At 44.9% G+C, this 144,179-nt stretch overlaps 2 protein-coding genes across 2 annotated transcripts; both read right to left on the reverse strand.

Annotated features, from left to right (window-relative positions):
* Nucleotides 1-6,842: 6,842 nt before the first annotated feature.
* On the reverse strand, nt 6,843-99,570 carry LOC140198344 (uncharacterized). Its single transcript, XM_072259444.1, is given in 4 exon segments — nt 6,843-15,538; nt 86,103-88,871; nt 95,484-95,543; nt 99,541-99,570. Coding segments are annotated over 2 exon segments (4,452 nt in total). The 5' UTR covers nt 88,205-88,871; nt 95,484-95,543; nt 99,541-99,570; the 3' UTR covers nt 6,843-13,188.
* Nucleotides 60,525-61,205, reverse strand: LOC140197468 (uncharacterized). The gene has a single exon (XM_072257428.1). It carries the CDS (start codon nt 61,203-61,205, stop codon nt 60,525-60,527), a length of 681 nt encoding a protein of 226 aa, XP_072113529.1.
* Nucleotides 99,571-144,179: the final 44,609 nt, after the last annotated feature.

Below are 144,179 nucleotides of genomic sequence, written 5' to 3' on the forward strand. Positions count from 1 at the left end.
ACCACGACCTTCCCTGTTCACCCTCCTGAGGAATGCTGAGCACTCACCCTGAGCACACAGGAGACAACATACTGTCCTGGGATCTCATTCTCGCACACAGAACATCCAGTCAGTTCCCTTAACTAACGAGTCACCTATGACCACAGCTCGCCTCTTTTCCACCCTTCCCTTCTCAGTCTCAGAGCCAGACTAAGCGCCAGAGACCCCCCCCCCCCTGCTGTGACCTTCCTTTGCCAGGTCATCCCACCGTCTATAAGTGCATCTAAAGTGATATATGTGTTGTCCATGGGGATGGACACAGGGGTACACTGCACTCACTGTTTCCCCCTTTCCCCTTCCTGTCACCTAGTTTACTGTGCTGTGCACCTTGGTTGCAACTACCTCTCTATAATTCCTACCTATCACCCCTCCAGCCTTCCGAATGATCTGGAGTTCATCCAGTTCCAGCTCCCACTCCTTAATGCGGATCGTTCAGAACTGAAGCTGCAGTTCTCGCAGCTGCAGTTATTAGGGACATAGAAGGGTTCCCTGCCTTCCCAAGTCCCGCAAGAGGAGCTTTCCACTACCCTGCCTGACATCTTAACTGTTGTAACTGAGTAACTTTAAAGAAGGTGACAAATAATATTCTACCTCCGGCATAATTTTGCCTTCTCTGACTGAATGCTCTCCGCATTGAAACCTCAAAGAAGTAAGGTCTCAATGTCTCCGCTCCAACCGTCCACTCCAACAACGACCGCTGCACCTACTCCGGCCTAACATTAATATCTTCTTAATAATCCATCCTGAATGCTGACTGGCCACTGCTGAACCACCGCCGTTAATACTCGATTAGCGAACCTGAGTAAATTGTGTTCTCTCAAACTTCTGGTCTCTCCGATTAGTGATGGGTCAAAGCTCGGTAGGGTGACACAAGGATGAATGACTGATTGAAACCCATCCCACATTCAGAGCACATCACCTCCCTCACCACAGTGTGAACCCACCACTGTCTCTGCAGCGTGGATAAGTGTGTGAATGCCTTCCCACAGTCTGAGCAGATCAACGTCCTCTCACTGCTGAAAACAGTCTGGTGTGTCGGCAGGTGAGATGAAAGAGTGAATTCATTCCCAGTCGGAACAGATGAACGGTTTCTACTCAGTGCGAACTCGGTGATGCTTATTCAGTTGAGATGACTGAGTGAATTCCTTCCCGCAGTCTGAGCACTTGTACAGTTTGTCCCCAGTGTTTACACGCTGAAGTTCGTTCAATACAGGACTGAAAGTGTTATATTTGAATGCTTGCAGCATAAGAAATAAAACAGATGACCTTGAAATTCAGCTACAGATTGGCAAGTATGACTTTGTGGATATTTCTGAAACTTGGCTAAAGGATGGCTGCCATTGGGAGCTGAATGTCCAAGGATATACGGTGTATCAGAAAGATAGGTTAGTAGCCAGAGGGGGTGGTGTGACCCTGTGTATAAGAAATAATATTACATCATTAGAAAGCAATGACATAGGATCAGAAGGTGTAGTCTCTATGATTGGTGGTAAGAAATGGCAAGGGTAAAAGGACCCTAATGGCAGTTGTAAACAGGTCTCCAAACAGCAGTCGGGATGTGGATTGCAAATTACAGTAGCAGATAGAAAAGGCATGTCGGAAGGGCAAAGTCATGATAATCGTTGGGGATTTTAACATGGAAGTGGATTGGGAAAACCAGGTCAGTACTGAACGTCAAGAGAGTGTGTTTGTAAAATGTCTAAGGGATGGCTTTTTAGAATAGCTAGTTGTTGAGCCCACTAGCGGATCGGTTGTACTGGATTGGGTGTTGTGCAATGATCCGGAGGTGATAAGAGAGCTTAAGGTTGAGGAACCCTTGAGGAACAGTGATCACAATATGATTGAGTTTGAAATTCCTGAAGGAGAAACTAAATTCCAGTGTTTGGTATTTCAGTGGAATAAAGGAAATTACAATGGCATGAGAAGGGAACTGGCCAAAGTTGACCGGAAAGGGACACTTGCAGGAAAGACAACAGAGCAGCAATGGCTGGAGTTTCTGCGAAAAACGTGGTAAGTGCAAGACAGATATGTATATTCTAAATTATAGAAACCATAGAAAAACTACAGCACAGAAAAAGGCCTTTTGGCCCTCCTTGGCTGTGCCGAACCATTTTCTGCCTAATCCCACTGACCTGTACATGGACCATATCCCTCCATACACCTCCCATCCATGTATCTGTCCAATTTATTCTTAAATGTTAAAAAAGAACCCGCATTTACCACCTCGTCTGGCAGCTCATTCCATTCTTCCACCACTCTCTGTGTGAAGAAGCCCCCCCCCATGTTCCCTTTAAACATTTCCCCCCTCACTCTTAACCGATGTCCTCTGATTTTTTTCTCCCCTTACCTCAGTGGAAAAAGCCTGCTTGCATTCATTCTATCAATACCCACGATAATTTTATTTACCTCTATCAAATCTCCCCTCATTCTTCTACGCTCCAGGGGATAAAGTCCTAACCTACTCAACCTTTCTCTGTAACTGAGTTTCTCACATCCCGGCAACATCCTTGTAAACCTACTTTGCACTCTTTCAACCTGATTTATATCCTTCCTGTAATTTGGTGACCAAAACTGAACACAATACTCCAGATTCGGCCTCACCAATACCTTATGCGACCTCATCATAACACTCCAGCTCTTATACGCAATACTTTGATTAATAAAGGCCAATGTACCAAAAGCTCTCTTTACGATCCTATCTACCTATGATGCCACTTTTAGGGAATTTTGTATCTGTATTCCCAGATCCCTCTGTTCCACTGCACTCCTCAGTGCCTTACCATTAACCCTGTATGTTCTACCTTGGTTTGTCCTTCCAACATGCAATACCTCACACTTGTCAGTATTGAACTCCATCTGCTATGTTTCACCCCATTTTTCCAGCTGGTCCAAGTCCCTCTGCAGGTTCTGAAAACCTTCCTCACTGTCTATTACACCTCCAATCTTTGTATCATCAGCAAATTTGCTGATCCAATTTACCACATTACCATCCAGATCATTGATATAGATGACAAATAACAATGGACCCAGCACTGATCCCTGTGGCACACCACTAGTCACAGGCCTCCTCTCGGAGAAGCAATTCTCCACTACCACTCTTTGGCTTCTTCCATTCAGCCAATGTCTGATCCAATTTACCACTTCTCCATGTATACCTAGCGACTGAATTTTCCTAACTAACCTCCCATGCGGGGCCTTGTCAATGGCCTTCCTCAAGTCCATGTAGACAATATCCACTGCCTTCCCTTCATCCACTTTCCTGGTAACCTCCTCGAAAAATTACAATAGATTGGTCAAACATGACTTACCACGTACAAAGCCATGTTGACTCTCACTAGTAAGTCCCTGTCTATCCAAATCCTTGTAGATTCTGTCTCTTAGTACTCCCTCCAATAATTTACCTACTACCGACGTTAAATTTACTGGCCTATAATTTTCCGGATTACTTTTCTATCCTTTTTTAAACAACGGAACAACATGAGCCACTCTCCAATCCTCTGGCACCTCACCTGTAGACAGCGACATTTTAAATATTTCTGCCAGGGCCCCGGCAATTTCAACACTAGTCTCCTTCAAGGTCCAAGGGAACACCCTGTCAGGTCCCGGGGATTTATCCACTTTAATTTTCCTCAAGACAGTAAGCACCTCCTCCTTTTCAATCTGTACAGTTTCCATGATCTCACTACTTGTTTCCTTTAATTCCATAGACTTCATGCCAGTTTCCTTAGTAAATACAGACCCAAAAAACCTATTTAGGATCTCCCTCATTTCCTTTGGTTCTGCACATACCCGACCACTCTAATCTTCAAGAGGACCAATTTTATCCCTTACAATCCTTTTGCTCTTAATATACCTGTAAAAGCTCTTTGGATTATCCTTCACTTTGACTGCCAAGGCAACCTCATGTCTTCTTTTAGCCCTCCTGATTTCTTTCTTAAGTATTTTCTTGCACTTCTTATACTCAAGCACCTTATTTACTCCCTGTTTCCTATACATGTCATACAACTCCCTCTCCTTCTTTATCAGAGTTGCAATATCCCTTGAGAACCAAGGTTCCTTATTCCTATTCACTTTGCCTTTAATCCTGACAGGAACAGACAAACTCTGCACTCTCAAAATTTCTCCTTTTAAGGCTTCCCACCTACCAATCACATCTTTGCCAGAGAACAACCTGTCCCAATCCACGCTTTTTAGATCCTTCCTCATTTCTTCAAATTTGGCCTTCTTCCAGTTCAGAACCTCAACCCTAGGACCAGATCTATCCTTGTCCATGATCAAGTTGAAACTAATGGTGTTATGATCACTGGAACCGAAGTCCTCCCCTACACAGACTTCCATCACTTGTCCTAACTCGTTTCCTAACAGGAGATCCAATATTGCATCCCCTCTAGTTGGTCCCTCTATATATTGATTTAGAAAACAAGAAGGATTTTTTGAATGAAAGACGGACCCTACAGTGGCTGACAAGTGAAGTCATAGCCAAATTAAAAGTAAAGGAGAGGGAATATTAATGATCTGGATGATGGAGTGGTAAATTGGATTAGTAAGTATGCAGATGAGACTAAGATAGGCGGCGCTGTGGACAGTGAAGTAGAGTTTTAAAGCTTGCAGAGAGATTTAGGCCAGTTAGAAGAGTGGGCTGAAAGATGGCAGATGGAGTTTAATGCTGAAAAATGTGAGGTGCTGCATTTTGGTCGGACTAATCAAAATAGGACATACGTGGTAAATGGTAGGGCATTGAAGAATGCTGTAGAACAGAGGGATCTAGGAATAATGGTTCATAGTTCCCTGAAGGTGGAATCTCATGTGGATAGGGTGGTGAAGAAAGCTTTTGGTATGCTGGCCTTTATTAATCAGAGCATTGAGTATAGGAGTTGGGATGTCATGTTGAAATTGTATAAGGCATTGGTGAGGCCAAATTTCAAGTATTGTGTACAGTTCTGGTCACCGAATTATAGGAAAGATGTCAATAAAATTGAGAGAGTACAGAGGAGGCTTACTAAAACGTTGCCTGGGTTTCATCTCCTAAGTTACAGAGAAAGGTTGAACAAGTTAGGTCTCGATTCTTTAGAGCGTAGAAGGTTGAGAGCGGACTTGATAGAGGTGTTTAAAATTATGAGGGGGATTGATAGAGTTGACGTGGATAGGCGTTTTCCATTGAGCGTGGAGGAGATTCAAACAGGAGGACATGAGTTACGAGTTAAAGGGCAAAAGTTTAGGGGAAACATGAGGGGGAACTTCTTTACTCAGAGAGTGGTGGCTGTGTGGAACGAGCTTCCAGCATAAGTGGTTGAGGCAGGTTCGATGTTGTCATTTAAAGTTAAATTCGATAGATATATGGACAGGAAAGGAATGGAGGGTTAAGGATCAAGTGCAGGTCGGTGAGAGTAGGAGTTCGGCACGGACTAGAAGAGCCGAGATGGCTTGTTAATTGTTATATTTGTTTATGGTTTTATTGTTATATGGCATACAAGGAAGCCAAACCTAGTAGGAAGATAGAGAATTGAGAAGCTTTTAAAAACTTGCAGAAGGAAACTAAGAACGTTGTTGGGAAGGTATTATGAAAGGAAGCTAGTGACTAATGTCAAAGAAGGTACTATAAGTATTTTTAAGTAAAAGAGAGTTGAGGGTAGATATAGGACCAATAGAAAATGATGCTGGAGATATTGTGATGAGAGAGACAGAGATGGTAGAGGAAGAGAATACGTATTTTGCATCAGTCTTCACAGTGGAAGACATTTACAGTATACCGGACATTCAAGAGTATTAGGGAAGTGAAGTATGAAGCAATGACTTAGATGTGGGAATTAAATGCAGCATCTCCAAGTTTGTGGATGACACGAAGCTGGGTGGCAGTGTTAGCTGTGAGGAGGATGCTAAGAAGATGCAGGGTGACTTGGATAGGTTAGGTGAGTGGGCAAATTCATGGCAGATGCAATTTAATATGGATAAATGTGAGGTTATCCATTTTGGTGGCAAAAACAGGAAAACAGATTATTATTTGAATGGTGGCCGATTAGGAAAAGGGGAGGTGCAACGAGACCTGGGTGTCATTATACACCAGTCATTGAAAGTGGGCATGCAGATAGAGCAGGCGGTGAAAAAGGCGAATGGTATGCTGGCATTCATAGCAAGAGGATTCGAGTACAGAAGCAGGGAGGTACTACTGCAGTTGTACAAGGCCTTGGTGAGACCACGTCTGGAGTATTGTGTGCAGTTTTGGTCCCCTAATCTGGGGAAAGACATCCTTGCCATAGAGGAAGTACAAAGAAGGTTCACCAGATTGATTCCTGGGATGTCAGGACTTTCATATGATGAAAGACTGGATCGACTAGGCTTATATTCGTTGGAATTTAGAAGATTGAGGGGGGATTTTATTGAAGTGTATAAAATCCTAAAGGGATTGGACAGGCTAGATGCAGGAAGATTGTTCCCGATGTTGGGGAAGTCCAGAACGAGGGGTCACAGTTTGAGGATAAAGCAGAAGCCTTTTAGGACCGAGATTAGGAAAAACTTCTTCACACAGAGAGTGGTGAATCTGTGGAATTCTCTGCCACAGGAAACAGTTGAGGCCAGTCCAGTGGCTATATTTAAGAGGGAGTTAGATATGGCCCTTGTGGCTAAAGGGATCAGGGGGGTATGGAGGGAAGGCTGGTACAGGGTTCTGAGTTGGATGATCAGCCATGATCATAATGAACGGCGGTGCAGGCTCGAAAGGCCAAATGACACACTCCTACACCCAGTTTCTACATTCTATGTTTCTATGTTAGATTAGATTAGATTATGAGGACATGCAGTCCTCTTTTATTGTCATTTAGTAATGCATGCATTAAGAAATGATACGATGTTTTTCCAGAATGATATCACGGAAACACATGACAAACCGACTTAAAAACTAACAAAAACCACATGATTATAAAATATCGTTACAACAGTGCAAAACAATACCGTAATTTGATAAAGAACAGACCATAGCACGGTAAAAATCTCAAAGTCTCTCGAAAGTCCCATCATCTCACTCAGGCGGTAAACCTCCAGCGCTGCCAACTTGCCAATGCAGCATCCCGGAAGCATCCAACCACAGCCTGACTCCGAGTCCATCCGAAGACTCCGAGTCCATCCGTAAACTCCGAGCCTCCGACCAGCTCTTCGACACTGAGCACCGAGCACTATCTCTGCCGAGCGCTTCCACCTTGGCCCCAGCAACAAGCAATAGGCAAAGCCGAGGATTTGGGGCCTTCGTCTCCGGAGATTCTCAATCGCACAGTAGCAGTGGCAGTGAAGCAGGCATTTGAGAAGTTACTTCAGGTGTTCCTCCGTGCCTGTCACAGCTGTCTCCATCAAATCCGGATTGTGCACGGCCCCCTAGTTACACATAATCGATATCATTGGGAACGGCCGCACACGCTGCATCGTGCCGCCATCTTCTCCTCCCCACCATTAAGGTGGCAATATTAATGTGCAGAGAAAATTACGACTGAGAAGGTGCTCAAGAAGCTTAATAGTCTGAAGGTGGATAAATCTCCCGGGCCTGATGGAATGCACCCTCGAGTTCTGAAGGAAATAGCTGGAGAGATTGCGGAGGCTTTAACAACAATCTTTCAAGAATCGACAGATTCTCGTATTATATTGGATGACTGGAAAATTGCAAATGTTACTCCGCTAGTAAGAAGGGTGGGAGGAGCAGAAAGGAAACGATAGACCTGTTAGCCTGACATCAGTGGTTGGGAAGTTTTTGGGTTCGATTGTTCGGGACGAGTTTACGGAGTACTGGGAGGCACATGAGAATGTAGACCAAAGCCAACATGGTTTCCTAAAAGAAAAATGCTGCCTGACTAACCTACTGCAATTCTTTGAGGAAATTACAAGCAGGATAGACAAAGGAGATGCTGTAGATATGGTGTACTTGGAATTTCAGTGGGCCTTTGACAACGTACTGTACAGCATGATAAGAGCCCGTGGAATTACCGATTCCATGATGCTGGAGAAATTGTAATGGGAGATAAGGAGATGGCAGAAGAACTGAACGAGTATTTTGCATTATTCTTCACTGAGGAAGACATCAGCAGAATACCAGACACTCAAGGGTGGCAGGGAAGAGAAGTGTGCGCAGTCATAATTACGACAGAGAAAGTACTCAGGAAGCTGAATAGTCTAAAGGTAGATAAATCTCCTGTACCAGATGGAATTCGCCCTCGTGTTCTGAAGGAAGTTGCTGCGGAGATTGCGGAGGCATTAGCGATGATCTTTCAAAAGTCGATGGATTCTGGCATGGTTCCGGAGGACTGGAAGATTGCAAATGTCACTCTGCTATTTTAGAAGGGGGCAAGGAAGCAAAAAGGAAATTATAGACCTGTTAGCCTGACATCGGTGATTGGGAAGTTGTTGGAGTCGATTGTCAAGGATGAGGTTACAGAGTACCTGGAGGCATATAACAAGATAGGCAGAACTCAGCATGGTTTCTTTAAAGGAAAGTCCTGCCTGCCAAACCTATTCCAATTTTTTTGAGAAAATTACAAGTAGGCTAGACTAGTGAGACGCAGTGGATGTTGTATATTTGGGTTTTCAGAAAGCCTTTGACAAGGTGCCACAGATAAGGCTGCTTAACAAGATAAGACCCCATGGAATTACGGGAAAGTTACATACGTGGATAGGGCATTGGGTGATAGGCAGGAAGCAGAGAGTGGGAATAAAGGGATCCTATTCTGGTTGGCTGCTGGTTACCAGTGGTGTTCCACAGGGATCAGTGTTGGGGCCGCTTCTTTTTAAGTTATACATCAACGATTTAGATTATGGAATAGATGGCTTTGTTTGCTGATGATTCGAAGATAGGTGGAAGGGCCAGTAGTGCTGAGGAATCAGAGAGTCTGCAGAGAGACTTGGACAGATTGGAAGAATGGGCAAAGAAGTGGCAAATGAAATACAATGTTGGAAAGTATATGGTTCTGCACTTTGGCAGAAGAAATAAACAGGCAGACTACTATTTAAATGGGAGAGAATTCAAAGTTCTGAGATGCAACGGGACTTGGGAGTCCTCGTGCAGGATACCCTTAAGGTTAACCTCCAGGTTGAGTCGGTGGTGAGGAAGGCGAATGCAATGTTGGCATTCAGTTCTAGGGGAATAGAGTATAGGAGCAGGGATGTGATGTTGGGGCTCGAAAAGGCGTTGGTAAGACCTCACTTGGAGTACTGTGGGCAGTTTTGGTCTCCTTATTTAAGAAAGGATGTGCTGACGTTGGAGAGGATACAGAGAAGATTAACTAGAATGATTCCGAGAATGAGTTTAACATATGAGGAACGTTTGTCCACTCTTAGACTGTATTCCCTGGAGTTTAGAAGAATGAGGTGGGACGTCATAGAAACATTTCGAATGTTGAAAGGCATGGTCAGAGTGGATGTGGCAAAGTTGTTTCCCATGATGGGGCAGTCTAGTACGAGAGGGCATGACTTAAGGATTGAAGGGCACCCATTCAGAACAGAGATGTGAAGAAATTTTTTTTAGCCACAGGGTGGTGAATCTATGGAATTTGTTGCCACAGGCGGCAGTGGAGGCCAAGTCATTGGGTGTATTTGAGGCAGAGATTGATAGGTATCTGAGTAGCCAGGGCATCAAAGGTTATGGTGAGAAGGTGGGGAAGATGGACTAAATGGGAGAATGGATCAGCTCATGCTAAAATGGCAGCGCAGACTTAATGGGCCGAATGGCCAACTTCTGCTCCTTTGTCTTATGGAATTAAAGGAAACTAGAGGGCTTGTCTACTGAGTCCTTATGGGTGGAGCTGAGAAACAGGAAAGGTATGGCCACATTAGTGGGATTGTATTACAGACCACCCAATAGTCAACGAGACTTGGAAGAGCAAATCTGCAGAGAGATAGCAGGCAACTGCAGGAAACATAAAGTTGTGGTGGTAGGGGATTTTAATTTTCCATACATTGATTGGGACTCCCATACTGTTAGGGGTCTTGATGGTTTAGAGTTTGTAAAATGTGTTCAGGAAAGTTTTCTAAATCAATATATAGAGGGACCAACTAGAGGGGATGCAATATTGCATCTCCTGTTAGGAAACGAATTAGGGCAAATGACAGAAGTCTGTGTAGGGAGCACTTTGGTTACAGTGATCATAACACCATTAGTTTCAATTTGATCATGGACAAGGATAGATCTGGTCCTAGGGTTGAGGTTCTGAACTGGAAGAAGGCTAAATTTGAAGAAATGAGAAAGGATCTAATAACCGTGGATTGGGACAGGTTGTTCTCTGGCAAAGACGAGATTGGTAGGTGGGAAGCCTTCAAAGGGGAAATTTTGAGAGTGCAGAGTTTGTATGTTCCTGTCAGGATTAAAGGCAAATTGAATAGGAATAAGGAACCTTGGTTCTCAAGGGATATTGCAACTCTGATAAAGAAGAAGAGGGAGTTGTATGAAATGTATAAAAAAACAGGGGGTAAATCAGGTGCTAAGAAAGAAATCAGGAGGGCTAAAAGAAGACATGAGGTTGCCTTGGCAGTCAAAGTGAAGGATAATCCAAAGAGCTTTTACAAGTATATTAAGAGCAAAAGGATTGTAAGGGATAAAGTTGGTCCTCTTGAAGATCAGAGTGGTCGGCTTTGTGCGGAACCAAAGGAAATGGGAGAGATCGTAAATAGGTTTTTTGCGTCTGTATTTACTAAGGAAGCTGGCATGAAATCTATGGAATTGATTAGTTATTTGTCATCTATATCAATGATCTGGATGATAATGTGGTAAATTGGATCAGCAAGTTTGCTGATGATACAAAGATTGGAGGTGTAGTAGACAGTGAGGAAGGCTTTCAGAGCCTGCAGAGAGACTTGGGCCAGCTGGAAAAATGGGCTGAAAATTGGCAGATGGAGTTTAATACTGACAAGTGTGAGGTATTGCACGTTGGAAGGACAAACCAACGTAGAACATACAGGGTTAATGGTAAGGCACTGAGGAGTGCAGTGGAACAGAGGGATCTGGGAATATAGATACAAAATTCCCTGAAAGTGTCGTCACAGGTAGATAGGGTCGTAAAGAGAGCTTTTGGTACATTGGCCTTTATTAATCGAAGTATTGAGTATAAGAGCTGGAATGTTATGATGAGGTTGTATAAGGCATTAGTGAGGCCCAATCTGGAGTATTGTGTTCAGTTTTGGTCACCAAATTACAGGAAGGATATAAATAAGGTTGAAAGAGTGCAGAGAAGGTTTACAAGGATGTTGCCGGGACTTGAGAAACTCAGTTACAGAGTAAGGTTGAATAGGTTAGGACTTTATTCCCTGGAGCATAGAAGAATGAGGGGAGATTTGATAGGGGTATATAAAATTATGATGGGTATAGATAGAGTGAATGCAAGCAGGCTTTTTCCACTGAGGCAAGGGGAGAAAAAAACCAGAGGACATGGGTTAAGGGTGAGGGGGGAAACGTTTAAAGGGAACATTAGGAAGGGCTTCTTCACACAGAGAGTGGTGGGAGTATGGAATGAGCTGCCAGACGAGGTGGTAAATGCGGGTTCTTTTTTAACATTTAAGAATAAATTGGACAGATACATGGATGGGAGGTGTATGGAGGGATATGGTCCATGTGCAGGTCAGTGGGACTAGGCAGAAAATGGTTCGGTACAGCCAAGAAGGGCCAAAAGGCCTGTTTCTGTGCTATAGTTTCTATGGTTCTATGGGACATTCTTGATGGAAGGTGAAGTGGGCAGACATCTCTCTCTCTCTCACACACACACACAAACACATGCAGAGGAATGTGTGGGCGGGGGAGTGAGAAGGGAAAAGAGGAATGAGATGGGGCTCCTTCATAAAGTCGCAGAGTCAGCCTACCCTCCCCCTCTGGAATTCGTTCCATTCCCGACCCCAGGCTGGGGGTGAGCATTGAGTTGCCTTGCCAACAAGGAAATGAATTGTTCAATAGCACCTGGTTAACACACTTTGATGATAAACTTACGTTGAACTTGTACATTGAAATGTATTGTTTGTGAAACATGTACTGATGCAAAATGGACAGATACATGGATGGGAGGTGTATGGAGGGATATGGTCCATGTGCAGGTCAGTGGGACTAGGCAGAAAATGGTTCGGTACAGCCAAGAAGGGCCAAAGGGCCTGTTTCTGTGCTGTAGTTTCTATGGTTTCTATGGAAAGTTACTAGCATGGGTGGAGCATTGGCTGATCAACAGAAAACAGAGTGGGAATAATGGGATCCTATTCTGGCTAGCTGCCAGAGTTCCACAGTGGTCGGTGTTTGGACCACTGCTTTTTCTGCTGTCTGTCAATGATTTCAACTATGGGATTAATAGATTTGTAGCTAAATTTGTCGATGATACAAAATCTGTGGAGGAGCGGGTAGTGCTGAGGAAACAGAGAGCTTGCAGAGAAATTTAGATAGTTTAGGGGAATGGACAAAGAACTAAACAATGAAATACAATGTTGGAAAGTGTATGGTCCTGCACTTTGGTGGAAGAAATAAACAGACAGACGATTATTTATATTGGGAGAGAATTCAAAATGCGGAGGTGCAAAGGAACTTGGGAGACCTTGTGCAGGATACCTTAAAGGTTAACCTCCAGGTTGAGTCGGTCGGTGGTGAAGAAGGTGAATGTAATGGTGGCATTCATTTCTAGAGGTATAGAATATAAGAGCAGGGATGTGATGTTGAGGCTCTATACGGCACTCATGAGACCACACTTGGAATATTGTGTGCAGTTCTGGGCTCCTTATTCTAGAAAGGATCTACTGACATTGGAGAAGGTTCAGAGAAGATTCACAAAAATGATTCCAGGAAAGGGTTACTGTATGAGAAGCGTAAGACCATAAGACAAAGAAGCAGAAGTAGACCATTCGGCCCATCAAGTCTGCTCCGCCATTTTATCATGAGCTGATCCATTTTCCTATTTAGTCCCACTCCCCTGCCTTCTCACCATAACCTTTGATGCCCTGGCTTGCCTGCAGAAGGCAGAGGGTGGTGGTGGAGGGAGTACATTCAGATTGGAGGATTGTGACTACTGGTGTCCCACAAGGATCTGTTCTGGGACCTGTACTTTTCGTGATTTTTATTAACGACCTGGATGTGGGGGTAGAAGGGTGGGTTGGCAAGTTTGCAGACGACACAAATGTTGGTGGTGTTGTAGATAGTGTAGAGAATTGTCAAAGATTACAGAGAGACATTGATAGAATGCAGAAGTGGGCTGAGAAGTGGTAGATGGAGTTCAACCCTGAGAAGTGTGAGGTGGTACACTTTGGAAGGACAAACTCCAAGGCAGAGTACAAAATAAATGGCAGGATACTTGGTAGTGTGGAGAAGCAGAGGGATCTCGGGGTACATGCCCACAGATCCCTGAAAGTTGCCTCACAGGTGGATAGGGCCCCCTTCCCACATTCTAAGCAGCTGAATGATTTCACCCCAGTGTGAATTTGCTGGTGTCTCAAAAGCTGAGATAAACTCATGAATCATTTCCCACATTCAGAGCAAGTGAACGGCTTCTCCCCAGTGTGAACCAACTGGTGTGTCAGTAGTGCAAAACGCCGAATGAATCCTTTTGCACAGTCTGAGCAGTTGAATGTCCTCTCCGCAGTGTGCACAAACTAATGTTCTTTCAGATGAACTGAATAGCTGAACCCCTTTCCACATTCTGAACAGCTGAATGGTTTCTACCCAGTGTGAATTTGCTGGTGTCTCAAGAGCTGAGATGAACGAATGAATCCTTTCCCACATTCAGAGCAGCTGAACGGCCTCTCCCCAGTGTGGACTCGCTGATGTAACTTCAGTTCAGATGACCAAGCAAATACCTTCCCACATTTAGAGCAAGTGAACGGTTTCTCCCCAGTGTGGACTCGCTGATGTAGCTTCAGATGAGATGAATCAGTAAATCCCTTCCCACATTCAGAGCATGTGAATGGCTTCTCCCCAGTGTGAACTCGCTGGTGTCTCTGTAGGTTGGACGAGTGAGTAAATCTCTTTCCACAGTTTGAGCAAGTGAACGGCTTCTCCCCAGTGTGAACTCGCTGATGTGACTTCAGGTCAGATGTCCGAGCAAATACCTTCCCACATTCAGAGCAGGTGAACGGCTTCTCCCCAGTGTGAACTCGCTGATGCTCCTTCAGTTTAGCTGACTTGGTGAATCGCTTCCCACATTCAGAGCAGGTGAATGGCTTCTCCCCAGTGTGGACTCGCTGATGTAACATCAGTTCAGATGACTGGATGAATCCTTTCCCACATTCAGAGCATGTGAATGGCTTCTCCCCAGTGTGAACTCGCTGGTGTCTCTGTAGGTTGGATGATTGAGTGAATCCCTTCCCACATTCAGAGCAGGTGAATGGCCTCTCCCCAGTGTGAACTCGCTGATGTAACTTCAGGTCAGATGACCGAGCAAATAACTTCCCACATTCAGAGCAAGTGAATGGCTTCTCCCCAGTGTGGACTCGCTGATGTATCTTCAGTTCAGATGACCGAGAAAATACCTTCCCACATTCAGAGCAAGTGAACGGCTTCTCCCCAGTGTGAACTTGATGATGTAACTTCAGTTCAGATGACCGAGCAAATCCCTTCCCACATTCAGAGCAACTGAACGGCTTCTCCCCAGTGTGGACTCGCTGATGCTCCTTCAGTTTAGCTGACTGGGTGAATCCTTTCCCACATTCAGAGCAGGTGAACGGCTTCTCCCCAGTGTGAACTCGCTGGTGACTCTGTAGGTTGGACAACTGGGTGAAACCCTTCCCACATTCAGAGCATGTGAATGGCTTCTCCCCAGTGTGAACTCGCTGGTGACTCTGTAGGTTGGACAACTGAGTGAACCCCTTCCCACAGTGTGAGCAGGTGAACGGCTTCTTCCCAGTGTGAACTCGCTGATGCAACTTCAGTCGAGATGACACAGCGAATCCTTTCCCACATTCAGAGCAAGTGAACGGCATCTCCCCAGTATGAACTCGCTGATGTAACTTCAGTTCAGATGACTGGGCAAATCCCTTCCCACAGGCAGAGCAAGTGAACGGCTTCTCACCAGTGTGAACTCGCTGGTGTGTCAGTAGGTTGGACGATTGAGTGAATCCCTTCCCACATTCTGAGCAGATGAACGGCTTCTCTCCAGTGTGAATTTGCTGGTGTCTCAAGAGCAGAGATGAACGAATAAATCCTTTCCCACATTCAGAGCAGCTGAACGGCTTCTCCCCAGTGTGAACTCGCTGATGTAACTTCAGTTGAGATGACCGAGCAAATACCTTCCCACATTCAGAGCAAGTGAACGGCTTCTCCCCGGTGTGGACTCGCTGATGTAACTTCAGTTGAGATGACCGAGCAAATACCTTCCCACATTCAGAGCAAGTGATTGGCTTCTCCCTGGTGTGAACTCGCTGATGCTCCTTCAGTTGAGATGAATGGGTGAATCCCTTCCCACATTCAGAGCACGTGAATGGCTTCTCCCCGGTGTGAACTCGCTGGTGTCTCTGTAGGTTAGACGAGTGATTGAATCGCTTTCCACAGTCTGAGCAAGTGAACGGCCTCTCCCCAGTGTGAACTAACTGATGTTGTAGCAGGTGATTTGACTGAGTGAATCCCTTCCCACAGTCTGAGCAGGTGAACAGTATCTTTTCAGTGTGAGCTCGCTGGTGTTCATTCAGCTGAGATGATTGAGTGAACCCTTTCCCACATTCAGAGCAGGTGAATGGCATCTCCCCGGTGTGAACTCGCTGGTGTCACTGTGGTGTGGTTGAGTGTGTGAATGCCTTCCCACCGTCCGAGCAGGTCAATGTCCCCTCACTGGTGAATTTTCTGATATACCATTACCATCGATAACAGAATGGCTTCCCGCTTACAGAACAGGTGGAGCATCTCACTATGGTGTGAATTTGCTGATGTATCTTCAGATTGGATGACTGAGTGGTTCCCCTCCCTCACACAGAGTGGGTGAATGGCCTCTCCCCACTGTGAACTCACTGGTCTGTCTGCAGGTAGCCTGTGAGTGAATCTCTTCCCACACTGAGAGAAGGAGAATGATATCTCACTACGATCAATTCTCTGGCAATTCAGAAAGTCAGATGTTTGAATCCCTTGTACAATCAATGCAGTTGAAGAACTGATCTCCAGTAAACAAATGCTGGTGTGTTCTCAGCTTCCGGTTCCAGTGGATTTCACAGAGTTAAAACAGAAAACTTCATTTCAGAGACAGAACGCATCACCAGCTGGGATGTGATCTGGGATCATCTTCATCTCCAAGGATCGACAACAGATGTGTTGGTGTAGCATAAGAAAATCTTTGGTCACTCCTTAAATATCCAGAGTCAGCAAAACTGATGTGTTGTTGTGTCTGAGATTCCCATGCACAAGTGTTCAGCCATTTCAAACCTGTAAAAATATTTGCAAAAGACATCAATGGGTGAAGGACAATATTTCAGGAGAGATTTTAGTCTGTGGTGAGAACATAAGATCATAAGAAATAGGAGCAGGAGTCAGCCATCTGGCCCGTCGAGCCTGCTCCACCATTGAATAAGATCATGGCTGATCTGGCCATGGACTCATCGCCACCTACCTGCCTTTTCCCCATAACACTTAATTCCCCAACTATGCCAAAATCTATCCAATCTTTTCTCAAATTTATTTACTGACGTAGCCTCCACTCCTTCATTGGGCAGAGAAATCCACAGATTCACCACCCTCTGGGAAAGGCAGTTCCTCCTCATCTCCATCTCAATTTCCCCTGAATCTGTCCTTTGTTATTCAAATAACAAGCCATGGGTGACAAAGGACATTAAGGACATCCTGAACGCTAAAAAGAGGGCTTTTAGAGATGGAAATAGGGAGGAGCTGAGGGCAATACAGAGGGACCTGAAAGCCAAGATCAGGGAGGCTAAAGACAGGTACAGGAAGAAGCTTGAGTGGAAACTCCAGCAGAACAACATGAGAGAGGTCTGGAGGGGGATGAGGACCATCACTGGGTTCCGGCAAACTAGCAACAGAGGAGCTGAAGGCAGTGTGGACAGGGCCATTGAACTTAACCTGTTCTTTAACAGATTTGACATTGTGACCCCTGCCCATCCCCCACATGAGCCATCTGTTGTCGGCCCCCAACCAACACATATTCCACTCTCCCCTCCTACCCCTCCTCACACTCCCTCACCCTGCTCTCATGACTATACCTCTTCCCCACACAAAACCACCACGGTGGGCTTCACAGCTGAAGAGGTGAGAAGACAGCTGAAACGTCTCAACCCAAGCAAGGCTGCAGGACCGGATGGTGTCGGTACCAGGGTGCTCAAAGCCTGTGCCCCTCAGCTATGTGGAGTACTTCGCCATGTATTCAATCTCAGCCTGAGGCTCCGGAGGATTCCTGTACTGTGGAAGACGTCCTGCCTCGTCCCTGTACCGAAGACGCCGCACCCCAGCGACCTCAATAACTACAGACCGCTGGCATTGACCTCCCACATCATGAAGACCCTGGAGTGACATGTTCTGGAGCTGCTCCGGCCTACGGTCAGGCCACACTTAGATCCCCTCCAGTTCGCCTACCAGCCCCGACTAGGAGTTGAGGATGCCATCGTTTACCTGCTGAACCCTGTCTGGACAAGCCAGCGAGCACTGTGAGGGTCATGTTTTTTGACTTCTCCAGTGCGTTCAACACCATCTGCCCTGCTCTGCTGGGGGAGAAGCTGACAGCAAAGCAGGTGGATGCTTTCCTGGTGTCATGGATTCTTGATTACCTGTCTGGCAGACCACAGTACGTGTGCTTGCAACACTGTGTGTCCGACAGAGTGATCAGCAGCACTGGGGCTCCACAGGGGACTGTCTTGTCTCCCTTTCTCTTCACCATTTACACCTCGGACTTCAACTACTGCACAGAGTCTTGTCATCTTCAGAAGTTTTCAGATGACTCTGCCATAGTTGGATGCATCAGCAAGGGAGATGAGGGTGAGTACAGGGCTACAGTAGGAAACTTTGTAACATCGTGTGAGCAGAATTATCTGCAGCTTAATGTGAAAAAGACTAAGCAGCTGGTGGTAGACCTGAGGAGAGCTAAGGTACCGGTGACCCCTGTTTCCATCCAGGGGGTCAGTGTGGACATAGTGGAGGATTACAAGTACCTGGGGATACAAATTAACAATAAACTGGACTGGTCAAAGAACACGGAGGCTGACTACAAGAAGGGTCAGAGCCATCTCTATTTCTTAAGGAGACTGAGGTCCTTTAACATCTGCCGTACGATGCTGAGGATGTTCTACGAGTCTGTGGTGGCCAGTGCTATCATGTTTGCTGTTGTGTGCTGGGGCAGCAGGCTGAGGGTAGCAGGCACCAACAGAATCAACAAACTCATTCGTAAGGCCAATGATGTTGTGGGGATAGAACTGGACTCTCTCACCGTGTCTGAAAAGAGGATGCTGTCTAAGTTGCATGCCATCTTGGACAATGTCTCCCATCCACTACGTAATGGACTGGTTGGGCACAGGAGTACATTCAGCAGGAGACTCATTCCACCGAGATGCAACACAGAACGTCATAGGAAGTCATTCCTGCCTGTGGCCATCAAACTTTACAACTCCTCCCTTGGAGGGTCAGACACCCTGAGCCAATAGGCTGGTCCTGGACTTATTTCATAATTTACTGGCATAATTTACATATTATTATTTAACTATTTATGGTTTTATTACTATTTATTATTTATGGTGCAACTGTAACAAAAACCAATTTCCCCCGGGATCAATAAAGTATGACTATGACCACTATCTTGAGGCAATGTCCTCTACTTCTAGCAACACACATCAAAGTTGCTGGTGAACGCAGCAGGCCAGGCAGCATCTCTAAGAAGAGGTACAATCGACGTTTCAGGCCGAGACCCTTTGTCAGGACTAACTGAGGGAAGAGTTAGTAAGAGATTTGAAAGTGGGAGGGGGAGGGGGAGATCCAAAATGATAGGAGAAGACAGGAGGGGGAGGGATGGAGCCAGGAGCTGGACAGGTGATTGGCAAAAGGGATATGAGAGGATCATGGGACAGGAGGTCCGGGGAGAAAGACAAGGGGGGGGTGAACTAGAGGATCGGCAAGGGGTATAGTCAGTGGGACAGAGGGAGAAAAAGGAGAGTGAGAGAAAGAATGTGTGTTTAAAAATAAATAACAGATGAGGTACGAGGGGGAGGTGGGGCATTAGCGGAAGTTAGAGAAGTCAATGATCATGCCATCAGGTTGGAGGCTGCCCAGACGGAATATAAGGTGTGGTTCCTCCAACCTGAGTGTGGCTTCATCTTTACAGTAGAGGAGGCCGTGGATAGACATGTCAGAATGGGAATGGGATGTGGAATTAAAATGTGTGGTCACTGGGAGATCCTGCTTTCTCTGGCGGACAGAGCGTAGGTGTTCAGCAAAGCGATCTCCCAGTCTGCGTCGGGTCTCGCCAATATATAGAAGGCCACATCGGGAGCACCGGACGCAGTATATCACTCCAGCCGACTCACAGGTAAAGTGTCGCCTCACCTGGAAGGACTGTCTGGGGCCCTGAATGGTGGTAAGGGAGGAAGTGTAAGGGCATGTGTAGCACTTGTTCCGCTTACAAGGATAAGTGCCAGGAGGGAGATCAGTGGGGAGGGATGGGGGGGAACGAATGGACAAGGGAGTTGCCTAGGGAGCGATCCCTGCGGAAAGGAGGGGGGGGGGGGAGGGAAAGATGTGCTTAGTGATGGGATCCCATTGGAGGTGGCGGAAGTTACGGAGAATAATATGTTGGACCCAGGGGCTGGTGGGGTGGTAGGTGAGGACCAGGGGAACCCTATTCCTAGTGGGGTGGCGGGAGGATGGAGTGAGAGCAGATGTGCGTGAAATGGGGAAGATGCGTTTGAGAGCAGAGTTGATGGTGGAGGAAGGGAAGCCCTTTTCTTTAAAAAAGGAGGACATCTCCCTCATCCTGGAATGAAAAGCCTCATCCTGAGAGCAGATGCGGCGGAGGCGGAGGTCCTGAGAGCAGATGCGGTGGAGACGGAGGTCCTGAGAGCAGATGCGGCGGAGACGGAGGTTCTAGCCTCATCTACCAGTGGAAACAACTTTCCTGCCTCTATCTTATCTCTTCCTTTCATAATTTTACATGTTTCTAGATGATCTCCTCTGAATGTGAGCTCTGGCATCACAATTTTACCAATTTCAGCTCAAGGTGGGGGTACTCAACCTGAGGTATACCCCAGGCTACTGTGGGAAGTGAGGGAGGAAATTGCTGAGCCTCTGGCGATGATCTTTGCACATCAATAGGGAGAGGAAAAGTACCAGAGGATTAAAAGACATTGATGCCTTTTCAAGAAAGGGAGTAGAGATAAGACAGGAAATTACAGAGCAGTTGTTTTCACTTCAGCGGACGGCAAGTTGTTGGAGAAGCTCCTGAGAGGCAGGATTTATGAGCATTTGGAGAAGCATAACCAGATGTGGGATAGTCAGCAGATCATGCCTTACGAACCTGATTGAAATCTTTGAGGATGTAACCAAACACACTGATGAATGTAGAGTAGTGGTTGCCAACCTTTTTAAGCCCAAGATCCCCTACCTCGGCCTTAGTGAAAGGCAAGATCAACATACTAAATTGTTTAGAGAAAAAACAGCTCATATTGTACTTCCAACTTGAGGCCATTTATTTTGGCTAATGGTACTTGAATTACATAAACTGCTTTTGTCAAACTTTCAAATTAATTCAACTAAGAAAACACAAAAACTAGCATATCAAACAGGTGTCCTTAAGAATATTACAATACTTCATACCTTTAAATCTAAGTTTCATTATTTAATTTTATTTCAACACGAAAAATAAATGAATAGAAATTGGCTGTTCCCCTCAGTGTGATGACTGGGGCTGAATACTTTCTGCTAGTTCCCTGAAATTTGGGTCATAACTTCTGTGAGGGAACCCAGGAGTGCCCCTATTAACTGTTCGGAGAGAAACATTTATCATTGATGGCTTGTTTGGAAAGGAGAGAGAGACAGAGTTATTTATCACCGATGTGTTGCTTTTGAAAAGACAGAGAGAGAGAGAGAGAGACAAAGATCAACGGTTGGACTGTCACTTTAAGGCATTGGAAGTAACTTTGGATTTCTACTGAGTTGAGCTGGAGACAGCACCGAGCAGCTCATAAGTTACAATGGTAACCGAAGGCGGTATTATTTAATGGACACTCGATGTTATGATTTTCGGCAAGTTGTTGATATTACTTCCAAGGACAGGTTGTCTGCTTGTGCATTTCTTCACAGACAAAGGAAGGAGGGACTCTTTGAATGACAGGTGATGCTCAGCACAGAGAAATAAATGGGAGGTCAGATGATACAGACCTCAGACACATGATCTGGATACTGAATGAGCATTGTTGTGCCCACAGAGAAAGTGGGTTTTGGAGGATCGATCAGGTGGATCGATCCAAATTGCTATTCCAGCGTGAAGAAGGGGTTGACTGGTGGGGAGTTGTCTATGTGTCCACCCTTGCCGGGGTGATAGCTCCACCACAGAAGACCAGTCCCCCTAGTTAAAGTCACAGTTGGTGACGTGTAAAGGATTTCGGAGGACGAGGAGAAGATCGACGGCATCAAGTCACCTGAGGACTCAGTTCACTCTCTCTCTCTCCCCGTCATTACTCAACTAAATACCACGAATTGAACTGAAATGAACTTTATTCAACATCGTAAGACAGTATCTTTTTACCCCTAGACTTAAAGAAGCTTGGTTTTTCATACATATATATTCCACACTTACTTTTATATATAATCATTGCTAACTTGTGTGATTTATCTTCATTTATACTACTGTATTGCGTAGTTACTAATAAATATTATTAGTTTATAGCAATACTAGACTCCAAAGTGTTTTCCATCTCTGCTGGTTCTTTATTCCCATCACGGGGTACGTGACACTACAGACAGCCAGTCTGAAACAGTCTGTGAGGTGTCTAGTAAGACAGCTCCTGCACTTAGATTAAATAATTTTCATCTGTGAATATGCAATTTCACACAGATAAATTGACCCGAAGTAGGCACTGACTTTTAGTGCTCATTTGGTGAGATGAGGAAACTTCTCCCTGCTGACAAACCCCAAAGAGTCACCGTCCCTTCATCGATGTCATTTTGCAAATCAATTGTTTCAATTTCAATATCACTTGGCACACCAAATACTTGCTGGAATTTGGCTGCTATCTGTTCTATATTCAGTGCCAGTTCTTGTTTCAGTCGAAGCAAGCAGCTGAGAAGGAGTGAAGAAATCGGGTCGAAAAAGTCGTTTTTTTTTAAACACTGCTCGGGGAGAAGGGTCTGCACTGCGCAGGCGCGTGACGTAGCGCGCCAAGGTTTAAAAAGCAGACTACCATATACAGCGGCCATCATTGTAGCAGCCATCGTCGGAGTGGACTGAGTCAGAGTGGGACGGCTTTGGCTCAAACAGGCTTCAGCGAGAACAGGCAGAGGCCAGGGTAGGTTCCGGTAAGTTTTTTGTCCAGATTGTTTAGTGCAGTGAGAATGCCAGGCAGGATGTTGGAATGCTCCTCTTGCAGGATGTGGGAAGTCAGGGAGCCCTCCGGTGTCCCTGACAACGACACCTGCAAGAAGTGCATCCAGCTGCAGCTCCTGACAAACCACGTTAGGGAACTGGAGCAGGAGCTGGATGACCTGTGGATCATTCGGGAGAATGAGGAGATTATAGATCGTAGCTACATGGAGGTAGTTACACCAAAGGAGCAGAGGACAGGAAATTGGGTCACTGTCAGGCGAGGGAAGAGGAAAGGGCAGGCAGAGCAGGGTTCCCCTGTGGCCATTCCCCTCAACAACAAGTATACCGCATTGGATACTGTTGGGGGGGGATGACTTACCTGGGACTAGCTGCAGTAGCCGGATCTCTGGCACTGAGTCTGGCTCTGCAGTGCAGAAGGGAGGGGGGAAAAAGAGGAGAGCAGTAGTGATAGGGGACTCGATAGTTAGAGGCGCAGATAGAAGGTTCTGTGGTCGTGACAGAGAATCCAGGATGGTTTGTTGCCTCCCAGGTGCCAGGGTCAAGGATGTCTCTGATCGATTGCATGACACTCTGAAGTGGGAGGGTGACCAGCCAGATGTCGTGGTGCACATCGGTACCAATGACATAGCAAGGAAGAGTGAAGAGGTCCTGGACAGTGAGTATAGAGAGCTTGGTAGGAAGTTGAAAAGCAGGACCTCAAGGGTGGTAATCTCAGGATTGCTACCTGTGCTACGTGCCAGTGATTGTAGGAATAGGATGCTCTGCAGAAGGAACAAGTGGCTGAGGAACTGGTGTAGGGGGCAGGGTTTCAGATTTCAGGATCATTGGGACCTCTTCTGGGGCAGGTGGGACCTGTACAAGAGAGACGGGTTACACTTGAACCACAGGGGGACCAATATCCTTTCAGGGAGGTTTGTTAGTGCTATTGGGGAGGCTTTAAACTAGATTTGCAGGGGGATGGGAACCAGAGTGCCAGAGCTGACAGTGTGGCTGGGGTGAAAATAAATGATGTTGAAAGTTTAAGCAAATCCGCTGATAGAAAAGTTGTGAGTGGTGGTAAAAATCTTCTGAGGTGTCTATATTTCAATGCTAGGAGTATTGCGGGGAAGGCGATTGAGTTGAGGGTGTGGATTGACACGTGGAATTATGTCGTCGTAGCAGTTAGTGAAACTTGGCTACAGGAGGGGCAGGACTGACAGCTTAATATTCCAGGGTTCCGATGTTTCAGATGTGATCGAGGCAGAGGAATGAAAGGTGGGGGAGTAGCATTGCTTGTTAGGGAAAATATTACAGCAGTGCTCAGGCAGGATAGATTAGAGGGCTTGTCTACTGAGTCCTTATGGGTGGAGCTGAGAAACAGGAAAGGTATGGCCACATTAGTGGGATTGTATTACGGACCACCCAATAGTCAACGAGACTTGGAAGAGCAAATCTGCAGAGAGATAGCAGGCAACTGCAGGAAACATAAAGTTGTGGTGGTAGGGGATTTTAATTTTCCATACATTGATTGGGACTCCCATACTGTTAGGGGTCTAGATGGTTTAGAGTTTGTAAAATGTGTTCAGGAAAGTTTTCTAAATCAATATACAGAGGGACCAACTAGAGGGGATGCAATATTGGATCTCCTGTTAGGAAACGAATTAGGGCAAGTGACAGAAGTCTGTGTAGGGGAGCACTTTGGTTCCAGTGATCATAACACCATTAGTTTCAATTTGATCATGGACAAGGATAGATCTGGTCCTAGGGTTGAGGTTCTGAACTGGAAGAAGGCCAAATTTGAAGAAATGAGAAAGGATCTAAAAAGCGTGGATTGGGACAGGTTGTTCTCTGGCAAAGACGTGATTGGTAGGTGGGAAGCCTTCAAAGGGGAAATTTTGAGAGTGCAGAGTTTGTATGTTCCTGTCAGGATTAAAGGCAAATTGAATAGGAATAAGGAACCTTGGTTCTCAAGGGATATTGCAACTCTGATAAAGAAGAAGAGGGAGTTGTAGGAAATGTATAGGAAACAGGGGGTAAATCAGGTGCTTGAGGAGTATAAGAAGTGCATGAAAATACTTAAGAAAGAAATCAGGAGGGCTAAAAGAAGACATGAGGTTGCCTTGGCAGTCAAAGTGAAGGATAATCCAAAGAGTTTTTACAAGTATATTAAGAGCAAAAGGATTGTAAGGGATAAAATTGGTCCTCTTGAAGATCAGAGTGGTCGGCTTTGTGCGGAACCAAAGGAAATGGGGGAGATCTTAAATAGGTTTTTTGCGTCTGTATTTACTAAGGAAGCTGGCATGAAATCTATGGAATTGAGGGAATCAAGTAGTGAGACCATGGAAACTGTACAGATTGAAAAGGAGCAGGTGCTTGCTGTCTTGAGGAAAATTAAAGTGGATAAATCCCCAGGACTTGACAGGCGGTTCCCTCGGACCTTGAAGGAGACTAGTGTTGAAATTGCGGGGGCCCTGGCAGAAATATTTAAAATGTCGCTGTCTACGGGTGAAGTGCCAGAGGATTGGAGAGTGGCTCATGTTGTTCCGTTGTTTAAAAAAGGATCGAAAAGTAATCCGGGAAATTATAGGCCGGTGAGTTTAACGTCAGTAGTAGGTAAGTTATTGGAGGGAGTACTGAGGGACAGAATCTACAAGCATTTGGATAGACAGAGGCTTATTAGGGAGAGTCAACATGGCTTTGTGCTTGGTAGGTCATGTTTGACCAATCTGTTGGAGTTTTTCGAGGAGGTTACCAGGAAAGTGGATGAAGGGAAGGCAGTGGATATTGTCTACATGGACTTCAGTAAGGCCTTTGACAAGGTCCCGCATGGGAGGTTAGTTAGGAAAATTCAGTCGCTAGGTATACATGGAGAGGTGGTCAATTGGATTAGACATTGGCTCGATGGAAGAAGCCAGAGAGTGGTGGTAGAGAATTGCTTCTCTGAGTGGAGGCCTGTGACTAGTGGTGTGCCACAGGGATCAGTGCTGGGTCCATTGTTATTTGTCATCTATATCAATGATCTGATGATAATGTGGTAAATTGGATCAGCAAGTTTGCTGATGATACAAAGATTGGAGGTGTAGTAGACAGTGAGGAAGGTTTTCAGAGTTTGCAGAGGGACTTGGACCAGCTGGAAAAATGGGCTGAAAATTGGCAGATGGAGTTTAATACTGACAAGTGTGAGGTATTGCACGTTGGAAGGACAAACCAAGGTAGAACATACAGGGTTAATGGTAGGGCACTGAGGAGTGCAGTGGAACAGAGGGATCTGGGAATACAGATACAAAATTCCCTGAAAGTGTCGTCACAGGTAGATGGGGTCGTAAAGAGAGCTTTTGGTACATTGGCCTTTATTAATCGAAGTATTGAGTATAAGAGCTGGAATGTTATGATGAGGTTGTATAAGGCATTGGTGAGGCCCAATCTGGAGTATTGTGTTCAGTTTTGGTCACCAAATTACAGGAAGGATATAAATAAGGTTGAAAGAGTGCAGAGAAGGTTTACAAGGATGTTGCCGGGACTTGAGAAACTCAGTTACAGAGAAAGGTTGAATACGTTAGGACTTTATTCCCTGGAGCGTAGAAGAATGAGGGGAGATTTGATGAAGTATATAAAATTATGATGGGAATAGATAGAGTGAATGCAAGCAGGCTTTTTCCACTGAGGCAAGGGAAGAAAAAAACCAGAGGAGATGGGTTAAGGGTGAGGGGAGAAAAGTTTAAAGGGAACATTAGGGGGGGCTTCTTCACACAGAGAGTGGTGGGAGGATGGAATGAGCTGCCAGACGAGGTGGTAAATGCGGGTTCTTTTTTAACATTTAAGAATAAATTGGACAGGTACATGGATGGGAGGTGTATGGAGGGATATGGTCCGTGTGCAGGTCAGTGGAACTAGGCAGAAAATGGTTCGGCACAGCCAAGAAGGGCCAAAGGGCCTGTTTCTGTGCTGTAGTTTCTATGGTTCTATATCAATTGGCAGAAATGGGTTTGAAATAAATGCAGAGATATCTTTCATGACGTTTAACTCCTCAAAACATCGATCGAACTCTATTGCCAGTTTGTCTAGGTAAGCACACTACTGCTCAGGGAGAAAAGCATTGGTTTCCTTGATGGCCTGTAACATAACAAGTTGGGAAAATGTGTAAGCCTCCCATTCTTTAAATTTGAAATCCAAATACCGAGCTTGGCCTTAATCGCATTAACTGTGCTGATCATGTGGTTTTTTATCATGTTGGTTTTTTGAACCAACATGTCGAGGAACCAACTAGAGAGCAGGCTACTCTAGACTGGGTATTGAGCAATGAGGAAGGGTTAATTAGCAATCTTGTCGTGAGAGGTCTCTTGGGTAAGAGTGACCATAATATAGTGGAATTCTTCATCAAGATGGAGAGTGACATAGTTAATTCAGAAACAAAAGTTCTGAACTTAAAGAAGGGTAACTTTGAAGGTATGAGACATGAATTAGCTAAGATAGACTGGCAAATGACACTTAAAGGGTTGACGGTGGATATGCAATGGCAAGCATTTAAAGATCGCATGGATGAACTATAACAATTGTTCATCCCAGTTTGGCAAAAGAATAAATCAAGGAAGGTAGTGCACCCGTGGCTGACAAGGGAAATTAGGGATAGTATCAATTCCAAAGAAAAAGCATACAAATTAGCCAGAAAAAGTGGCACACCTGAGGACTGGGAGAAATTCAGAGTCCAGCAGAGGAGAACAAAGGGCTTAATTAGGAAGGGGAAAAAAGATTATGAGAGAAAACTGGCAGGGAACATAAAAACTGACTGTAAAAGCTTTTATAGATATGTGAAAAGAAAAACGTTGGTTAAGACAAATATAGGTCCCCTTTTTAAAAAAGGAGGGAGAGAGAAACCAGGGAATTATAGACCGGTTAGACTAACATCGGTGGTGGGGAAAATGCTAGAGTCAGTTATCAAAGTTGCGATAACAGCACATTTGGAAAGCAGTGAAATCATTGGATAAAGTCAGCATGGATTTGTGAAAGGAAAATCATGTCTGACGAATCTCATAGAATTTTTTGAGGATGTAATTAGTAGAGTGGATGGGGAGAACCAGTGGATGTGGTATATTTGGATTTTCAAAAGGCTTTTGACAAGGTCCCACACAGGAGATTTCTGTGCAAACTTAAAGCAGACAGTATTGGGGGTAAGGTATTGATGTGAATAGAGAATTGGTTGGCAAACAGGAAACAAAGTGTGGGAATAAACGGGACCTTTTCAGAATGGCAGGCAGTGACTAGTGGGGTATCGCAAGGCTCCGAGCTGGGACCCCAGTTGTTTACAATATATAATAATGACTTGGATGAGGGAATTAAATGCAGCATCTCCAAGTTTGCGGATGACACGAAGCTGGGCGGCAGTGTTAGCTGTGAGGAGGATGCTAAGAGGATGCAGGGTGACTTGGATAGGTTAGGTGAGTGGGAAAATTCATGGCAGATGCAATTTAATGTGGATAAATGTGAGGTTATCCACTTTGGTGGCAAAAACAGGAAAACAGATTATTATCTGAATGGTGGCCGATTAGGAAAAGGGGAGGTGCAACGAGACCTGGGTGTCATTATACACCAGTCATTGAAAGTGGGCATGCAGGTACAGCAGGCGGTGAAAAAGGGGAATGGTATGCTGGCATTCATAGCAAGAGGATTCGAGTACAGGAGCAGGGAGGTACTACTGCAGTTGTACAAGGCCTTGGTGAAACCACACCTGGAGTATTGTGTGCAGTTTTGGTCCCCTAATCTGAGGAAAGACATCCTTGCCATAGAGGGAGTACAAAGGTGGTTCACCAGATTGATTCCTGGGATGGCAGGACTTTCATATGAAGAAAGACTGGATCAACTAGGCTTATACTCGTTGAAATTTCAATGATTGAGGGGGGGATCTTATTGAAATGTATAAAATCCTAAAGGGATTGGACAGGCTAGATGCAGGAAGATTGTTCCCGAAGTTGGGGAAGTCCAGAACGAGGGGTCACAGTTTGAGGATAAAGGGGAAGCCTTTTAGGACTGAGATTACGAAAAACTTCCTCACACAGAGAGTGGTGAATCTGTGGAATTCTCTGCCACAGGAAACAGTTGAGGCCAGTTCATTGGCTATATTTAAGAGGGAGTTAGATATGGCCCTTGTGGCTAAAGGGATCAGGGGGTATGGGGGGAAGGCTGGTACAGGGTTCTGAGTTGGATGATCAGCCATGATCATACTGAATGGCGGTGCAGGTTCGAAGGGCCGAATGGCCTACTCCTGCACCTATTTTCTATGTTTCTATGATCCTTATTTTTGAGCAGCATGTTTTGTGAAAAATGATTGCTGGGCCTTCAACCCTGAGTTCAGCTCCTCAACTTTCCTGGCACAGATGCGCTCTTTGTGGGGGGTAGGTGTCTTTAAATTTCTGGTGGTTGGTGTTGTGGTGCCGCTCCAGATTCCCTCTTTTAGTCAGTACATGTGTTTGGTGGCACAACATACATACACACTTGTCTTTCTCTAAGGTAAACAGAAATTCCTCTTCCCATTCTGAATGGAATTTGTATGTTTTTGCCTTCTTTCGTGGAGCCTCCGCCATGCTAGCGAGCTTGCAGGATATCACCAGCGAGTGCCGTATACTGATGTTTGCGACAGTCTGTACTCTTATCTAATCTAATTGGTCACTTTGATGCAGCACAAGCTACGCTGAAAAAAGTACAACAGCTAAATGAAAAGAGAGAGAGAGGCGCTAACTTTTCAGTAAAAACTAAAATTAATGCTAATTACTAGCACACTATCTGAAATGCCAAACATGTATTCACGCTATCAAAGGCAAAAAATTTGAAAGAGAGCAGTACAACTGATCAAGCTTTTGCATAACTGATGTGATATAAATAGCAGCATAACAGAGTCAAAACCGATTAAAGTTGATCAAATTTCAGTTAAGTCATGAATGCAGAAGTGAGTCATTTTTACCCACGCGTGTTGTATTCTTTTGCCAATGGACAGTTTGCCCGTTTGTTCGTTTATGTTTAAGATAAACAAAGCTCTCCCATGCTCCATGGAATTTGACAGACAGTGGCACATCTGACACAAAACGCTGGGCAGCGGAAAAAGGTAAAACACAATAACCAGGGAAAGCAACTAAGTGTCGGTTGAAAATGACTCACATATGCACTCTTGGGGTAAAATCTGCTTCTGCATCGAAAGGTTTATCAGGCATAATGTATTTGTGTATTTATTTTTCTTTTTTTTTCGGGATCTAATGGGAAAGTCTCAAAGATCAACTAGTCGATCAGGATCGATTTGTTGGCGACCACTAATGCAGAGCATTGGATGTAGTGTACATGGCTTTCAGTAAGAATTCTGATAAAATTCCTCATGCGAGGCTCATTCAGAAAGTAATGAGGCCAGTATCCAAGTTGACCTTGCTTTGTGGATCCAGAATTGGCTTGCCCACAGAAGCCAAAAGGTGGTTGGAGATGGTTTGTAAATTGCATGGAGGACGGTGACCAGTGGTGTTCTGCAGGGATGTGTTCTGAGACTCCTCTTTGTGATTTTTATAAATGATCTTGACGAGGAAGTAGAAGGGTGGGTTAGTAAGTTTGCTGATGACACAAAAGTTGAGGGTGTGGTGAACAGGCTGGACAGTTGTCCAGAGGTTACAGCAGGACATCGATAGGATACAGAACTGGCAGATGAAGTTCAACCCAGATAAGTGTGCTGTGGTTTATTTCCGTACATCAAATTTGAAGACAGAATACAATATTATGTTAGGACACTTGGCAGTGTGGACGATCAACGAGATCTTGGGGTCCATGTCAATTTGACACTCAAAGCTGCAGTGCTGATGGGCAATGGTGTTAAGAAGGCCTTCATCAACCATGGAACTGAGCTCAAGATCGGTGAGGTAATGTTACAGTTATATAAAACCTTATTTATACCCCACTTAGAGGATTGTGTTCAGTTACCTCTTTACAGGAAGGATGGGGATACTATAGAAAGACTGCAGAGATTTACAAGGATGTTGCATGGATTGGAGAACATGCCTTATGAGAATAGGTTGAGTGAACTTTGAAGATGAGAGGTGACCTGACAGATGTGTATAAGATGATGAAAGGCATTGATCATGAAGATAGCCAGAGGCTTTTTCCTAGGGCTGAAATGGCAAACACGAGGGGCATAGTTTTAAGGTGCTTGGAAGGGTCAAAGGGGATGTCAGAGGTAGGTTTTTCACACAGACAGTAGTAGGTGCACGGAATGCACTGCCAGCGATGATGGTAGAGGCAGATACCATACAGTCTCTCAGATATGTACATGGAGCTTAGAAAAACAGAGTGCAATGCGGTTGGGAAATCGGAGGCAGTTTCTAGAATAGGTTACCTGGACGGCACAACACTGTGGGCCGAAGGGCCTGTAATATATTGCAGATTTTTGTTTTGCTATGCACTCAGCTTCTAACAAGGCACGGATCAGACATTCTGATTGACCATCAAATTCTCTGACTGTATTCCTCTCTGTATGAGAATGGGCTATTTCTGACTTCAAACAACCTGTGACTTGGCTCAATTTGTCCTTTGGTATTATTTCAAGTTCTGGTCATGTTCCACAACACTACAAAGGGCACTTTCCTGGAGATTTACTAATCACTCGGATACCCTCCCACCAGCTGACTGACAGAGAGGAACCCATCGATGGTAATGCCAATGAATATAAAGTGGAGGGCAGTGGTTATTCTCATTGGAGTGCGGCACTTTTGTGATGTGAAAGCCACAAGTCACTTGTCATCGAGGCAAAGGTGTTTTGTATCGTTATTTACCCAGAGAGAAGTAAACCTGACAGAAGGTTTTATTTCCATAGAAAAAAACAATAGAAAAACTACAGCACAGAAACAGGCCTTTTGGCCCTTCCTGGCTGTGCATTCAGGAGTACATTCAGCCAGAGACGCATTCCACCAAGATGCAAGACTGAGCGTCATAGGAACTCATTCCTATGACTTTACAACTCCTCCCTTGGAGGGTCAGACACCCTCAGCCAAAAGGCTGGTCCTGGACTTATTTCCTGGCATAATTTACATATTATTATTTAATTATTTATAGTTTTATATTGCTATATCTATACTCTATTCTTGGTTGGTGCAACTATAACGAAACCCAATTTCCCTTGGGATCAATAAAGTATGAATATGACTATGACTATTTTCTGCCTAGTCCCACTGACCTGTACACGGACCATATCCCTCCATACACCTCCCATCCATGTATCTGTCCAATTTATTCTTAAATATTAAAAAAGAACCCGCATTTACCATCATGTCTGGCAGCTCATTCCACACTCCCACCACTCTCCATGTGAACAGCCTCCCCTAATATTCCCTTTAAACTTTTCCCCCTTCACCCTTAACCCATGTCCTCTGGTTTTTTTCTCCCCTTGCCTCAGTGGAAAAAGCCTGCTTGCATTCACTCTATCTATACCTATCAGCTGTCATGGACTTTGTCTGGAAATGCACGGTGGACTGTATGTCTCGCAAGACGATCCGGGTATTCCCTCACCGGAAACCTTGGCTGAATTATGAGGTCCAGTCCCTTTTGAAGGCTAGAGCTGCAGCTTTTAGGTCCGGGGATAATAGTCACTACACGGAATCCAGGTGTGAACTCCGGAAAGCCATTAAGGGCGCCAAGAGCCAATATCGAGCCAAGTTGGAAGTCCAGGCTAACCAGAGGGATGCCAGTAGACTATGGTAGGGTCTAAATGAGATCGCTGGGCGCAAAGAAAAGGATGGGAATATCAAAAGCTGTGGCGCTTCTCTTCCTGACGAACTTAACGTATTCTACGCAAGATTCGAACAGAAGAGGAGCGTCCCTCTCCCTCCAGATGAACTGGACCTGGTGGCATCGAGATTCATCGTAACCGAGGAGGAGGTTAGAAGGGCCTTCCTGAGGATAAATCCAAGGAAGGTGACGGGCCCAGATGGCATCCCGGGACGGGTTCTTTGGGCCTGTGCAAGCGAGCTAGCTGGAGTGTTTGCTGACATCTTCAACTGCTCCTTGCTTCAGTCTAACATCCTCTCGTGTTTTAAGAAGGCAACGATAATCCCAGTGCCGAAGAAGAGCAAGGTGGCATGCCTGAATGACTATCGACCTGTGGCTCTGACATCAATTGCTATGAAGTGCTTTGAGAGATTGGTTATGGCACACATCAACCACAGCCTACAGGTCAACCTCGACGCTTTGCAAATCGCCTACCGGAGCAACAGGTCAACGGCAGATGCCACCTCTTTGGCCCTACGTTCCTCCTTAGAACACCTGGAGAATAAAGACGAATACATAAGGCTCCTTTTCATTGACTACAGCTCTGCTTTTAATACCACCATTCCAAATAAACTGATTCCTAAGCTCCGGAACCTGGGCCTCAGCACTCAGATCTGCAGCTGGATCTTCAACTTCCTCACAGACAGGACCCAGGCTGTAAAAATAGGGGACAAGCTCTCCTCTACAATCACTCTGAGCACCGGTGCCCCACAAGGCTGTGTACTCAGCCCCCTGCTATACTCACTGAACACCCATGATCGTGTAGACAAGTTTTCATCAAACTCATTATATAAGTTTGCTGATGACACAACAATTGTCAGCCGTATCTCGGGTATTGATGAGCTCGGGTACAGAGAGGAAATTAAGAACCTGGTGGCATGGTGCGAAGACAAAAACCTATCCCTCAACGTCAGCAAGACAAAGGAATTGGTTGTTGACTTCAGAAGGAGTAGCGGACCGCACGACCCAATTTACATCGGTGGTGCGCAAGTGGAACAGGTCAAAAGGTTTAAGTTCCTCGGGGTCAATATCACAAATGTCCTGACTTAGTCCAACAAAGCACAGTTCATAGAACATAGATAGAACATAGAATAGTACAGCACAGTACAGGCCCTTCGGCCAGAATGTTGTACCGACCCCCAAACCCTGCCTCGCATATAAGCCCCCACCTTAAATTCCTCCATATACCTGTCTAGCAGTCTCTTAAACTTCACTAGTGTATCTGCCTCCACCACTGACTCAGGCAGTGCATTCCATGCACCAACCACTCTCTGAGTAAAAAACCTTCCTCTAATATCCCCCTTGAATTTCCCACCCCTTACCTTAAAGCCATGTCCTCTTGTATTGAGCAATGTTGCGCTGGGGTAGAGAACCTGGCTATCCGCTCTATCTCTTCCTCTTATTATCTTGTACACCTCTATCATGTCTCCTCTCATCCTCCTTCTCTCCAAAGAGTAAAGCCCTAGCTCCCTTAATCTCTGATAATAATGCATACTTTCTAAAAAAGGCAGCATCCTGGTAAATCTCCTCTGTACCCTTTCCAATGCTTCCACATCCTTCCTATAGTGAGGTGACCAGAAGTGGACACAATACTCCAAGTGTGGCCTAACCAGAGTTTTATAGAGCTGCATCATTATATCGCGACTCTTAAACTCTATCCCTCGACTTATGAAAGCTAACACCCCATAAGCTTTCTTAACTACCCTATCCAGCTGTGAGGCAACTGTCAGGGATCTGTGGACATGTACCCCAAGATCCCTCTGCTCCTCCACACTGCCAAGTATCCTGCCATTTACTTTGTACACTGCCTTGGAGTTTGTCCTTCCAACGTGTACCACCTCACACTTCTCCAGGTTGAACTCCAACTGCCACTTCTCAGCCCAGTTCTGCATCCTATCAATGTCTCTCTGCAATCTTTGACAATCCTCTACCCTATCTACAACACCACCAACCTTTGTGTCGTCTGCAAATTTGCCAGCCCACCCATCTACCCCCACATCCAGGTCGTTAATAAAAATCACAAAAAGTAGAGGTCCCAGAACAGATCCTTGTGGGACACCACTAGTCACAATCTTCAATCTGAATGTACTCCCTCCACCACGACCCTCTGCCTTCTGCAGGCAAGCCAATTCTGAATCCACCTGGCCAAACATCCCTGGATCCCATGCCTTCTAACTTTCTGAATAAGTCTACCGTGTGGAACCTTGTCAAATGCCTTACTTAAATCCAAATAGATCACATCCACTGCACTACCCTCATCTATATGCCTGGTCACCTCCTCAAAGAACTTTATCAGGCTTGTTAGACACGATCTGCCAGTCACAAAGCCATGCTGACTGTCCCTGATCAGACCATGATTCTCTAAATGCCTATAGATCCAATCTCTAAGAATCTTTTCCAACAGCTTTCCCACCACAGACGTAAGGCTCACTTAATTACTGGTCTATAATTACCCGGACTATCCCTACTACCTTTTTTGAACAAGGGGACAACATTCGCCTCTCTCCAATCCTCCGGTACCATTCCCATGGACAACGAGGACATAAAGATCCTAGCCAGAGGCTCAGCAATCTCTTCTCTCGCCTCGTGGAGCAGCCTGGGGAATATTCCGTCAGGCCCTGGGGACTTATCCATCCTAATGTATTTTAAGAACTCCAACACCTCCTCTCCCGTAATATCAACATGCTCCAGAACATCAACCTCACTCATATTTGCCTCACCATCATCAAGTTCCCTCTCATTGGTGAATACCGAAGAGGAGTATTCATTGAGGACTTTGCTCACTTCCACAGCCTCCAGGCACATCTTCCCACCTCTGTCTCTAATCGGTCCTACCTTCACTCCTCTAATCCTTTTTTTTCTTCACATAATTGAAGAATGCCTTGGAGTTTTCCTTTACCCTACTTGCCAAGGCCTTCTCATGCCCCCTTCTTGCTCTTCTCAGTGCGTTCTTAAGCTCCTTTCTTGCTTCCTATATTCCTCAATAGACCCATCTGATGCTTGCTTCCTAAACCTCATGTATGCTGCCTTCTTCCACTTGACTAGATTTTCCACCTCACTTGTCACCCATGGTTCCTTCACCCTACCATTCTTTATCTTCCTCACCGGGACAAATTTGTCCCTAACATCCCTCAAGAGATCGCTAAACATCGGGCACATGTCCATACTACATTTCCTTACAAAAACATCATCCCAATTCACACCCGCAAGTTCTAGCCTTATAGCCTCATAATTTGCCGTTCCCCAATTAAAAATTTTCCTGTCCTCTCTGATTCTATCCTTTTCCATGATAATGCTAAAGGCCAGGGAGTGGTGGTCACTGTCCCACAGATGCTCACCCACTGAGAGATCTGTGACCTGACCCGGTTCATTACCTAGTACTAGATCTGGTATGGCATTCCCCCTGGTCGGCCTGTCCACATACTGTGACAGGAATCCGTCCTGGACACACTTAACAAACTCTGCCCCATCTAAACCCTTGGAACTAATCAGATGCCAAACAATATTAGGGAAGTTAAAGTCACCCATGATAACAACCCTGTTATTTTTGCACCTTTCCAAAATCTGCCTCCCAATCTGCTCCTCTGTCTCTCTGCTGCTACCAGGGGGCCTATAGAATACCCCCAATAGAGTAACTGCTCCCTTCCTGTTCCTGACTTCCACCCATATTGACTCAAAAGAGGATCCTGCTACATTACCCACCCTTTCTGTAGCTGTAATAGTATCCCTGACCAGTAATGCCACCCCTCCTCCCCATTTTCCGCCCTCTCCATCCCTTTTAAAACACTGAAATCCAGGAATATTGAGAATCCATTCCTGCCCTGGTGCCAGCCAAGTCTCTGTAATGGCCACTACATCACAATTCCATGTATGTATCCAAGCTACTAGGGTCTCGGCCTGAAACGTTGACTGCACCTCTTCCTAGAGATGCTGCCTGGCCTGCTGCGTCCACCAGCAACTTTTGTGTGTGTTGCTTGAATTTCCAGCATCTGCAGAATTCCTGTTGTTTATGTATCCAAGCTCTCAGTTCATCACCTTTGTTCCTGATGCTTCTTGCATTGAGGTACACACATTTCAGCCCTTCTACCTTACTGTCTTTACACCTTGTATTCTGCTTCTCTTTCCTCAAAGCCTCTCCGTATGTTAGATCTGGCTTTACTCCATGCACTTCTTTCACTGCTCTATCACTCTGGGTCCCATCCCTCTCGCAAATTAGTTTAAACCCTCCCGAACCATGCTAGCAAACCTACCTGCAAGGATATTGCTCCCCCTCGAGTTCAGGTGCAACCCATCCAATCTGTACAGGTCCCACTTCCCCAGAAGAGATCCCAATGATCTAAAAATCTAAAACCCTGCTCCCTGCACCAACTCCTCAGCCACGCATTCAACTGCCATCTCCTCCAATTCTTACCATCACTGTCACGTAGCACTGGCAGCAATCCTGAGAACTCCACCCTTGAGGTCCTGTTCTTCAGCCTTCTGCCTAGTTCCCGAAACTCACACTTCAGGACCTCATCCCTCTTCCTGCCTATGTCATTGGTCCCAACATATATCACGACTTCTGGTTGCTTTCCCTCTCGTACCAGGCAGCTCTCCTCTTCTCCGTCCCACCCTCCTGCATCACAGGGTCAGACTCAGTGCCGGAGGCCCTGCCACCGTGGCTCACACCTGGTCGGTCGTCCCCGCCAACAGTATCCAGGATGGTAAACTTATTATTCAGGGGAGTGGCTACAGGGGTGCTCTGCACTACCTGTCTGCTCACCTTCACATCCCCCCCTCTGACTGTCACCCAACAACCTGCTTCCGACAGCCTAGGTGTGACTACCTTCCTGTAGCTCTCATCTATGACTGCCGCATTCTCCCTTATGAGTCGAAGGTCATCCAGCTGCTGCTCCAGATTCCTTACACGGTCTTCCAGATCGCCCAGTCGTATGCACTTCTGGCAGATGTGACTCTGCGGGAGAGGGGAGTTCTCCCAAGACTGCCACGTCTCACATGAGCGGCACATCACCATCTCAGGAGACATTGAAAAAACTAACTGCGAGCTAGCTTGTCCTCCACCTCTTGTCATCAAAGCCTCTCGAGTCAAAGCCTCAAAGCTCCACTCCTTCACTGGCCCACTCAATCACTGGCCGCTTCGCTTGAGCTATCCCTCTATTTATCTGTTTGAGCTTTTCAAAATGTTTGGTCACCTGACCTCGACTGCCCAATCAGCTGCTTTCTGTTGAGTCTGAGCTTATTCAAATCTTGATTGACTTGATTGCACAGACCAACTGTCAAAACTGCCAGAATCTCTCGAGTCAAAGCCTCAAAACTCCAGTCCTTCACTGGCCCACTCACGCACTGGCCACTTTCACTGCCAAGAAGGCCCACCAGCGCCTTTACTTCCTGAGAAAACTAAAGAAATTTGGCCTGTCCCCTAAAACTCTCACTAAATTTTATAGATGCACCGTAGAAAGCATTCTTCTAGGGTGCATCACAACCTGGTGTGGAAGTTGTCCTGTCCAAGACCAAAAGAAGCTGCAGAAGATTTTGAACACGGCGTAGCATATCACACAAACCAATCTTCCGTCCTTGGACTCACTTTACACCGCACGCTGTCGGAGCAGTGCTGCCTGGATAATCAAGGACACGACCCACCCAGCCAACAGACTTTTCGTCCCTCTTCCCTCCGGGAGAAGGTTCAGAAGCTTGAAGACTCATACGGCCAGATTTGGGAACAGCTTCTTTCCAACTGTGATAACACTGCTGAACGGATCCTGACCCGGATCTGGGCCGTACCCTCCAAATATCCGGACCTGCCTCTCGGTTTTTTTGCACTACCTTACTTCCTATTTACGTATTTTCTATTTATGATATATAATTTTTAATATTTACTCATTTTAACTATTTTTAATATTTATAATATTTAATATTCGTGATCCAGGGAGTGTGAAGCGCAGAATCAAATATCGCTGTGATGATTTACGTACTAGTACCTATTGTTTGGCGACAATAAAGTATAAAGTACAATATTATACACCTCTATCAAATCTCCCCTCATTCTTCTACGCTCCTGGGAATAAAGTCCTAACCTAATCAATCTTTCTCTGTAACTGAATTTCTCAAGTCCGGGCAACACCCTTGTAAACCTTCTCTGCACTCTTTCAACCTTATTAATATCCTTCCTGTAATTTGGTGACCAAAACTGAACACAATACTCCAGATTCGGCCTCACCAATGCCTTATACAACCTCATCATAACAGTCCAGCTCTTATACTCAATACTTTGATTAATAAAGGCCAATGTACCAAAAGCTCTCTTTACAACCCTATCTACCTGTGAAGCCACTTTTAGGGAATTTTGTATCTTTATTCCCAGATCCCTCTTTTCTATTGCACTCCTCAGTGCCTTACCATTTACCCTGTATGTTCTACCTTGGTTTGTCCTTCTAAAGTGCAATACCTCAGACTTGTCTCTATTAAACTCCATCTGCCATTTTTCAGCTCATTTTTCCAGCTGCACCAAATCCCTCTGCAAACTTTGAAAAGCTTCCTCACTGTCCACTACACCTCCAATCTTTGTATCACATTATCATCCAGTTTACCACATTATCATCCAGAGCATTGATGTAGATGACAAATAACAATGGACCCAGCACTGATCCCTGTGGCACACCACTAGTCACAGGCCTCCACTCGGAGAAGCAATCCTCTACTACCACTCTTTGGCTTCTTCCATTGAGCCAATGTCTAATCCAATTTACCACCTCTCCATGTATAACAAGTGACTGAATTTCCCTAACTAACCTCCCATGCGGGACCTTGTCAAAGGCCTTACTGAAGTCCATGTAGACAATATCCACTGCCTTCCCTTCACCCACTTTCCTGGTAACCTCCTCGAAAAACTCCAACAGATTGGTCAAACATGACCTACCAGGCACAAAGCCATGTTGACTCTCCCTAACAAGTCCCTGTCTATCCAAATGCTTGTAGATTCTGTCTCTTAGTACTCCCTCCAATAGCTTACCCACTACTAACATCAAACTTACCGGCCTATAATTTCCTGGATTACTCTTTGATTCTTTTTTAAACAACGGAACAACATGAGCCATTGTCCAATCATCCGGCACCTCACCCGTAGACACCGACATTTTAAATATTTCTGCCAAGGCCCCTGCAATTTCAACACTAGTCTCCTTCAAGGTCCGAGGTAATACCCTGTCAGGTCCTGGGGATTTATCAATTTTAATTTGCCTCAAGACAGCAAGCACCTCCTCCTTTTCAATTTGTACAGTTTCCATGATCTCACTACTTGTTTCCCTTAATTCCATAGACTTCATACCAGTTTCCTGAGTAAATACAGACGCAAAAAACCCATTTAAGATCTCCCCCATTTCTTTTGCTTCCGCACATAGCCAACCATCCTGATCTTCAAGAGAACCAATTTTATCCCTTACAATCCTTTCACTCTTAATATACCTGTAAAAGCTCTTTGGATTATCCTTCACTTTGACTGCCAAGGCAACCTCATGTCTTCTTTTAATCCTCCTGATTTCCTTCTTAAGTATTTTCTTGCACCTTTTATACTCCTCAAGCACCTTATTTACTCCCTGTTTCCTATACATGTCATACAACCCTCTCTTCTTCTTTATCAGAGTTGCAATATTTCTTGAGAACCAAGGTTCCTTATTGCTATTCACTTTGCCTTTAGTCCTGACACGAACATACAAGCTCTGCACTCTCAAAATTTCTCCTATGAAGGCTTCCCACTTACCAATCACATCCTCGCCAGAAAGCAACCTGTCCCAATCCACACTTTTTAGATCCTTTCTCATTTCTTCAAATTTGGCCTTCTTCCAATTTAGAACCTCAATCCTAGGACCAGATCTATCTTTATCCATGATCAAGTTAAAACTAATGGTGTTATGATCACTGGATCCAAAGTACTCCCCTACACACAATTCCGTCACTTGTCCTAACTTGTTTCTCAATAGGAGATCTAATATTGCATAACCTCTAGTTGGTGCCTCTATTAATTGATTTAGAAAACTTTCCTGAACACATTTTACAAACTCTAACCCATCTAGACTCCTAACAGTATGGGAGTCCCAATCAATATGTGGAAAATTAAAATCCCCGACCACCACAACTTTATGTTTCCTGCAGTTGCCTGCTATCTCTCTGCAGATGTGCCCCTCCAATTCTCGCTGACCATTGGGTGGTCTATGATACAACCCCACTAATGTGGCCATACCTTTCCTGTTTCTCAGCTCCACCCATAAGGACTCAGTAGACAAACCCTCTAATCTGCCCTGCCTGAGCACTGCTGTAACATTTTCCCTGACTAGCAATGCTACCCCCCCACCTTTCATTCCTCTGCCTCGATCACATCTGAAACATCGGAACCCTGGAATATTAAGCTGCCAGTCCTGCCCCTCCTGTAGCCAAGTTTCACTAATTGCTATAATGTCATAATTCCACATGTCAATCCACGCCCTCCACTCATCTGCCTTCCTCTCAATACTCCTAGCATTGAAATATATACCTCAGAAGATTTTTACCAGCACTCACAACATTTCTATTTGCGGCTTTTCTTGAACTTTTAACATCATATATTTTCACCCCAGCCCCACTGTCAGCTCTGGCACTCTGGTTCCCATCCTCCTGCAAATCTAGTTTAAAGCCTCCCCAATAGCACCAACAAACCTCCCTGAAAGGATATTGGTCCCCTTGTAGTTCGAGTGTAACCCGTCTCTCTTGTACAGGTCCCACTTGCCCCAGAAGAGGTCCCAATGATCCATACTGCACTAACTGACATTCTCACTGACTGGAAGGTAAACTTTTCAACCGAAATTAACTGGGAACCATATTTTTGTTCCGAGTTCATAATCCTCGGATTTACCTAGCTGGAGCTCGGCAGTGTTTGGGAGGGATACATCCACTCCCATTTCCTTCGACTGTATGGGACAACGCCAGTACTATCGCCTATGGCTGCCTCTTTACCCAGAAGCCTTCAGGAAGAGAAACCTCTCTATCCGTCATCCAAAAAATGGATACGCATGCGCCGCAAAACTGCCGACGGCTGCATCAGGGCCCATGAGTCAAAAGCTCCCTCGGGCCTGAGTACGGATCGTGGGGCTGAGAGAGAGGGAAAGGACCAGGACCGTCGTGGGGTGCAGCACCAGTGTACCTGGAAATCACAGTAATTGTCTTTCGGTCGTGTTTCAGACGCCAGTGATTATGTTTTTCCCGCCCGGAGCTGGCTCTTACCTGCATCCGTTTTCGTGAGCGGCTCGTGTTCTCAGCGCATGCGCGGTATTCGGGACTGAGCACGACATCCACGCATGCGCATTTGTTTAAACAGGAGAATATCGGCAGATGCGGAAATCGAAAGCAACTCACACAAAATGCTGGAGGAACTCCGGGGGGAAGGCAGCAGCTATGGAGAGGAGTGAACAGTCGGCGTTTCAGACCGAGACCCTTCGTCGGGATTGGAAAGGAAGGGAGGGAGTCAGAATGTGGGGGACTGAAAACGGGAGAGGGGGAGGAGTCAAGTCAAGAGCTGTGAAGTTGATTGGTGAAAGAGATATAGGGCTGGAAAATAATAATAATAATAATAATAATAATAAATACTTTATTTATCCCAAGTGGGAAATTCTTTCGTTACAGCAGCAATATTTAAAATCACACTTAGCGGTGTGCAGACTTTACAAAAAATAAAGTAGAGAATAATTATATAGACAATAATATGGTACCAATGTGCAATAATAACGTATGAAACAATTGCAGAGACTATTGAACTATGATCTATCGCAGAAAGATGTATGCAATTGACTTTATTTCTTACATCCTTCACAAACATGTGGAGTAAAAAAATTTACGTTACGCCTCCGGTTAAATGAGCAATCTGCAATCATAGTAATTTATAATAAACAGAACAGTCAATGCAACATAGGAATACACTCAAATCAGCGTGAGTTAAGCCGTCTGATTCCTGGTGGAAGAAGCTGTCCCGGAGCCTGTTGGTCCTGGCTTTTATGCTGCGGTAGCGTTGCCCGATGGTAGCAGCTGGAACAGATTGTGGTTGGGGTGACTCGGGTGCCCAATGATCCTGCAGACCCTTTTTACATACCTGTCTTTGTAAATTTCCTGAATCGTGGGAAGTTCACAACTACAGATGCACTTGGCTGTGCGCACCACTTTCTGCAGAATCCTTCGATTAAAGGAGGTACAGTTCCCATACCACGCAGTGATGCAGCCAGTCAGGATGCTCTCAGTTGTGCTCCTGTAGAAAGTTCTAAGCTTTTGGGAGCCCATACCAAACTTCCTCAACCGTCTGAGGTGAAAGAGGCACTGTTGTGCCTTTTCCACCGCACAGCTTGTGAGTACAGACCACGTGAGGTCCTCGGTGATGCGGATCCTGAGGAACTTAAATCTGTTAACCCTCTCAACCCCAGATCCATTGATGTCAATAGGGTCAGCCGTCTCCATTCCTCCTGTAATCCACAACCAGCTCCCTTGATTCTTTCGACATTCAAGGAGAGGCTGTTTTCCTGACACCATTGTGTCAGAGAGATGACTTCTTCCTTGTAGGCCACCTCATTATTGTTTGACATTAGACCAATCAATGTAGTGTTGTCGGCAGATTTAATTCGCAGATTAGAGCTGTGGGTGGCAGATTAGCAGATGAACTGTTGTATATTACATTTGATAGGAAAAATTTTCTGTAACGATTCTTGTGACAGTGGTGCTGAGTGAGTCTGTGCGAAAGTGTGCTCCGCTGCCGATGCAGTAGGTCATGGAGAGGACGTGCCCGATTGTCCGCCAATGGAAGACCATTTGTTTAGTGATCTCGTCTCCACCGCGACCTCGAAAGAGCCCCGGTTGTGGCCAAGGACCTCTTTGATGAGATTATTTTGTCTTTTTGCCTCACCAGCACCGATGCTGCTCCCCCAATATGAAGCCACAAAGAAACATAGAAAATAGGTGCAGGAGTAGGCCATTCGGTCCTTCAATCCTGCGATGCCATTCAGTACGATCATGGCTGATCATTCAACTCAGTACCCTGTACTTGCCTTCTCTCCGTACCCCCTGATCCCTTCAGCCACAAGGGCCATATCTAACTCCCTCTTAAATATAGCCATTGAACTAGCCTCAACTATTTCCTGTGGCAGAGAATTCCACAGACTCACCACTCTCTGTGTGAAGAAGTTTTTCCTAATCTCGGTCCTAAAAGGCTTCCCCTTTATCCTCAAACTGTGACCCCTCGTTCTGGACTTCCCCAATATCGGGAACAATCTTCCTGCATCTAGCCTATCCAATCCCTTTAGAATTTTATACGTTTCAATAAGATCCCCCCTCAATCTTCTAAATTCCAGAAAGTATAAGCCTAGTCGATCCAGTCTTTCATCATATGAAAGTCCTGCCATCCCAGGAATCAATCTGGTGAACCTTCTTTGTACTCCCTCTATGGCAAGGATGTCTTTCCTCAGATTAGGGGACCAAAACTGCACACAATACTCCAGGTGTGGTCTCACCAAGGCCTTGTACAACTGCAGTAGTACCTCCCTGCTCCTGTACTCGAATACTCTTGCTATGAATGCCAGCATATCATTCGCCTTTTTCACCGCCTGCTGTACCTGCATGCCCACTTTCAGTGACTGGTGTATAATGACACCCAGGTCTCGTTGCACCTCCCCTTTTCCTAATCTGCCACCATTCAGATAATAATCTGTTTCCCTGTTCTTGCCACCAAAGTGGACAACCTCACATTTATCCACATTAAATTGCATCTGCCATGAATTTGCCCACTCACCTCACCTATCCAAGTCACCCTGCATCCTCTTAGCATCCTCCTCACAGCTAACACTGCCGTCCAGCTTCGTGTCATCCGCAAACTTGCAGATGCTGTATTTAATTCCCTCATCTAAGTCATTAATGTATATTGTAAACAACTGGGGTCCCAACACTGAGCCTTGCAGTACCCCACTAGTCACTGCCTGCCATTCTGAAAAGGTCCCGTTTATTCCCACTCTTTGCTTCCTGTCTGCCAACCAATTCTCTACCCACATCAAACCAGGTAGCAGAGAAGGAAACGGACAACCACACAAACCCTCGTGATCAGCGCTGCCTTTCTTCTCAGCTGCCGATTTACATAGAAACATAGAAACATAGAAAATAGGTGCAGGAGTAGGCCATTCGGCCCTTCGAGCCTGCACCGCCATTTATTATGATCATGGCTGATCATCCAACTCAGAACCCCGCCCCAGCTTTCCCTCCATACCCCCTGACCCCCGTAGCCACAAGGGCCATATCTAACTCCCTCTTAAATATAGCCAATGAACTGGCCTCAACTGCTTACTGTGGCAGAGAATTCCACAGATTCACCACTCTCTGTGTGAAGAAGTTTTTCCTAATCTCAGTCCTAAAAGGCTTCCCCCTTATCCTCAAACTGTGACCCCTCGTTCTGGACTTCCCCAACTTCGGGAACAATCTTCCTGCATCTAGCCTGTCCAATCCCTTTAGGATTTTATACATTTCAATAAGATCCCCCCCTCAATCATTGAAATTTCAACGAGTATAAGCCTAGTTGATCCAGTCTTTCATCATATGAATGTCCTGCCATCCCAGGAATCAATCTGGTGAACCACCTTTGTACTCCCTCTATGGCAAGGATGTCTTTCCTCAGATTAGGGGACCAAAACTGCACACAATACTCCAGGTGTGGTTTCACCAAGGCCTTGTACAACTGCAGTAGTACCTCCCTGCTCCTGTACTCGAATCCTCTTGCTATGAATGCCAGCATACCATTCCCCTTTTTCACCGCCTGCTGTACCTGCATGCCCACTTTCAATGACTGGTGTATAATGACACCCAGGTCTCGTTGCACCTCCCCTTTTCCTAATCGGCCTCCATTCATGACATTCGTGACATCCCGTAAATCCTGACCCTGACTTTTCCATTTCTCTAATTCTGTATTTGCCTCTTTATACTCCTCCTCAGTTTTCTCATTTTCTCTTGTTAACGCTTTCACACTGAGCCTGAAACTGGCTCATGTGGATCAAATTCGCCCGACTCTGCTCCCCCACAATTTCATTTTCATTCCCCTCTCTCTAACTCTTCCCCACACTTACTCAATTCCTCCGCTAGTTTCTATTTTTTTCTCTCTTCACTTCAGTTAGATCACCCAACAAACATTCCATTATAAAATGTTTAATCTATTGTAATGCCTTTGATTTCTTTTCCCTAACTGCTTTCCAAAATTTCTCCTCCAGAGTCTGTGACCCTCCACTCTCAAACTTATTTTATCCACTCCTCATAATCTGACCATTTCCTTCATAATTAACCATGAAAATAATCTTGAAATCCTCTGAATCGATGCGTTCTTCTTGTCCTTTCCCTTTCATATTTTAATATTCTAACCTAACTTCCGCCCTAGCTCAATGGAGTAAAACATAAATTTTGTGGCTGCCTTTAATTCCTCCTTTTCCCCAGTATAACCTTTGAATTATTCAACTTTTATTTTTTGGACCTTGGAGGGAAATAGTGGTCATTACGTCGTATCCTTTAAGAAGTAGAAAACAGCTTTTTGAACCCAGCAATGGAAAGGGAAAAACTTCGAAAGAAAAATCAGAAGTTATGCCTGTCTGAGCTGAGCGTTTGGAACGTGCGTTGATGGGTCTCGATAACAAAATGGACAATAACACTTCCGAGTTGAAGTCATTCCGAAAGAGTTTACAGACTACGGAGGAAAATATTGTTTCCTTGAATACTGAGTTTTTTGTCCACGGGAATGGTCCCGAGGATTGGAGGGAGGCGAATGTTATCCCCTTGTTCAAAAAAGATAGTAGGGATAGTCCGGGTAATTATAGACCAGTGAGCCTTACGCCTCTGGCGGGAAAGCAGCCTGGTACAGCCGTTCCGATGTATTCTTTTACTTTCTTCTTCTTACTTTTTAATGTACGTTATTTTTTGTATTTTTTTTCTCACGGTAACACGTCGAAGGTGCACCCTCTCTAACATGCTGGTAGAGAGAGTTTTATTTGGGTTTTCTTTAGCGCTGGAAATGGTTACATCCCGACACGGGGGACAGAAGCAAGGTGGTATTGTGTATTCCACGGATCAGCAAACACCGGCCGGCTTAGCTAACAGAGCGGCGGACACCACTGCTGAAATCCGGAGGAAAACACACAGAGGATGCAGAGGGGGATCACAAAGCCGAGGAAAGAGGACCGGGTCGAGACAACAGAGACTTTTGGAGAAGAGGAGTTCGGTGGGTAATACAGTTCCGGCTGACCGGAAGTGCACCAAGAGCGGTAATCGTAAAGGAGTTCGGTGCTTATTGATCTGGTTAATAACGGATGGTGCAATCCGGGGTATATTACGATCGAGGAACGTGTTTGCAGACTGGATATTGAACTTTTTACTGTTGGACTTCGGTCACATTCCGCCGTGATACAACACTTGGCGGCACGGGAGGTCGTTCCTGCCTGTGGCCATCGAACGTGCAGCTCCTCCCGTGGAGGGTCAGACACCCTGAGCCAATAGACTGGTTCTGGACTTATTTTCCATCTGGCATAGTTTGCATTTTGTTGTTTGATTGTTTGTGGTTTTTGTATTGCTATATTTATGCTCTATTCTTGGTTGGTGCGGCTGTAACGAAACCAAATTTCCCTCGGGATTAATAAAGTATATCTATCTATCTATCTATCTGTCTCTCTGTCTATCTACCTATCTATCTATCTATTTAAAGCTGTTGGAAAAGATTCTTAGAGATGGAATCTCTGGGCATTTAGAGAATCATGGTCTGATCAGGGACAAGTCAGCTTGGCTTTGTGAAGGGCAGATCGTGCCTAACAAGCCTGACAGAGTTCTTTGAGGAGGTGACCAGGCAGTGGATGTGATCTATATGGATTTTAGTAAGGCATTTGACAAGATTCCACACGGTAGGCTTATTCAGAAAGTCAGAAGGCATGGGATCCAGGGAAGTTTGGCCAGGTGGATTCAGAATTGGCTTGCTTGCAGCAGGCAGAGGGTCGTGCTGGAGGGAGTACATTCAGATTGGAGGATTGTGACTGGTGGTGTCCCACAAGGATCTGTTCTGGGACCTCTACTTTTCGTGATTTTTATTAACGACCTGGATGTGGGGATAGAAGGGTGGGTTGGCAAGTTTGCAGACGACACAAAAGTTGCTGGTGTTGTAGCTAGTGCAGAGGATTGTCAAAGATTGCAGAGAGACATTGATAGGATGCAGAAGTGGGCTGAGAAGTGGCAGATGGAGTTCAACCCGGAGAAGTGTGAGGTGGTACACGTTGGAAGGATAAACTCCAAGACAGAGTACAAAGTAATTGGCAAGGTACTTGGTAGTGCGGAGGAGCAGAGGGATCTCTGGGTACATGTCCACAGATCCCTGAAAGTTGCCTCACAGGTGGATAGGGTAGTTAAGAAAGCTTATGGGGTGTTAGCTTTCATAAATCGAGGGATAGAGTTTAAGAGTTGCGATGTAATGATGCAGCTCTATAAAACTCTGGTTAGGCCACACTTGGAGTACTGTGTCCAGTTCTGGTCGCCTCACTATAGGAAGGATGTGGAAGCATTGGAAAGTGTACAGAGGAGATTTACCAGAATGCTGCCTAGTTTAGAGAGTATGCATTATGATCAGAGATTAAGGGAGCTAGGACTTTACTCTTTGGAGAGAAGGAGGATGAGAGGAGACATGATAGAGGTGTACAAGATAATAAGAGGAATAGATAGAGTGGATAGACAGCGCCCTCTTCCCCAGGGCACCACTGCTCAATACAAGAGGACATGGCTTTAAGGTAAGGGGTGGGAAGTTCAAGGGGGATATTAGAGGAAGGTTTTTCACTCAGAGAGTGGTTGGTGCGTGGAATGCACTGCCTGAGTCAGTGGTAGAGGCAGATACACTAGTGAAGTTTAAGAGACTACTAGACAGGTATATGGAGGAATTTAAGGTGGGGGCTTATATGGGAGGCAGGGTTTGAGGGTCGGTACAACATTGTGGGGCAATGGGCCTGTACTGTGCTGTACTATTCTATGTTCTATTAAAGAATCGAAAGGTCAGATTGCGGATATTTCAACCCGATTGGAACAGGCTCAACGCAAAATTGTCGATTTAGACGCAAGATTGCATAGGAACAACATTCGTATTGTGGGTCCTCAAGAAGGCTCCGAGAATGGGAATTTATTGGATTATTTTGCAAAACTGTTTCAAACTCTGTTCTATCTCAATTTCCCGATATTGAAAGAGCTCACAGATTTTTCACTTCGTCAGATAAAACTCGACCAATTTTAGTCAACTTTCTTCGCTTTAAAGTTAAAGACCAAATCATAAAATGTGCAAGGAAACAGAAAGTTTTTTAAATTTAACGGTTCCGAGATCCGTTTTTATGAAGATTATCCACGGGAAGTTATGGACCAACGGATCAAATTCATATCGGTCATGAAGAAGACTCTTTCAATCCCTGAGATATCCAGCGAGATTAAAGTTATTTCCTAAAGATTCTACCCCTCGTGTCTTCTTGGATCCCCAAACGGCATCGGATTTTGTCAACTCTGTTGTGGTATTGGCTGATGTATGAAGGATATTAGAGTTTCTGAATAATTTTCTGAAAGAAAACAGGCTTTGAAAATTTCGGTATGCTGAAGATATCCTTTGATCGATAGATTACTTAAAGAAGAGGCGATCTTCTTGGTTTGACTAAAGAATTACTATTTTTTGAAGACTGTTTAGTATACGGAGTGAATTAATACAGCAGATAGATTGTGAACTGGTTTGATTATTTGTTTTTTTTCTTTATTAATTAAGTGATATTTTGCTTACAGTTTATATAGACTTATGGAGTGTTTAGTAATAGCTAACTAGCTTTAGTTCTTTTGTTAAATAAGATAGTAAGTTAAAGCATAATGGCGCTGCTTTTCTCTCTTTAGAGATTAAACTGTCTGGGTTAATAGTATTGCTTTGGCGTCTTTGGAGACTGTTTTCGCATTCCCTCGTTTATTTTCAATGATTAAGTATAAACATTTTTTTCTTCTTTGCTGGGCATTCTTATCTTAAGGTTACGTATTTTCTTTGTAAGGGGGAGGGGGGAATTAGGAGAAAAAACTTGTAATCATTATTTCAATTGAGCGGCACGCGGAATTCCGTTCTTATGCTTTTCTTCTTGGCGATGCGTTCCGGCTTTTTTTCTCTTTTGCCGGATTTCCTTCTTTGGGGATGGTGTGAGGTTTGGGGGTATTTTTGTATTTTGGAGTTTATTGTGGGATTTTATTTTTTTCGCACACACGTCCTGTATTTTTTTCCCCATTATGGAGTTCCGGAGCATGCGTGTTTTCCATTTGGTTATATTCATCACCGCCATCTTTGATTAGCCCCCGATGGAACGTGCGGATTGTCGTATTTAACAATAATATCAAATGGTACTTAAACAGATCAACGTTATTAGTTGGAATGTACGTGGCTGGAATCACCCTATTAAGCAACGGAAGACTTTTAAAGTTATTATTCGATTCCAGCCCGATATAATTTTTATTCAAGAAACGCATATCAGAACGGGAGACAAGAGCCTTCAATACCATGCTACTTGCCAAAATAAAACAAAGGGAGTATCTATTTTTATTAAATCTAATATTTTATTTATTCAAGAAGACATTGTCTCAGATAATAATGGTAGATTTTTAATTATTAAAGGAACAATTTGATATAGAAAAATTGTCCTGGTTAATCTATACGGCCCTAATGTAGATGATCCTTCTTTTTTTAAAAATGTATTTAGTTTACTACCAGACTTAAATGAATATATGCTGCTGATGGGAGGTGACTTCAACTGTTGCTTAAATCCTTTTATTGACAAGAGTTCAACCAATCAGCAGCTTCCGAGTTGTTCGGCAACACTTATTAATTCCTTATTAATTGATTATGGTTTGATAGAAACCTGGAGAAATTTACATCCTAATGAAAGAGATTAGTCTTTTTATTCACGTGTTCATAATAAATATTCGAGAATTGATTATTTTATAGCTGATTTCCGATTTTTGTCTAAAGTCCAGAAATGTGAATATGATGCTATTGCAGTGTCGGACCATGCGCCTTTAAGCTTAACTTTTGAGTTCAATGATGTTAGTAATGTAAACTTGCCTTGCCTTGGCGCTTTCCAGAAAATTTATTACAAAGTTCGGACTTTGTTAAATTTATAGAGATTCAGATAAAAGATTTCTTTCTTCTTAATAATACGGGAGATGTCTCGAAATTGATTATATGGGATACACTTAAAGCATATTTGCGAGGTCAGATAATATCCTATTTGGCTAAACTCAAAAAACAGACAAAAATAGAGTTAGATAGAATTTCAAAACTAATTAAAGACCTGGATATCACTTACGCAGTTTCTCCTAATGTTAATTTGTTTAAACAAAGGGTTGAACTTCAATCACAATATAATTTATTATTAACTTATCCTATTAAGAGAAATTTGCTTAAATTAAAAAGTCAAATTTATATGTTTGGAGATAAAAGAAACAAGCTATTAGCATCTCAACTTAAAGCAGTTAGAGCTAAAAGACAAATTTTTAAAAATCGTAAGAGAGATGGTAGTTTAGCTTGTAATTATGAAGATATTAATAAAAATTTTCAAGACTATTACAGTGATCTCTATAAATCTCAGTTTCCAGCTGACCCTTCTAATATGTATGCCTTTTTACAAAAGATTGATTTTCCTAGAATATCTGTTGAAGATCAGCAAATTCTTGATGCTCCTTTTGCTGAAAGAGAAATTCAGAAAACTATTCTTTCAATGCAATCTAGTAAAGCTCCTGGATTGGATGGTTTTACTGTAGGATTTTATAAAAAATTTGAAGATTTGCTGAGTAAGATTTGCTTATATGTTGGAAATGCTTGAAGATTATTTTCTGCTAGGAGAGTTACCTTTCATATTTTATGAAGCTTCTATTTCTTTAATTCTTAAGAAAAATAAAGACCCTACTGATTGTGCTTCATATAGACCTATTTCATTGTTAAATGTGGATGCCAAAATTCTTTCAAAAATAATAGCTAATCGGATGGAGAATATACTAGCTGAAATTATTTCTCAGGATCAAACAGGTTTTATAAAAGGCCGTTATTCTTTTTCTAACACTCGGAGATTGTTAAATATTATATACTCATCCTTCTCTAAGATTCCCCAATGTGTTGTTTCTCTGGATGCTGAATGGGCATTTGATAGAGTTGAATGGAAATATCTATTTAAAGTTTTAGAGAAATTTAGCTTTGGTACTAACTTTAATAAATGGATCAGATTGACTCATAGTCATAGTCATACTTTATTGATCACGGTGGAAACTGGGTTTCGTTACAGTTGCACCATAAATAATAAATAGTAATAAAACCATAAATAGTTCAATAGTAATATGTAAATTATGCCAGGAAATAAGTCCAGGACCAGCCTATTGGCTCAGGGTGTCTGACCCTCCAATGGAGGAGTTGTAAAGTTTGATAGCCACAGGCAGGAATGACTTCCTATGACGCTCCGTGTTGCATCTGGGTGGAATGAGTCTCTGGCTGAATGTAATCTTGTGCCAACCCAGTACATTATGTAGTGGATGGGAGACATTGTCCAAGATGGCATGCAACTTGGACAGCATCCTCTTTTCAGACACCACCGTGAGAGAGTCCAGTTCCATCCCCACAACATCACTGGCCTTACGAATGAGTTTGTTGATTCTGTTGATGTCTGCTACCCTGAGCCTGCTGCCCCAGCACACAACAGCAAACATGATAGCACTGGCCACCACAGACTCGTAGAACATCCTCAGCGTCGTCCGACAGATGTTAAAGGACCTCAGTCTCCTCAGGAAATAGAGACGGCTCTGACCTTTCTTGTAGTCAGCCTCCATGTTCTTTGACCAGTCCAGTCTATTGTCAATTCGTATCCCCAGGTATCCGTAATCCTCCACCATGTCCACACTGACCCACTGGATGGAAACAAGGGTCAGCGGTACCTTAGCTCTCCTCAGGTCTACCTGCAGCTCCTTAGTCTTTTTCACATTAAGCTGCAGATAATTTTGCTCACACCATGTGACAATGTTTCCTACCGTAGCCCTGTACTCAGCCTCATCTCCCTTGCTGATGCATCCAAATATGGCAGAGACATCCGAAAACTTCTGAAGATGACAAGACTCTGTACAGTAGTTGAAGTCCGAGGTGTACATGGGGAAGAAAAAGGGAGACAAGACAGTCCCCTGTGGAGCCCCAGTGCTGCTGATCACTGTCGGACACAGTGTTGCAAGCACACGTACTGTGGTCTCCTAGTCAGGTAATCAAGAATCCATGACACCAGGGAAGCATCCACCTGCATCGCTGTCAGCTTCTCCCCCAGCAGAGCAGGGCGGATGGTGTTGAACGCACTGGAGAAGTCGGGCAGTGGGCAACGTAGTTTGCGGGCGGTGGAGTGAGCCGGGAGCAGAGTGAAGGCTGAAGGGCTTCGGCTCAACGGGCTTAGGCGGAAACGGGCGAGGCGAGGAAGGTTTGGTATTCATTTGTTGTTGTTATTTGAGGAGAGGGACAGCATGAGCGTGAGGGCAGCTTGTTGTTCTCGGTGCCGGATGTGGGAGGTCCTGGAGTCTCCAAGCCTCCCCGTCGTCCACATCTGCGCCAGGTGCGCCGAGATGCACCTCCTAAGGGACCGCGTTAGGGAACTGGAGCTGCAGCTCGATGACCTTCGTCTTGTCAGGGAGACTGAGGAGTTGATAAAGAGGAGTTACAGGCAGGTGGTCACACCGGGGCCACGGGAGGCAGACAAGTGGGTCACAGTTAGGAAGGGGAAGGGGAAGGATCAGGTACTAGAGAGTACCCCTCTGGCTGTGCCCCTTGACAATAAGTACTCCTGTTTGAGCACTGTTGGGGGCGACAGCTTAGCTGGGGGAAGCGACAGTGGCCGTGCCTCCGGCACAGAGTCCGGCCCTGTAGCTCAGAAGGGTAGGGAAAGAAAGAGGAGGGCAGTTGTAATAGGGGACTCGATAGTGAGGGGGTCAGGTAGGCGATTCTGTGGACGCAGTCCAGAGACCCGGATGGTAGTTTGCCTCCCTGGTGCCAGGGTCCGGGATATTTCTGATCGCGTCCAAGATATCCTGAAGTGGGAGGGTGAGGAGCCAGAGGTCGTGGTACATATTGGTACCAATGACATAGGTAGGGAAAGAGAAGAGGTCCTGACAGGAGAATATAGGGAGTGAGGAAGGGATTTGAGAAAAAGGACTACAAAGGTAATAATCTCGGGATTACTGCCTGTGCTACCCGACAGTGAGAGTAGGAATGCAATGAGGTGGAGGATAAATGCGTGGCTGAGGGATTGCAACAGAGGGCAGGGATTCAAGTTTTTGGATCATTGGGACCTCTTTTGGCGCAGGTGTGACCTGTACAAAAAGGAGGGGTTACACTTGAATCTTAGGGGGACCAATATCCTGGCGGGGAGATTTGCGAGGGCTACTGAGGTGACTTTAAACTAGAATGGTTGGCGGGGTCGGGGGAATCAAATTAAAGAGACTAGGAGAGATAAGGTTAGTTCACAATAGGGGGATGGGAACAAGTGCAGAGAGACAGAAGGGTGTAAAATGAGGGTAGAAGCAAAAAGTACTAAGGTGAAAAGTAAAAGTGGCAGGCCGACAAATCCAGGGCAAAAATCAAAAAGGGCCACTTTTCAACATAATTGTACAAGGGCTAGGAGTGTTGTAAAAGCAAGCCTGAAGGCTTTGTGTGTCAATGCAAGGACCATTCGTAACAAGGTGGAAAAATTAAAAGTGCAGATTGTTGTTAATGAATATGATATAGTTGGGATCACAGAGACATGGCTCCAGGGTGACCAAGGATGGGAGCTCAACATTCAGGGATATTCAATATCCAGGAGGGATCGACATGAAAGAAAGGGAGGTGGGGTAGCATTGTTGGTTAGAGAGGAGATTAATGCAATAGAAAGGAAGGACATTAGCCGGGAGGATGTGGAATCGATATGGGTAGAGCTGCATAACACTAAGCGGCAGAAAACGCTGGTGAGAGTTGTGTACAGGCCACCTAACAGTAGTAATGAGATTGGGGATGGCATTAAACAGGAAATTAGAAAGGCGTGCAATAAAGGAACAGCAGTTATAATGGGTCACTTCAATCTACATATAGATTGGGTGAACCAAATTGGTAAGGGTGCTGAGGAAGAGGATTTCTTGGAGTGTATGCGGGATGGTTTCTTGAACCAACATGTCCAGGAACCAACTAGAGAGCAGGCTATTCTAGAATGGGTATTGAGCAATGAGGAAGGGTTAATTAGCAATCTTGTCGTGAGAGGCCCCTTGGGTAAGAGTGACAATAATATGGTGGAATTCTTCATTAAGATGGAGAGTGACATAGTTAATTCAGAAACAAAGGTTCTGAACTTAAAGAAGGGTAACTTTGAAGGTATGAGACATGAATTAGCTGAGATGGACTGGCAAATAATACTTGAAAGGTTGACGGTGGATATGCAATGGCAAGCATTTAAAGATCGCACGGATGAACTACAATAATTGTTCATCCCAGTTTGGCAAAAGAATAAATAAGGGAAGGTAGTGCACCCGTGGCTGACAAGGGAAATTAGGGATAGTATCAATTCCAAAGAAGAAGCATATAAATTAGCCAGAAAGTGTGGCATACCTGAGGACTGGGAGAAATTCAGAGTCCAGCAGAGGAGGACAAAGGGCTTAATTAGGAAAGAGAAAAAACATTATAAGAGATAACGGGCAGGGAACATAAAAACTGACTGTAAAAGCTTTTATAGGTATGTGAAAAGAAAAGGATTGTTTAAGACAAATGTAGGTCCCCTACAGACAGAAATAGGTGAATTGATTATGGGGAACATGGACATGACAGACCAATTGAATAACTACTTTTGTTCTGTCTTCACGAAGGAGGACATAAATAATCTTCCGGAAATAGTAGGGAACCAAGGGTCCAGTGAGATAGAGGAACTGAGGGAAATACATGTTAGTAGGAAAGTGGTGTTAGGTAAATTGAAGGGATTAAAGACAGATAAATCCCCAAGGCCAGATGGTCTGCATCCCAGAGTGCTTAAGGAAGTAGCCCAAGAAATAGTGGATGCATTAGTGATAATTTTTCAAAACTCTTTAGATTCTGGACTAGTTCCTGAGGATTGGAGGGTGGCGAATGTAACCCCACTTTTTAAAAAAGGAGGGACAGAGAAACCGGGGAATTATGGACCGGTTAGCCTGACATCGGTGGTGGGGAAAATGCTAGAGTCAGTTATCAAAGATGTGACAACAGCACATTTGGAAAGTGGTGAAATCGTTGGACAAAGTCAGGATGGATTTGTGGAAGGAAAATCATGTCTGACGAATCTCAGAATTTTTTGAGGATGTAACTAGTAGAGTGGATGGGGAGAACCAGTGGATATGGTATATTTGGATTTTCCAAAGACTTTTGACAAGGTCCCACACAGGAGATTAGTGTGCAAACCTAAAGCACACGGTATTGGGGGTAAGGTATTGATGTGTATAGAGAATTGGTTGGCAGACAGGAAGCAAAGAGTGGGAATAAACGGGACTTTTTCAGAATGGCAGGAAGTGTCTATTTGGGTACTGCAAGGCTCAGTGCTGCGACCCCAGTTGTTTACAATATATATTAATGATGTAGATGAAGGAACTGGATGCAGCATCTCCAAGTTTGTGGATGACACGAAGCTGGGCGGCAGTGTTAGCTGTGAGGAGGATGCGAAGAGGATGCAAGGTGACTTGGATAGGTTAGGTGAGTGGGCAAATTCATGGCAGATGCAATTTAATGTGGATAAATGTGAGGTTATCCACTTTTGTGGCAAAAGCTGGAAAACAAATTATTATCTGAATTGTCGCCCATTAGGAAAAGGGGAGGTACAACGAGACCTGCGTGTCATTATACACCAGTCATTGAAAGTGGGCACGCAGGTACAGCAGGCGGTGAAAAAGACGAATGGTATGCTGGCATTTATAGCAAGGGGATTCAAGTACAGGAGCAGGGAGCTACTACTGCAGTTGTACAAGGCCTTGGTGAGACCACACCTGGAGTACTGTGTGCAGTTTTGGTCCCCTAATCTGAACAAAGACATTCTTGCCATAGAGGGAGTACAAAGAAGGTTCACCAGATTGATTCCTGGGATGGCAGGACTTTCATATTATGAAAGACTGGATCAACTAGGCTTATACTCATTGGAATTTAGAAGATTGTTGGAGGATCTTATGGAAACGTATAAAATCCTAAAGGGATTGGACAGGCTAGATGCAGGAAGATTGTTCCCGATGTTGGGGAAGTCCAGGATGAGGAGTCACAGTCTGAGGATAAAGGGGAAGCCTTTTAGGACTGAGACTAGGAAAAACTTCTTCACACAGAGAGTGGTGAATCTGTGGAATTTTCTGCCAGAGGAAGCAGTTGAGGCCAGTTCATTGGCTATATTTAAGAGCGAGTTAGATATGGCCCTTGTGGCTAAAGGGATCAGCGGGTATGGAGGGAAGGCTGGTACAGGGTTCTGAGTTGTATGATCAGCCATGATCATACTGAATGGCGGTGCAGGCTCGAAGGGCCGAATGGCCTACTCCTGCACCTATTTTCTATGTTTCTATGTAACATGACCCTCACAGTACTCGCTGGCCTGTCCAGGTGTGCGTAGGACAAAAGCCCTATTGCCACTGTAATTACTAATAACCGTAGATCCCCCTTTTCCCAACTTTCCCGGGGTACGAGACAAGGATGTCCGTTCAGTCCTCTGTTATTTAAGTTGATGTTGGAACCTTTGGATATTGCACTTCGTGAAGCTAAAAATATTCAAGGAATTTCTATAAATGGGACTATTCATAAGATCTCCCTTTATGCGGATGATCTTTTGGTTTATGTTTCGAATCCCGAAGAATCTATTCGTAGTTTATTGAAATTATTAAATGAATTTGGATTGTTTTCAGGATGTAAATTAAACCTGCATAAAAATGAATTATTTCCTTTAAATAATTCTGCTTCTATATATGATGACATTCCTCTAAAAGTTACGGATTCTTTTAAATAGTTAGGTATTATCATCACTAAAAATTATGGAGACCTTTGTAGAGCTAATTTAGTTCCCTTAGTGGATTCTATGAAGCAACTTTTTTCTAGATGGAATCCACTTACACTTTCGTTAGCAGGTCGAATTCATGCAGTAAAAATGATGATTATACCATCTTGCGTTGATTTGGAATTGAAAATTGTGAAACAATTTCATTTAACTTCGTTATTAGGAGCTCCTTTACCTGTACAATTAGCCAAAATTTATATTCTAAATATAAATCATATGATTAATCAATCATTACGAATCTGGTACCAGTTTCGTAAGTTTTTTAATCTTAAAAAATTTAACCTTTTTAGTTTAATTTATCGAAACTATTTATTTAAACCTTCACTTAGTGATCCTACCTTTTCTCTTTAGAGGAATAAAGGATTTTTTTCCTTTTTGGACTTGTTTCAAGAAGGCTGATTGATGCCCTTTGAGAAACTAGTAACTAAATACTCTCTCTCATATTCACATTTTTTGCAATATCTTCAGGTCAGACATTTCTTACAAGAATATTTAAGTAATTTTCCACATATACAAGACTCTGACCTGTTAGACATTATTTTAAAAATGAACCCTTTAGTGAAAGATTTTTTGGGAAAATTTATAATTTACTATTACAACAAGATAACTATCCTTCAGTTAAGATTAAGCAAGATTGGGATAGAGAGCTTAACATGACCTTGATAACAGAGGATTGGTTGCGAATTTTGAAGCTGGTTAACTCTTCTTCGATTTGTGCCAGTCATTCTCTAATTCAATTTAAAATTGTACATCTTTATTATTTGACAATCGAGAGATTGTCTAAAATATTTCCTAATGTAAATAGTCAGTGTGATAGATGCAAAACTGTGATAGCTACATGGACACAAATGTTTTGGTCGTGTTCTGTATTGAAACAATTTTGGAAATCTATTTTTTCTACAATTTCTGAAGCTTTAAAAATCAATTTACAACCTAATAAATTGACAGTTTTGTTTGGTAAAATTCCTCAATATATTCACCGTATTTCTATATCAAACCAATATGTAATTGCATTTGTCACATTATTGGCTAGAAGGGCTATTTTATTGAAATGGAAAGATGCCTCTACTCCCACTTTGAAACAATGGTTCTCTCAGGTGATGTTATGTCTTAGTTTGGAAAAAAAATTAGTGGTTGAACTTTTGATCCTAGATTTGACTTCGAGAAAAGGTGGGGTTCTTTTGCCCGTTATTATCATTTGATTTGAGTTAATAAAGATGGTCCTTTTCTGATGCTTGGATATATGGATTTGGTTGGCGGATTGATGTCCTTTTTTATGGGAGCTTGTATGGTGTATAGCTCCGGGTTTGTGCTCCAAATGGGTTTTTTTTCCTGCTTGTTTTTGTTATTAGGTTTTGTGCTCCAAATGGGTTTTTTTTTCCTGTTTTAGTTAGTAGGGGTTCTTTTTTACTTTCTTTCTTTTTTCCATAAAAAAGCTTTAGCATTTTGGTTTTTTTTATTATTCATAAAAAAAAAATCCTAACCTACTGTGTGGTTCAACTGGAAACCAGGGTCCCTGACCACTTTTCTTTCTTTTCGAGTGCACCCCAGGGTGCCAAAATATGTTGACCGTTCATCAGCTGAAATCAGTTTGGAAACTCAGCAGGCAACTTTTAATTAACGAAAGCTCGCACTCAATTGTTCCTGCACAAAAAACAAAGTAACTATGTTGACCCCAGGCCAACAACTTAAAACATGAATTTCATTGTTCCCTCTGTAGTAATACACACCCAGACCACTTATCAAATTCACAACACTGAAACAGGGGGTTCTCCTTTGTCCAAATGATCAATCATTTCTTCTCCCAGTCCCTTTCATGGGGGACCTTCCTTGTGATGGTTAGTCTCAGGAGTTATCACACCTGTGAAGCTGAAACTCTTAACTTGTTCAGCACCTCTTAACAGTTCACAGGATGCAACTCATTCCTGTTGGCTGAAGTTTACCAGGCTGTTGGCTAACAGATCCCCATCGGATGTACTTCATGCCGAAGGTGACTCCTTTTGTTCTCTTCAACTCTGGTTCACACACTCAGCAGAAATAACGAGATTCCTTCTGCAGACCTGACAGTGCAAATAATACACAGTTTATCTGAAAGTGATTTCAGGTTCAGAGATAACGAGATTACTTCTGAAATCCTGACAGTGTACATAATACATGGCTTATCTGAGAGTGATTTCAGTATTAGAATGCGAATACCAGAAACTTCTTGTGTTGAATTGATCTCATTAGGTTATCCCACAGCAAGAATCAGTTCATCAATCAGTTCACAAAATGGGGGTTACAGAGCAGCTTCACAAAATGGCAGCCTCTATTCCTTCGACCTCATGGCAAGAACACAGACAATTGATCACTCTACTTCCATTGTCATTGACCCATTCAAGTTTGATGTTTTCTTGCATATGTTAATTCCTTCCTGACCCACAGTGGTGTATTTTAGTGCAGAGCAGTCAGGATGGGATGCTGTTCCTGTCAGATGTGGGAATTCTGGATATCTGACAGTTTCCTTGATGACTATATTTGCAGGAAGTGCATCCAACCACAGCGCCTGACTGCCTGGGTCAGGGAGTTGGATATACTCAGGATTATTTGGTAGCCTGAAGATACTATCAATGAAACATCTGAAGAGATGGCCACAGCCAGAGTACAGGCTCCGGATAGGAGATGCGTGACCACCAGCAGCAGTAAGGGGCATTCGGAAGTCAGAGCAGAGCTGTTCTGTGGGAATTCTCCTCAGCAGTTGGATACTGCTGGGTGTTGGGGGTGACCCTGATGTGGGGGGGGGGGAATTGACCCTTTGGGGCCCAGCAGCAACAGAAAGGCTGCTGACACTGTTGGCTCAGATGCTTAACAGGGAAGTGTAAATGTAGGGCTTGCGGTAGTTATAGGAGATGATAGTTAGGGGAGAGAAAGGAGATTCTGTCGATGCAGACAGAATTTAAATTACAACTGATTTCTGTGTCACAGATAAAAACTATTAAACTCCAGTCCATTAAATGTGAACATTAGCTGAGGAATACCTCCCAAGCCCGGTGACCAGAGTGCAGAACTGGGTTTGATAAACAGCAGCAATAATTGCCGAGTTCGGCACCACCAGTCACTTTTGAACTTGGTTCAGCAACTGTGATGGTTAAATATCCAGTCTGTAGCTTGCTTAAACAGTTTCCCCAGTGTGAACTCGGTAGTGTGTGACAAGGTGGGATGACTGAGAGAATCTCTTCCCACATTTGGAGCAGGAGAATGGCCTCTCCCCAGTGTGAATTCGCTGGTGTACCATCACTTGAGATGACCGAGTAAATGCCTTCCCACAGTCTGAACAGATGAATGGCCTCTCTCCAGTATGAACTCGCCGGTGCGCCTGTAGGCTGGATGAGTCAGTGAATTTCTTTCCACAGTCTGAGCAGGTGAATGGTCTCTCCCCAGTGTGAATTCGCTGATGTATCTTCAGTACAGATGAATGACTGAATCCTTTCCCACAGACTGAGCAGGTGAATGGCCTCTCCCCAGTGTGAATTCGCTGATGTACTTTCAGCTGATATGACCGAATAAACCCTTTCCCACAGCCTGAGCAGGTGAATGGCCTCTCCCCAGTGTGAGTTCGCTGATGTACCTTCAGTTCAGATGACCAAGTGAATCCCTTCCCACAGTCTGAACAGGTGAATGGCTTCTCCCCAGTGTGAACTGATAGGTGTCTCTGCAGTTGTGATGACTGAGTGAATCCCTTCCCACTGTCTGGGCAAGTGAATGGCTTCTCCCCAGTGTGAACTCGCTGGTGTGTCAGTAGGGTGGATGACCGAGTGAATCCCTTCCCACAATCAGCACGGGTGAACAACATCTCATCAGGGTGAACTCGCTGGTGTGCATGCAGGTCAGATGAGTGAGTTTAGAGTGAATCCCTTCACACAGTTCTTTGTCAATTCATAAGTCAAATGTCAGATGTAGTGAATCCCTTGCACAATCGATGTAGTTGAAGAACTGATCTCCAGTGAACAAATACTGGTGTGTTCTCAGCACCCTGGTTCCAGTGGATTTCACGGAGCTACAACAGAAAACTTCATCTCAGACACAAAGCACTTTTCCAGCTGGGATAGCATATTTCTTCATCTCCAAGGACCAATACTGATATATTGTTGAATATCTAGTAACTCCTTAAATATCTGGGCAGATGCAGCAAAACTGACATGATGTTCTGTTTAAAATTTCCATATACAATTTTTTTTTGCCATTTCTAACCTGTAAAAAGGATTTACAAAAGACATCAATGAGTGAAAGACATTATTTAGAGAAGTGTATGGTCATCCTCTTTGTTAGAAGCAATGAGAGTGCAGACTATTGTCTCAATGGAGAAAAAATTGAATTGAAGAGTACGAGATATAAAAGCAAGGATGTGTTGTTGAGTATTTATAAAACACAGGTGTGGGCTCACATGGACTCTTGAGAGCACATTCAGGCCCCTTATCTAGAACAGACGTGCTTACATTGGAGAGGGTTCAAAGGAAGTTTACAAAAATATTTCTGGAATTATAAGGTTTGTCATATGAAGAGTGTTTGATGGTTTGGGGCATCTACTGACTGGAGTTCAGAAGAATGAAGGGGCCCTCACTGAAAAGTCTCGATGTAGTGGATGTGGAGAGTACATTTACGGGAGTGGGGGAGTCTAAGACCAGAGAACACAGCCTCAAAATCGAGCTTTGCTCTTTCATAATGGAGATGAGGAGCAATTCCTTTTACCGGAGTGTGGTGAATCTGTGGAATGTGTTGTTATAAGTTGGTCTGGAGGCCAAGTGATTGGCTATAGTTTAGGGAAGGGGGTGGTGGATTCTTGATTAGTCAGGGCATGAAGGGATATGGAGAGAAGGCAGGAGAGTGGCGTGAGAGGGAAAATGGATCAGCTGTAATGAATGGTGGAGCAGACTCGATGGTCCAAATGACCTGATTCTGCTCCTGTATCTGATGAGGTTCATGGTGCCGGAAACTGGTCTGTTCATCTCATTCTCCGACAGTCTTCCTGCCTGTGTAAGAATGGGACATTCAATCACTGACTTGGCTCAGTCTGATTCCTTCTCTGTATTATTCTCTGTTCCATATTATTCTAAGCTGCGCAGTAACTGAAATGTGCCCACACAGAGAGCCTTTTTTACTGCACAGGTGGTATTGTGCCGTCCTGTTTTCAGGTTGCGTAAAAAATTTAACCTTCAGACAAATTGTTGGTCCACACAACGTGAGAAAAATAAATTATTTCAAGTTCTGGTCATGTACTACAGCACTACAAAGAGCACGTGATGTTCCATGGCAAACCCTGGAGAGTTTCAAGTTACTCTGCCCCACTGCACAGGTGATAGACGCTGCAGAACTCAACAGAGGCAATGCTAAAGAACATGATGGAGGGCAGTCCTCGTTCTCATTGGAGTGTAGCACATTTGTGATGTGAAAACTACAGGTCACTTGTTATACAGGCCAAAGGTATTTGATATCATTATGTACCCAAAGCAAATGGTACTAAACATGTTCTCACGGGTAGAAAGGTCCAGAACAAGATGGAACAAAGGTGATTTCCTCAAGGACTAAAGCTGATGTAAGGAATTTGTTTTGCTCTTTTCATGCAGCACAAATTGATATTTTCATTTACCGGAGGGTAAGGTATTCGGTGCTCCGTAGTGCCTGAGTGATCCATCTGCTGCCCTTCCCTCTCCTTGCGCTTCCAAATACGTCCTACGGACTGACGGGGAAAACGCTGGTCCTGTCAACTATGGCTTCCTCTTGACCCAGAACCCCGCAAGAAAAAGAAACCCATCTATCCGCCACGGCTCCAGCACCTTCGCTTATCAACAGCGAGTTCCCCGGAGCCCGAGTACGGATCATTGCGCTGAGAGAGAGGGAAGGGACTGTCCCGGGGTGTGGACGGAACTCACAGTAATTGGACTTCAGTCGCGGTTCGGACGCCGGTACCGATGATAAAGACCGGCCGGATCCCAACTCCTGCCTGCCGCCGAGTCTGCAAGTGCCCTTTCACCACCGAGCGCACGCGCGAGACACTCCGCGACCCTTACACATACACATGTGGTCGGCTGGTCACGGACGGCGATTTCTGGAACGAGCACGAGGAGGTCTGCAAATGTTGGAAATCCAAAGCAACTCACACAGAACGCTGGAGGAACTCAGAAGCTCAGGCAGTTTCTATGGAAATTAATAAATAGTCCGCTTTTCGGGTCGAGACCTTCTACAGGACTGAGAAACTCGGGGGAAGATGACAGAATAAAAATGTGGTCGGGGAGGGGAGAGAGGCGAGCTGGAAACTGATGGGTGGGAAAGGACAAGGAAGGGTGGGCCGGAGAAAAAAGAATCTGACAGGGGAGGAGAGTGGATCACAGGAGAGAGGAAAGGAGGAGGGGACCCCGGGGGGAACATACAAACATAGAAACATAGAAAATAGGTGCAGGAGTAGGCCATTCGGCCCATCGAGTCTGCACCACCATACAGTATGATAATGGCTGATCATACAACTCAGAACCCTGTACCTGCCTTCTCTCCATTCCCCCGATCCCTCTAGCCACAAGGGCCATATCTAACTCCCTCTTAAATATATCAATGCACTGGCCTCGACTGTTTCCTGTGGCAGAGAATTCCACAGATTCACCACTCTCTGTGTGAAGAAGTTTTTCCTCATCTCGGTCCTAAAAGGCTTCCCCATTATCCTCAAACTGTGGCCCCTTGTTCTGGACTTCCCCAACTTCGGGAACAATCTTCCTGCATCTAGCCTGTCCAATCCCTTTAGGATTTTATACGTTTCAATAAGATCCCCCTTCAATCTTCTAAATTCCAATGAATATAAGCCTAGTCGATCCAGTCTTTCATCATATGAAAGTCCTGCCATCCCAAGAATCAATCTGGTGAACCTCCCTGCTCCTGTACTCGAATCCTCTTCCTATGAATACCAGCATACCATTCGCCTTTTTCACCGCCTGCTGTACCTGCATGCCCACTTTCAATGACTGGTGTATAATGACAGCCAGGTCTCGTTGCACCTCCCCTTTTCCCAATAGGCCAGCATTCAAATAATAATCTGTTTTCCTGTTTTTGCTACCAAAGTAGATAACCTCACATTTATCCACATTAAATTGCATCTGCCATGAATTTGCCCACTCACCTAACCTATCCAAGTCAACCGGCATCTTCTTAGCATCCTCCTCACATTTAACACTGCCGCCCAGCTTCGTGTCATCCGCAAACTTGGAGATGCTGCATTTAATTCCCTCATCTAAGTCATTAATATATATTGTAAACAACTGGGGTCCCAGCATTGAGCCTTGCGGTACCCCACTAGTCACTGTCTGCCATTCTGAAAAGTTCCCGTTTATTCCCACTCTTTGCTTCCTGTTTGCTAACCAATTCTCTATCCACATCAGTACCTTACCCCGAATACCATGGGCTTTAAGTTTGCACACTAATCTGCTGTGTGGGACCTTGTCACAAGCCTTTTGAAAATCCAAATATACCACATCCACTGGTTCTCCCCTATCCACTCTACTAGTTACATCCTCAAAAAATTCCATGAGATTCGTCAGACATGATTTTCCTTTCACAAATCCATGCTGACTTTGTCCGATGATTTCACCGCTTTCCAAATGAGCTGTTATCACATCTTTGATAACTGACTCTAGCATTTTCCCCACCACCGATGTTTGGCTAACCGGTCTATAATTCCCCAGTTTCTCTCTCCCTCCTTTTTTAAAAAGTGGGGTTACATTAGCCACCCTCCAATCCTCAGGAACTAGTCCAGAATCTGAAGAGTTTTGAAAAATTATCACTAATACATTCAGTATTTCTTGGGCTACGTCCTTAAGCACTCTCGGATGCAGACCATCTGGCCTTGGGGATTTATCTGCCTTTAATCCCTTCAATTTACCTAACACCACTTCCCTACTAACATGTATTTCCCTCAGTTCCTCCATCTCACTAGACTCTCTGTCCCCTACTATTTCCAGAAGATTATTTATGTCCTCCTTAGTGAAGACAGAACCAAAGTAATTATTCAATTGGTCTGCCATGTCCTTGCTCCCCATAATCAATTCACGTGTTTCTGTCTGTAGGGGACCTACATTTATCTTAACCAATCTTTTTCTTTTCACATATCTATAAAAGCTTTTACAGTCAGTTTTTATGTTCCCTGCCAGTTTTCTCTCATAATCTTTTTTCCCTTTCCCAATTAAGCCCTTTGTCCTCCTCTGCTGGACACTGAATTTCTCTCAGTCCTCAGGTAAGCCGCTTTTTCTGGCTAATTTGTATGCTTCTTCTTTGGAATTGATACTATCCCTAATTTCCCTTGTCAGCCACGGGTGCACTACCTTCCCTGATTTATTCTTTTGCCAAACTGGGATGAACAATATATTTCATCCATGCAATCTTTAAATGCTTGCCATTGCATATCCACCGTCAATCCTTTAAGTGTCATTTGCCAATCTATCTTAGCTAATTCACGTCTCATACCTTCAAAGTTACCCTTCTTTAGGTTCAGCACCTTTGTTTCTGAATTAACTATGTCACTCTGCATCTTAATGAAGAATTCCACCATATTATGGTCACTCTTACCCAAGGGGCCTCTCACGCCGAGATTGCTAATTAACCCTTCCTCATTGCTCAACACCAAGTCTAGAATAGCCTGCTCTCTAGTTGGTTCCTCGACATGTTGGTCCAAAAAACCATCCCGCATACATTCCAAGAAATCCTCTTCCTCAGCACCCTTACCAATTTGGTTCACCGAATCTATATGTAGATTGAAGTCACCCATTATAACTGCTGTTCCTTTATTGCACACATTTCTAATTTCCTGTTTAATACCATTCACAACCTCACTACTACTGTTAGGTGGCCTGTACACAACTCCCACCAGCGTTTTCTGCCCCTTAGTGTTATGCAGCTCTACCCATATCGATTCCACATCTTCCCGGCTAATGTCCTTTCTTTCTATTGCCTCAATCTCCTCTCTAACCAGCAATGCTACCCCACCTCCTTTTCGTTCATGTCTGTCCCTCCTGAATATTGAATATCCCTGAATGTTGAGCTCCCATCCTTGGTCACCCTGTAGCCATGTCTCTGTGATCCCAATTATATCATATTCATTAATAACAATCTGCACTTTTAATTCATCCACCTTGTTACGACTGCTCCTTGCATTGACACACAAAGCCTTCAGGCTCGCTTTTGCAACACACTTAGCCCTTATACAATTATGTTGCAAAGTGGCCCTTTTTGATTTTTGCCCTGGATTTGCCGGCCTGCCACTTTTACTTTTCACCTTAGTACTTTTTGCTTCTACCCTCATTTTACACCCCTCTGACTGTCTGCACTTGTTCTCATCCCCCTGTTGTGAACTAACCTCCTCTCTCCTAGTCTCTTTAATTTGATTCTCACCCCCCAACCATTCTAGTTGAAAGTCACCTCAGTAGCCCTCGCAAATCTCCCCGCCAGGTTATTGGTCCCCCTAGGATTCAAGTGTAACCCGTCCTTTTTGTACAGGTCACACCTGTGCCAAAAGAGGTCCCAATGATCCAAGAACTTGAATCCCTGCCCCCTGCTCTAATTCCTCAGCCATGCATTTATCCTCCACCTCATTGCATTCTTACTCTCACTGTCGCGTGGCACAGGCAGTAGTCCCGAGATTACTACCTTCGCGGTCCTTTTTCTCAACATCCTTCCTGTTGTTGTTCGTCCATCGTTGACGTTGATGAGGACTTCGACACCATTATGATGGTGTCAAGACTAGCGCGTGATTTGGATTTAAGTGAGGGAGAGTTGCGCAGCGTCAGCCTCACTCTCTCTGCCCAATTCCCATCTGGATTCAGTGGCAAGACAGAGTCTAGACGGCTGGAGATGGGACTAGGCGCAGTGGATGACCAGGACGTCTTCTGTGTCTTGTCCTGCTCTACACGTTCCACGACGCTTGCAGAGACTGCCTTCTTGACCGTTGGACCTTCCATTGGTCTCGTCCGCTCAATCCGTCGGAGTCTGTCTTCACATGCTGGGATAGACAACTCCCTATCTCACCGAGGGTTTGAGACCCGTCGGTTACCCTCACCTGGTTTAGCCGGCTTGTCGAAGCCGTTGCCCGGGGTGTGGCCGCTGTCACATGCAAACAGCTACGGGGAGTCACAGGTGAGAGCTGAGTGCCAGGTGGGGACCAAAGGTGGACTAACCGCCCTAAAAAAGGACGCGACATGTTCCCCCACCAGAGGTGCTACCCCTCCCTGACACCCCACTCCTTTCCTAAATCCCTATATTCTGCTTTCAGGACCTCTTCCCTGAAGTAATAGGCAGGTGAGAAAAAGTAAAATATCAGAGTGGGGCACAGAGGAGGGTGCCGGGAATTTGTTCACCAGAAGGGGAAGTCGATGTTCATGCCATCAGGTTGGAGGGTATCCAGATGGAATATAACGCCACAGGGAGGCATCATCTTGGTGCAATAGGAGTCAATGGATAGACACGGCGGAACAGGAATGGGAATGAGAATTAAAATGCTTGCCGACTGGGAAGCCCCACTTGTGGAGGATGGTGCGAAGGTGCTCGACAAAGTGTGCTCCTAATTGGTGAGTCCATTCTCAGGGTGGAGGAGCAACAACTTATATTCCGTCTTGGTACCTTCAAACTAGATGAACTGAACCATAGTGCATCAATCTTTTCTGTTTGAATCTGGAGCCCAAGGAAAGCTCCCTCTTTCGTGTCTCAGTTGTTCTTGACCCCCTGAAGAACTGTTTCTGAGTGACAGCTAAGATCCACCTGCAATTCCTTGGCCCACTTTCCGAACTGGTCTCCGTTCCACTGTAACCTTAGACAACCATCCCTTTCACCACACACCAGTTTTGGTGGCACCCATTATGCTCCCTGGTGGCACCAAAAACCAGCCCGAGGACCCCGGTCTCTGGTTGGCAGCAGCTCATTTGAGGGACCCACCTTTTTGGGCTCCACCCCATTCAGAGGCACACGTTTTGTGGGTGGGTTAAGCTCATTTCACACTCTGATGACCCTCTGAGTGAAGAAATATCCCCTCATGTTCCCCATAAACGTTCCGTCTTTCACTCCTGATCCATTTTCAAGTATATCTCTGCTGAGTCTCACAAAACACAATACTGACACTGAGTGTATCTTTATCAAGCACCTTTATTCTTTATTACCTGCAAGGGGTGAGCTCACCTCCGTTCTCACCAGGGATTGTAGGGGACTTCAGACACAGCGTTTACAAAATATTCCTTCTGTACTTAAGAGTGAGACGAGGTTACTGTCATCCTTTAGCCAAGTTTCAGAGGTGGCCACAACGTCATACTTGCCAATCTGTAGCTGAATTTTAAGATCATCCATTTTAATTCTTATACTATGTGAATATCACTTTCAGTCCAGTATTGAATGAACATCAGCGAGCAAACACTGGGGAGAAACTGTTCGACTGCTCAAACTGTGGGAAGGAATTCACTCAGTCATCACAGCTGAATGAATATCAGAGAGTTCACACTGAGGAGAAGTGGTTCATCTGTTCGAACTGGGAATGAATTCACACTTTCATCTCACCTACCTATACACCAAACTGTTTTCAGCAGTGAAAGTACATTGACCTGCTCAGACTTTGGGAAGACATTCACACACTTATCCACGCTGCAGAGATAGTGGCGGGTTCACACTGTGGAGAGGGTGGTCACTAGCTCTGAATGTGGGATGGGTTTCAATCAGTCATTAATCCTTCTGTCGCCCTATCAAGCTTTGACCCATCAATAATCGGAGAGATCAGAAGCTTGAAAAGATGTAATTCACTTAGGTTCGCCAACTGGGTATTAAAGGCAATGGTTCAGGGCAAGTTATTTTTGAGCTTTCAGCAATGGCCAATCAGCATTCAGGATTGGATTTGGAATACGATTATGGAATAGATGGCTTTGTGGCTAAGTTTGCTGATGATACGAAGATAAGTGGAGGAGCCAGTAGTGCTGAGGAAACGGAGAGTCAGCAGAGAGACTTGGATAGATTGGAAGAATATGCAAAGAAGTGGCAAATGAAATACAATGTTGGAAAGTGTATAGTGATGCACTTTGGCAGAAGAAATAAACGGGAAGACTATTATTTAAATGGGGAGAGAATTCAAAGCTCTGAGATGCAACGGGACTTGGGAATCTTCGTACAGGATACCCTGAAGGTTAACCTCCAGGTTGAGTCGGTGGTGAAGAAGGTGAATGCAATGTTGGCATTCATTTCTAGAGGAATAGAGTATAGGAGCAGGGATGTGATATTGAGGCTCTATAAGGCGCTGGGGAGACCTCACTTGGAGTACTGTGGGCAGTTTTGGTCTCCTTATTTAAGAAAGGATGTGCTGACGTTGGAGAGGGTACAGAGAAGATTCACTAGAATGATTCCGGGAATTAGAGGGTTAACATATGAGGAACGTTTGTCCGCTCTTGGACTGTATTCCTTGGAGTTTAGAAGAATGAGGGGATACCTCATAGAAACATTTCGAATGTTGAAAGGCATGGACAGAGTGGATGTGGCAAAGTTGTTTCCCATGATGGAGGTGTCTAGTATGAGAGGGCATGACTTAAGGATTGAAGGGCGCCCATTCAGAACAGAAATGCGAAGAATTCTTTTTAGCCAGAGGGTGGTGAATCTATGGAATTTGTTGCCACGGGCGGCAGTGGAGGCCAAGTCATTGGGTGTATTTAAGGGAGAAATTGATAGGTATCTGAGTAGCCAGGGCATCAAAGGTTATGATGAGAAGGCGGGGGAGTGGGAATAAGTGGGAGAATGGATCAGCTCATGATAAAATGGCGGAGCAGACTCGATGGGCCGAATGCCCGGCTTCTGCTCCTTTGTCGTATGGTCTTATGATTGATTATCAAGAAAATCTTGAAGTTGGGCAGGAGCAAGTGGAGCGGCCAGTGTCAGAGTGGACAGAGTCAGAGTGGAGACTTTGAGGCTTTACCTCTTTGAGGTTTCAGTGAGGAGAGCATTTGGTTAGAGAAGGAAAAATCTTCATGGAGCTAGAATTTTTTTGCCCCCTTCCTTACATTTGCTCAGTTAGAACAGTGGAGATGCCAAGCACGATAGTGGAAAGCTCCTCTTGCGGGATGTGGGAAGGCAGGGGACCATCCTGTGTCCCTGATTACTGCAGCTGTGAGAAGTGCATCCAGCTTCAGTTCGAAACAATCCACTTTAAGGAGTTGGAGCTGGAACCTGATTAACTGCAGATTATTCGGGCTGAAGGGTTGATAATTAGGGCATGTAGAGAGGTAGTTTCACCCAAGGGAACTGGGTGACAGTCAGGAAGGGGAAAGGGGAAAACAGTGAATGCTGTGTACCCCTGTGTTAATCCCCCTGAACAACACGTATATCACTTTAGACACAGTTAGAGATGGAGGGATGACCTGGCAAAGGAAGGTCACAGCAGGAGGGTCTCTGGCGCATAGTCTGAAATACTCTGAGAGTCTCTGAGACTGAGAAGGGAAGGGTGGAGAAGAGGCGAGCTGTGGCCATAGGTGATTCATTAGCAAAAGAAACTGACTGGATATTCGGTGGCTGAGAATAAGATTCCAGGATGGTGTGTTGCCTCCTGTGTGCTGGGTCTGGGACATCTCCGGTTGCCCGCTCAGCATTCCTACAGAGGGCGAACAGTGAAGGTCGTGGTCCAGGTGGGTAATGATATTGGCTGGTAGAGTAACGAGGTTCTGAAAAGGGAGTTCAGGGGGTGAGGTGCTAAGTTATATTGCAGCTCATCCAGGGCTGTGACATCAGGACTGTCATCTGTGTCACGTGTCAGGAATAGGGAGAATACACAGTTTAGCATGTGGATAAGGAGTTGGTGCAGGAGGGAGGGCATAACATTATTGGATCATTTGACCCCGCAAGGATTACTGTATGTACAGGGGTGTGAGTGCGTTGGGGGAGAGGGGATTACAAATTACAAGAAGGATATAAATAAGGTTGAAAGAGTGCAGAGAAGGTTTACAAGGATGTTGCCAGGACTTGAGAAACTCAGTTACAGAGAAAGGTTGAATAGGTTAGGACTTTATTCCCTGGAGCGTAGAAGAATGAGGGGAGATTTGATAGAGGTATATAAAATTATGATGGGAGAAAAAAACCAGGGGACATGGGTTAAGGGTGAGGGGGGAAAAGTTTAAAGGGAACATTAGTGGGGGCTTCTTCACACAAAGAGTGGTGGGAGTATGGAATGAGCTGCCAGATGAGGTGGTAAATGCGGGTTCTTTTTTAACATTTAAGAATAAATTGGACAGATACATGGATGGGAGGTGTATGGAGGGATATGGTCCATGTGCAGGTCAGTGGGACTAGGCAGAAAATGGTTCGGTACAGCCAAGAAGGGCCAAAAGGCCTGTTTCTGTGCTGTAGTTTCTATGGTTCTATGAGACATTGTTGATGGAAGGTGAAGTGGGCAGACATCTCTCTCTCTCACATACACACAAACACATGCAGAGGAATGTGTGGGCGGGGGAGTGAGAAGGGAAAAGGGGAATGAGATGGGGCTCCTTCATAAAGTCGCAGAGTCAGCCTACCCTCCCCTTCTAGAATTCGTTCCATTCCCGACCCCAGGCTGGGGGTGAGCATTGAGTTGCCTTGCCAACAAGGAAATGAATTGTTCAATAGCACCTGGTTAACACACTTTGATGATAAACTTACACTGAACTTGTACATTGAAATGTATTGTTTGTGAAACATGTACTGATGCAAAATGGTCTCAGTGAAGATCTGAAAGTGGAAAAATGAACCGGCGTTCAGCCCTACTGCTCTGTGCTGGACAAGAACCTACCACTTAAGTCTGACCTATCTCTGTGCTTGTCCCCTCTCCCTCTAAACTTTCCACTTTCTGTACCTGTCCCAGTGTTTTTTGTTTTCCTTCTGTTACAAGAATCTCCCCTTGTGATAATGATCAGTGGGATACAGAGAATCTGTATATACCGACAAGGAACTTCTGTTGCCTTCTCCCCATCGCCTTTGACGTGCTTAATAATCAAGCACTGATCAACTTCTGTCTTAAATAAACCCAATGACTTGGCCTCCGAGCCGTCCATGGCATTGAATTTCACAGGATCTCTACCTGTTGGCCAAAGAGGTTCCTCCTCATCGCTCTGAATGCTCTGGTGTTAGACCTTTTGACCCACAGAGAGTAATGATGCCAACTATCAACTCTATCTATCTATCTATGTCTCTTGTAATGTTGCGAGTTTTATCGGGTCACACTGAGCCTCCTCGACTCCAGAGAAAACAACCTAAGTTTGTCCAAACTCTCCTTACAACAGTAGCTCATGTCTCTAATCCAGACAATATCCTGGTGAACCTCTTCTGCACCCTCTCCTGCAGATACATCCCAAAGACGAAGAAGTATTCTAAAGGAAGGATGAGGCCATTGTGGCCGACGAGGGAAGTCAAAGACAGCATAAACAAAGAGACAATTGCCGAGGGGGCTGACCTATGGGCAATGCAGTGGCAGCGGCACCAATAGCACTGAGATTGGCTCTGAGGCTCGGAAGGGAAGGGTGGAGCCAGGCGAAGCAATAGTCATAGGGACTCGGTAATTTGAGGGACGGATAGGAAATTCTGCAACAGCAGAAGAGATGCCAGGATGGAGCGTTGCCTCCCGGGTGCTAGGGTCCAGGATGTCTCTGAGCAGTCACAGGATATTCTTGAAGGGGCCGGTGAGCAGCCGGAGGTCGTGGTACATGTTGGTACCAGTGATGTATGCCGGCGAGGGGCAGAGCAGTAAGTTTAGGGAGTCAGGAAGGAGGCTGAAGAGCAGGACCTCCAAGGTGATAATGTCCCGATTACTCCCTGTATCATGAGCTGGGGAAGGTCAGATCAGGAAGACAGTTTAGCCGAATGAGTGGCTGAGGAGATGGCACAGGGTCAGGATTTCAAGCTCTTGGATCCCTGGAAACTTTTCTGGGGAAGAGTTGACGGGAACAGGTTACAGCTGAACTGGAGAGGAACCAACATCCTGGGGTCTGGGGTAGGGAGGAATGGGAATGCTGTTGGGGAGGGTTTAAATTAGATTTGCAAGGAGCTGAGAACCAAAGTGAGGAGGCAGAGGACAGGGCGGTTGGCGCCAAAGTCGAGACAGCATGCAGGGAGTTTGTTAGGAAGAATATGGAGATGTCCAGCGAAGATGCACTCAGCCTGATGGTTTGAGATGTGTCATGGTCCAGTCCGTGAAATCCGCATTCCGGTTCACGGTCCGGTCCATGCTCCTTATTCCAGGTTTTCCGGTTTCACCCCCCCCCCCCCCCCCCCGTTTCTGTTGAGGCAGCTGATTCTCGTTTGGCCTGGCTTCATAAATAGCTTCAGGATTCAGCCTCTGGCTGCTGGATTGTTCCGGTCCAAACCCCCTGTCTGTATAGATTCCTTTCACCTTCCCCCTGAAGCCTTGCCTGCAACCTCTGCCTGAAGCCTTGCCTCGCCTGTAACGCTCGCCTGCAACCTTAGCTTTCACCGCTGTCAAGTTCAACCTCCGGAGCAAGATAAGGAACTGTCTTTCGTTGTTTTGAACTGTCTCTGTGTCCACACCTTCACTAAGTAGGTCTGGCCGTTTGCCACTCCCTAGTGTTAGAATCTGTCTCTGTGTCCACGCCTTCACTAAGTAGTTCCAGCCGTTTGCCGCTACCTTGTGTTGGGAACCGTCTCGACGTGTTCTACATTCTGTGTACTGAGTCCCGGCCCTACGTGCTGTACCCTAGGATGGGTCCCGGCTCTGTGTTCTATGTTCCTGTCTCCCAAGACCAAGGCTCTGTGTCCTGCATTCCTGTCTCTCCCTCGACCAAGGCTCTGCGTTCTTGTCTCTATCTCGACCAAGTCAAGGCTTCGGGGTCTCGTTCTGTCCTAGCCACATCCAAGAACCTTGTCCTGTCCAAGCCATGGCTTTGTGTTCTCGTCTTATCCATGTGCCTCGCCCAGCCCAGGAGTACCTTGCCCAGCCCGGTGCTGGAGTTCCCTCATCCTGTGCTGGGGTTCTTTTCTCCTATCCAGGAGTCTCATGTCCAGTCCTGTTGCCACTCCTCGTCCTATAGCCATGTCTTGTCCGAGCCCGAGTCAAGGCCCAGGTCCTGGGTCCTTGTCCAGACTCCGGCTCGGAGTCCAAACCCTGTCCACGTTCCCAGTTCCATGTCCTGGTTCTGCTATCCTAGTCATGTCTTGCCCAGGCCCTGAATCCTTGCCTCGTCCAGGACCTGTGTCATGTCCAGCGTCCTTTCTTCCCCACTTCTCTTGCTTAACTCTAGTCCTAATCCTGTTCCTAGTACGTCAGTGCCTGTGTCTTGAATTTGGGTCCGCTCCCAGCTCTCCCCATTATGACAGAACAGTCCAGCCAGACTTGGACCCAGCGACACAGACACTGTCATTCAATGTTTGCTATGCTGGGTTCTGTCCTGTTGAATGCATGCCGCCCCCCCCCCCCCACCCGCCCGTGTTGGCCATAGTCTGAGAAGCCTTTTGCATCACCAGGAGCTCCCATAGAGCCGGGGATACTGTCTTGGTCCGGTCTGTGAAATCCGTATTCCGGTTTACGGTCTGGTCCATGTTCCTTATTCCAGGTTTTCCATTTTTCCTCAGTTTCTGTGAGGCAGACTGGGTATTAAATGTTTTCAGGATGTGTTTGCAGAAGATAGTCTTTCCTTATATGATCAACTAAATATAATCTATTAAATATAATCTTCGTAAAGCGCACTTTTTTAGATATTTACAAATCTTGCGTTTTCAACTTTTTACATTACCTAAATGTCCAGATAAGAATTTAGTTGAAACAATTTTTACTTTGAAACATTTCATAATGGATCTATTTCTAATATTTATAGTATGTTGTTGGCATTGAGAAAAATTCCATTAGACAAAATTAAAAACCTCTGGGAACAAGACCTACAGATTTCAATTGATGAGGATACTTGGAATGAAATCTTTAAACTTGTTCATTCTTCTTCGTTATGTGCGCGTCACTCTCTTTTAGAATTTAAAGTGTTTCATAGAGCCTAAAGATAAGCTGTCCTGTTTTTACTCAGATTTTTCCCCTTACTGTAACAGGTGTAATATCGAAGAGGCCTCTCTAATTCATATGTTTTGGTCCTGCCCGTGGCTTGAAAATTTTGGAAAGAAGTATTTCAAACTTTCTCAGAGCTTTCTAAAGTAAATATTAAACCCAACCTTCTGACTGTCTAGTTTGGCATTGTTGGAAGAAATCATTTTAATCTTAAGCTTAATGATTTGCATATTTCGGCTTTAATTTCTCTTTTAGCCAGAAGAGTTTTGTTGCTTAAGTGGAAAGACACCGCTCTGCCTACTCATGCACATTGGTTGATTGATGTTATGTCATGGTTAAATCCAGAGAAGATTAGGTGTTCTATTTCTATACCAAGACAATATTTTTTCACATTATGGGGACCTTTTTGGAGCTACGTTCACAATTTCCGATTGGTTCAGCAATGATGATGGCTATTATATGTTTCAATTTACGACTATGTCAGAGATTTTTTTCTTTACTTTTAACCTAACAGCTTTTTTTCATTCTCTGTTTTTTTCTGTTTTGCCTTAGAATGGATTAAAACATACCTTTTAAATATTATGGTTAATTTACTATACATAGTTATGGGACATTTCGATCTTGTTTCTGTTTCCCTAATATCATAATGTATTTTAGAACACAGAACATAGAATAGTACAGGGCATTACAGGCCCTTCGGCCCACAATGTTGTGCTGACTCTCAAACCCTGATTCCCATTTAGACCCACAGCTTAGATTCCTCCATATACCTGGCTAGTAGTCTCTTAAACTTCACTAGTGTATCTGCCTCCACCACTGACTCAGGCAGTGCATTTCACGCACCAACCACTCTCTGAGTAAAAAACCTTCCTCTAATATCCCCCTTGAACTTCCCACCCCTTACCTTAAAGCCATGTCCTCTTGTATTGAGCAGTTGTGCCCTGGGGAAGAGGCGCTGGATATCCACTCTATCTATTCCTCTTAATACCTTGTACATCTCTATCATGTCTTCTGTCATCCTTCTTCTCTCCAAAGCGTAAAGCCCAAGCTCCCTTAATCTCTGATCATAATGCATACTCTATAAACCAGCCAGCATCCTGGTAAATCTCCCCGTGCCCTTTCCAATGCTTCCACATCCTTCCTATAGTGAGGCGACCGGAACTGGACACAGTACTCCAAGTGTGGCCTAACCAGAGTTTTATAGAGCTGCATCATTACCTTGCGACTCTTAAACTCTATCCCTCGACTAACGAAAGCTAACACCCCATAAGCTTTCTTAACTACCCTATCCACCTGTGAGACAACTTTCAGGGATCTGTGGACATGTGCCCCCAAATCGCTCTGCTCCTCCACACTACCAAGTATCCTGCCATTTACTTTGTACTCTGCCTTGGAGTTTGTCCTTCCAAAGTGTACCACCTCACACTTCTCCGGGTTGACCTCCATCTGCCACTTCTCAGCCCACTTCTGCATCCTATCAATGTCTCTCTGCAATATTTGACAATCCTCTACACTATCGACAACAATACCAACCTTTGTGTCATCTGCAAACTTGCCAACCCATCCTTCTAACCCCACATCCAGGTTGTTAATAAAAATCACGGAAAGTAGAGGTCCCAGAACAGATCCTTATGAGACACCACTAATCACATTCCTCCAATCTCAATGTACTCCCTCCACTACGACCCTCTGCCTTCTGCAGGCAAGCCAATTCTGAATTCACCTGGCCAAACTTCCCTGGATCCCACACCTTCTGCCTTTCTGAATAAGCCTACCGTGTGGAACCTTGTCAAATGCCTTACTAAAATCCAAATAGATCACATCCACTGCACTACCCTCATCTATATGCCTGGTCACCTCCTCAAAGAACTCTATCAGCCTTGTTAGACATGATCTACCCTTCACCAAGGCATGCTGACTGTCTCTGATCAGACCATGATTCTCTAAATGCCTAGAGATCCTATCTCTAAGAATCTTCTCCAACAGCTTTCCCACCACAGACGTAAGGCTCACTGGTCTATAATATCCCGGACTATCCCCACTACAATTTTTGAACAAGGGTACAACATTCGCCTCCCTCCAGTCCTCCGGTACCATTCCCGTGGACAACGAGGACATAAAGATTCTAGCCACAGGCTCAGCAATCTCTTCCCTTGCCTCATGGAGCAGCCTGGGGAATATTCCGTCAGGCCCCGGGGACTTATCCGTCCTAATGTATTTTAACAACTCCAGCAGCACCGCTCTCTTAATATCAACATGCTCCAAAACATCAACCTCACTCATATTGTCCTCACTATCATCAAGTTCCCTCTCATTGGTGAATACCGAAGAGAAGTATTCATTGAGGACCTCGCTCACTTCCACAGCGTCCAGGCACATCTTCCCACCTTTATCTCTAATCGGACCAACCATCACTCCTGTCATCTGTTTTTCCTTCACAGAATTGAAGAATGACTTGGAGTTTTCCTTTACCCTACTCACCAAGGCCTTCTCATGCCCCCTTCTTGCTTTTCTCAGCCCCTTCTTAAGCTCCTTACTTTCTTCCCTATATTCCTCAATAGACCCATCTGATCCCTGCTTCCTAATCCTCATGTATGCTGCCTTCTTCCACCTGACTAGATTTTCCACTTCACGTCACCCATGGTTCCTTCACCCTACCATTCTTTATCTTCCTCACTGGGACAAATTTATCCCTAACATTCTGCAAGAGATCTCTAAACATCGACCACATGTCCATAGTACATTTCCCTGCAAAAACATCATCCCAATTCACACCCGCAAGTTCTAGCCTTATAGCCTCATAATTTGCCCTGCCCCTATTCAAATTTTTCCTCTCCTCTCTGATTCTGTCCTTTTCCATGATAATGCTAAAGGCCAGGCAGCGGTGGTCACTGTCCCCCAGATGCTCACCTACTGAGAGATCTATGACCTGACCCGGTTCATTACCTAGTACTAGATCGAGTATAGCATTCCCCCAAGTCGGCCTGTCCACATACTGTGACCGGAATCCGTCCTGGACACTCTTAACAAACTCTGCCCCATCTAAATCCTTGGAACTAATCAGGTGCCAATCAATATTAGGGAAGTTAAAGTCACCCATGATAACCCTGTTATTTTTGCGCCTTTCCAAAATCTGCCTCCCAATCTACTCCTCTGTATCTCTGCTGCTACCAGGGGGCCTATAGAATACCCCCAATAGAGTAACTACTCCCTTCCTGTTCCTGGCTTCCACCCATACTGACTCAAAAGAGGATCCTGCTACATTACCCACCCTTTCTGTAGCTGTAATAGTATCCCTGACCAGTAATGCCACCCCTCCTCCCCCTTTTCCACCCTCTCTATCCTTTTCAAATCACTGAAATCCAGGAATACTGAGAATCCATTCCTGCCCTGGTGCCAGCCAATTCTCCGTAATGGCCACTACATCATAATTCCATGTATGTATCCAAGCCCTCAGTTCATCACCTTTGTTCCTGATGCTTCTTGCATTGAGGTACACACATTTCAGCCCTTCTACCTTACTGTCTTTACACCGTTTATTCTGCTTCTCTGTTTATTTTGCCTTTTCTGACTGAATGCTCTCCGCACTGAAACCTCAGAGGTAAAGTCTCAATGTCTCCGCTTCAACTGTCCACTCCAACAATGACCCCTCCACTTGCTCCTGCCTAACATTAATACCTTCTTGATAATCTATCTTGAATGCTGATTGGCTACTGCTGAAAGCTCAAAAATAACCTGCCCTGAACCATTACAGTCAATATTCGATTGGCGAACCTGAGTGAATTTTGTCCTCTCAAACTTCCGATCTTTCCGATTAGCGATGCGTCAAAGCTCAGTAAGGTGACACAAGGATGAATGAATGATTGAAACCCATCCCACATTCAGAGCACATCACCTCCCTCACCACAGTGTGAACCCACCGTCTCTGCAGCGTGGATAAGTGTGTGAATGCCTTCCCAAAGTCTGAGCAGATCAGCGTCCACACACTGCTGAAAACAGTCTAGTGTGTAGTCAGGCGAGATGAAAGTGTGAATTCATTCCCAGTCGGAACAGATGAATGGTTTCTACTCGGTGTGAACTCGGTGATGTTTATTCAGTTGAGATGATGGAGTGAATTCCTTCCCGCTCTGAGCAGTGTACAGTTTCTCCCCAGTGTTTACTCACTGAAGTTCATTCAATACTGGACTGAAAGTGTTATATTTGAATGCACACAGCATAAGAAATAAAATGGATTATCTTGAAATTCAGCTACAGATCGGCAAGTATGGCTTTGTGGATATTTCTGAAACCTGGCTAAAGGATCGCTGCCATTGGGAGCTGAATGTCCAAGGATATACGGTGTATCAGAAAGATAGGTTAGTCGGCAGAGGGGCTGGTGTGACCCTGTGTATGTGAAATAATATTAAATCATTAGAAAGCGATGATATAGGATCGGAAGGTGTAGAGTCTCTCTGGTTGGTGGTAAGAAATGGCAAGGGTAAAAGGACCCTAATGGCAGTTGTAAACAGGTCTCCAAACAGCAGTCGGGATGTGGATTGCAAATTACAGCAGCAGATAGAAAAGGCATGTCGGAAGGGCAAAGTCATGATAATCGTTGGGGATTTTAACATTTGAAATTGGATTGGGAAAACCAGGTCAGTACTGGACGTCAAGAGAGTGTGTTTGTAAAATGCCTCAGGGATGGCTTTTTAGAACAGCTTGTTGTTGAGCCCACTAGCGGATCGGTTGTACTGGATTGGGCGCTGTACAATGATCCGTTGGTGATAAGAGAGTTTAAGGTTAAGGAACCTTTGAGGAACAGTGATCACAATATGATTGAGTTCACTTTGAATTTCTGAACGAGAAACTAAATTCCAATGTTTGGTATTTCAGTGGAATAAAGGAAATTACAATGGCATGAGAAGGCAACTGGCCAAAGTTGACTGGAAAGGGACACTTGCAGGAAGGACAGCAGATCAGCAATGCCTGCAGGTTCTGCAAAAAACATGGGAAGTGCAAGACAGATATGTATATTTTACACAAGAAGGAATTTTTGAATGGAAGATGGACACTACCTTTGCTGACAAGTCAGAGCCAAGTTAAAAGTAAAGGAGAGGGCATATTAATGATCTGGATAATGGGGTGGTAAATTGGATTAGTAAGTATACAGATGATACTAAGATCGGTGGCATTGTGGATAATGAAGTAGGTTTTCAAAGCTTGCAGAGAGATTTAGGCCAGTTAGAAGAGTGGGCTGAAAGATGGCAGATGGAGTTTAATGCTGAAAAATGTGAGGTGCTACATTTTGGTCGGACTAATCAAAATAGGACATACATGGTAAATGGTAGGGCATTGAAGAATGCTGTAGAACAGAGGGATCTAGGAATAATGGTTCATAGTTCCCTGAAGGTGGAATCTCATGTGGATAGGGTGGTGAAGAAAGCTTTTGGTATGCTGGCCTTTATTAATCAGAGCATTGAGTATAGCAGTTGGGATGTAATGTTGAAATTGTATAAGGCATTGGTAAGGCCAAATTTGGAGTATTGTGTACAGTTCTCGTCACCGAATTATAGGAAGGATGTCAATAAAATTAAGAGAGTACAGAGGAGGTTTACTAAATGTTGCCTGGGTTTCATCTCCTAAATTACAGAGAAAGGTTGAACAAGTTAGGTCTTTATTCCTTGGAGCATAGAAGGTTGAGAGGGGACTTGATAGAGGTGTTTAAAATTATGAGGGGGATTGATAGAGTTGACGTGGATAGGCTTTATCCATTGAGAGTGGGGGAGATTCAAACAAGAGGACATGAGTTGAGAGTTAAAGGACAAAAGTTTAGGGGTAACACGAGGGGGAACTTCTTTACTCAGAGAGTTGGGGCTGTGTGGAACGAGCTTCCAGCAGAAGTGGTTGAGGCAGGTTCGATGTTGTTTATAGTTAAATTGGATAGATATATGGACAAGAAAGGAATGGAGGGTTATGGATCAAGTGCAGGTCGGTGGGACTAGGTGAGAGTAGGAGTTCGGCATGGACTAAAAGGGCCGAGATGGCCTGTTAATTGTTATATGGTTTATGGATATAGTTATACGGCATAGAAGGAAGCCAAAGCTAGTGGGAAGATAGTGAATTGGGAAGCTTTTAAAACTTGCAGAAGGAAACTAAGAAGGTCATTGGGAAGGAAAAGATGTATTATGAAAGGAAGCTGGTGACTAATGTCAAAAAAAGTACAGAAGCATTTTTAAGTAAAAGAGAGTTGAGGGTACATATAGGACCAATAGAAAATGATGCTGGAGATATTGTAATGAGAGACACAGAGATGGTAGAGGAACAGAATGCGTATTTTGCAACAGTCTTCACAGTGGAAGACATCTGCAGTACACCGGACATTCAAGTGTGTCAGGAAGGTGAAGTATGTTAGATTAGATTAGATTATAAGGACACACAGTCTTCTTTGATTGCATGCATTAAGAAATGATACGATGTTTTTCCAGAATGATATCACGGAAACACATGACAAACTGACTTAAAAACTAACAAAAACCACATAATTATAACATATAGTTACAACAGTGCAAAACAACACCGGAATTTGATGAAGAACAGATCATGGGCGTGGTAAAAATCTCAGTTTCGCGGAAGTCCCATCATCTCATGCAGATGGTAAACCTCCAGCACCGCCAACTTGCCAATGCAGCATACTGGAAGCATCCGACCACAGTCCGACTCCGAGTCCGTCCAAAAATTCCGAGCCCCCGACCAGCTCTTCGACACTGAGCACTGAGACGTTGGCCCCGGCAACAGGCAATAGGCAAAGCCGAGTATTTGGGGCCTTCGTCTCCGGAGATTCTCGATCGCGCAGTAGCAGTGGCAGCGAAGCAGGCATTTCAGAAGTTACTTCAGGTGTTCCTCCATGCCTCTCACGGCTGTCTCCATCAAATCCGGATTGTGCACGGCCCCCAGTTACACATAATCGATATCATTCGGAACGGCTGCACGCGCTGTGTCGCGCCGCCATTTTCTCCTCCCCACCATTAAGGTGGCAATATTAATGTGCAGAGAAAATTACGACTGAGAAGGTGCACAGGAAGCTTAATGGTCTGAAGGTGGATAAATCTCCCGGACCTGATGGAATGCACCCTAGGGTTCTGAAGGAAATAGCTAGAGAGATTGCGGAGGCTTTAACAACGATCTTTCAAGAATCGACAGATTCTGGTATTGTACTGGATGACTGGAAAATTGCAAATGTTACTCTGCTGTGAAAGAAGGTTGGGAGGCAGCAGAAAGGAAACTATAGACCTGTTAGCCTGACATCAGTGGTTGGGAAGTTGTTGGGATCGATTGTTCGGGATGAGCTTACGGAGTACTGGGAGGCAAATGAGAAGGTAGGCCAAAGCCAACATGATTTCCTAAAAGAAAAATGCTGCCTGACTAACCTACTGCAATTCTTTGAGGAAATTACAAGCAGGGTAGACAAAAGAGATGCTGTAGATATGGTGTATTTCGATTTTCAATGGGCCTTTGACAACCTACTGTACAGCATGATAAGAGCCCGTGGAATTATCGATTCCATGATGCTGGAGAAATTGTAATGGAAGATAAGGAGATGGCAGAGGAACTGAACGAGTATTTTGCATCATTCTTCACTGAGGAAGACATCAGCCGGACACTCAGGGGTAGCAGGAAAGAGAAGTGTGCGCAGTCACAATTATGATAGGGAAAGTACTTAGGAAGCTGAATAGTCTAAGGGTAGATAAATCTCCTGGACCAGATGGAATGCACCCTTGTGTTCTGAAGGAAGTTGCTGTGGAGATTGCGGAGGCATTAGCGATGATCTTTCAAAAGTCGATAGATACTGGCATGGTTCCAGAGGACTGGAAGATTTCAAATGTCAGTCTGCTATTTAAGAAGGGGGCGAGGAAGCAAAAAGGAAATTATAAACCTGTTAGTTTGACATTGGTGGTTGGGAAGTTGTTGGAGTCGATTGTCAAGGATGAGGTTACAGAGTACCTGGAGGCATATGATAAGATAGGCAGAACTCAGCATGGTTTCCTTAAAGGAAAATCCTCCCTGACAAACCTATTACAATTTTTTGAGGAAATTACAAAAGTAGGCTAGACAAGTGAGATGCAGTGGATGTTGTATATTTGGATTTTCAGAAAGCCTTTGACAGGGTTCCACACATAAGGCTGCTTAACAAGATAAGAGCCCATGGAATTAGGGGAATGTTACATACATGGATCGGGCATTGGGTGATTGGCAGGAAGCAGGGAGTGGGAATAAAGGGATCCTATTCTGGTTGGCTGCCGGTTACCAGTGGTGTTCCACAGGGGTCCGTGTTGGGGCCGCTTCTTTTTAAGTTGTACATCAACGATTTAGATTATGGAATAGATGGCTTTGTGGCTAAGTTTGCTGATGATACAAAGATAGGTGGAGGGGCCAGTAGTGCTAAGGAATCAGAGAGCCTGCAAAGAAATTTAGATAGTTTAGGGGAATGGATAAATAACTAGCCAATGAAATACTATGTTGGAAAGTGTATGGTCATGCACTTTGGTGGAAGAAATAAACAGACAGATGATTATTTATATTGGAAGAGAATTCAAAATGCAGAGATGCAAAGGAACTTGAGAGTCCTTGTGCAGGATACCCTAAAGGCTATCCTCTCGTTTGAGTCGGTGGTGAAGAAGGCCAATGCAATGGTGGCATTCATTTCTAGAAGTACAGAATATAACAGCAGGGATGTGATGTTGAGGCTCTATAAGGCACTCATGAGACAACCCTTGGAATATTGTGTGCAGTTCTGAGCTCCTTATTTTAGAAAGGATATACTGACTTTGGAGAGGGTTTACAGAAGATTCACAAGAATTATTCCAGGATTCCAGGAAAGGGTTACCGTACGAGAAGCGTCTGGCAGCTCTTGGGCTATATTCACTGGAATTCAGAACAGGGGCGGGGGGGTTGGAGGAGATGGTGATGGTGATCTCATTGAAACATTCCGAATGTTAAAAGCTCTGAACAGATTAGATATGGAAGTTATTTCTCATGGTAGGGCAGTCTACGATAAGAGGTCACAACTTGGATTGAAGGAAATCCATTTAGAACAGAGATAAGAAATTACTTTTGTCAGTGGGTGGTAAATCTGCGGAATTTGTTGCCACAAGCAACTGTGGAGGCCAAGTCATTCGGTGTGTTTCAGGCAGAGAGAGATAGGTTCTTGATTAGCCAGGGCATCAAAGGGTATGGGGAGAAGGCAGGGGGTTGGAGATGACTGGAAGAATCGGATCAGCACATGACTGAATGGTGGAGCAGACTCGAAAGGCCGAATGGCCTACTCCTGCTCCTATATGTTTTAGATTAGATTAGATTATTAGATTATGAGGACACGCAGTCCTCTTTTATTGTCATTTAGTAATGCATGCATTAAGAATGGTATCACAGAAACAAAAGACAAACCAAGACTGAAAAACTGACAAAAACCACATAATTATAACATATAGTTACAACAGTGCAAAGCAATACCATAATTTGATAAAGAACATAGCATGGGCACGGTAAAAAAAAAAGTCTCAGAGTCTCTCGAATGTCCCATCGTCTCACGCAGACGGCAGAAGGAAAAAAAACTCTCCCTGTCATGAACCTCGAGCGCCGCAAACTTGCCGATGCAGCACCCTGGAAGCACCCGACCACAGCTGACTCTTGAGTCAGTCAGAAAATTTCGAGCCTCCGACCAGCCCTCCGACACCGAGCACTGAGCACCATCTCTGCCGAGCACTTCGATCCTGGCCCCAGCAATAGGCAAAGCCGAAGATTTGGGGCCTTCCCCTCCGGAGATTCTCGATCGCATAGTAGCAACAGCAGCAAAGCAGGCATTTAAGAAGTTTCTCCAGATGTTCCTCCATGCTTCTCACGTCTGTCTCCATCAAATCAGGATTGTGCACGGTACATACTTAACAAATACCGATTATCATTTTGGACCGGCCGCACGCGCTGCATCGTGCCGCCATCTTCTCCTCCCCTTCTCTCTTATAGTCTTAACTGAGATGTCTGAGTGAATCCCTTCCACATTGAGAACAGGTGAGTGGCATCCCCCATTGTGAATTCGCTGATGTTTTTATAGTCAGATGACCAAGTGAATTCCTTCCTACAATCTCAGCAGGTGAACGGTTTCTCCCTGGTATGAATTTGGTAGTGCCTCACAAGTTTGGATGACGGAGCGAATCCCTTCCCACATTCAGAGCAGTGAATGGCCTCTCCCCAATGTGAACTTACTGATGCATCTTCAGTTAAGCTGAATGGGTGAATCCCTTCCCACATTCAGAGCATGTGAATGGCCATTCCCCAGTGTGAACTCACTGATGTTCCTTCAGTTGAGCTGAATGGGTGAATCCTTTCCCACATTCTGAGCAGCAGAATGGTTTCTCCCCAGTGTGAATTTGCTGGTGTCTCAAGAGCTGAGATAAACTAATGAATCATTTCCTACATTCAGGGCAAGTGAACAGCTTCTCCCCAGTGTGAACCAACTGGTGTGTCAGCAGTGCAAAACGCCGAATGAATCCTTTCCCACAGACTGAGCAGGTAAATGTCCTCTCCGCAATGTGCACAAACTGATGTTCTTTCAGATGAATCGAATAGCTGAACCCTTTCCCACGTTCTGAGTAGCTGAATGGTTTCTCCCCAGTGTGAACTTGCTGGTGTCTCAAGAGCTGAGATGACCAAATTAATCCTTTCCTACATTCAGAGCAACTGAACGGCTTCTCCCTAGTGTGGACTCGCTGATGTAACTTCAGTTGAGATGAATAGGTGAATCCCTTCCCACATTCTGAGCAGATGAATGGTTTCTACCCAGTGTGAATTTGCTGGTGTCTCAAGAGCTGAGATGAACGAATGAATCCTTTCCCACATTCAGAGCAACTGAACGGCTTCTCCCCAGTGTGGACTCGCTGATGTAACTTCAGTTCAGCTGACCAAGCAAATCCCTTCCCACATTCAGAGCAAGTGAACGGCTTCTCCCCAGTGTGAACTCTCTGATGTAACTTCAGATGAGATGAATCCATAAATCCTTTCCCACATTCAGAGCATGTGAACGGCTTCTCCCCAGTGTGAACTCGCTGGTGTCTCTGTAGGTTGGATGAGTGAGTGAATCTCTTTCCACAGTTTGAGCAAGTGAACGGCTTCTCCCCAGTGTGAACTCGCTGATGTGACTTCAGGTCAGATGTCCGAGCAAATACCTTCCCACATTCAGAGCAGGTGAACGGCTTCTCCCCAGTGTGAACTCGCTGATGCTCCTTCAGTTTAGCTGACTTGGTGAATCGCTTCCCACATTCAGAGCAGGTGAATGGCTTCTCCCCAGTGTGGACTCGCTGATGTAACTTCAGTTCAGATGACTGGATGAATCCTTTCCCACATTCAGAGCATGTGAATGGCTTCTCCACAGTGTGAACTCCCTGGTGTCTCTGTAGACTGGAAGACTTAATAAATCCCTTCCCACATTCAGAGCAGGTGAATGGCCTCTCCCCAGTGTGAACTCGCTGATGTAACTTCAGGTCAGATGACCGAGTAAATAACTTCCCACATTCAGAGCAAGTGAATGGCTTCTCCCCAGTGTGGACTTGATGATGTAACTTCAGGTCAGATGTCCGAGCAAATACCTTCCCACATTCAGAGCAGGTGAACGGCTTCTCTCCAGTGTGGACTCGCTGATGTGACTTCAGGTCAGATGACCGAGCAAATACCTTCCCACATTCAGAGCAACTGAACGGCTTCTCCCCAGTGTGGACTCGCTGATGCTCCTTCAGTTTAGCTGACTGGGTGAATCCTTTCCCACATTCAGAACAAGTGAATGGCTTCTCCCCAGTGTGAACTCGCTGGTGACTCTGTAGGTTGGACAACTGGGTGAAACCCTTCCCACATTCAGAGCATGTGAATGGCTTCTCCCCAGTGTGAACTCGCTGGTGACTCTGTAGGTTGTACAACTGAGTGAATCCCTTCCCACAGTCTGAGCAGGTGAACGGCTTCTCCCCAGTGTGAACTCGCTGGTGACTCTGTAGGTTGGACAACTGGGTGAAACTCTTCCCACATTCAGAGCATGTGAATGGCTTCTCCCCAGTGTGAACTCGCTGGTGACTCTGTAGGTTGTACAACTGAGTGAATCCCTTCCCACAGACTGAGCAGGTGAACGGCTTCTTCCCAGTGTGAACTCGCTGATGTAAGTTCAGTCGAGATGACACAGCGAATCCCTTCCCACATTCAGAGCAAGTGAACGGCATCTCCCCAGTATGAACTCGCTGGTGTAACTTCAGTTCAGATAACTGGGCGAATCCCTTCCCACATTCAGAGCAGGTGAACGGCTTCTCACCAGTGTGAACTCGCTGATGTAACTTCAGTTGAAATGACCGAGCAAATACCTTCCCACATTCAGAGCAAGTAAACGGCTTCCCACCAGTGTGAACTCGCTGATGTAACTTCAGTTGAGATGACCGAGCAAATACCTTCCCACATTCAGAGCAAGTGATCGGTTTCTCCCGAGTGTGAACTCGCTGATGCTCCTTCAGTTGAGTTGAATGGGTGAATCCCTTCCCACATTCAGAGCATGTGAATGGCTTCTCCCTGGTGTGAACTCGCTGGTGTCTCTGTAGGTTAGACGAGTGATTGAATCGCTTCCCACAGTCTGAGCAGGTGAATGGCCTCTCCCCAGTGTGAATTAACTGATGTTGTAGCAGGTGATTTGACTGAGTGAATCCCTTCCCACAGTCTGAGCAGGTGAACAGTATCTCCCCAGTGTGGACTCGCTGGTGTTCATTCAGCTGAGATGATTGAGTGAACCCTTTCCCACATTCAGAGCAGGTGAATGGCATCTCCCCGGTGTGAAATCGCTGGTGTCACTGTGGTGTGGTTGAGTATGTGAATGCCTTCCACCACCCGAGCAGGTCAATGTCCCCTCACTGGTGAATTTTCTGATATACCTTTGCCATCGTTAACAGAATGGTTTCCCCCTTACAGAACTAGTGGAGCATCTCACTATGGTGTGAACTTGCTGATGTATCTTCAGACTGGATGACTGAGTGGTTCCCCTCCCTGACACAGAGCGGGTGAATGGCCTCTCCCCACTGTGAACTCACTGGTCTGTCTGCAGGTAGCCTGTGAGTGAATCTCTTCCCACACTGAGAGAAGGAGAATGATATCTCACTACGATCAATTCTCTGGCAATTCAGAAAGTCAGATGTTTGAATCCCTTGTACAATCAATGCAGTTGAAGAACCGATCTTCAGTGAACAAATGCTGGTATGTTCTCAGCTCCCGGTTCCAGTGGATTTCACAAAGTTAAAACAAAAAACTTCATTTCAGAGACAGAATACATCACCAGCTGGAGATGTGATAGTTCTTCATCTCCAAGGATCGACAACAGATGTGTTGGTGTAGCATAAGAAAATCTTTGGTCACTCCTTAAATATCCAGAGTCAGCAAAACTGATGTGTTGTTGTGTCTGAGATTCCCGTGCACAAGTGTTCTGCCATTTCAAACCTGTAAAAATATTTGCAAAAGACATCAATGGGTGAAGGACAATATTTCAGGAGAGATTTTAGTCTGTGGTGAGAACATAAGATCATAAGAAATAGGAGCAGGCGTCAGCCATCTGGCCCGTTGAGCCTGCTCCGCCGTTGAATAAGATCATGGCTGATCTGGCCATGGACTCATCTCCACCTACCTGCCTTTTCCCCATAACCCTTAATTCCCCTACTTTGCCAAAATCTTAAATATATTTACTGAGGTAGCCTCCCCTCTTTCATTGGGCAGTGAAATCCACAGATTCACCACCCTCTGGGAAAAGCAGTTCCTCCTCATCTCCATCCCAATTTCCCCCAAATCTTGAGGCAATGTCCTCTGGTTCTAGCCTCATCTACCAGTGGAAACAACTTTCCTGCCTCTATCTTATCTCTTCCTTTCATAATTTTACATGTTTCTAGATGATCTCCTCTGAATGTGAGCTCTGGCATCACAATTGTACCAATTTCAGCTCAAGTTGGGGGTACTCAACCTGAGATATACCCCAGGCTACTGTGGGAAGTGAGGGAGGAAATTGCTGAGCCTCTGGCGATGATCTTTGCACATCAATAGGGAGAGGAAAAGTACCAGAGGATTAGAACACATTGTTCCCTTTTCAAGAAAGGGAGTAGAGATGAGCCCGTAAATTACAGACCAGTGGAGGGGAAGTTGTTGGAGAAGCTCCTGAGAGGCAGGATTTATGAGCATTTGGAGAAGCATAATCTGATGTGGGATAGTCAGCAAGGCTCTGTCTGGGGCAGATCATGCCTTACGAACCTGACTGAAATCTTTGAGGACGTAACCAAACACACTGATGAATGTAGAGTAGTGGTCGCCAACCTTTTTAAGCCCAATATCCCCTACCTCAGCCTTAGTGAAAGGCAAGATCAACATACTAAATTGTTTAGAGAAAAACAGCTCATATTGTACTTCCAACTTGAGGCCATTTATTTTGGCTAATGGTACTTGAATTACATAAAATGTTTTTGTCAAACTTTCAAATTAATTCTACCAAGAAAACACTGTAACTAGCATATCAAACAGATGTCTTTCTTTAAGAATATTACAATACTTCATACCTTTAAATCTAAGTTTCATTATTTAATTTTATCTCAACACGAAAAATAAACAAATAAAAATTGACTGTTGCACTCAGTGTGATGACTGGGGCTGAATACTTTCTGCTAGTCCCCTGAAATTTGGGTCATAACTACAGACAGCCAGTCTGAGACAGTCTGTGGGGTGTCTGTCAGTAAGACAGCTCCTGCACTTAGATTTAATAATTTTCATCTGTGAAAATGCAATTTCACACAGATAAGTTGACCCAAAGTAGGGACTGACTTTTAGTGCACATGTGGTGAGATGAGGAAACTTCTCCCTGCTGACAAGCCCCCAAAAGTCAGCGGCCCTTGATTGATGTCATTTTGCAAGTCAATTGTTTCCATTTCAATATCACTTGGCAGACCAAATGCTTGCTGGAATTTGGCTGCTATCTATTCTATATCGATTGACAGAAATGGGTTTGAAATAAATGCAGCAATATCTTTCATGACGTTTAACTCCCCAAAACGCCGATCGAACTTTATTGCCAGTTTGTCTAGGTAAGCACAGTACTGCTCAGGGTGAAAAGCATTTGTTTCCTTGATGGCCTGTAACATTTTCTTCAAGTTGGGAAAGTGTGTCAGCCTCCCGTTCTTTAAATTTGAAATCCAAATACCGAGCTTGGCCTTAAACGCATTAACTGCGCTGATCATGTGTGGCAGGTGTCGGTCTTTTCCCATGAGCTCGTTGTTAAATGCGTTTAATTTAGCCATTAGGTCTGTCAGAAACCCTAAATCCAGTAGCCACGCATCATTGGACAGTTCCACATGCTCCTTGTTTCTTGCTGAGAGGAAAGTCTTTATCTCAAGCAGCAAGTCAACAAATTGTTGCAGCACTTTGCCGTGACTCAACCACGGAACATCAGCATGAAGAATTATGTCTCTGTAGGCAGCATTGAGCTCATCCAATAACACCTTGAATAAGCGGTGCTGAAGTGCTTTTGCTCAAATGAAGTTTATCAGTTTGACCACCAGTGTCATTACATGAGAAAAGTCCACGACCTTCCCAGCCAAGGCCTGCTGATGAACCACACAGTGATAATTCAGGAAGTTGGGAAAATCAGGCTTATTATGTCACAGTGCTCTAAACCAACGCTCACACTGCGCATTGCTGAGGCCCCATCAGTAGTAATTGCCATCAGTTTATGTATGGGGACGTCATTTTCACAGACTTATTTTTTAAACTCATTGTAAATATCCTCACCTCTCGTTCTCTCCTTTAATTGCAAAAGAATGAGGAAGTCCCCCTTTGATGTAAAATCCTGGAAAGCCATTCTGACAAGTACAACAAGCTGAGCTGTTTGCATTACATCCAGGGATTCATCGAACTGCAGTAAAAAATATTCACAGAGTGACAAGTCCTTTAGCCGATCCTTATTTTTGAGCAGCATGTTCTGTGAAAAACGATTGCTGGGCCTTCAACCCTGAGTTCAGCTCCTCAACTTTCCTGGCACAGATGCGCTCTTTGGGGGGGGTAGGTGTCTTTAAATTTCTGGTGGTTGGTGTTGTGGTGCCGCTCCAGATTCCCTCTTTTAGTCAGTACATGTGTTTGGTGGCACAACATACATACACACTTGTCTTTCATCAAGGTAAACAGAAATTCCTCTTCCCATTCTGAATGGAATTTGTATGTTTTTGCCTTCTTTCGTGGAGCCTCCGCCATGCTAGCGAGCTTGCAGGATATCACCAGCGAGTGCCGTATACTGATGTTTGCGACAGTCTGTACTCTTATCTAATCTAATTGGTCACTTTGATGCAGCACAAGCTACGCTGAAAAAAGTACAACAGCTAAATGAAAAGAGAGAGAGAGGCGCTAACTTTTCAGTAAACACTAAAATTAATGCTAATTACTAGCACACTATCTGAAATGCTAAACGTATTCACACTATCAAAGGCAAACAATTTGAAAGAAAGAGAGTACAACTGATCAAGCTTTTGCATAACTGATGTGATATAAATAGCAGCATAACAGGGTCAAAACCGATTAAAATTGATCAAATTTCAGTTAAGTCATGAATGCAGAAGTGAGTCATTTTTACTCACGCGTGTTGTATTCTTTTGCCAATGGACAGTTTGCCCGTTTGTTCGTTTATGTTTAAGATAAACGAAGCTCTCCCATGCTCCATGGAATTTGACAGACAGTGGCACATCTGACCCAAAACGCTGGGCAGCGGAAAAAGATAAAACACAATAAACAGGGAAAGCAACTAAGTGCGGGTTAAAAACAACTCACATATGTGCTCTAGGGGTAAAATCTGCTTCTGCATCGAAAGGTTTATCAGGCATAATGTATTTGTGTATTTATTTTTCTTTTTTTTTCGGGATCTAATGGGAAAGTCTCAAAGATCAACTGGTCGATCGCGATCGACTGGTTGGCGACCACTAATGCAGAGCATTGGATGTAGTGTACATGGCTTTCAGTAAGAATTCTGATAAAATTCCTCATGCGAGGCTCATTCAGAAAGTAATGAGGCCAGTATCCAAGTTGACCTTGCTTTGTGGATCCAGAATTGGCTTGCGCACAGAAGCCAAAAGGTGGTTGGAGATGGTTTGTAAATTGCATGGAGGACGGTGACCAGTGGTGTTCTGCAGGGATGTGTTCTGAGACTCCTCTTTGTGATTTTTATAAATGATCTTGACGAGGAAGTAGAAGGGTGGGTTAGTAAGTTTGCTGATGACACAAAAGTTGAGGGTGTGGTGAACAGGCTGGACAGTTGTCCAGAGGTTACAGCAGGACATCGATAGGATACAGAACTGGCAGATGAAGTTCAACCCAGATAAGTGTGCTGTGGTTTATTTCCGTACATCAAATTTGAAGACAGAATACAATATTATGTTAGGACACTTGGCAGTGTGGACGATCAACGAGATCTTGGGGTCCATGTCAATTTGACACTCAAAGCTGCAGTGCTGATGGGCAATGGTGTTAAGAAGGCCTTCATCAACCATGGAACTGAGCTCAAGATCGGTGAGGTAATGTTACAGTTATATAAAACCTTATTTATACCCCACTTAGAGGATTGTGTTCAGTTACCTCATTATAGGAAGGATGGGGATACTATACAAAGACTGCAGAGGAGATTTACAAGGATGTTGCATGGATTGGAGAACATGCCTTATGAGAATAGGTTGAGTGAACTTTGAAGATGAGAGGTGACCTGACAGATGTGTATAAGATGATGAAAGGCATTGATCATGAAGATAGCCAGAGGCTTTTTCCTAGGGCTGAATTGGCAAACACAAGGGGCATAGTTTTAAGGTGTTTGGAAGGGTCAAAGGGGATGTCAGAGGTAGGTTTTTCACACAGACACTAGTAGGTGCATGGAATGCACTGCCAGCGATGATGGTAGAGGCAGATACCATAGAGTCTCTTAGATATGCACGTGGAGCTTAGAAAAACAGAGTGCAATGCATTTGGGAAATCCGAGGCAGTTTCTAGAATAGGGTACCTGGACGGCACAACACTGTGCACTGAACGGCCTGTAATATATTGCAGATTTCTGTTTCGATATGCACTCATCTTCTAACAAGGCACGGATCAGACATTCTGACTGACCATCAAATTCTCTGACTGTATTCCTCTCTGTATGAGAATGGGCTATTTCTGACTTCAATCAACCTGTGACTTGCTCAATTTGTCCTTTGGTATTATTTTAAGTTCTGTCATGTTCCACAACACTACAAAGGGCACTTTCCTGGAGCACGATCCTGGAGATTGACTAATCACTCGGATACCCTCCCACCAGCTGACTGACAGAGAGGAACCCATCGATGGTAATGCCAATGAATATAAAGTGGAGGGCAGTGGTTATTCTCATTGGAGTGCGGCACTTTTGTGATGTGTAAGCCACAAGTCACTTGTCATCGAGGTAAAGGTGTTTCATATCGTTATTTACCCAGAGAGAAGTAAACCTGATGGAAGCTTTTATTTCCATAGAAAAAAACCATAGAAAAACTACAGCACAGAAACAGGCCTTTCAGCCCTTCTTGGCTGTGCCGTTAGCAGACATCAACAGAATCAACAAACTCATTCATAAGGCCAGTGATGCTGTGGGGATGAAACTGGACTCTCTGACTGTGGTTTCTGAAAAGAGGATGCTGCCCAAGTTGCATGCCATCTTGGTCAATGTCTCCAATCCACTACATAATGGACTGGTTGGACACAGGAGTACATTCAGCCAGAGACTCATTCCACCGAGATGCAACACAGAGCATCATAGGAGGTAACACTCCTTCCTTGGAGGGTCAGACACCCTGAGCTAATAGGCTGGTCCTGGACTTATTTCCTGGCATAATTTACATATTATTTAATTATTTATGCTTTTATATTGCTATATCTATATTCTATTCTTGATTGGTGCGACTGTAACGAAACCCAGTTTCCCTCGGGATCAATAAAGCATGACTATGACTATTTTCTGCCTAGTCCCACTGACCTGCACACGGACCATATCCCTCCATACACCTCCCATCCATGTATCTGTCCAATTTATTCTTAAATATTAAAAAAGGATCCGCAATTACCACCTTGTCTAGCAGCTCATTCCACACTCCCACCACTCTCTGTGTGAAGAGCCTCCCACTAATGTTCCCTTTAAACTTTTCCCCCTTCACCCTTAACACACGTCCTCTGGCTTTTTTCTCCCCTTGCCTCAGTGGAAAAAGCCTGCTTGCATTCACTCTATCTATACCCATCATAATTGCATCCACTCTATCTATACCCATCAGATGTCGCGGACTTATTTGGAAATGCCCGGAGGACTGTGTGTCTCACAAGACGATCCAGGTATTCCCTCACCGGAAACCTTGGATGGATTATGAGGTCAAGTCCCTTTCAAAGGCTAGAGCTGCGGCTTTTAGATCCGGGGATACCAGTCGCTACATGGAATCCAGGCGTGAACTCCGGAAAGCCATTAAGGGCACCAAGGGGCAATATCGAGCCAAGTTGGAAGCCCAGGCTAAATAAAGTGATGCCAGTAGACTATGGCAGGGTCTAAATGAGATCACTGGGCGCAAAGAAAAGGCTGGGGATATCAATAACTGTGGCGCTTCTCTTCCTGACGAACTTAACGTATTCTACACAAGATTCGAACAGAAGAGGAGCGTCCCGCTCCCTCCGGATGAACCGGACCTGGTGGCATCGAGATTCATCGTCACTGAGGAGGACGTTAGAAGGGCCTTCCTGAAGATAAATCCAAGGAAGGCGATGGGCCCAGATGGCATCCCGGGACAGGTTCTTCGGACCTGTGCAAGCGAGCTAGCTGGACAGTTTGCTGACATCTTCAACTGCTCTTTGCTTCAGTCTAAGATCCCCTCATGTTTTAAGAAGGCAACGATAATCCCAGTGCCGAAGAAGAGCAAGGTGGCATGCCTGAATGACTATCGACCTGTGGCTCTGACATCAATTGCTATGAAGTGCTTAAAGAGATTGGTTATGGCACACATCAACCACAGCCTACCAGTCAACCTCGACGCTTTGCAAATCACCTACCGGAGCAACAGGTCAACAGCAGATTCCATCTCTCTGGCCCTACACTCCGCCTTAGAACACCTGGAGAATAAAGACACATGCGTAAGGCTCCTTTTCATTGACTACAGCTCTGCCTTTAATACTACCATTCCAAATAAACTGATTCCTAAGCTCCGGAACCTGGGTCTCAGCACTCAGATCTGCAGCTGGATCTTCAACTTCCTCACAGACAGGACCCAGGCTGTAAAAATAGGGGACAAGCTCTCCTCTACAATCACTCTGAGCACCGGTGCCCCACAAGGCTGTGTACTCAGCCCCCTGCTGTACTCACTGTACATCCATGATTGTGCAGCCAAGTTTCCATCAAACTCAATATATATGTTTGCTGATGACACAACAATTGTAGGCTGTATCTCGGATAATGATGAGTTTGAGTACAGAGAGGAAATTAAGAACCTGGTGGCATGGTGTGAAGACAACCTATCCCTCAACGTCAGCAAGACGAAAAAACTGGTTGTTGACTTCAGAAGGAGTAGCGGACCGCAGGACTCAATTTACATCGGTGGTGCGCAAGTGGAACAGGTCGAAAGCTTTAAGTTCCTCGGGGTCAATATCACAAGTGACCTGACTTGGTCCAACCACTGCCAAGAAGACCCACCAGCGCCTTTACTTCCTGAGAAAAGTAAAGAAATTTGGCCTGTCTCCTAAACACTCACTAATTTTTATAGATGCACCGTAGTAAGCATTCTTCTAGGGTGCATCACAACCTGGTATGGAAGTTGTCCTGTCCAAGACTGAAAGAAGCTGCAGAAGATTGTGAACACGGCCCAGCACATCACACAAACCAATCTTCCGTCCTTGGACTCACTTTACACCGCATGCTGTCGGAGCATTGTTGCCAGGATAATCAAGGACACGATCCACCCAGCTAACAGACTTTTCGTCCCTCTTCCCTCTGGGAGAAGGTTCAGGAGCTTGAAGACTCAGAAGGCCAGATTTGGGAACAGCTTCTTTCCAACTGTGATAAGACTGCTGAACGGATCCTGACCCGGATCTGGGCCGTACCCTCCAAATATACGGACCTGCCTCTCAGTTTTTTTGCACTACCTTACTTCCCATTTTTCTATTTGCTATTTATGATCTATAATTTTTTTAATATTTAACAATTTTAACTATTTTTAATATTTATAATATTTAATATTTGTAATCCAGGGAGTGTGAAGCGCAGAATCAAATAACTCTGTGATGATTGTACATTCTAGTACCAATTGTTTGGCGACAATAAAGTATAAAATATAATTTTATATACTTCTATCAAATCTCCCCTCATTCTTCCACGCTCCAGGGAATAAAGGCCTAACCTATTCAACCTTTCTCTGTAACTGAGTTTCTCAAGTCCCGGCAACACCCTTGTAAACCTTCTCTGCGCTCTTTCAACCTTATTTATATCCTTCCTGTAATTTGGTGACCAAAACTGAACACAATACTCCAGATTTGGCCTCACCAATGCCTTATTCTCATCAGAACATTCTAGCTCTTATACTCAATACTTTGATTAATAAAGGCCAATGTACCAAAAGCTCTCTTTACGACCCTATCTACCTGTGACGCCACTTTTAGGGAATTTTGTATCTGTATTCCCAGATCCCTCTGTTCTACTGCACTCCTCAGTGCCTTACCATTTACCCTGTATGTTCTACCTTGGTTTGTCCTACCAAAGTGTAATACCTCACACCTGTCTGTATTAAACTCCATCTGCCATTTTTCAGCCCATTTTTACAGACAGTGAGGAGAAAACCTTCCTCACTGTCCACTACACCTCCAATCTTTGTATCATCAGCAAATTTGCTGATCCAATTTACCACATTATCATCCAGATCATTGATATAGATGACAAATAACAATGGACCCAGCACTGATCCCTATGGCACACCACTAGTCACAGGCCTCCACTCTGAGAAGCAATCCTCTACTACCAGTCTTTGACTTCTTCCATTCAGCCAATGTCTAATCCAATTTACCACCTCTCCATGTATACCGAGCTACTGGATTTTCCTAATTAACCTCCCATGCAGGACCTTGTCAAAGGCATTACTGAAGTCCATGTAGACAACATCCACTGCCTTCCCTTCATCGACTCTCCTGGCAACCTCCTCGAAAAACTCCAATAGATTGGTTAAACATGACTTACCATGTACAAAGCCATGTTGACTCTCCCTAATAAGTCCCTGTCTATCCAAATGCTTGTAGATTCTGTGTCTTAGTACTCCTTCCAATAGCTTACCCACTACCAACGTCAAACTATAATTTCCCAGATTACTTTTCGATTCTTTTTTTAAACAACGGAACAACATAAGCCATTCTCCAATCCTCCGGCACCTCACCCGTAGACACCGACATTTTAAATATATCTGCCAAGGCCCCTGCAATTTCAACACTAGTCTCCTTCAAGGTCCGAGGGAATACCCTGCCAGGTCCTGGGGATTTATCAAGTTTAATTTGCCTCAAGACAGCAAGCACCTCCTCCTTTTCAATCTGTACAGTTTCCATGATCTCACTACTTGTTTCCCTTAATTCCATAGACTTCATGCCAGTTTCCTTAGTAAATATAGACGCAAAAAAACCTATTTAAGATCTCCCCCATTTCTTTTGGTTCCGCACATAGCCGACCACCCTGATCTTCAAGAGGGCCAATTTTACCCCTTACAATCCTTTCACTCTTAATATACCTGTAAAAGCTCTTTGGATTATCCTTCACTTTGACTGCCAAGGCAACCTCATGTCTTCTTTTAGCCCTCCTGATTTCCTTCTGAAGTATTTTCTTGCACTTTTTATAGTCTCCAAGCACCTTATTTCCTCCCTGTTTCCTATACATGTCATACAACTCCCTCTTCTTGCAATATCCCTTGAAAACCAAGGTTCCTTATTTCTAATCACTTTGCCTTTAATCCTGACAGGAACATACAAGCTCTGCACTCTCAAAATTTCTCCTTTGAAGTCTTCCCACTTACCAATCACATCCTTGCCGGAGAACAACCTGTCCCAATCCACGCTTTTTAGATCCTTTCTCATTTCTTCAAATTTGGCCTTCTTCCAGTTTAGAACCTCAACCCTAGGACCAGATTTATCCTTATCCATGATCAAGTTGAAACTAATGGTGTTATGATCACTGGAACCAAAGCGTTCCCCTACACACACTTCCGTCACTTGTCCTAACTCGATTCCTAATAGGAGAACTAATATTGCATCCCCACTAGTTGGTACCTCTATATATTGATCTAGAACACTTTCCTGAACACATTTTACAAACTCTAACCCATCTAGACCCCTAACAGTATGGGAGTCCCAATCAATATATGGAAAATTAAAATCCCCTACCACCACAACGTTATGTTTCCTGCAGTTGCCTGCTATCTCTCTGCAGATTTGCTCCTCCAATTCTCGCTGACTATTGGGTGGTCTATAATAGAATTCCATTAATGTGGCCATACCTTTCCTGTTTCTCAGCTCCACCCATAGGGACTCAGTAGAAAAGCCCTCTAATCTGTCCTGCCTGAGCACTGCTGTAACATTTTCCCTGACAAGCAATGCTACTAACCTCAACCTTTCATTCCACTGCCTCTATGACATCTGAAACATCGGAACCCTGGAATATTAAGCTGCCAGTCCTGCTCCTCCTGTAGCCAAGTTTCATGAAATTAACTGGGAACTATATTTTTGTTCCGAGTTCGGATTTACATAGCTGGAGCTCGGCAGTGTTTGGGAGATACATCCGCTCCCACTTTTTTGACTGTACGGGACAACACCGGTACTATTGCCTATGGCTGCCTCTCTACCCAGAAACCCTCGCGAAGAGAACCCTCCCTGTCCACCATCAAAAGCTCCAGAGGCAGCATCGGGGCCTAAGAGTCAAAAGCTCCCTGGGGCCCGGATACGGATCGTGGGGCTGAGAGAGAGGGAAAGAACCAGGACCGTCTTTGGGTGGAGTACCAGTGTGGCTGCAAATCACAGTAATTGTCTTTCGGTCGCGTTTCAGACGCCAGTGATTATGTTTTTTCCGCCCGGAGCTGACTCTTACCTGCATCCGTTTTCGTGAGCTCGCGGGTTCTTAGCGCATGCGCGATATTCGAGGATTGAGCACGACGACCGCGCATGCGTATTGGTTTGACAGGCTAAAATCTGCAGATGCGGAAATCCAAAACAACGCACACAAAATGCTGGAGGAACTCAGGGGGGGCAGGCAGCAGCTATAGAGAGGAGTGAACAGTCGGCGTTTCAACCACAGACCCTTCTTCAGGACTGGAAAGGAAGGGAGTCATAATGTGGAGGACAGGAAACTTTGTCACATGGTGTGAGCAGAATTATCTGCAGTTTAATGTGAAAAAGACTAAGGAGCTGGTGGTAGACCTGAGGAGAGCTGGGCACCGGCGACCCCTGTTTCCATCTAGGAGGTCAGTGTGGACATGGTGGAGGATTACAAATACCTGTGGATACGAATTGACAATATCTGGACTGGTCTAAGAACACTGAGGCTGTCTACAAGGGTCAGAGCCGTCTCTATTTCCTGAGGAGACTGAGGTCCTTAAACATCTGCCGGACGATACTGAGGATGTTCTACGAGTCTGTGGTGGCCAGTGCTATCATGTTTGCCGTTGTGTGCTGGGGCAGCAGGCTGAGGGTAGCAGACACCAACAGAATCAACAAACTCATTCATAAGGCCAGTGATGTTGTGGGGATGGAACTGGACTCTCTCACGGTGATGTCTGAAAAGAGGATGCTGTCGAAGTTGCATGCCATCTTGGTCAATGTCTCCCATCCACTACATAATGTACTGGTTGGGCACAGGAGTACATTCAGCCAGATACTCATTCCACCGAGATGCTACACAGAGCATCATAGGAAGTCATTCCTGCTTGTGGCTATCAAACTTTACAACTCCTCCCTTGGAGGGTCAGACACCCTGAGCCAATAGGCTGGTCCTGGACTTATTTCAAAATTTACTGGTATAATTTACATATTACTATTTAACTATTTATGGTTCTATTGCTATAGAGAGTAAATTCAAGAGCTGTGAAGTTTATTGGTGAAAGAGATATAGGTCTGGAGAATAATAATAATAATAAATACTTTATTGATCCCGAGTGGGAGATTCTTTCGTTACAGCAACAATATTTAAAATCACACTTAGCAGTGCGCAGACTTTACAAAAAATAAAGTCGAGAATAATTATATACACAATAATATGGTACCAATGTGCAATAATAACGTATGAAACAATTTTGCAGAGACTATTGAACTATGATCTGTCGCAGAAAGATGTATTGAATTGACTTTATTTCTTACGTCCTGCACATACATGTGGAGTAAAAATTTTTACGTTACGCCTCCGTCTAAATGAGCGATCTGCAATCATAGTAATTTTTAATAAACAGAACAGCAATGTAACATAGAAATACACTCAAATCAGCGTGAGTTAAGCAGTCTGATTCCTGGTGGAAGAAGCTGTCCCGGAGCCTGTTGGTCCTGGCTTTTATGCTGCGGTAGCGTTGCCCGATGGTAGCAGCTGGAACAGATTGTGGTTGGGGTGACTCTGGTGCCCAATGATCCTGCGGACCCTTTTTACATACCTGTCTTTGTAAATTTCCTGAATCGTGGGAAGTTCACAACTACAGATGCACTTGGCTGTGCGTACCACTTTCTGCAGAATCCTTCGATTAAAGGAGGTACAGTTCCCATACCAGGCAGTGATGCAGCCAGTCAGGATGCTCTCAATTGTGCTCCCGTAGAAATTTCTAAGGTTTTGGGGGCCCATACCAAACTTCCTCAACCGTCTGAGGTGAAAGAGGCACTGTTGTGCCTTTTCCACCGCACAGCTTGTGTGTACAGACCACGTGAGGTCCTCGGTGATGCGGATCCTGAGGAATTGAAATCTGTTAACCCTCTCAACTCCAGATCCATTGATGTCAATAGGGTCAGCCCATCCCCATTCCTCCTGTAATCCACAACGCCCTTGATTTTTCGGCATTGAGGGAGAGGTTGTTTTCTTGACACCATTGTGTCAGAGAGATGACTTCTTCCCTGTGGGCCACCTCGTTATTGTCTGAGAATAGGCCAATCAATGTAGTGTTGTTGGCAAATTTAATTTGTAGATTAGAGCTGTGGGTGGCAGATTAACAGATGAACTGTTGTATATTACATTTGATAGGAAAGATTTTGTGTGACGATCCTTGTGACAGCGATGCTGAATAAGTCTGTGCGAAAGGGTGCTCCGCTGCCTATGCAGTAGGTCATGAAGAGGATGTGCCCCATTTTCCGTAATGGATAACCATGTGTTTAGTGACCTCCTCTCCACCACGAACTCGAAAGAGCCCCGGTTGTGGCCAAGGACGGTTCCAACATTTTTGATGAGATTATTTTGTCTTTTTGCCTCACCAGCACCGATGCTGCTCCCCCAATATGAAGCCACAAAGAAACATACAAAATAGGTGCAGGAGTAGGCCATTCGGCCCTTCAATCCTGCGCCGCCATTCAGTACGATCATGGCTGATCATCCAACTCAAAACCCTGTATCTGCCTTCTCTCCATACCCTCTGATCCCTTTTGCCACAAGGGCCATATCTAACTCCCTCTTAAATATAGCCAATGAACTGGTCTCAACTGTCTCCTGTGGCAGAGAATTCCACAGATTCACCACTCTCTGTGTGAAGAAGTTTTTCCTCATCTCGGTCCTAAAAGGCTTCCCCTTTATCTTCAAACTGTGACCCCTCGTTCTGGACTTCCTCAACATCGGGAACAGTCTTCCTGTATCTAGCCTGTCCAATTTCTTTAGAACTTTATACGTTTCAATCAGATCCCCCCTCACTCTTCTAAATTCCAGAGAGTACAAGCCTAGTCGATCGAGTCTTTCATCATATGAAAGTTCTGCCATCCCAGGAATCAATCTGGTGAACCTTCTTTGTACTCCCTCTATGGCAAGAATGTCTTTCCTCAGATTAGGGGACCAAAACTGCACACAATACTCCAGGTGTGCTCTCACCAAGGCCTTGTACAACTGCAGTAGTATCTCCCTGCTCCTGTACTCGAATACTCTTGCTATGAATGCCAGCATATCATTCACCTTTTTCACCGCCTGCTGTACCTGCATGCCCACTTTCAATGACTGGTGTACAATGACACCCAGGTCTCGTTGCACCGCCCCTTTTCCTAATCGACCACCATTCAGATAATAATCTGTTTTCCTGTTCTTGCCACCAAAGTGGATAACCTCACATTTATCCACATTAAATTGCATTTGCCATGAATTTGCCCACTCACCTAACCTATCCAAGTCACCCTGCATCTTCTTAGCATCCTCCTCACAGCTAACACTGCCGCCCAACTTCGTGTCATCTGCAAACTTGGAGATGCTGCATTTAATTCCTTCATCTAAGTCATTAATATATATTGTAAACAACTGGGGTCCCAGCACTGAGCCTTGCGGTACCCCACTAGTCACTGCCTGCCATTCTGAAAAGGTCCCGTTTATTCCCACTCTTTGCTTCCTGTCTGCCAACCAATTCTCTATCCACATCAAACCAGGTAGCAGAGAAGGAAACGGACAACCACTCAAACACTCGTGATCAGCGCTGCCTTTCTTCTCAGCTGCCGATTTCTTCATGACATTCGTGACATCCCATAAATCCTGACCCTGACTTTTCCATTTCTCTAATTCTGTATTTGCCTCTTTATACTCCTCCTCAGTTTTCTCATTTTCTCTTGTTAACGCTTTCACACTGAGCCTGAAACTGGCTCATGTGGATCAAATTCACCCGACTCTGCTCCCCAACGATTTCATTTTCATTCCCTTCTCTCTAACTCTTCCCTACACTTACACAATTCCTCCGCCAGTTTCTATTTTTTTCTCCCTTCACTTCAGTTAGATCATCCAACAAACATTCCATTATAAAATTCAAGAGATTCAAAAGATTCAAGATTCAAAAAACTTTATTGTCATTCTAACCGTACATCAGTTCTGCAGGGCAGAATGAGACAGCGTTTTTCAGGGGCAGTGCAGTCATAACATAACAAATGCAACACTAAATAATAAACATAACAATAAATAGTAAAACACAACAGCCACATGTCAGTTAAATCAGTTATAAGTGTCCAGTGCAAGTTAAAAGTGTCCAAAGCAGAGTCAGGTAGAGCAGCTATTTAGCAGTCTGACTGCCTGTGGGAAGAAGCTGTTTAGTAGCCTTGTGGTTTTAGTTTTGATGCTCCTGTAATGTTTGCCTGATGGCAGAAGTACAAACAGTTCATGGAGAGGGTGTGAGGGGTCTTTAATGACGTACCATGTCTTCAGGAGGCATCGACTCTGAAAGAGGTCTTGGACAGAAGGTGGGGAGACCCCAATAACCTTCTCTGCTCCCCTAACCACCCTCTGCAAGGCTTTTTTGTCGACAGCACTGCAGCTGGAGTACCAGGTTGTGATGCAAAAGGTCAGCACACTCTCAACCACGTCTCTGTAGAATGTAGTTAAAATGTTAGTGGGGAGTGATGCTTATTTAAGCTTCCTCAGAAAGTGCAATCTCTGCTGGGCCCGTTTCACAATCCCAGTGGTGTTCCTGGACCAGGTGAGATTGTCCGAGATCTGCACCCCGAGGAACTTGATGTTTTCCACACTCTCCACTGTGGAGCCGCTGATGCTGAGGGGTGTGTGCTCAGGCTGAGACCGTTTGAAATCGACGATCATCTCCTTGGTTTTGGTGACATTAAGCATCAAGTTATTATCCCTGCACCAGCTCTCTAGGTGTTTGACCTCCTCCCTGTACAATGTTTAATCTATTGTAATGCCTTTGATTTCTTTTCACTAACTGCTTTCCACAATTTTTCCTCCAGAGTCTGTGACCCTCCACTCTCAAACTTTTTTTTATCCATTCCTCATAATCTGACCATTTCCTTCATAATTAACCATGAAAATAATCTCTGAATCGATGGATTCTTCTTGTCCTTTCCCTTTCACATTTTAATATCCTAACCTAACTTCCACCTGTAGCTCAATGGAGTAATACATAAATTTTGCTGCTGCCTTTAATTCTTCCTTTTCCCCAGTGTAATCTTTGAATTATTCAACTTTTACTTTTTGGATCTTGGAGGGAAAAAGTGGTCATTATGTGGTATCCGTTAAGAAGTGGAAAACAGTTTTTTGAACCCAGCAATGGAAAGGGAAAAACTTCGAAAGAAAAATCAGAATATATGCCTGTCTGAGCTGAGCGTTTGGAACGTGCGTTGATGGGTCTCGATAACAAAATATGAAATAACACTTCCGAGTTGAAGTCATTCCGACAGAGTTTACAGACTATTGAGAAAAATATTGTTTCCTTGAATACTGAGTATTTTTTCCACGGGAATGGTCCCGAGGATTGGAGGGAGGCGAATGTTGTCCCCTTGTTCAAAAAAGGTAGTAGAGATAGTCCGGGTAATTATAGACCAGTGAGCCTTACGTCTGTGGTGGGAAAACTGTTGGAAAACATTTTTTGAGATAGGATCTCTGGGCATTTAGAGAATCATGGTCTGATCAGGGACAGTCAGCATGGCTTTGTGAAGGGCAGATCGTATCTAACGAGCCTGATAGAGTTCTTTGAGGAGGTGACCAGGCATATAGATGAGGGTAGTGCAGTGAATGTGATCTATATCTATTTTAGTAAGGCATTTGACAAGGTTCCACATGGTAGGCTTATTCAGAAAGTCAGAAGGCATGGGATCCAGGGAAGTTCGGCCGGGTGGATTCAGAATTGGCTTGCCTGCAGAAGGTAGAGGGTGGTGGTGGAGGGAGAACATTCCGATTGAAAGGTTGTGACTAGCGGTGTCCCACAAGGATCTGTTCTGGGACCTCTACTTTCCGTGATTTTTATTAACGACCTGGATGTGGGGGTAGAAGGGTGGGTTGGCAAGTTTACAGATGACACAAAGGTTGGTGGTGTTGTAGATAGTGTAGAGGATTGTCAAAGATTGCAGAGAGACATTGATAGGACGCAGAAGTGGGCTGAGAAGTGGCTGATGGAGTTCAAACTGGAGAAGTGTGAGGTGGTACACTTTGGAAGGACAAACTCCAAGGCAGAGTACAAAGTAAATGGCAGGATATTTGGTAGTGTGGAGGAGCAGAGGGATCTTAGGGTACATGTCCACAGATCCCTGAAAGTTGCCTCACAGGTAGATAGGGTAGTTAAGAAAGATTATGGTGTGTTAGCTTTCATAAGTCGAGGGACAGAGTTTAAGAATCACGATGTTATGATGCAGCTCTATAAAACTCTGGTTAGGCCACACTTGGAGTACTGTGTCCAGTTGTGGTCGCCTCACTATAGGAAAGAAGTGGAAGCATTGGAAAGGGTACAGAGGAGATTTACCAGGATGCTGCCTGGTTTAGAGAGTATGCATTATAATCAGAGATTAAGGGAGCTAGGGCTGCCTTGGTGTGACTACCTCCCTGTAGCTCTCATCTATGATTGCCTCATTCTCCCTTATGAGTCGAAGGTCATCCAGCTACTGCTCCAGATTCCTTACACGGTCTTCCAGATCGTCCAGCCGTATGCATTTCTGGCAGGTGTGACTCTGCGGGAGAGGGGAGTTCCCCCAGGACTGCCACATCTCACATGAGAGGCACATGACCGTCTCAGGAGACATTGTAAAAACTAACTACGAGCAAGCTTCTCCTCCGCCTCTTCTCGTCGAAACCTCTCGAGTCAAAGCCTCAAAGCTGCACCCCTTTACTGACTGACCCACTCACTCACTGGCCATTTTCCACAGGCCGCTTATCTTGAGCTATCCCTCTATTTATCTGTTTCAGCTTTTCAAAATGCTTGGTCACCTGACCTCTATTGCCCAATCAGCCGCTTTCTGCTGAGTCTGAGCTATTCAAATCTTGATTGTCTAATCAACGGCTTTCTGCTGATCTATTCAAATCTTGATTGACTTGATTGCACAGACCAACTGCCAAAACTGCCAGAATCTCTCGAGTCAAAGTCTCAAAGCTCCAGTCCTTCACTGGCCCACTCACTCACTGGCCGCTTTCTACTTCTCCGGGTTGAACTCCATCTGCCACTTCTCAGCCCACTTCTGCATCCTATCAATGTCTCTCTGCAATCTTTGACAATCCACTACACTATCTACAACACCACCAACCTTTGTGTCGTCTGCAAACTTGCCAACCCCAACATCCAGGTCGTTAATAAAAATCACGAAAAGTAGAGATCCCAAAACAGATCCTTGTGGGACACCACTAGTCACAACCTTTCAATCGAAATGTTCTCCCTCCACCACCACCCTGTACCTTCTGCAGGCAAGCCAATTCTGAATCCACCCGGCCGAACTTCCCTGGATCCCATGCCTTCTGACTTTCTGAATAAGCCTACCAAGTGGAACCTTGTCAAATGCCTTACTAAAATAGATATAGATCACATCCACTGCACTACCCTCATCTATATGCCTGGTCACCTCCTCAAAGAGCTCTATCAGGCTTGTTAGACGCGATCTGTCCTTCACAAAGACATGCTGACTGTCCCTGATCAGACCATGATTCTCTAAATGCTCAGAGATCCTATCTCTAAGAATCTTTTCCAACAGCTTTCCCACCACAGACGTAAGGCTCACTGGTGTATAATTACCCGGACTATCCCTACTACCTTTTTTGAACAAGGGTAAACAGTTGAGGCCAGTTTATTAGCTATATTTAAGAGGGAGTTAGATATGGCCCTTGTGGCTACGGGGATCAGGGGGTATGGAGGGAAGGCTGGGGCAGGGTTCTGAGTTGGATGATCAGCCATGATCATAATAAATGGCAGTGCAGGCTCGAAGGGCCGAATGGCCTACTCCTGCACCTATTTTCTATGTTTCTATGTTTCTATTCGCCTCCCTCCAATCCTCCGGTACCATTCCCGTGGACAACGAGGACATAAGGATCCTGGCCAGAGGCTCAGCAATCTCTTCCCTCGTCTCGTGGAGCAGCCTGGGGAATATTCCGTCAGGCCCCGGGGACATATCCGTCCTAATATATTTTAATAACTCCAACACCTCCTCTCCCTTAATATCAACCTCACTCATATTGTCCTCACTGTCATCGTTCCCTCTCATTGGTGAATACCAAAGAGAAGTATTCATTGAGGACTTCGCTCGCTTGAGTATTCATTGAGGACCTCCCTCACTTAAGTATTCATTGAGGACCTCGCTCACTTTTGCCAGATTTATAAGGAAAGGGGCAAGGTATAGATTTGTGAATCTAAATGAAAGGTGTGAGGCCTTTGTATTTAAAAAAATCAGTCAACAGGTGGTGGTGTTGAGGTGATTAATTGTCACAGTTTGTGGGGAATGACAGTAGTAGTAGTGCCTATTCTAAACCCTGGGAGCTTTCCGTCTGATCCTTCAGTTGTAGGCCTATATCGTTAATGTCTCATTTATGTAAACTTATGGAACATATGGTAGTGGAGCGTTTGAGTTCGATAAAGGAGGTTTCATCAGAGTGGGTTTTGGAAGGGTAGAATGACATTACATTCAATTAGAAGATTGGAAGATGATATTAGGAGAGCACATTTAAATAAAGATGTTGTAATTGCTGTATTTTTAATATTGAAAACGCATATGATATTTTTGGAAGGAAGGAAATAAGCATTGAGGGGGAGATTGCACAATTTTTTTCAGAGTTTTATATTTGGACGGCCTGGAGTTAAATCAGGTTACTATGCGATAGGGATTGGAAAACCTCAAGGCAGTATTTGTAACCCTTTATTATTCAATATTATGATGAATGATATTTTCTTTGAGACAGGCACTGGGGTGTGAAAATCGCTAGATGCAGATGATGGAACTTTGTAGACTTGACTTAGAAATGTCAACTTTACTGTATATTCGATGAAATTAACAATGAACATTTTTAATGATTGCCAAATATATGAAAAATTAAGATTTCAGTAGCTGAAGAACAAGTTATATGTTTTGTAAATGGGATTAATAGACCTGTAGTTGATTTGAAATAAAATCGATGAACACTGAAAAGTGACAGTGGTAAGATTTCCAGCAACGTGGCTGGGTAATAAGCTGACATGGAATCACGATATCAGAAAATAATTGATAAATGTAAAGGAACATTAAATAATCTCGGTTATCTCTGTGGATACTCTGGGGTGCTATATGAAGATCATTGTTGACCATTTTCATTGGTATAATTGGATCTGTTCCTGATTATGACTGTGTGCCTTATGTATCAGCCTCATCTTCAACTTTAATATGTGAGGGTGTGATACCAACATGGCTTTAAAATTGTAATTGTTTTCTGGTGTAGTGAAGTCGTCTCCAGTTTCGTCTTTAGTGGTTGAAATGGGCCAACTACAATTGCAGACATTGCAGTAGATGTTAACACACTGGATTAATTTGACGGGACAACGAAATGATCATCCATTGAAGTTGTGTTAGAGAACTTTAGAGTGTTTATAGATTTTGGAGGCTGGGATCTTAACACACTGGGAAGACGGAATTGTCCGATTACGCAATATGCCCCACTGTCACGTTCTCTGAAAGCCCACTTGTCCTGCCTATGCATAGCTTAAATCAGATCAGATATTTTAATAAAGTCTAAAGATTCTGTTATGCCTGAGGGTCTGTTGGTTTATCAGTATATTAAGGAAAATTGGAATGATATGTTCACTATTGATGCAGAAGAATCAAAAGGCAACAACTGGGTTATGGTGTGGCTGTCTTTGTGCCTGAATGAATCACAGGTAATGATAACAAAACAATTTACCAGTCATTTATCAGTATACAGTATAATTTCTTGCCATAATTGTAGGCTTACAATGAATGGAGGATACATATAAAGTTATAAGCACTATAATTTGTTCAGATTCCTTTTTGGATTTGATGAGTCCTAAAATAGGTTATTCTTGCAGTCGGTCAGATTAACTGTTGGAAACTCATCAAACATTATTTCATACGCAGAGTATTGATTTATATACCCACTTTATATGGGTTCCTGCACTTAGAGGTTTAGTTACGAAAGCTGTTCAAATTTCAACTGCGGATTAAATCCTTCCACCTAGCAAATCAGAAGCTAAGGGGTTAGTGGCGTTAAGAATTATAGCAAGGCAGTGGAATAATGAGCATTAAAGGAGACACATTAACTTAATACATAACTTCTAGGTTCATGGGTGAAAAGGGTAAAACAAGAAGGGAAGGAATTATATAGACATGACTTAAAATGGCCATTCTGTGCTTAATTGTTCCTTATACAGTGTTGGAAAACATCATTCAGCGTCGTGTAGATTTATTAATTGTGATAGAGTTGAACACACTATTTCAGGGTGAAGCATATCACGCAGAAAGAAATTAAATGTAGGCTTTATTACAGTCTTTGGGGGTTCATAGGTTTAACTTAATAACTTTTTAAAAAAATTATGGGAGTGACTTCAATTTAATTCACAGTATTATGTTTCGTTACATACAACCTATAGGGTTTGTTTTAGTAATTTTGCTTGCATTAGAAAAAAAAGAAGCAGTGTGAGTTTTGTTTCCCAATTCTCTACACCACACTCCAGGCCAGTTGATAGCGGGAATGCTCCTATAAGGTCAAGTGTCAACAGCCGTGTATCCAAAGTCCACCCTGTTTCTTCACTTTAGCCAATCATTCAAGGGGAAGGCGGAGACTGTTGTGATTGACATTGATTGGCCAACCAGAATTAGACTTGACCCCCGCCGTCTTGTAGCAATGTCAGGCTGTGAGCTGGGTGGGCGAGAATGCGAATAAATGGACATATCCACATTCCACTGTATGGGTGGGCGGTACTCCAGTGTCGTTCTTTGACTGCATCTGCAGCACAGTGCTTTACCTCTCTCCACACACAAACTATCCCAATGTCCCGGAGCTGCCGGTCGATGGGACAATACGGCCGGGAATAACACCTGGGAGATCAGGCGGTGAATGTGATGAGCTGGACACCGGACTGGCGACACTGCGGCCGCCTTTGGCTTGTGCTCAGGACGTGGCTTTATGAATGAACTGAAGCACCGAGGTGACCGGATATTTCACCGCGTTGATCACCTGCTCCCTGAATTTCGACTGAGTCACCGCGTAAATAAATGTGTTGGTGCAGCAACTGAAATCCCTCAGGAAACCCTCGACATAGTGAAAGATCCATTCAGAATCAGTGAAATCGTGTCCTGTTTCTGAGACCTGATAATATATGACATTGATCACCAGTATTATCCATAGGAGATGAAATTGCCAGACAGGGTGAAGAGTAAAACCACAGACCTCCTCCTGCTCTCCATCTCAGGGTCACTGCGGTTCTCCCCCTTGCTCTGACCCTTCAGCCCCTTACGGACCCGACTGGCCATTAAAATGTGTCTGACTGTCAGAGCGTTGAGCAGCAGGATCCCAGCGAAAGGGAGGGACGGAGTTAGAACCGTATCGAGCCAGTCATAACCTATCCACACGGGGTCAGTGAAATATTTGTCCATGGGTTTACAGAACCACGGTACATTGTCGATGATTATCCAGGGTTCCCACATGAAGTATCGGGGAACGTTTTTCAGACAGAACAGTACGCCGGTTGTTGTTAGAACCACAGCCGCAGTTTTCCCGGTGCAGTATTTCGTTTTCAGTTTCGGGCAGCAAATGGCAACAAACCGCTCAAAGGTGAAAATGACCATGAACCAGACAGAACAGCGTGTGGCTGTATTTGACAGTACATCGATAACACTGCACACAGGGGTGATGCTGAGAAAACTCCCCGGGAAGTAATACCAATTGATCCGATATAAAATGACCTCGGTGACAATGGTCAATAGATCCGCCGCTGCCATGGCCACCAGGTAGTGGTGCAGGTAGAGAGGCCGCACCTTCCCCGGGACAGGATCACAATCGCCACTAAATATGAGAGAGAGGAGAGAGGAGAGAGGGAGAAAGAAAAGATAAGATAAGAGATACGGGATCGGGTTTCAATTACAGATCAATAGCACAATAACACACCGGTACACTGCTTCTGACCTGCTATCTTCAGTGTAGAGATAAGATGATGTGTGGGCAGTCGTTGGCGATAAAAAACGAGCTGCATGAACAACAACGATCGGTGCTCATTCCGATTCCAGTCGCTGATGGGGCCAGTTTCACAGATTCAACCGTGACTGATCAGGCCACTGGAAACTTTGCATCTGAATGGGCCGAGAAGGGATACAGCGGGAAGCAACACACACAGAATACTGGAGGAACACAGCCAATCAGGCCGCATCTACGGAATTGAATAAGCTCTCGTTTCGGGCCAAGACCCGTGTTCAGGACGAAGCGCCGCCCTAACTTACGTCGGAAGTCAGAGCGAAAGCAGGAAAACCTACTATGCAGAGGCTGAGTGGCTCCGTTAATGGATTAATTGTACAGCGCAGTTTAGTACGATAGCACACGATATCAGATCCGTGGACACTGGTACAGGTGATCTGACCCAATTATTGACGAACAGGCCGTTGGGCCCCAATATGACAGACTTCACAGGGAGACGTGATTCTCCCTGATCAAAAATCCAGAGACCCCCTCCCAGTAACATCTTCCCGGAAAGCTGCCTCTCCCCACCGCTAGGACAAATCTGGACAAATTCCAATTAAAACCCTCCCTGTCACACCTTCCCAGACAGGTGACGGTTTCCAGAACTGGGTCATTTCTGGACAGGCTGTCAGTAAAGGCTTGGCGTTCGAGTCAATCACGTGAGGGAGAGGTTTACTTCCGCTTGTCATTAAATATGAAGAATCAGAATGTTAAATTGACAGGATCGATATCGCTGATGGATATTTGTGCAGTGATCATCAAGACCGAGACGGGACGAAGCGGTGTCCCAGTTTACGACGCGTCTCAGAGGGAAAGCAGGAACAACTTAGTAACCTGAGACTGAGTGGCTCCGTTAATGGATTAATTCTACAGCGCAGTTCAATTCGATAACTCTCGTCAGCAGATCCGTGGACACTGGTTCAGGTGATCAGACCCAATTATTGACCGACAGGCAGTGTGATCTGACTGTGACAGACTCCACAGGGAGACATGAAACACAGGACCAGGGGTTCTCTATGTTCAATAACTCAGAAACAGTGAACTTTACAATGTAAACGCCTCCCAGTCACAGCTTGCGGGAGAGCTGCCTGTCCCCACACAGGGACAACTCCGGACAAGGTGTCATTGAAGGGAAGAACAACGTTCGAGTCGATCCCGTGAGTGAGATGAGAGACAGGAGTTTAGTTCCGCTTGTCATTAAATATGAAAAATCAGAGTGTTGAACTGACAGGATCAGTATCTCTGATGGATATTTGTACAATCATCATCATGTTCGAAACTTGTAAAACGATGATTAGCAGCTTCACCCTGTTACACAGAAATACCAAACATGAATTGCTCTGCTCACTCACCAGGATCTCCAAAGACGGCAATGAACATGACAATATTTTCTGTACACTCCAGTACCTATCAAACATTGCAGACATTTTCTCTGTCCAGTGATCTGTTCCCCTGTGATGGCTCGGAATGAAATGTTGAGGCAGCGTATGCCTGGGGTTTTTAATAGCATTTAGTGACTCCAGAGGGACAGATTTCAACAGATTTAAAAATAGAGGTTTTAAGTTTTTTAGAAACTGATTACATAAGTCAGGTACTATCTCTGGGATGTGAGATTGTGATGGATTTATTGAATTACTATGGGGAACATTTGTGGGTGATAGTTTGCCACAACAAACGTTACTGAATTTTTGAGGTGTTTTATCAATTAAATGTGCTTCCAATGTAAATATGTACTTCCAAAGAACCATTTGTCAGACACAGAATACTGAAATGAATTATGTTTTTGTAGCATGTGAAATTGTGTTGAATCAGCTACCGTTACCATTCTCCTCAAGAGTATAAAATCTTGGTGTAGTTTGAGTGTGGAGGACTCTATCGAGAGTGTACCCAAGAAAATGATTGTTTGTGATAATAAATAGGTATCCGTTTGCCTCGGGAGACCATGGATTTGCAGGCCTGGGCAAGGTTGTGTGGAAGACCGGCAGTTGATCATTCTGCAAGTCTCCCCTCTCCACGCCACCGATGTTGTCCAAGGGAAGGGCATTAGGACCCATACAGCTTGGCACTGGTGTCGTCGCAGAGCAATGTGTGGTTAAGTGCCTTGTTCAAGGACAGTACACGCTGCCTTGGCCAAGGCTCGACCTAGCGACCTTCAGATCACCAAACAAACACCTTAACCACTTGGCCATGCACCAACACTGAAAATAAATAAACACTTTTATATCCACTAAACCCTGCAACTGTTTCAGTGACTTAGTCACAGTCAGAACATTTGGGAGCTCGACAGGACCCACCCTAACCCTAACCCATTAAACTGAGCAGTTTAATGTGGGGTGATTATGTTTTAAAATATCATCCTGTATGTGTAAAAGAAAACAGCGCAGTGCTGGAGAGGCGGATAAGAAAGTGTAGGGGTGTGTGTGTGTGTGTGTGTGTGTGTGTGTGTGTGTGTGTGTGTGTGTGTGTGTGTGTGTGTGTGTGTGTGTGTGTGTGTGTGTGTGTGTGTGTGTATTTGTGTCTGTCTATGTGTGTTTTTGTCTGTCATTGTGCTTCTGTGTCTATGTGTGGGTAGACACATTGCCTCTGCCTGACTAGACTCGAATTCAGATTATCTGCCTTAGTTCAGTATCTTCCTATCTGTCTCCACAAACTGCAGATACTCTCGAGCTCTCATTTCAAAGACCTCACAAAATGGCTGTCCGAACCATAAAAATCAAAACAGATCAATCTTGCGTTTCGTCACAGCGTTAAATCAGTAGGCAACCGCATGTGTTATCCCCGAGAAAGAATCATTTCAAATTGATCACTGAACGTCTGCATCCACATAAGACAACAGCAAGAACAAATTTCAACGTTCAAAGTTCCTACTGAGTCCTTATGGGTGGAGCTGAGAAACAGGAAAGGTATGGCCACATTAGTGGGATTGTATTACAGACCACCCAATAGTCAACGAGATTTGGAAGAGCAAATCTGCAGAGAGATAGCAGACAACTGCAGGAAACAAAAAGTTGTGGTGGCAGGGGATTTTAATTTTCCATACATTGATTGGGTCTCCCATACTGTTAGGGGTCTAGATGGTTTAGAGTTTGTAAAATGTGTTCAGGAAAGTTTTCTAAATCAGTATATAGAGGGAACAACTAGAGGGGATGCAATATTGGATCTCCTGTTAGGAAACGAATTAGGGCAAGTGATGGAAGTCTGTGTAGGGGAGCACTTTGGTTCCAGTGATCATAACACCATTAGTTTCAGTTTCATCATGGACAAACATAGATCTGGTCCTAGGGTTGAGGTTCTGAACTGGAAGAAGGCCAAATTTGAAGAAATGAGAAAGGATCTAAAAAGCGTGGATTGGGACAGGTTGTTCTCTGGCAAAGGTGTGATTGGTAGGTGGGAATCCTTCAAAGGGGAAATTTTGAGAGTGCAGAGTTTGTATGTTCCTGGCAGGATTAAAGGCAAATTGAATAGGAATAAGGAACCTTGGTTCTCAAGGGATATTGCAACTCTGATAAAGAAGAAGAGAGAGTTGTATGAAATGTATAGGAAACAGGGGATAAATCAGGTGCTTGAGGAGTATAAGTGCAAGAAAATACTTAAGAAAGAAATCAGGAGGGCTAAAAGAAGATATGAGGTTGCCTTGGCAGTCAAAGTGAAGGATAATCCCAAGAGCTTTTACAAGTATATTAAGAGCAAAAGGATTGTAAGGGATAAAATTGGTCCTCTTGAAGATCAGAGTGGTCGGCTTTGTGCGGAACCAAAGGAAATGGGGGAGATCTTAAATAGGTTTTTTGCGTCTGTATTTACTAAGGAAGCTGGCATGAAATCTATGGAATTGAGGGAATCAAGTAGTGAGACCATGGAAACTGTACAGATTGAAAAGGAGCAGGTGCTTGCTGTCTTGAGGAAAATTAAAGTGGATAAATCCCCGGGACCTGACAGAGTGTTCCCTCGGACCTTGAAGGAGACTAGTGTTGAAATTGCAGGGGCCCTGGCAGAAATATTTAAAATGTCTCTGTCTACGGGTGAAGATCTGGAGGATTGGAGAGTGGCTCATATTGTTCCGTTGTTTAAATAAGGATCGAAAAGTAATCCGGGAAATTATAGGCCAGTGAGTTTAACGTCAGTAGAAGGTAAGTTATTGGAGGGAGTACTAAGAGACAGAATCTACAAGCATTTGGATAGACAGGGGCTTATTAGGGAGAGTCAACATGGCTTTGTGCCTGGTAGGTCATGTTTGACCAATCTGTTAGAGTTTATCGAGGAGGTTACCAGGAAAGTGGATGAAGGGAAGGCAGTGGATATTGTCTACATGGACTTCAGTAAGGCCTTTGACAAGGTCCCGCATGGGTGGTTAGTTAGGAAAATTCAGTTGCTAGGTATACATGGAGAGGTGGTAAATTGGATTAGACATTGGCTCGATGGAAGAAGCCAGAGAGTGGTGGTAGAGAACTGCTTCTCTGAGTGGAGGCCTGTGACTAGTGGTGTGCCACAGGGATCAGTGCTGGGTCCATTGTTATTTGTCATCTATATCAATGATCTGGACGATAATGTGGTAAATTGGATCAGCAAGTTTGCTGATGATACAAAGATTGGAGGTGTAGTAGACAGTGAAGAAGGTTTTCAGAGTCTGCAGAGGGACTTGGACCAGCTGGAAAAATGGGCTGAAAAATGGCAGATGGAGGTTAATACTGACAAGTGTGAGGTATTGCACGTTGGAAGGACAAACCAACGTAGAACATACAGGGTTAATGGTAAGGCACTGAGGAGTGCAGTGGAACAGAGGGATCTGGGAATACAGATACAAAATTCCCTAAAAGTGTCGTCACAGGTAGATAGGGTCGTAAAGAGAGCTTTTGGTACATTGGCCTTTATTAATCGAAGTATTGAGTATAAGAGCTGGAATGTTATGATGAAGTTGTATAAGGCATTGGTGAGGCCGAATCTGGAGTATTGTGTTCAGTTTTGGTCACCAAATTACAGGAAGGATATAAATAAGGTTGAAAGAGTGCAGAGAAGGTTTACAAGGATGTTGCCGGGACTTGAGAAACTCAGTTACAGAGAAAGGTTGAATAGGTTAGGACTTTATTCCCTGGAGCGTAGAAGAATGAGGGGAGATTTGATAGAGGTATATAAAATTATGATGGGTATAGATAGAGTGAATGCAAGCAGGCTTTTTCCACTGAGGCAAGGGGAGAAAAAAACCAGAGGACATGGGTTAAGGGTGAAGGGGGAAAAGTTTAAAGGGAACATTAGGGGGGGCTTCTTCACACAGAGAGTGGTGGGAGTATGGAATGAGCTGCCAGACGAGGTGGTAAATGCGGGTTCTTTTTTAACATTTAAAAATAAATTGGACAGATACATGGATGGGAGGTGTATGGAGGGATATGGTCCGTGTGCAGGTCAGTGGGACTAGGCAGAAAATGGTTCGGCACAGTCAAGAAGGGCCAAAGGGCCTGTTTCTGTGCTGTAGTTTCTATGGTTTATTGTGAAAGTATCTATAAATAAAACAACTTTGGGTGTCGTCACACCTCCAAATCCTGGGAACCCTGAAATAACTGTGCACCACAAAATCCATCAGTATGCTCTAAAACCAGCGATTTCCCAAAATCCGTCTGCACCCTGAAATCCGCCGACATCCCAGCACACACGTAAATCCTCCCGCACACCCAAATATGCCTGCACCCTGAAATCCCTGTGCACACCCATCATTATGTGCCTCCCCACATCCACTGCCACTCCAAAATCCACATGCACCCCAATATTCACTGACAAGCACAGATTTCTGTGGATATCCCCAGATCACTGTGCTCCCGAATGTTCTCCAAAACACCCCTAAATCAACTCATACTATCAACTCCGTGCGCAACCCCGTAGCTGCCGCCACCCCCATATGCACATTAGATTATCCCAGCGGAAGAATCATTTGAAACAATCCACAAAATAGCTGCTTCCACCTTAAATCAAATAACAAGAACAAAGTTCAAGCTTCAAAGTGCATTTATTATTGGAGTATCTATAAATGAAACACCGTTAAGATTCATCTCATCCCCAATTCCAAGTGCATCCGTAAATTTACTGACGCACCCAAATCTGTGCACAACCCCAAATCCCTGTGCACCCGCAATGCTGCTGACGTCCCCTCATGCACATCCGATTATCCCAGAGCAAGAATCATTTCAAACAGTTCACAAAATAACTGCCTCCATCTTAAAAAGTTCATGGTTTAACTGCATTCATTATTAAATTATCAATGTGTGCCTGCATCTCTGCATGTTTATATGCGTCCGCATGTGTGTCTGTCCGTCTTTGTCACAATGGGAGGCGTTGGGAACGGAGCCAAATGCAAGACACAGACACTGAAGTACAAGGAACAGGACTTGACTAGAGTAGGGACGTGACAGGATACAGACAAGGAGCAGGGATAAGAACGCAGACTTGGGCTAGGAAAGCGGAACCTGAACAAGGAACAATGCACTAGGAGCCTCGACTTGGGATCCGAGCCAGAGACTGGACAAGGACCCGGAACCTGGGTCTTGCCCTGGGCTCGCGCCCCAGAACCAGGCAAGGACATGACATGACTACAGGACAGTATGCGGCTGGGGTCTTAGCTCTTGAGGCTTGAGGCTGGGGTCTTGGTTCTTGAGGCTTGATGTTGGGGTCTTGGCTCTTGAGGTTTGAGCTACAGGCTGGCGCCTTGGCTCTTGAGGCTGCAGGCTGGGGTCTTGGAATGTGGAGGCTGATAACTCAGAGGCTGGAGCTCGAAGACAAACTGGGCACTGTACATCAACATAGAGCCGGGACTTATCCTGCAAAAAGCCGGGACTCATCTTTAACACGACACTAACATAAGACTGGACAGAATATAGACAAAGAGCCGGGACTTATCCTTAGACAAGCCGGGACTCATCTTCATCTCCACACCAAGGTGGGACAAGTCCATCCGTCGGGAAACGGCAAAATGGCCGGACTTACCCAACAGAGGCAAAGACAGATACCCCCGCAGAGCAACGGCAGAATGGCCTGACCTGCCCCCTGGAGGCAAGGACAAGACAAGACAAACACCAAAAATGACAGACAGTTCCATCTCTGCATCGGGGTTGCTCCGAGTCGCAGTTACGGCCAGCAACCTCAGATGGCTACGGAAACAGTCGGATCCCTACTTAGCTCGGAGTGGCTGGCAGCCACTCAGCTGGCCCATGAAACAGCCGCATCCATACTGCAAAGACAGCTCTGACAACCGACAGGAAGGCTCCATGAAGCGATGGATCTCCAACACGGCCTAAAGATGGCAAGTGGCCACTCTAGCCTTCCACCGGCAGGTTGCTCCCAGGGGATCTTGACAAGACAAACCAGCAGCTCACACTCGACCCCAAGGTCACTTATATTCCAAGCCCCAAGATGGGAATCAGGTGCCTATGATTAACGCAACCAAACAAGGGACAGCTGGAAGTCTCGGAGTCCAGAGCCCACGGACCAGACCCTGAACCGGAATGCTGACTTCAAGGACCGGACCATGACAGTCTTTTTGTGAGTCTGTGTGGGTTTGTGTCAGAGACCATCTGGCAGACAGCGCTCGGTCTTTATCCTGACGGCGTAGTCACTGAGAAACCTTGGCTACTGCAGAAGAAACCCTTCTGGATGACTGTACACTGTTTCAGGGAACTATATAGCATTGCATTGTTTATAAGGGATACAGAAATATCACGGACTTAACTCTGAATAGGGGAGAACTCAGACAGTCTCCACTGAATACATTTGAGGAGGTTTAGCAGTGAATTAAAGTGTGAACCTATGAGGAGCGTTTGATGGCTCCCGGCCTGAACTCATTGAGTTTTGAAAGATGAGGGAGATATCACATTGATATCTATCAAGTACTGAATGCACTCAGAGCACAGTGGAGAGCTGGGGAAGCAGATGTGAAAGTGTTGATGTGTTTCAGTGTATGTGGATATGAGGGTGGATTTGTGCTTTTATCTACTTGTGTGCATGTGGCTGTCTTTGTCTGTATTCTCTTCAACAACTTTAAAATCCCTTGCCCTTTTACCAATTGAGTCCGTATCGAATTGTTATTCTGCCGAGTCCCATATCTGCACCTTCACCATAGCCCTCAATACCACTCCCGTCCATGTACTATCCACACTTCTCTGCAATGCAATCAAACACACATCCATCTCCTCCAATGACAGCTCTTCCAAGACCAGCAATACCCTCTGTGCAGAAAAACCCAGTCAGATTCCCCGAAACTTTTTCACCCTTAAACTACAACGTCTATTTCCAGTCTCACCCAACATCAGTAGAAAAATCCTGCCTGCATTTACCATGTCTATAAAACTCCTAATTTTGCATACCGTTATGAAATCTCCCATCATTTTCCAAAGTTCTGATGACTAAAGTCCTAAACTACTCAACCTCTCCCGATAACACAGCTCCTCAAATCCCAGCAAAAGTATTGTAAATTTCCACTGCAGTCTTTCAATTGTATTGTTATTTTTTCCTGTAGCAAGTAACAAGAACTGCACACAATACTCGAGATTAGGCCTCACCAATGTCTTATACCACTTCAACATAACGTCCCATCTTTTTTAGTCAGCACTTTGATTTATGATATTATGAAAAGCTCTTTATTCGACCCTATCTACCTGTGACACCATTATGAATCGCGTGATCCCAGATCACTCCGTCCTACCATACCCACCGCTGCCCTACAGCTCGCCATGTCGTTATGCACCGGAATCTGGGTTCACCCCCAAACTACTAATATCACCTACATATAAAATTAGATTAGCCCAGTGCAAGAATCATTTCTGTCAGTTCATGAATGGCTGCCGACACTATGAAAGATAGAACAAGTTGAAAATTGAAAATGCATTGTTTCTATAAATGAAATGCCCTTCAGATTCAACCGACGTCCACATCTACAGACAATTCAAATCTCAGAGAACCCTAAAATCCGCACGCAAGAGGAAATCTGTGTCCTACATCTTTTCTATTTTCAACCTCTCACTACTAAGGGGAGAAGTTCTCACAGCCTACATCTGTTTATCCCCAAATTCTCTATGCATCGCTGAACTCACCGACACCTCCAAATAAGTGTGCATCCGAAAATTCGCTGTATATCGATACAGTGGCGTGCAAAAGTTTGGGCATCGCTGCTCAAAAATTCAGTTACTGTGAATAGCTAAGCGAATAATAGATGACCTGTTTTCCAAAAAAATGTGCTGGCATTGGAAAAGTTTCAGAGGGGGTTCACAAGAATGATTCCTGGAATGAAAGGGTTATCATAAGGTATTTGGCGTCCCTATCCCAGACCCTTCCACACCTTCGGGACACTTTCTTCGCCGTCTGTAATGGACCTGCCCGTTATTTCATCCTCCGTCGGATCCACGCCTGCAATCGCCGTTTTTTTCATTTGTCATGTTAGGCAAGGATCGCAAGATCTTACATCTGCAGACGCCAGAACCTGCTGGCCCCGACGCTAGCAGGCATGAACTTCAGATTGTGGCCTCTGCCATTGATCTCGCCGGCTCCAACACCCCAAGGCATATTCAAAACCCGGACTCCAGCAATGACCAGGGACACCTTCAAGGTGATTGCGCAACCACCAACTGCAACTCCAGCCTTGAACTCAAGGCCGGGTCTTTATGTGCCGCTATTGTTACTCCCCTCTCCCCTTCCCCCACCAATACTCTGCAACCCCATCTCCCTCACATTCCATCATCTACTCCTGGGCCCTCAGAGGCTCCATCTTCCTCTCACCCCAACACTCCCCTCTCCACTGACACCCCCAGCCTCCCCCTCCCCCATTTGATCCCACTTCTCATCCGTGCCGGGTCTCTACCGTCCCCTCTGACCTACAACTCTCTGAGGCAGAGCGCTCTGTCCTCAGTAAGGGCTTCACCTTTGTCCCCCTTCGGCCGCACCTCAGCGAGTTCCGCGTACATAGAAACATAGAAAATAGGTGCAGGAGTAGGCCATTCGGCACTTCGAGCCTGCACCGCCATTCAGTATGATCATGGCTGATCATCCAACTCAGAACCCTGCACCAGCCTACCCTCCATACCCCCTGCCCCCTTTGGCCACAAGGGCCATATCTAACTCCCTCTTAAATATAGCCAATGAACTGGCCTCAACTGTTTCCTGTGGCAGAGAATTCCACGGATTCACCACTCTCTGTGTGAAGAAGTTTTTCCTCATCTCGGTCCTAAAAGGCTTCCCCTTTATCCTCAAACTGTGACCCCTCGTTCTGGACTTCCCCAACATCGGGAACAATCTTCCTGCATCTAGCCTGTCCAATCCCTTTAGAATTTTATACGTTTCAATCAGATCCCCCCTCAATCTTCTAAATTCCAACGAGTATAAACCTAGTTCATCCAGTCTTTCATCATATGAAAGTCCTGCCATCCCAGGAATCAATCTGGTGAACCTTCTTTGTACTCCCTCTATGGCAAAGATGTCTTTCCTCAGATTAGGGGACCAAAACTGCACACAATACTCCAGGCGTGGTCTCACCAAGGCCTTGTACAACTGCAGTAGTACCTCCCTGCTCCTGTACTCGAATCCTCTTGCTATAAATGCCAGCATACCATTCGCCTTTTTCACCACCTGCTGTACCTGCATGCCCACTTTCAATGACTGGTGTATAATGACACCCAGGTCTCGTTGCACCTCCCCTTTTCCTAATCAGCCACCATTCAGATAATAATCTGTTTTCCTGTTTTTGCCACCAAAGTGGATAACTTCACATTTATCCACATTAAATTGCATCTACCATGAACTTGCCCAATCACCTAACCTGTCCAAGTCACCCTGCATCCTCTTAGCATCCTCCTCACAGCTAACACTGCCGCCCAGCTTCGTGTCATCCGCAAACTTGGAGATGCTGCATTTAATTCCCTCATCCAAGTCATTAATATATATTGCAAGCAACTGGGGTCCCAGCACTGAGCCCTGCGGTACCCCACTGGTCACTGTCTGCCATTCTGAAAAGGTCCCGTTTATTCCCACTCTTTGCTTCCTGTCTGCCAACCAATTCTCTATCCACATCAATACCTTACCCCCAATACCGTGTGCTTTAAGTTTGCACACTAATCTCTTGTGTGGGACCTTGTCAAAAGCCTTTTGAAAATCCAAATATACCACATCCACTGGTTCTCCCCTATCCACTCTACTAGTAACATCCTCAAAAAATTCTGTGAGATTCGTCAGTTTACAGTCAGTTATGTTCCCTGCTGATGCTGAACTCTTCTTCCGCCGGCTCTGTCTCCGGGCCCACTTCTTCGGCAAGGACTCTCCCAACACCACCGATGAACCCTTCTCCCATCTTTAATCCTCCTCCGCTTCACGGACACCCGGCTCTGGTCTTCTGCCTGCTCTGGATCTCTTTATTGCTAACTGCCGACGGGACATCATCCGTCTCGACTTCATCCCAACTTGTTCCCATTCCAACTTTACTCCTTCCGAACGCTCCGCTTTCCACTCCCTCCGCACCAATCCTAACCTTACTATAAGACCCGCCGATAAGCGGGGTGCTGTTGTAGTCTGGCGAGGCACAGCGACAACTCGCGGATACCTCCTCTTATTTACCCCTCGATCGTAACCTCACTAAGGAGCACCAGGCCATTGTCTCCCAAACCATCACCGACTTTATCCGTTCAGGGGATCTCCCACCCACTGCTACCAACCTTATAGTTCTCTACACCTCGCACTTCCCGTTTCTACCTCCTACCCAAGATCCACAAACCTGCCTGTCCTGGCAGACCTATTGTCCCAGCTTGCTCCTGTCCCACAGAACTCATTTCTGCATACATCGACACGGTTTTATCCCCCCTTGTTCAATCCCTTCCTACCTATGTTCGCGACACTTCTCACGCTCTTAAACTTTTCGATGATTTTAAGTTCCCTGCCCCCCACTGCTTTATTTTCACCATGGATGTCCAATCCCTATATACTTCCATCCCCCATCAGGAAGGTCTCAAAGCTCTCCGCTTCTTTTTGGATTCCATACCAAACCAGTTCCCCTCTACCACCACTCTGCTCCGTTTAGTGAAATTAGTCCTTACACTTAATAATTTATCCTTTGGCTCCTCCCACTTCCTCCAAACTAAAGGTGTAGCTATGGGCACCTGTATGGGTTCTAGCTACGCCTGCCTTTTTGTTGGCTTTGTGGAACAATCCACAAAGTATGTTCCAAACCTATTATGGCATCTGTCCCCAACATTTCCTTCGCTACATCGACGACTGCATTGGCGCTGCTTTCTGCACGCATGCTGAGCTCGTTGACTTCATTAACTTTGCCTCCAACTTTAACCCTACCCTCAAGTTTACCTGGTCCATTTCCGACACCTTCCTCCCCTTCCTAGATCTTTCTGTCTCTACCTCTGGAAACAGCTTATCTACTGATGTCTACTATAAGCCTACTGACTCTCACAGCTATCTGGACTATTCCTCTCCTCACCCTGTCTCTTGCAAAAATGCCATCCCCCTTCTTGCAATTCCTCCGTCTCCGCCGCATCTGCTCTCAGGATGAGGCTTTTCATTCCAGGACGAGGAAGATGTCCTCCTTTTTTAAAGAAAGGGGCTTCTCTTCCTCCACCATCAACTCTGCTCACAAATGCATCTCCCCCATTTCACGCACATCTGCTCTCACTCCATCCTCCCGCCACTCCACTAGGAATAGGGTTCCCCTAGTCCTCACCTACCACCCCACTAGCCTCCGGGTCCAACATATAATTCTCCGTAACTTCTGCCACCTCCAACGGGATCCCACCACTAAGCAAATCTTTCCCTCCCCCCCGCTCTCTGCTTTCCGCAGGGAATGCTCCCTACGCGACTCCCTTGTTCATTCGTCCCCCCCCCCACATCCCTCCCCACCGATCTCCCTCCTGGCATTTATCCTTGTAAGCGGAACAAGTGCTACACATGGCCTTACACTTCGTCCCTCACCACCATTCAGGGCCCCAGACAGTCCTTCCAGCTGAGGCCACACTTCACCTGTGAGTCGGCTGCGGTGATATCTGCGCCGGTGCTCTCGATGCGGCCTTCTATACATTGTCGAGACCCAACGCAGACTGGGAGATCATTTCACTGAAAACCTACGCACTGTCCGCCATAGAAAGCAGGATCTCCCAATGGCCACACATTTTAATTCCACGTCCCATTCCCATTCTGATATGTCTATCCACGGCCTCCTGTAAAGATGAAGCCACGGTCCGGTTGGAGGAACAACACCTTGTATTCCGTCTGGGTAGCCTCCAACCGGATGGCATGAACATTGACTTCAAGTTCCGCTATTGCCCCACCTCCCCCTCGCACCCCATCCGTTATTTATTTGTATACACACATTCTTTTTCTGTCTCTCATTTTTCCTCCCTCTGTCCCTCTCACTATACCCCTTCCCCATCCTCTGGGCTTCCCCCCCCCCCCCGTTCTTTCTCCCTAGGTCTCCTGTCCCATGATCCTTTCATATCCCTTTTACCAATCAACTCTCTAGCACTTGGCTCCATTCCTCCCCCTCCTGTCTTCTCCTATCATTTCGGATCTCCCCTTCCCCCTCCTACTTTCAAATCTCTTACTAGCTCTTCTTTCAGTTAGTACTGACGAAGGGTCTCTGCCCGAAACATCAACTGTACCTCTTCCTAGAGATGCTGCCTGACCTGCTGCGTTCACCAGCATTTTTTGTGTGTGTTACTTGAAATTTCAGCATCTGCAGATTTCCTCGTGTTTGCGAGGATATTTCCCATGGGGGGTGAGTCTAGGCAAAAAGGTTCAGCTTCACGATAGAGACGCATCCATTTAAAACAGAGAATCGGAGAAATTTATTTTGCAGAGGGTGGTGAATTTTCTGTGAAGACTATGTCGTTTGGATAGATTGGCAGAGCCTGATAGATTCTAGATTGAACACGGCATCAAAGGTTACAGAGAAAAGGCCGGCGAGTTGCGCTGAGGAGCGAAAAGAGAATCAGCCGAGCAGACGCGATGGACCAAATGGCCAAATTTTTCTACTATGTCTTATGACATTATGGTTATCAAGTCACCACTTTGAAGCATTCTGAGACTGAGCCCCGATACACCAACCAGCATTGACACCGATCAAGATTACATCTCAGGAGAAGTAAACACAGCATAACCGGCCTGGCAAAGCTCCCTTCCAGAAGGACTGGAAAATTGTAGGCAGAGCCTCAACAATATACCCACTGTATTCCAACTGTAACCTGGAAACCATTCTCTTCAGGCAAAGAAATTTATTTCTTTAAACAACTCACATATATATGTCACGCATTGTCAACACATACTAGACATGTGGCAACACACTGCAACATACAAATATTTCAGTATACACACACACACAGATACACACACACACACACACACACACACACACACACAGTATCAGAGTGCAATTAGGAATGAAATCTGCCGTCCTTACCCAGTCTGTCTGTTCTGTGCACTGAGCTGCCCTCTGACGTGACGTCACATCCATTCACAGACAGACTCCAGGGTGAGATTCCTCAGGAGGATGATCTCGGAATGGCTTTGGCAGATGTTGAACCCATGGCCCACTTCTGCCACCTGCAAGACTAAGATGACTTCTTGAGCATGTCCCTTTTGTTTGTCCGCAATCCATCTATCCATTTCCTAGTTGTGTACATGTCTAAATTTGTTTCAAAATATTTCAATTATACCAGTATCGACAGCGTCTGCTGACAGCAAATCCCATCTGCCCACATTCCTCTCTGTGAGAAAGGTACCTCTTCGGTCCCTCTCACTTTAAATCTGAGCCCTCTGGTTCTGTACTGCCATGTTCTGGAAAAATACTCTCACTTTATCTAAGACCCTTATGATTTTATATACCTCGAGAAGCGAAAACCCTCAACAACATGCACTCCAGAGAATTACCCAGCGTATCCATTCTCCCTTTAACCCAAGCCCCTCAGTCCTGGTAAAATCCTCCTGAAGCTTCCTGTCCAGTATAATGACATCCTTCTCACAGTCGGGAAACAAGACATGCACATATTACCACCAGTGTGGTCTATCATCGACTTCAAAGGCCTGGCTTAATTTCACGTGGACAATGTCGAACAGGCTGATAAACACAGGACTGAAGGAGTTATATTTGAATGCACCAATATACAGAATAAGGAAGATGATATTGTAACGCAGGTAGAGATTGGCAGGTACAATGTTGTTGGCATCACTGAGTTGTGCTAGAAAGGAGATCCTGGCTTGAAGCTTAACATTCAAGGATACATCTTTTATTCAAAGGACAGGCAGGAAGGCAGAGAGTTTGGGGAGGCTTTGTTTGTAAAAAAAAAAAAAAAAAAAAAAAAAAGAAAAAAAAAACTAAAATGAAATCCTGAGATGGAGGTTACATCGGAATGGAAGATGTGGAATCATTGTGGGTAGAGTGAAGAATCTGCAAGAATGAAAAAGACCCTGATGAGAACTATATACAGAACTCCAAATAGTAGCCAGGATACAAAAGTGATGCAAATTACAGCAGGAGATAGAGAAAGCATATAAAAAGGGCAAGGCGACAATAGGAATGGTGGATTCCAACATGCATATAGATTGGGCAAATCATGTTGGTGCTGCATTCCAAAGGGGAATGCTTAGAACAGCTTCTGCCCAAGGTTCTCGGCCTGAAATGTCGACTGTACCTCTTCCTAAAGATGCTGCCTGGCCTGCTGCGTTCACCAGCAATTTTGATGTGTGTTGCTTGAATTGCCAGCATTTGCAGAATTCCTGTTGTTTGCGAATTCACACCACAGTTTGAGACAGGGAGGATAAAGTCAGATGTATCAGCATTAGAGTGGTGCGAAGTTAAATACAGAGGCCTGCTGGAGGAGCTGATCAAAATAGATTGGAAAGAGACACGAGCAAGGATGATAACAGAACAGCAATGGCTGGAGTTTCCGGGGGTAATTTGGAAGGCACATTATAGAAATGTCCCGAAGATGAAGAAGTATTCTAAAGGGAGGAGGGGGTAACCGTGTTTGACAAGGGAAGTCAAAGGCAACAAAAACAAAAGAGAGGGCATACAATGTCACAAACATTTACAGAAAAGTGGAGATATGAGGGAAAGCTTGCCAACAATACACATTACTTCCTACAAAACGAGATCCAATAGTATGAATGACAGCGATGCTTCGCTACCAGATGAACTCAATGCACGCTTGGAAAGGGAGAACACAAGTACAGCTGTGAAGATCTCTGCTGCACCTGATGACCCTGTGGTCTTCGTCTCAGAGGCTGATGTTAGACTATCTTTAAAGAGGGGGAACCCTCGCAAGGCAGAACGTCCCGATGGAATACCTGGTAAGGCTCTGAAAACCTATGCCAACCAACTAGCGGGAGAATTGAAGGATATTTTCAACCTCTCACTACTAAGGGCAGAAGTTCTCACTTGCTTAAAAAGGCCACAATTATACTCGTGTGAATGAAGAATAATGTGAGCTACGTTAACGACTATGGTCCGGTAGCGCTCACATCGACAGTGATGAAATGCTTTGAGAGGTTGGTTATGACTAAACTGAACTTCTGCTTCAGCAAAGACCAGGACCCATTGAAATTTGCATATCATCACAATAGGTCAACGGCAGACGCAATCTTCATCACTCTTCACACGGCTTTAAACCACCTAGACAACACAGACACCTACGTCAGGATGCGGTTCATCGACGATAGCTCAGCATTTAATAGCATCATTCCCACAATCCTGATTGAGAAGTTGCAGAACCTGGGCCTCTGTACTTCCCTCTGTAAATGCATTCTCGATATCCTAACCACAAGACCACAGTCTGTGCGGATTGGTGATAACATCCTCCTCGCTGACGATCAACACTGGTGCACCTCAGGGGTGTGTGCTTAGCCCACTGCTCTACTCTCTGTATACACATGACTATGTGGCTACGCATAGCTCAAATACCATCTGCAAATTTGCTAACGATACAACCATTGTTGGTAGAATCTCAGGTGGTGACTAGAGGGTGTACAGGAGTGAGACATGCCAACTAGTGGAATGGTGCCGCAGCAACAACCTGGCACTCAACGTCAGTAAGACGAAACAGCTGATTGTGGACTTCAGGGAGGGTAAGGCAAAGGTACACATACTAATCTTCATAGAGGGATCAGAAGTGCAGAGAATGAACAGCTTCAACTTCCTGCATGTCAAGATCTATGAGGATCTAACTTGGTCCCAATGTATTAATGTAGTCATAAAGAAGGCAAGACAGCGGTTATACTTTATTAGGAGCTTAAAACGATTTGGCATGTCAACAAATACGCTCAAAAACTTCTATAGTTGTACCGTGGAGAGCATTCTGACCGCTGCTTCACTGTCTGCTATGGAGGAGCTACTGCACAGGACCGAAAGAAGCTGCAGAAGGTCGTAAATCTAGTCAGCTCCATCTTAGGCACCAGCCTACAAAGTACCCAGGACATCTTTAGGGAACGGTGTCTCAGACAGGCAGCATCCTTTATTAAGGACCTCCAGCACCTAAGGCATGCTCTTTATCTCATTGTTACCATCTAGTAGGATATACAGAAGCCTGAAGGCACACACTTAGCGATTCAGGAACATCTTCGGATTCCTAAATGGGCATTGAAGCATTGGACACTACCTCACTTTTTGAATATGCAGTATTTCTGTTTTTGCACATTTTTAAAATAATCTATTCAATATACATAATTTACTTGTTGATTTATTATTATGTTTATTATTATTATTGTTGCTGTTGTCTCTGCTAGATCATGTATGGCATTGAACTGCCGCTGCTAAGTTAACAAATTTCACGTCACGTGCTGGTGATAATAAACTTGATTCGGATTCTGGTTCTGATTCTGGATACAACAATGTAAACAGTAAAAGAGAGTTGAGTGTAAATATTGTGCCCCTGAAAATGACAGAGGAGCAGAGAAATGTGAGATAAAAACATTTCAGAGGTACTTCTTCTATATTTTCTCTCTATCCTCACTGTGGAAGATACTATCTGTATTTCAGATTGTGAAAGTGTCAGGGGCAGAAATGGTATTACTAAGGTGAAAGTGTGTGGTACGATGTAAGTTCTGAAGGTAGATAAATCACCCTGACCAGATAGACTACACCCGTGTGTTCTGAAAGAGGTTGCTGAAGAGAATGTGGAGGTACCGGTAATGATCAGTCACTAGGTTCTAGATCATTCAAGATTACTAGAAGTTGCAAAGGTGACTTCACTCCTTAAGAAGGAAAGGAAAGGAAAGGAATTCATAGGTGAGTTAGTCTGACTTCAGTGAAACAGTTGGCAATAGGCTACAAATGCAGTCGGGTGTCCTTGTGCAGGATTCCAGAAGGTTAGCTTGCAGTTTGAGTCAGTGGTAAGATCGGGAACGCAATGTTCGCATTCATTTCCAGAGGATTAGAATACAACAGCCAGGATGTAATGCTGATGTTTTATAAAGCATTGGTCAGACCACCTTGGAGTACTGTGAGAAGTTTTAGGCCCTTCATATATGAAAAGATGTGCTAATATTGGAGAGGGTCCAGAGGCTGTTCACGAGAATAATTCTGGGAATGAAAGGGTTAACATATAAGTAGCGTTTGATGGTTCTGAGCGTGTACTCACTGGAGTTCAGTAAAATGGCTGATTTATTATCCCTCTCAACACTATTCTCCAGCCTCCTCCCCTAAATTTTGACACTCTGACTAATCAAGAACCCATCAACTTCCACTTTAAATATCAAACACGAGAAAAGCAACACGGGTCCTGATGAAGGGTCTCGCCTGACATCCCTAAAACCTATCTGGGAGGGTGTTTCCATAGTCAGTGAGTCTAGGAACAGATAGCACAGCCTCCGACTAGAAGGATGTCCATTTAGAACAAAGATGAGGAGGAATTCCTTTTGCCACAAGATAGTGAATCTGCCACAGGCAGCTATGGAGGCCAAATAATTGAGTATATTTAAAGCGTAAAACACACACAAATTGCTGGAGGAGCTCAGCAGGCCAGGAAGCATCTATGGAAAAGTCAATGGTTCGGGCAGAAACCTGTCATCAGGACCTGTGTTGCTTAAGGGTCTCTGCAAATTCTTCCCCTGTCCAAATGAGGGGCTGTGGGTGTTGGGGTTGGGAAAGGGGACAAAGGGATCCTTGTCTCCCACCTTTGTCCCCCCCTCTACCTTCTCCTTACGTCTACACATACAGTTCACCTATAGGCTTTCCTGTCACAGTCCCCATTGTTAGTTCTCTATCTTTCTCCTAATTTCCTTTGATTGCGCCACGGTTCTGACCGTTAATTTCCCATTTGCTTCTAATTCTCTTTGATGACGACACACCTGGTTTCCATCAAGACCTGCAGCATAAGAACCCCGGCATTACAACTACTAGTCTCCAGATCGTTGGTTTTGCCTGTGTGGTAATTAATGTTTCCCGGCCGCTTGGGACCGTATGTTCAAAGTTCTGCTCCAGTTTCAAGGTTTACCTATGAAACTCCGTGTCTCTGTGTCAAGGCTTTGTGTTTCAAGATCCCTCCTGTTTGCTGTTCAATGTTCACGTCCGCGTAAGCATCCTAACTAAATCTCCATGCCTGCGTCGTGCACTTGGGTGCACCTCATTCGTTGCAACAGAACGATCTGGCCGCGATGGACCCTGCGGACACGAATACCCTGCAACAAGCCCTCGCCAGCCAGGGCTCCCCACTGGGTAGGCACGATCTGCTTCTCCGGGATGTCATGGAGAACCTCCATTCCCTGTCAGTGAACGTAACGAAGATCAGTGACCAGGTGGACAGTGTATCCACTCATGTTACCTTATCCATTCCTGGAACTCAGTATAACTAGCCCAGACAGCCTGTAGTGGCAACCACCTGCGTTTCAGCAACACTACCGCCAAGAGAGCCACACGTACCTGAACCAGAATACTACGCTGGGGATTTGGGGAAATGCCGGGCCTTCCTTCTGCAATGCTCCTTGGTGTTGGAACAGCAGTCATCCACGTACTCCATGAATAAGTCAACGATAGCGTGTATCATGGGGTTGTTGCGGGGAAATGACTTAGCGTGGGCTACAACTGTTTGGGATAATCAACCCGATATCTGCTCTTCTTTCCCCACCTTTATCGCGGAAATGAAAAAGACCTTTGATCACCACGCCCGTGGTAAAGATGCCCCTAAGCATCTACTCACTCTAAGTCAGGGCTCATGCAGTGTTGCCGAATATTCCGTGGAGTTCCGAACGTTAGTGGCCGACTCGGGGTGAAACGATGAGGCGCTCCAAGGGGTATTTCGGAATGGTCACAACGTCATGGTGAAATACGAGTTGGCGGCAACTGATGACACCGACAGCCTGGATTCCTTGATCTCCCTAGCCACCAGGTTGGACAATCGTTTTCGAGAACGCAACAGGGAAAGAACTGGTCGTCCACCACCCTTGGCCACTCCACGGCACTTCTTACCGTTTCCCACTAGCACAAGCCTCTCTTCTCCTCCTGCTCCTAGAATAGCTGCCAACGCGGCCGTTTCCACCGCCCTGGGAGAGGAACCAATGCCAATGGGACGGAGCTACTTTTCCTCCCACAGAGCGACTCCGGGGGATTGAGAGCGGGGGAGTGCCTCTATTGCGGCCAGTCCGACCACTTCCGTGTTACCTGTCCCCTTCGGCCAAAAGGGAAGGCTCGCCAGTAGAAAGGGGGACCCTGGTGAGCCAGACAACATTCCCTCTCGTCCCCCGAACCCGGATACAGATCCAAGCTACTTTACATTACAATCAACAGTTCCTGCCTCTGTCACTCTAGTGGACTCCGGCGCCAAGGGAAACCTTTTGGATGTAGACATAGCTTCCCGGGCCTGAATTCCTCAGGAGCCGTTGAGTACCTCTCTGAAAGCCCGGACACTGGACGGTAGACTTCTGGCCTGAGTCACACACTGCACACCACCCCTATCTCTTATTCTCTCCTGAAACCATCCGGAACAGGTACGATTTAACCTAATTTCCTCTCCTCAAGCTCCTATTTGTCTTGGGTACCACTGGTTAAGCCGCCATAATCCCACATTGACTGGTCCACCGGGAAGATAGTCAGCTGGAGTCCATTCTGTCACTCCACTTCTCTACAATCGGCCCTTTCCCTTGTGAAAGTGACCGCGACCTCGTCTGCCGCTGAAACCCCCGGCTTATCCAAGGCTCCAGCAGAGTACCACGATCTGGGAAAAGTATTTAACAAACAACGGGCTCTTTCCCTGCCTCCACACAGCCCTTACGATTGCGCAATTGACCTTCTCCCCACTGCCCCTCTACCCACCAGTCCTCTGTCCCGGCCAGAAAGGGAAGCAATGGAGGCTTACCAAAACGACTGTCTCGCAGCGGGCATTATCCAACCCACATCTTCTCATGTAGGCGCAGGCTTCTTCTTTGTGGAAAAGAAAGTCGTCTCACTGCGCCCCTGCATTGACTACCGGGGCCTGGATAGCATAACCATAAAGAATAAGTATCCACTGCCCCTTATCAACTCTGCTTTTGAACCCCTTCGCGGAGCCACCATCTTCTGAAAGTTGGACCTACGACGTGCCTACCACCTGGTCAGGATGAGGGAAGGAGGTGAGTGGAAAACAGCTTTTAACAGCCCTCTTGGTAACTTCGAACACCTCGTCATGCCATTCTGTCTCACCAGTGCCCCTGTTGTCTTCCGAGCCCTGATAAACGATGTCCTCAGGTACTTTGTTCACCGATTCATTTTTGTTTATTTGGACATTTTAATCTTCTCCTGCAGTCTCCAGGAACACACCCACCATGTCCGTTAGGTTCTGCAGAGGCTTTGGAGAACAAACTATTTGTTAAGGCTGAGAAGTGCGAGATTCATGTCCCTTCTGTTAGTTTCTTTGGGTACAGCATCGAGAGCGGGCAAGTGAGTGCGTATCCCGAAATGATCCGGGCTGTGGCTGACACTCATGCAGCTCCAGCGATTTCTTGGGTTCGCAAACTTTTATCATCGCTTCATCAGAGACTACAGCCGGGTGGCAGCGCCCCTCACTATACTCACCTCTCCTACGACCCCTTTTCACTGGACCCCCAAAGCGGACTCAGCCCTCTCAGAGCTGAAGAGCAGTTTCACCTCCGCTCCCATCCTGGCCCAGCCCGACCCCTCTCGCCTCCGGGGTAGGAGCCGTCCTCTCCCAACGCTCCGGCCAGACCAAAAGCTCCATCCCTCCGCCTTCTTCTCTCGCCGTCTATCCCCCGCCGAACGGAACTACGGCATAGGGAACCGGGAGTTACTGGCTGTCAAGCTTGCTTTGGAGGAGTGGAGGCACTGGCTTTAGGGAGCAGAACATCCATTCATCGTCTGGATTGATTACAAGAATTTCGCATGCATCCAAACCGCCAAACGCTTGAATTCTCGCCAAGCCCGTTGGGCATTTTTTTTTTTTTGGCCATTTTAGATTCACCCTCACCTATCGTCCTGGTTCCAAGAACGTGAAGCCAGATGCTCTCTCCCGTCAATACGTCTCCGAGGAGGGCCTTCCCAAACCCAAGACCGTCCTGTGTAATGGCTGCCCTCACCTGGGAAATCAAATCCATAGTTAAAGACTCAACCAGACCCAGGCAAGGGACCCCCCCCCCCCCCCCCAGTCGCCTCTTCGTGCCTGACTCTGTTAGGTCTCAGGTTCTCCATTTTTCATTTCGGCTGCCATCCCGGAGTCGATCGAACTCTGTCCCTTCCGAACAGACATTTATGGTGGCCCTCCATGGACGCTGACAACTGTTTCTTCGTCTCTGCCTGTTCAGTATGTGCCCGCGGAAAAGCCTCCCACCAACCACCTGCTGGGTGGCTTCGTCCCCGACCTATCCCTAGCCGCACTTGGTCACACATTGCGCTGGAATTTGTTACTGGACTACCCCCTTCACATGGGAACACTGCTGTACTCCGTGGTGAACCGTTTCTCTAAAGCTGTGCACTTCAGAGCCCTTCCCAAACACCCTGCAGCCCGTGAGATAGCCGACCAGCATGTTTATCACGTCTTCCGCTTTCCTGGAATTCCCTCTGACATTATTTCTGACCCGGGTCCCCAATTCATCTGTCAAGTCTGGAGATTCTTTTGGAGCCTCAGAAAACCTGTCTTCCGGCTTCCATCTGCAGACTAATGGTCAAACAGAAAGAGCAAACCAGGATTTGGAAACAGCACTGCGCTGCATAACTGCCAACAACCCGCCATCCTGGAACAACCGTCTCGCTTGGGTAGAGTACGCCAACAACTCCCTGGTCAGCACCACCACCGGAATGTCTCCCTTCGAGTGCTTCCTCGGTTACCAGCCCCCTCTGTTTCCCGCACATGAAGATGACATCGCCGTGCCTTCTGTTCAGGCCCATCTCCGCTGGTGCCGCAAAATCTGGAAGGATGCACGCGTGGCACTGCTCTGCTCAGCCGACCGCAACCGGAGGATTGCCGATCGCCATCGAATTCCTGCACCAAATTATCGGCCTGGGCTGAACGTTTGGCTCTCATCAAAAGACATTACCCTCAAGAATGAACCCAAGAATCTCGTCCCTCAGTACCTGGGACCATTCGAGTTTGAGAGCATCATCAGTGGTCAGACTCAAACTGCCCGGATCCATGCACATTTATCCTACATTCCACGTCTCCCAATCGAAACTTGTATCTGTCAGCCCTTTGTGCCCTCCTGCCGAAACCGCTCCACTCGCCCGGATCATTGACGACCACCCAGCGTACACCGTCCAGCGAATACTGGATGCGCGCCACCGAGGCAGAGGCCTCCAGTACCTGGTCGATTGGGAGGGTTACGGCCCGGTGTAACGCTCCTGGATTCCCCACTCCTTCATCCTGGACACTTCCTTCCTCTGTGATTTCCATGGAGACAATCTGGACAAGCTTGGTGCTTCGGCTGGAGGCTCCCGTTGAGGGAGAGGTTACTCTCACGGTCCCGATCGTTTATTCCCTATCATTCTCCTAATATCCTTTGAAGGTGCTAATTTCGCATTTGCTTCTAATTCTATTTGATGACGGCACACTTGGTTTCCATCAAGACAAGTAGCCATAAGAACCCTGGCGTTTACAACCACCCGTCGCCAGATCGTTGGTTTTGCCTGTGTGGTTACTAACGTTCCTGGCCACTTAGGACCATGTGCGCTAAGTTTTGCTCCAGTTTCAAAATGTACCTATGATACTCCTCCTCTCTGTGTCAAGGCTCCGTATCAAGGATCTGTTTAAAGATCCTTCCTGTTTGCTGCTCAACGTTCACGTCCGCGAAAGATCCTAACTCAATCTCCGTGCCTGTGTCCAGCACTTGGGTTCGCTTTAGTTACTCATTGTAACACGCTGGGAATATGTGTTTATATTATTATGCAATATGTACGACTGTTGGCGTTCACAGTAACCCCAGCTTTTTTTTTTTTTTTACAAAATCACTTCAGAAGCTTTTAGGTGACATAATTTAATAATGTTTAAGGATTCGTTACGGTCTGGCAGACTGTTGGTTCATCTGTATAGTAAGGAAAATTATAATCTCTTAACGATTTTTACTGATGAATTAAAATAATTTAACTGGGAATGTTGGTGCAGCTGGTTTTTTGTGCCTGAATTGTAGGTGACGATAAAGAAACAACTCACTAACCATTTATCAGTATATGCAGAAGAATTGGTTGCCATAATTTTAGGTTCACGTAGGTGGAGGAAATTTGTCCATTGTTCAGATTTCTGTCCTGTTTTGATGAGTCTTAAAACAGGTCATTCTGGCAAACAACAGGAATTCTGCAGATGCTGGAAATTCAAGCAACACACATCAAAGTTGCTGATGAACGCAGCAGGCCAGGCAGCATCTGTAGGAAGAGGTACAGTCGACGTTTCAGGCCGAGACCCTTCGTCAGGACTAACTGAACGAAGCGTGAGTAAGGGATTTGAAAGTTGGAGGGGGAGGGGGAGATCCAAAATGATAGGAGATGACAGGAGGGGGAGGGATAGAGCCAAGAGCTGGACAGGTGATAGGCAAAAGGGAATATGAGAGGATCATGGGACAGGAGGTCCGGGAAGAAAGACAAGGTGGGGGGGGGCGACCCAGAGGATGGGCAAGAGGTATATTCAGAGGGAGAAAAAGGAGAGTGAGAGAAAGAATGTGTGCATAAAAATAAGTAACAGATGGGGTACGAGGGGGAGGTGGGGCCTTAGCGGAAGTTAGAGAAGTCGATGTTCATGCCATCAGGTTGGAGGCTACCCAGACAGAATATAAGGTGTTGTTCCTCCAACCTGAGTGTGGCTTCATCTTTACAGTAGAGGAGGCCGTGGATAGACATGTCAGAATGGGAATGGGATGTGGAATTAAAATGTGTGGCCACTGGGAGATCCTGCTTTCTCTGGCGGACAGAGCGTAGATGTTCAGCAAAGCGGTCTCCCAGTCTGCGTCGGGTCTCGCCAATGTATAAAAGGCCACATCGGGAGCACCGGACACAGTATATCACCCCAGTCAACTCACAGGTGAAGTGTTGCCTCACTTGGAAGGACTGTTTGGGGCCCTGAATGGTGGTAAGGGAGGAAGTGTAAGGGCATGTGTAGCACTTGTTCCGCTTACACGGATAAGTGCCAGGAGGGAGACTGGAGGAGACATTCTGGCAGTCAGATTTATTGCTAGAAACTCAAACATTATTTCATATACAAGGCATTAGTTTCCATATCTATTTCTTAAGGGTCCCTGCATATAGAGGTGCTGAGGGGAATGAGCACATAGAGGTGTTGAGGGATGTTTACTGCAAAACCTGTTGCATTTCACATGTTGATGTAGACCTTCCATGAAGTAAATCAGAAACTCAAGTGTTTAGTCGGGTAGGTATGCATAAAATTACGGGGTACAGTGACATGCAAATGTTTGGGCACCCTTGGTCAAAATTTCTCTTACTGTGAATAGTTAAGTGAGTAGAAGATGAACTGATCTCCAAAATTCATAAGGTTAACGATCAAACATTCTTTTCAACATTTTAAGCAAGGTTAGTGTATTATTTTTGTTTTGTACAATTTTAGAGTGAAAAAAAAAGAGAACAGAGTATTTTGCAAAAGTTTGGGCACCCAACGATTTGAGCTCTCAAATAGCTTTTCCCAATGTCTCAGACCTTACTAGCTTGTTAGGGCTATGGCTTGTTCACAGTCATTGTTAGGGAAAGCCAGGTGCTGCAAATTTCAAAGCTTTATAAATACAGTGACTCCTCAAACCTTGTCCCAACAATCATATGACCATATAATAATTACAGCACGGAAACAGGCCATCTCGGCCCTTCTAGTCCGTGCCAAACTCTTACCCTCACCTAGTCCCACCGACCTGCACTCAGCCCATAGCCCTCCATTGCTTTCCTGTCCATATATCCATCCAATTTAACTTTAAATGACAACATCGAACCTGCCTCAACCACTTCTGCTGGAAGCTCGTTCCACACAGCTACCACTCTCTGAGTAAAGAAGTTCCCCCTCATGTTACCCCTAAACATTTGCCCTTTAACTATCAACTCATGTCCTCTTGTTTGAATCTCCCCCATTCTCAATGGAAAAACACCTATCCACGTCAACTCTATCTATCCTCCCCATAATTTTAAATACCTCTATCAAGTCCCCCCTCAACCTTCTACACCCCAAACAATAAAGACCCAACTTTTTCAACCTTTCTCTGTAACTTTGTAGATGAAACCCAGGTAACATTCTAGTAAATCTTCTCTGTACTCTCTCAATTATATTGACATCTTTCCTATAATTCGGTGACCACAACTGTGCACAATACTCCAAATTCGGCCTTACCAATGTTTTATACAATTTCAACATTACATATCAACTCCTATAGTCAATGCTCTGATTAATAAGGGTCAGCATACCAAAAGCTTTCTTCACCACTCTATCCACATGAGATTCCACCTTCAGGGAACTATGCACCATTATTCCTAGATCCCTGTGTTCTACAGCATTCTTCAATGCCCTACGATTTACCATGTATGTTCTATTTTGATTAGTCCTACCAAAATATAGCACCTCACATTTTTCAGCATTAGATTGCATCTGCCATCTTTCAGCCCACTTTTCTAAGTGGTCTAAATCTCTCTGCAAGCTTTGAAAGCCTACTTCATTACCCAGAACTCCACCTATCTTAGTATCATTTGCATACTTACTTATCCAATTTACCACCCGATCATCAAGATCTTTAATATATATGACAAACAACATTGGACCCAGTACAGATCCCAGAGGCACACCACTGGACACCGTGCTCCAATCTGACACTCAGTTATCCACCACTACTCTCTGGCGTCTCCTACCCAGCCGCTGCTGAATCCATTTTACTACTTCGATATTAATACCTAACGATTGAACCTTCCTAACTAACCTTCCGTGTGGAACCTTCTCAATGGCCTTACTGAAATCCATATAGACAACATCGACTGCTTTACACTCGTCAGCTTTCCTAGTAACCTCATCAACAAATTCAATAAGATTCGTCAAACATGACCTTCCACGCACAAATCCATGTTGACTGTTCCTAATCAGACCCTGTCTATCCAGATAATTATATATACCATCCCTAAGAATACTTTCCATCAATTTACCCACCACTGACTTCAAACTCACAGGCCAATAATTGCTAGGTTTACTCTTGGAACCCTGTTTAAACAATGGAACAACGTGAGCTATACGCCAATCCTCCAGTACCATCCCCGTTTCTAATGACATTTGAAGTATTTCTGTCAGACCCCCTGCTACTTCCACACTAACTTCCCTCAAGGTCCGAGGGAATATCCTGTCCGGACCCGGAGACTTATCCACTTTTATATTCCTTAAAAGTGCCAGTTCTTCCTCTTCTTTAATCATCATACTGTCCTTAACTACCCTTCATGTTTCCTTTACCCTACACAAATCAATCGTTCTTCTTAGTGAATACTGAAGAAAAGAAATTGTTCAAAATCTCCCCCATCTCTTTTCTCTCCATACATAGCCATCCACTCTGATTCTCTAAGGGACCACTTTTATCCCTCACTATCCTTTTCCTTTTAATATAACTGTAGAAGCCCTTTGGAATTATTTTCACCTTACTTGCCAAGGCATCCTCATATGCTTTCAGCTTTTCGAATTTCTTTAAGATTCTTTTTACATTCTTTATATTCTTCATTTACACCAAGCTGCCTATATTTATTATAGATCCCTCTCTTTTTCTGAACCAAGTTTCCAATATCCCTTGAAAACCATGGCTTACTCAAACTTTTAACCTTTCCTTTCATAGAACATAGAATAGTACAGCACAGTACAGGCCCTTCGGACCACAATGTTGTGCCGACCCTCAAACTCTGCCTCCTATATAAGCCACCTTAGATTTCTCCACATACCTGTCTAGTAGTCTCTTAAACTTCACTAGTGTATCTGCCTCCACCACTGACTCAGGCAGTGCATTCCACGCACCAACCACTCTCTGAATAAAAAACCTTCCTCCAATATCCCCCTTGAACTTCCCACCCCTTACCTTAAAGCCATGTCCTCTTCTACTGAGCAGTGGTGCCCTGAGGAAGAGGCACTGGCTATCCACTCTATCTATTCCTCTTATTATCTTGTACACCTCTATCATGTCACCTCTCATCCTCCTTCTCTCTAAAGAGTAAAGCCCTAGCTCCTAGCAGGAACATAAAGATCCTGTACCCTCAAAATTTCACCTTTAAATGACCTCCATTTCTCTATTACATCCTTCCCATAAAACACATTGTCCCAATCCACTCCTTCTAAATCCTTCCGCACCTCCTCAAAGTTAGCCTTTCTCCAATCAAAATCTCTACCCTGGGTCCAGTCTTATCCTTCTCCATAATTATATTGAAACTAATGGCATTGTGATCACTGGACCCAAAGTGCTCCCCAGCACATACCTCCGTCACCTGCCCTATCTCATTCCCTAACAGGAGATCCAACACTGCCCCTTCTCTAGTTGGTACCTCTATGTATTGCTGCAAAAACTATCTTGCACACATTTTACAAACTCCAAACCATCCAGCCCTTTTACAGAATGGATAGACAGGGACTTATTAGGGAGAGTCAACATGGCTTTGTGCGTGGTAGGTCATGTTTGACCAATCTCTTGGAGATTTTTGACGAGGTTACCAGGAAAGTGGGTGAAGGGAAGGCAGTGGATATTGTCTACATGGACTTCAGTAACGCCTTTGACAAGGTCCTGCATGGGAGGTAAGTTAGGAAAAATCAGTCGCTAGGTATACATGGAGAGCTGGTAAATTGGATTAGACATTGGCTCAATGGTAGAAGCCAAAGAGTGGTAGTAGAGAATTGCTTCTTCGAGTGGAGGCCTGTGACTAGTGGTGTGCCATAGGAATCAGTGCTGGGTCCATTGTTATTTGTCATCTATATCAATGATCTGGATGATAATGTGGTAAATTGGATCAGCAAGTTTGCTGATGATACAAAGATTGATGGTGTAGTAGACAGTGAGGAAGGTTTTCAGAGGACTTGGACCAGCTGGAAAAATGGGCTAAAAAATGGCAGATGGAGTTTAATACAGACAAGTGTGAGGTATTGCACATTGGAAGGACAAACCAAGGTAGAACATACAGGGTTAATGGTAAGGCACTGAGGAGTGCAGTGGAACAGAGGGATCTGGGAATACAGATACAAAATTCCCTAAAAGTGGCGTCACAGGTAGATGGGGTAGTAAAGAGAGCTTTTGGTACATTGGCCTTTATTAATCAAAGTATTGAGTATAAGAGCTGGAATGTTATGATGAGGTTGTATAAGGCATTGGTGAGGGTGAATCTGGAGCATTGTGTTCAGTTTTGGTCACCAAATTACAAGAAGGATATAAATAAGGTTGAAAGAGTGCAGAGAAGGTTTACAAGGATGTTACCGAGACTTGAGAAACGCAGTTAAAGACAAAGGTTGAATAGGTTAGAACTTTATTCCCTGGAGCGTAGAAGAATGAGGGGAGATTTGATAGAGGTATATAAAATTATGATGGGTATAGATAGAGTGAATGCAAGCAGGCTTTTTCCACTGAGGCAAGGGGAGAAAAAAAAAACAGAGGACATGGGTTAAGGGTGAGGGGGGAAAAGTTTAAAGGGAACATTAATGGGGGCTTCTTCACACAAAGAGTGGTGGGAGTATGGAATGAGCTGCCAGACGAGGTGGTAAATGCGGGTTCTTTTTTAACATTTAAGAATAAATTGGACAGATACATGGATGGGAGGTGTATGGAGGGATATGGTCCGTGTGCAGGTCAGTGGGACTAGGCAGAAAATGGTTCGGCACAGCCAAGAAGGGCCAAAAAGCCTGTTTCTGTGCTGTAGTTTTTCTATGGTTTCTATGGGTAGCAGATACAGTACACAAAGTGTTATATCTCAATGCACGGAATATGAGAAATAAGGTGGATGATGTTGTGGCTCGATTACAGATTGTCTGGTATGATGTTGTGGCCATTACTGAATCATGGCTGAAGGATGGTTATACTTTGGAGCTGAATGTCTAAGGTTACACAATGTATCGGTGGTACAGGAAGGTAGGCAGAGGGGGTGACATGGCTCTGCTGGTAAATCAGTAAAAAGATATGAGATAGGATTGGGAGATGTTGAATCCTTGTGGGTTGAGTTAAGGAACAGCAAAAGTAAAAATGACACTGATGGCATTCATATACAGTCATCCAAACAGTAGCTGGATGCGGACCACAGATTAAAACTGGAAAAAGAAAATGCCGATGAAAAAGACAATGTTACGATAGTCATGGGAGTTTTCAACATGCTGGTCAATTGGGAAAATCAGATTAGTTATGAATCTCAAGAGAGTGAATTTGATGGATGCTATGTGATGTCTTTTTCGTGCAGTTTGTCGTTGAGCCTACTAGGGGAACAGCTCTACTGGATTGGGTGTTATGTATTAAACCAGAGGGAATTTGGTAAAAGAACCTTTAGGAGGAAGTTCTCACAACATGACTAAGTTCAACTTGAATTTTGATAAGGAGAAAGTAACGTCTGACTGTGTGTTATTTCAGAGGAGTAAGAGAAATTACAGTGGTCTGAGAAAGGAGTTAGCCAAAGCAGAATTGTCAGAAATGGTGTCAGTTTCTGGGAAAATGAGGAAGGTGAAGGATAGATGCATTCCAAAAATAAATAAATACCCAAATGGCAAAATACTACAACCGTGGCTGACAAGGGAAGACAAGCTAATGTAAGTGCAAAAGAGTGGGCATACAACAAAGTAAAAATTAATAGGAAGACAGATAATTGGGAAGCTTTTAAATACCTAAAGAGAGGAACTGAAAGAATAAATGGGAGGGGAAAAAGGAAAAACGAAATTGAATTGAATTGACTTTATTACTTACATCCTTCATACACACGAGCAGTAAAATTCATTACGTTACGTCTCTGCCTGAAAATGCAATTTGTAGTAATTTATGATCAATTATATGTCTCTTTTCACTATTTTATTAGTTTTTGCATAGAAGAATACAGGGTACAAGATGATAAATATTATAAGGCAAAAGAATAAAATAAAATAGTGCCAAATACATTGTATTAAAAATACAATTACAACCACAAAACCTGTTTTCATAAAAATTAAATCTTAGTATTGAAATATAATAATTTTGTTATGCAGAAAAGAAATCTAAATCCACTACCAAAAAGTCACAGCTGTTGGGAAAAGAAAAATGGGGGAAAAAGCCCTTATCGTGTAATAAACTATATTATTAGTCACCATCTGTACTTTTGCAACAAATCAAAGGTTTTGAAAATATCTCAGAAATGGTCCTCATAATGTATAAAAGTCTTGGCTAGATTCAAAAACTGAACAACAGACCTTCTCTGAATTTAAACATGATATAACATCACATAACCATTGAGCATGAGTAGGCAGAACAGCAAACTTCCATTTAAGCAAGAGCACCCTCCGAGCTATAAGAGAGATAAAAGCCAAAATATGCAAATCAGGTGTCTGCAAAATAAAGATACTTCCTCCAACAATACCAAATAATGCGGTCAAAGGTTTATGCTTAAAATTTACCTTAAAGAAGTAGCGAGATGTTTGAAATACTTCCTTCCAGTATCTCGGACATGTCCAAAACATGTGAAATAATAAAGCTTCTCCTTTATAATGTCATAAGGAGGTGGCTGGGAACTGACCCAAGTGCAAGATACAGACAAAGAAGTACCAGGGACAGGACTAGGATACAGGGTGAGGGCTAGGACATGGACACGAAAACCAGGAACCCGGAACAGGACTGGACAAGAGAGCTAGGAGCCAGGGCTTGGACTCCGAGCCAGAGACTGGACAAGGACCCATAAACTGGGTCTTGCCTCTGGCTCGGACCCCAGAAGTAGGCAAGGACGGGACTTGGCTGGCAGGCAGGATGAGACTGGAGTCTTCAGACTTGAGGCGAGGCTTAAGACCAGAGACTTGAGGCTAGAGGCTTGAGGCTTGGGGTCTTGAAGCTTGGCTTGGGGCGAGGCTCGGCTGGAGACTTGGGGTGAGGCTTGGCTAGAGACTTGAGGCGAGACTTGGCTAGAGCCTTGCGGTCTTGAAGCTCCTCCTAGGCAGGGCGCGGATCTCCACCCAACGGAGGCAAGAGACAGCAAGGGACAGGACCCACCACAGGGTAACGGCAATCTGGCCTGGCTTACCCGACGGAGGCAGGGGACAGGAAGGGACAGAACCAACCTATGGGTAACGGCA

The sequence above is a fragment of the Mobula birostris genome, chromosome 5 (assembly GCF_030028105.1).
Source record: "Mobula birostris isolate sMobBir1 chromosome 5, sMobBir1.hap1, whole genome shotgun sequence".
In the NCBI taxonomy this organism is placed as follows: Eukaryota; Metazoa; Chordata; class Chondrichthyes; order Myliobatiformes; family Myliobatidae; genus Mobula; species Mobula birostris.

What these genes read in the sequence shown, in the direction of transcription:
- LOC140197468 (XM_072257428.1), bottom strand. Translation starts at nt 61,205, where the DNA reads ATGTTGTTCACCCGTGCTGATTGTGGGAAGGGATTCACTCGGTCATCC.